General features: G+C 42.7%; 1 protein-coding gene across 4 annotated transcripts; it reads right to left on the bottom strand.

Annotated features, from left to right (window-relative positions):
• Positions 1–990: 990 nt before the first annotated feature.
• Positions 991–78,317, bottom strand: rgs19 (regulator of G protein signaling 19). 4 transcript variants are annotated; one of them, XM_075475400.1, is made up of 6 exons: positions 78,033–78,317; positions 57,891–58,001; positions 14,697–14,869; positions 9,818–9,913; positions 7,425–7,659; positions 991–2,418 (listed from the first exon to the last, which is right to left on the bottom strand). In XM_075475400.1, exons 2-6 carry the CDS (start codon positions 57,903–57,905, stop codon positions 2,230–2,232), a joined length of 708 nt encoding a protein of 235 aa, XP_075331515.1. In that variant the 5' UTR covers positions 57,906–58,001; positions 78,033–78,317; the 3' UTR covers positions 991–2,229. The 4 variants fall into 4 exon arrangements, with proteins under 4 accessions (XP_075331515.1, XP_075331516.1, XP_075331513.1 ...); XM_075475401.1 differs by lacking the exon at positions 78,033–78,317 and adding an exon at positions 73,675–73,798; XM_075475398.1 differs by lacking the exon at positions 57,891–58,001.
• Between the last annotated feature and the right edge of the window lie 43,579 nt (positions 78,318–121,896).

Genomic DNA, 121,896 nt, shown 5'->3' with positions numbered 1-121,896 from the left:
GACTTTATTCTCGACATTTCGACTTTATTCTCGACATGTCGACTTTATTCTCCACATGTCGACTTTATTCTCCACGTCGACTTTATTCTCCACATGTCGACTTTATTCTCCACATGTCGACTTTATTCTCCACATGTCGACTTTATTCTCGACATGTCGACTTTATTCTCCACATGTCGACTTTATTCTCGACATGTCGACTTTATTCTCCACATGTCGACTTTATTCTCGACATGTCGACTTTATTCTCCACATGTCGACTTTATTCTCGACATGTCGACTTTATTCTCCACATGTCGACTTTATTCTCGACATGTCGACTTTATTCTCGACATGTCGACTTTATTCTCGACATGTCGACTTTATTCTCGACATTTCGACTTTATTCTCGACATGTCGACTTTATTCTCCACATGTCGACTTTATTCTCCACGTCGACTTTATTCTCCACATGTCGACTTTATTCTCGACATTTCGACTTTATTCTCGACATGTCGACTTTATTCTCGACATTTCGACTTTATTCTCCACATGTCGACTTTATTCTCGACATGTCGACTTTATTCTCCACATGTCGACTTTATTCTCGACATGTCGACTTTATTCTCCACATTTCGACTTTATTCTCCACATGTCGACTTTATTCTCGACAGGCAAAATATAAATATTTTTTCTTATGCCTGGCCCTAATACTCTTAGAAATTACATAGTGTTCCTTTAAGTGATCGATTTTTTTCTCAGTTTGGGATCATGGTTTGTTGAGATCCGTGTTTGACGTTTGTGACTGGTCATCTATGAATGCCTTCATGGCTTGAGTTAAAAAGAACCTTCGCTGACTCATCAAAACAGGCCCAACATCACTTGTTGTAAGTGATGTCTAACAGAGGCACGTTGAACTTGCTCCAGTGTCTTTTTTTTTATCATATAATGCTGAGGTTTAAATTTTGAACAAAGAGGACATTTATTGATAAATTACTGTACAATCCCTGGTAGTATAGTAACACAAATACTGGAAGTGTGTACTCCAGTGTTTTATTGCAGTGTCTGTGGTGTTAAGTGGAGCTCAGTACAGTCTCAGAGGAATTCTCCTCTTCTCACAAAAAAAAAACTCAGGGAGGGAAAAAGAGCAAGGGAAAAAAAACGTACTTAAAATGTTCCATATAAAGTTTTCTGTTAAAAAATAGAAGGTGTGTCTTTTTTGTAAATCAATCGGAAGGAAGGAAGCGACAACCTTCCTTTGTCCATTGGTTTATAACAGGAGTGAAATGGTTGATCCAGCAAACGGAGATGGAGGGAGCAGCCAGTGTTTTCCAGTTGAAAGGGTGGGAAATGGACTAAGAGACAGAGCAATGATCCATCTTTTCCTTTTGCCTGTTCAACCTTTCTGAAGAAGAGGCATAAAAAGGGGATGATGTGTGCAAAAGTCCATCTTCAACTGGCTCTCAAAGGTGAATGGGCGGTAACTTAAGGAGGGGCAAAACTGGTAAAAAAAAAAAAAATCCAATAAGAGTTCATGGCACAGTTGTATGTTGCTCCTACTGAAATGCATCAGATTCTCCCAAAGTAGTCGTGTACATCTCCACCTTACAGCATCTCCCAAAGATACTTCCCAGGTTGTGTTCTCCATTAAGTTACTGCTGAGGTGAAATATAGGAAAACACAGCAGAGATGAAAAGAAGGTACACAATACAAAAATATATCAAACAAGGAGTAATGGGTGGATGATGTGGCAGGAAAGAAAGCAAAGAAGGCGGTGAATGATGGAAGTTAAAGAACCCTGAAGAAAAGAGTATTTTCAACCACCACTGATCTGAGTTACAAGTTAAATGGCATTATCGTTACTAATAGTTTTCTTTGAAATATTTTCCTTTCTCTAAAGTTACCAATACATTTTTATGTAATGCTGTTTTGTTTTGAAGGCTGTTGAGAACAATTTTATGAGGACAAAAAGTGAAGGGATCCAGAGACATAAAGAAAAAAGAAATGTTAAAGAGAACAAAGGGACGATAGCGAGAATACATAAAGAGGGACTCAGATATGAACTCAAAAGATAGGATGTCTTGGCAACACTGCAATAAGTTCAGGGTGTAAAAAAAAAAGAGAAAAAAAAGGAAGATCTTGGCAGTAACTGAAGAAATATGGCAGTTGGAGTGTTCGATAGAAGAGATGAAAATGGTCTGGTCCTGTAAATGCTAGATGGGAGGAGGAGGAAGTGAAGGTGATGTGGGACTAGGATTCCAATGAGGTACGGGAGCTGCTATGAACAAGCAGCTTGTAGATGCTGGAGGAGAGGAATCGTGGGTAGGAGTCCCTGTGCATCAGCGTGTAGATCTGCAGCTGGGCATCTTCAAACGTATGAGGGGTCGGGTCCTGCATCTTCTTGTTGATCACCTCTCGAACCCGGGCATCCAGACTCACCTGTTGGGAAAATTGAGTTTAGTGTAGTTGAGATTTTGTAAAAACAGAAATGTGTGTATATATATATGTGTGTGTGCATATGTGTGTTTATATATAGAGACAAAGATGCTATGGCAAGGGGAAGCAAGGACGACAGGTCAGGGTGGATACATGGAGAAAGATCTTTGGTAACCTGTATACCATCAGACCTCTGGAGCTGGTTCAGAAAGCTGCTGCTCGTCTGGTGTTCAACCTCCCAAAGTTCTCCCACACCACTCCCCTTCTCCGCTCTCTACACTGGCTCCCTGTAGCTGCAGCATCCAGTTTCAGACTCTGGTGCTGGCCTACAGGGCAGTGGAAGGAACAGCTCCTTCATACCTCCAGGCTATGGTCAAGCCCTACACCCCCGCCCGACCACTTCGCTCTGCGGCCTACAGGTGGCTGGCTGCCCCCTCACTCAGGGGTCCCTGCGCACCATCCACACGGTCACGGCTTTTCTCTGTTCTGGCACCCCGATGGTGGAAGGATCTCCGACTGATATCAGGACAGCTGAGTCGCTGCCCATCTTTGGCCGCAGGCTGAAAACCATCTCTGCAGGAAACACTACCCTGATCCGCCCTCTTAGGACATCACCTGCTTCGTCCTAGATCCTTACGCACTTATTTGTTTCCTAAATTGTCTTTGTTTTCTAAATCGTCTTTCCATCTGTCTCGGTACCTGACTTATCGCACTTACTGTAGCACTAGTTTTGCTCTTAGCTGTTTGGTTTTGGAAGGAAATGCACTTATGATTTCTTGTGACCTGAAGTTCTTTTGCCTACCGATGTGGAACACACTTATTGTAAGTCGCTTTGGATAAAAGCGTCTGCAAAATGACCGTAATGGAATGTAATGTAATGTAAGGGGGCAGCACGAAGGTTGGAGGCCAAGATAAAGGCAATACCGAGGGAGGGCAGCCAGTTTTAGAGCTTCAAAAAGGTGCAATGAAGAGGGACCTCCCGAAGAAATACAACAAACTTTCTAAACCTGAGGCAATGGAGACTGCGAAACAATGACTGAATACCAGCCCCAGAGGGTACGCAAGAGAAGCTGAAGCCGGGAGAATAAGTGAGATGCTCTCAAATGAACCATCCAAAGTGGCTCAGTGGCAGGGTGATAAGATGAGAACACAACCGTCAAGGGCTGAAACTGAACAAAACTGGAAAAAGCATATGGGAAAGAGAAGCATCACCATGGCTAATGGATCTGAGATCTGACCACAGCAGCCTCGCAGAACAGGAACCAATGACCTTCACGGTGACACACACCCAAGAAAGAGTCTCAAGAGTAGGAAGAATTGTACCAGGATTTGGGGAGGGGGGGGGTGCTTATGTATGAGTGCTTATACACTCATATTTAAGCATGGTTATTATGTGGGACCATCTATGTGTATTGCATGTTCATGCACACACACACACACACACACACACACACACACACACACACACACACACACACACATTCATTAGCCCAGTAGCATGCTCACTAAGCAGTTGTTGTGTTGTCCTGTGGTTTAAGGTCATCTGTATCCACAGTTGTATTATATGTGATTGCTGCTGCTTGTGCTTTTTTTTTGTTTGTGTGTTTGTTCTCTGCTTGTCTGCTTCAAGGTGCTCCTGGTGCTTCTAAGGCTGGCTTCCCCACAGAGGCCGTGCATTGTCTTCAGTTTTGTTTTTACAGGTGTAGCAGCTGGTTGTCTGATTTTTCATAGTTTTCTATGATTGTTTCTTCCTATTTCTGTTCCTTTTTTTTTTCTTTGCTCTCCCTCTTTCCCTGTCCCCCGGTCCGGTTCGGCACGATCACATGTTAAGTATTGTAACAAAAATAAATAAATAAATAAGCAGTCGAGGCCCTGAATTTTTCTTCATAAGTTGGCTAATTTCCCTCACTGACTGCCTCCATTTCCATGTGAAAAACACTGAAACACAGAGCAGGTTTCATACAGAGAAACAAGCACATCATGATTTCATTCTTAACCCCTTAACGCCTGAATTTATATAGCTGTATATAAAAAAAAAATTTGTGTGTGTTTTAGCCTTTAAGTAGATGGCAAATAATGCTGATATTATTAATTTCACTTTTGCACAAAAAATAAATAGAAATTTTGGTATGTTGCTTATTTGCAACACCAGGCATAATGATCAATAATAAGATAACAACAACACAGTAATATAACAGTGAAAAAACAATGTTTTTTTTTTTTTTAACATATTTATTTATATAAATCTGCAACAGGAAATAAGTCTGTCACTTTGCGCTCGTAGTGAATATGGACTAACCGGCATTGGGGGAATAAAGATGCTATCTCAGCTGGTTGATTGAGTCAAACGGTTTGTAGCATATATGCGACAAAAGGCGTTAAGGGGTTAAAACTGCAACTGTACAGTAAACCTGTCCTTGTACTACAGTAAACCCATGAACTTCTACTGTTGTTTTGTCATTATTCAGCCTGCAAAGAGGCATGACCGTACACAGTTTCCAGCAGTAGGGTACTAACACACATGCACTCAAAGTGGCCCTGCGGCCTCCACACAAGCAGATATTTATAGAAAGACAAGCTTTTTCTTATGTCTCCCCTCTGCCTTTATTCACTCAAAGAGAGATAGGCAATGTACCAAGGTCAGACAGCCAGGCATGCATCCTCTCTGCCAAACACGCATGTGTGGATGTCTGTGTTTTTTAGTGTGTGTGTGTCTATAAAAAGCCTTAACTGCCAGAAGGTGATGAGAACAGCAATTTATAGCTTCCTGTAAACACACTGCATACACACTTATACATGCAGGCAACTGTACATAAAAGCGTGGCAGTATCTGAACATGCCGACACTGAGGGACACGGTGTCGATAAAGCCTCCGGCATTCTTACACAGACCACTGCTAAACACACTTCTACACAGACATGGAGTTTAAACCGGTCCGAGTAAGTCTACCCCCCACCACCCACAGGAGAAAAATAAACTGAAACACATTCCCTGTGTGGAAGTCCAAGACAGTTCATCTAACTTTATGGCAACCAATAATCCCTGGGTCGGTCACTACGACTTGTACTTCTTACAGTGCGCGTCTGAAAGGCATCTGAATATGAAGCATGGAATTAAAATGAAGATTCAGATTCAGAAGAAGCAGCAGAGTACCTGAAGGGGTGCTTAGAACATTTATGCCCCTTTTCCACCGAACATTTTTGTACCAATACAGCTCTACATGGTCCCACTCTACCCTGATTAGGAGCTTTTCCACCGCGGGTTGAAGGTGGGACCCGTTACAATTTTTAGCACCGGCTAGTACCTGCTTCAGAGGTGGGTCTAGTCGGTACTTGTCGGTGCTAAAACGTCACATGATCAGTGCTGTCCACTGATTGGTCAGGTGAAATTACGTCATACACGCAACGAAGCTCTGGGAGCTTTAAATAATCACCCGCCGTATGAAAACACACCTGCGAGAGCAAAAGAGAATAAACAGAATTGCGAAGATGGAAGACCGGAGAAGGAAAGCCAACCCATGGATGATGTGCGAGGTGCAGACCTTTCTGTGTGTGGTGGCCGAGGACCGCATACATCAGGAACTGGACGGAGCGACAAGAAATGAGAAGGTGTTCCAGGATATAGCCAAGCTGATGGCTAGCCACGGTTATCACCGTAATTCTCAGCAGTGCCGAGACAAACTGAAGAAGTTGAAGAGTGATTACCGGCAGGTAAAGGACCACAACAGCCGGAGTGGGTCAAACCGAAAGACATGGAAGTGGTTCGACCAAATGGACGGCATTTACGGTCACCGCCCGGCAAACCGGGGCAAGGAGAGTGGCGTGGATACGGCGACGTCTTTGTTGGAGGCGATGGAAAATGGTAAGTGTTGTTCTTATCCCCTTGGTGCAACGCTTACATCTCAACACATACATGTTCAGTCTTTAACTTGTGTAAAAAGTTACACAGGTGTCTCATGTAAGTTGTTCTGAGTGAGCTAGCAAACAACGCTGTTTTGGAAGGCTAGCACAGTGTCTCACCTATGCGGTTACGTGTATGCGTTTTGTATGTTCACACTTTTTTTTTTCCCCTCAAGACTCGGTTTGTGCAACCGATGAGTGTTCGGTTGCTGAGGTCAGCGAAGATCCTCCAGTCCCGCAGGCTTCAGAACCGACACTGGCATCGCAATCTGCAGCTGAGGCAACAGCTGCTATCTGCATTCCACCGGCACCAACACTGGCGTCGACGCCTGTATCTGAGACTACTCCTGCTACTACTACATTACTTATATTCCACCAGCCATCACAATCCTGGAGTTGGAACTGAAAGCCCTTATGAAATGTGTTCTTTAATATGTTCAGCCAAAAAGCATTGTCTGTAAAATGCTGCTAATAATCATGATCATAATAATTCTGATCTTTGGGAACCTTCAGATGACTGAGTATGTAAATAGATGGTCCTTAATCATTGTAAGTCTTTTCTGAAAATAGGAACATTTCTAAAACTTTACACGGTGGGCCTAAAATTTCTATAGCTCTCACAACGGTGGTCCTCATCTTTGGAGTATGCTCAATGAATTTCATGACAATACATCAGTTTCTTTTGTACAAAAATGTATTTCATGATGGGAATGATGATGATGATATGATAGGAATTGAAGAATCATTAACATAACACACACAGAAAGCAGTCCCTGGTATGAGCTTCATTTGGAAAGGGGAAGTGAGATTAGACTGATGTGGTGCACGGGGGCCACGGGGGGCACGGGGTGCAGATTTAAAGTTACAGGCTACTTTAAACGCTGCATGTTGTAAAACCAAAGCCAATGTGAGAGAATCAATGCTGTGTAAAAATCTTACAATGATCTCAAAACTCACAATTTTATAAATATTTGACGAAGTAATGGCAGTATTCATAAGAAACTAAGACATTTAAAGCAAACTCTGTGATCAGACTAAAACTTGCACAACCATCTGAGTCGTGCTTCAGTGCCAGAAGTGCTGCCTCAGGCCTTTAGGAGCCAACCTTACCTCTTTTGGTGACAGTACAGAAATGTAGTTCTCGTAAATGGAATGTGCTTTTTCCTCAATGACACTCTTGTTGACTTCCTGTTTGAGGTCTTCACAGGCCAGCCAGAACAACATGTTCTCCTCACTGTACTCAGTTCGAAGGAACTCTCGGAAAACGTTCCGACCTGCAGGGTTTCTCATCAGCTTGTCAAAGGATTGAGACCAAAGCCGGATCTCCTCCACTGAGGGTTTGGTGCTGAGGGAAGAGGAGGGGCAGATTTAGTTGCTTTTGACGAACATCTTGGCACCTCTGAGAGACTTTCTAAAACAGGTGTATAAAAGGATATGACACAAATATTTTCTCTGTATTGCAACTGTAAAAGATTGATAGAAATTCTAAACTGAGCAGCACTGAGCAGCACATGAGTCCACTAAAGAGTTGAACATGTTTACATTAAAATGCATGTGGTCACACAACAACCTTTATCATAGAGTCTATGTCTCAGAGTAATAAATTCAAGCAGGATCTTGTTGGATTGTTATGCAGCTTTCACCTTCCCACAGAACAAAACCTGATGACTACGGCGCTTTTCTGTCACCAACTGGACAAAACGTCCAACAAGAAACATTTCAGTTGAGGACAATTGGGCTTGGAGTGTGTATATATTCAGGAAAAACTACTAAAATAATGGGGTCCATGGAACAAACCAACAACATGAAACAGATTCTGAGAATAAACTAGATGGAATAACCGGAAGGTTGGCGGTTCGGTTCCCACTCTCACCACTCAAAAAAGATTGGTGGAACTGATAGCTGGAGGGATGTCAGTCCACCTCCTTGTCACGGCTGAGGTGCCCTTGAGCAAGGCACCGTACCCCCATGCTCCCCGGGCGCTGAATGGCTGCCCACCGCTCCAGGTTGGCATCTGTCTCTGAGTGTGTGACCCTGTGCATGTGCATGTGTGTGTCAACAGGTGCCAACCTGGATGGGTTAAAAGCAGAGGACAAATTTTGTGTGTATGCATGTATGCATGACCAATAAATTGGATCTTAAAGGGACACTATGTAATATATTAAGTAATTTATTAGCTCAAATCAACATATTCATTCATAAATTAGTCCTCATTGGTGTAAAATTATCTCTGTCAAAAATCTCAATTATCCTCCTGAGTGAAGAATAACTTGTCTGTATCTACATAGAGCGGGCAAGCTCTATGGAGGCTGCCATGTCCTTCCGGTCTATGAAAAACTACGAAGTGCTGAGAGGGACATAAAGCACTTCGAATCGCGTTTTCCCCAATGCCAGGCCTGCAAGCGGAAATGATGTCATTTTGACGTCACGTCCGCCAAATGGCTTATTACTGGCGCTAATGGTAAATAGATTTTATCTCGTAAATTATCCCACTAATAATGCATTGATTGTTACCAAACTTCTGCCGTAGTACACATAGGCTCTTAACTCACAAAACGAGGCATTAGTAAGTTTACCGGGAGTTTATTTAAAAGAACACTTTCCAGATAGCGATTACACACTGCTGCTAATGCTAACGCTGCGTCGACGTCACTTCCGGTAACTCCCGGAATGTGACTAATTGCATTGTTTGCACACCAAAGGCTATGTCAACTTCTGTTATCTGACATGTTATCTGTCATCTGTATTTATAGTGTTATTGTATGTGTGTTATGTAATCCTTTGTACTGTGTGTCTTGATGTCTTTTTGTTTGTATGGACCTTGAGTCTGAAGCTATAGCTTCTTGAATCTTGACACATACCGCCTGCCGTAGTTCAAGAAGTTGCAACGCACATTTGAAAACGCGAGGCGCTAGAGAGCAAATTCATTCGACTTTGCAAAATAAAATTGCACCTCTAGATGGGGGAAGAAATTACAAAGTGTCCCTTTAAGGTATGGGTAGTCAGACATACTGACGTAATCACATAGCTCCAAGGTGGCTCACTGGCCAGCGCAAAAGCAAATGGGCTCTGAAGCTGCCCCCATCCCGATTGTATCCCGATGGCGTCCCGATGGCGTCCCGATGGCGTCTCGATGGCGTCCCGATGGCATGCTGAGGAGCAAAGACGGCTGCACACGTGGTGAAAAATATTGAGGACCGCCAGGTTGAGGTAAACTCTGGTGTACGGAAAGACAAAGTTCTCAACGCCTATGAGTGCGATTGTATAATCTGTATTATAGTATAATTTAAAATAATTGAGAATTTAATATATTCGGCACAGCTGAAAACAACTTGGACTGTTAAGAAACCCTCTAAATACTGCGATGTTTTAAGTATGCTCTCTCTCCTTTTTTGGAATCCCATGAAAACAGATGTTCTTGACTGTTTTTTGACAAGATTTTTGAAAAACCTGACTTACAAATAAGCCTCCGTGGCACAGAACTAAAATGACTCCCAACTCACCAAGCTTCACAGTTTGGTATGGTTTCCATCTTGGTATCCTGCGATACTTTCTTCCTCCTCCGTTTCTGCCTCTCCTCTTCATTCCTGATGGTGAGACTGACATGATAAAAGGGCTTTCAGACCAGAAACATACACATCCCTCACACACCTACACAAACACACTCCACCACAGCTTACCCAGAAGTAATTGCTCAACAAACTGTAAACAAAAGTACAGTTGAGCACGATGACGAACCGCAGCTCTGTTAACAGCAACAGATGTCTCCACTTCCAGTGGGTGTGTAATACAAAGAGTGAGCTATAAATACCTGGCCTACCTGTGGGAACTACTGAGACGTAATCACTTCATGGCTACTGTCTGATGACTGTTCCTTTGGGTTTTAAAGCTAATTTTTTAAAAATCACCTTATAACCTAAATACTTTTTGCCCGACTGTTGGATGGAATAACAGACTCAGACCTACAGTCGGCACTCGTGAGTGTTTGGAAGATGAACACGTCGGGTGAAGCGTCGCGTTAAGAAAGTTAAGACTTACACACTTTGATTAAAAAGTAATGCCATTTTCAGTCAAGATAAAGTCCCACATGGAAAGTAAACCAAAACGTACAACTATAGAGCCCACACATAAAGCAGCCTTGGGAACAGCTGACTGGTACATTGAACATTTTTGGTCAACTTGAGCTGCTCATGTTTCCTACAGCACGTTTCTGATACTAGCTGAGCTTATTGCAAATGAAGAGCAGATTAAGTCACTTAATGGAAGGCACAGGAAGCTGAGCATTTTGAGTAAAATTAGGTGAAGCCTTTTCTGATCCTTACTGTTTTAACCCATTTAGGCCTAAAACGCCTGGAAAAGAATGCCTGTAAAACCTATGGGCGATTTCAGAAAGACCCCCTAAAACCTGATTTAGCCTCTGTAGCAGATAAAAACAAAATTCAAAAAGTATTTGAGAGCTTACACCTGTGGCTTTCTTTGGAAATTGAGTTTATTTACATACACCTTCATGAAAATAGAAAATGTAAAAAGTAAAGTGCAGGAACAGCACTATTTTCAATTAGAAAACAGTAATAAAATAAAATAATCGGGTAAATCAACTTTCACCCCTGGTGTGCGGTTGAAATCTCTCCGTCGATTACGGTGGTAATTGTCAGTCTTCCACTCACATTTAAACCCTTCAAAATCATCCTCGTTATCGTCATCTTCAAACATATGTGCTAGCCATAAATCTCGATCAATTGGGTCAGCACGTTCATCAGCATCATCAAAGCCAAGAAACTCCTCACAATCGCTACCGTCTGAAATGTCTTGTTCGATGTAACTTACTTAACTTCAAAACAATGGCACGAGGAACATGACGACACTCTCACATGTCTATTATAATGCATTTCATTGGCGCAGAGGTCAATAATTGGTGCCAAACAACCCTTATACAGGAAAGAAGACATGTACGCTTTCCCGGCCTTAAAGGTAGAATAACGCAACAGCGCCCCCGGCTTTAAAGGTAGAAATGCGGCAATGCTTTCCCGGCCTAAATGGGTTAATCACAACCCTTTTTCGGAGTGAATAAAAGACTGAGCTGGGGTGCTCATTGTGGCCTACCAGAAATGCAGTGGGCCATTGTTTTCTCTTTAACACCTTTAAAAGCTTAGCAAAAAGATCATTTATAATGGATGCACAATGCACAGAGCTATAAACCTACCATTAACAAAAAAACACTCTATTTAAGAAAATTTACTTCAAATACTTATATGTTCACTTAAAGGTCTCTTTTTTCATTTGTCGGTCCAATAAAATCTTGGATGTTTGATATAAAAATGATTGTATAGTGTATTTTGGTGGCACGTTTTCTCTGAAGTTCAAGCATCTATTTGAATGTCATTTGAATTTGAACAATAAAGTGTGCACGTAGATTAGCCCATAGCCTCATCAGACCATTCGAGGTTTGCCTTGTGTTCCCGCAGACGACACTTTGAGCATATCGACTCAAGCATGCATGCAAGGAAACTAATGAGCAGAGCTATCTTAAGAGGACAATCACTACATCAGATACATGTAGAAGTATTTAATATTTTACACCAAACAAAGATAACACAATAATTCAACTGTGTACGAAGCAGTTGTCTGACTTTACAAGAACAAATCTACAGAGTCACCAAGCAAGGCAATGCACAGATAAATGTGGTCTGACTGCCTGCTATTCCGCACAGTCAGCTGGAGCATGTCTCTTGACCGAGGCTGGTAAAATGCCATCATTAAGGGAATAGCGACATTTATATGCAAAGACATACAGTCCATTCGTGTTATTTTAGGGTTGGGGTTTCAGAAACATATACTGGGACTGGAACCACAATACAAAGTTCCAAGTTGTACAGCAATCTTATCACATATGGCATTTTTCATTAGATAGTAAGGTGCAACACAGTTTGACTCAAGATCGTTCCCCAGTGCTTCATTTTCCATTGTAGACGGTAACCTCTTGACATGGGAGGCATCTGCTGGTGACTGCTCGGTGACACTCAGTGGGTCTACATGATGAGATTAATCGGATTACAGCTATAGTTGGGTTCTGCTCCTTACTTGAGGAAGGGTAATTCTCCTTGGATATGTGGCGGTGAATGAATGGGATCAGAGGCACAAAGCGTGTCATGATAGGTGGCGCTGTACCCATTCCAACTGTTGCTAATAGAGCCACTTCCTGTTGACCTCTTCACCACCAACAACAACAACAAACTCAGGCATTGGAGAAAGATGGAGAACGCAGAGCCAGATGAAGCTACGTCCCTCTACATTTGGTCTGTGATGAGCTGCTTGTTGCACAAACTCGATGCCCAACGGAGCATTCTCCATCGCGTTGTTTGTTTCTTTCTGACGGCGACAACAACAGGAATATCGTCTCCTTTGACTTCCGGGTCACGACCCCGGGAAAACATCTGGAGCATGCGCAGAACGCAAAGTCTGATTCACCACGTGCTTCAGCGTCTACAAGCAGGTTTAGAGTGACTTTCAACCCAGTTATCTCGGGGCCTTAATCCGATCGCGAGTAACCCGATCCGATCCAATTTCTTGTCAGATTAAGGTGTCTACATGCACTTAATAACTCAGTGGGGTTACATGGCACTGTAAAAATCGGATTAAGGGCTAAATTACAATAAGACCGACAGAGATGAAACTCCCAACTTCCTGGTCTGTGTTTATTACATTACACTTAGCTTAGCCGACACTTTCATCCTAAAAGAATTACAAGTGAGGAGTGTATAGTGGTTATTGGTTCTGAAAATAAAAAGCTTGGATGCAGTTGCCATGGAAACCCATTCCATGAAGCTCTCTGCGCGCTGTTCTTGAGCTAATCTGAAGGCCACATGAAGGTTGGAGGTCTGTAGCGACTGACTCTGCAGAAAGTTGGTGACCTCTGAGCACTATGAGCCTCAGCATCCTCTGACCCCGCTCTGTTGTTTTACCTGGCCCACCACTTCCTGGCTGAGCTGCTGTCGGTCCCAATGGCTTCCACTGTGTTATAACACCACTGACAGCTGACTGTGGGATATTTAGCGGAGAGGAAGTTTCCCGACTGGACTTGTTGCCCAGGTGGCATCCTATCATGGTACCATGCTGGAATTCACTGAGCTCCTGAGAGCGAGCCATTCTTTCACAGATGTTTGTAGAAGCAGTCTGCATGCCGAGGTGCTGGAATTTATACACCTGTGGCCACGGAAGTGACTGGAACACCTGAATTTAGGTATTTGGATGGGTGAGTGAATACTTTTGGCAATATAGTGTACATAATGATCACTCAAAGAGGAAGTTAGGAAATGACAGCATGACTCAAACCTCTGTCTGGGCGTTCAGCTGCCATGTGACAGCTGCTGCTCCACTTTCACCTCTCCGTTAGGCTGGTGAAGACAGCGAGGATGCCTGCTCCTTCTCATCAGGAAACGACTGATACACAGGGGACAGGAAGATCCTGCCCTTGAAGGACAGCATTGGCAACTCTCTTCTCTATGAAATATTGACGGATTCTTCAAAGAGTTGTAAGATTTGTTGCTTGTTGTTTTTGAAAAAAAAAAAGAGTCAGAAGGTGTCTGAAAAGTACCTACATCTGGCAACAAATTTGCCAATCGGCAACACTGGTAACAGCCCTGCGGCACATTGCCGCTGGACATCTCGTCCCCCTCTACTTGAAGTTCCTTGTTTTAGCTCCTGTCTTTTTATTGGCCAAAACTGGCAACTTCAAGGCAGCTACTCTCTGTTTGAGCTCGCCAAATTTATCAAACAAACCAAAATATTATGTCAATGATTTCCTATGTGATGTGGACAAGTAAAGAAGGAGAATGACTCATCTTGGAGTAGACTTTGGGCTTTGTACTTTGCAGACCTTTTTATACATAAAATTGCTATGAAAAAACAAAACAAGTACAACATGACAGTTATAACTTTTAAAAATAAGACAGATTCCCTCAGCAGATGATCTTCATCCCCGAAGTTAATGACACACAGCTCAATGATTAGCCAGCTATATTCAAATAAATTCAATGACGGGAGATTGGACCGAAAAAAGAAAAAGTTTCAGTGCAATCTGTTGGTTTCCTTAGCTAGGAAATTGTTTTTGAATTGGCTCTATATGAACGAATTGGATTATTTTATGAATAATTATGATTACAATTAATTGAATTCCAATTGGCTTGAATTGGACTTTATTATCTAAGTGCCTTGAGATGACATTTGTTGTATTTGGTGCTATATAAATAAAAATGAATTGAATTGAATTGAATTCAACTTGTATTAACAAGTTGACTACTTCACCGGTCTCCCTCTGCTGGCGTGTGTTTGTCTACATTCTAAAAGCACACGTTAGTTTGTGTGTGTGTGCGTGTGTCTCACCATGAACAGCTGCAACAGCAGCACCAGCAAAAGCAGCAGGCGTTGGGTCTCTGAGAATTCGGAGCAGTGGGCATGCCCTGCCCCCCCCCTGTTCCACTCAGAGCTGAGGTCTCGCTGCGACCTCCTCCCATGGCCAGCTCAACCCCCCGCTCGGCCGGGATCGGACCTGTGTACTGTGGAGAGAAAGGCATCTGCTATGATTCTCCATCCCAATACCACAGTGTACACCAAAAGCAGGGCTTCAGAACACAGACAGGCACATTATACATTCTATGAGAAGGTAGCATGTTATTGTTCTAGCTGGTTGCAGTGTAGCTACCTAGGTGTGAATAAAACGGTTTTCACACATTGAGAGTAGATATTTTCTTGAGGATTCACAGACAATCACTCGTTCACACATAAAGTTCACAGCTTGAGATTCTTTACAAAAAGTATGTCGTGATAAATACAGTTTGACCAGAATTTATCATTTGACTCGCATATAAAACAGGTTTCTAGAACTGCTTTCTTTCACCTTCGTAATATTGTTAAAATCAGGAACATCTTGTCTCAGAGTGATGCAGAAAAACTGCTCCATGCATTTGTTACTTCAGGATTGGACTACTGTAATTCTTTATTATTGGGCTGTCCCACATATTCTCTGAAAAGCCTCCAGCTGATCCAAAATGCTGCAGCCAGAGTTCTGATGAGAAGTAACAGCAGAGATCATATTTCTCCAGTTTTAGCTTCTCTTCATTACTCCCTGTTAAATTCAGAATAGAATTTCAGATTCTTCTCCTTACATATAAAGCTCTTAATGACCGAGCTCCATCATATCTTAAAGATCTCATTACAATTTCATGCTCCCAGCTTTGTGGAAACAGTTTGGGGATGGCCCCTTCCTGTTCCAACATGACGGCCGATATTTAGCATTTTGGGGATATCGGCATCGGCCATACTTTCCATAAATTTCCACCGATAAGTTTATATAATTTTCACAACCAATTTTGCAGCCGTTTCGTTCTGAACGCGTCTTCTGCTCTCGCTACTTTGAGTTCATGAGCATTGCCCCGCCCGTCACAGCATCTGATTTGTTTGGCACACGGAATACAACCAATCAACACGCAAGGCTGCGAACGGTTCCAAGGCGGCCGTGGTGGCTACTGAACGCTGTGAGCGGTTTCAAGGCGGCTGCGGTGCAAGTGGGGCCACGATGGTGGCAGTACTGAATTGGATTATTTTATGAATTATGATTATTATTAATTAATTGAATTCCAATTGGCTTGAATTGGACTTACTATCTAAGTGCCTTGAGATGACATTTGTTGTATTTGGCGCTATATAAATAAAAATGAATTGAATTGAACTACCTGAAGCAGAGAGAACAAACTCCCTTCAAGGTAAGCACATACGAAGCCTTATCCCCTGCAATAAATCACAAACACACCAACGTTGCAAAAGCACGGCACCACAACGTCTTTATTAGTGTATACAACTAGTGAAAATGGTCCATTTGATCTGTGTAATGACGCAAACCTTTAGCTCACGTAAGGATAACCAGAATGACAGCGAATACTCCTCACTGAAACGGTTGTCCATAAAGCAGTCTCAGCATAGTGTACAGTAATTTTTAAACCCCCACATGGAAACGTGAACGTGTCTGTAGTTCTACACGAAAGGTGGACTAAAAGCCATGGTCAATGAAGACCAAATAAAACGTGTTTGTGTTTGTTCCTGAGACTAACCATTTGTTAGTGCAAGCCTGCCTAGCTACTCGGTAGCCTGCCGGTGTGAGAGCCTATCTTGTTCCGTAACAACTGGTTACCCAGCACGTTAGAACCAACGGTGATTGGTTGTAATGTCCCTCTTAATTAACTTTAATAGAATTAAGTTTTGGCCAGTCGCTGCGTTTCAAACATCTGGAGTAACATCTTGTTACGGGTAGCCAGACAGGCTGTCACACCACCACCAAGTAGCTAGCAGGCTTGCTAACAGCCATGGTGTTAGGTGAACAACTTCATGAAGCCGTACGCGACGCGACTCAGGTCCTAAAGGCACATTGCACGTTTAGCCTATTAGTTACTTTATTATGCGTTGCTAAGCCCTTTGACCATTTAAACACGCCCGGTGTGTATTGTAAAGTTGTACAGGGATGTTTATGTTTATTTTACTGTTTAAAAATGCTATAAGCAGCTCCCTACCCTTGATTTTTAGTCAGTCTCAGTCAGTTCATTTTCTATTACTTCTTAATATAAAAATAGCATATATTCAAGTATTCTCATAGCAGGGAGTGATTTATTTTTTTATTGATAATTATGTATTTATATTATTATTTTATTTCCCATTTTATTCTAAGTTATGTTTGGCTTTATTTTACAAATGCTGCTGGCAGCTCCCTGCACTTTTCATTTTTACAATCAAAAAGACTTAATGGATATGAAAGTTTGTGTCAGTGTGCGCTATTTTTAATTTATCGTGAATAATGTTTCTACTTGTCGGTTGCATATATCGGTTATCGGCCTCCCATAATTATCGGTATCGGTATCGGCCCTGAAAAAACCATATCGGTCGGACCCTAGTCCAATACATGCTAATTATGAAAAACTCTCGTGAAAAATAGAACTACTGAAAAGTGGACTCAGATGGCAGGGAGAGGAGAAGCAGAGACTAAAGAAGAAAGAGAGATCTGTCTGAGACAGGAAGTACCACCAGCACATTTCATGGACTTGAGGGCAATTCTTAGCAGTGTAACCTGAGGATCGAAACAACATAAAACTGCTCATATAAACTTTAGATTTAAATCAAAAAGACCTAAGATGTTAATAGAACAATATGATTCTGTTTTACCACATTTCTTTTTAACTTTGTTCCTACAGTGAGAGGGATAGAGAAAGTGGAAGACTAGCCTCGTGTTAGGCAACTTAAAATAACAAGACAAAGTGGAATAACTAAATGGTAATGGGGTAGTTGGGAGGCACCAAAATATACAGAGATAAATAGAGACATAAGTCGTTAGAACAAGGCTGTAGCCAAAGAGAGGTATGGGGAAACAAGACATGTCCAGAGAATTGAAAAGAACAAGACACACCATGTGGAACAGAGGAAGTAAAAGAGAGTGGCAATGTGATGCATCATGTGAGCTGTGATCACACACACACACACACACAACACACACGCACACACACACACACACACACGCACACACACACACACACACACACACACACACACACACACACACACACACACACACACGCATGAACCAAAATCAGTTGTAGGACATTTCAAATAGCCCTGAGTTAATATTATTTCATATAAATTGAATGAATAAAGAAAAATACTTTTTTATTTTTAGGGTCCATGTTCAGTAGCTCACATACTGGTTGATCAGTCATTCCTCTGACATTAAAAAAATAAATAAAAATACAATTGTTTCAGTTTCACCAAAAAAATTGAAATGAATTCAAATGAAGAATTAAACTAATATTTTGATGAAAAATAGTTTTGGTCAGTTTTATTTAATTATTGTTCCATGCTGATATAGTTAAATAAATAAAACAATATGTTTTTTTTGGGTGGTGGGGGGGGTCTTGGAGGTGATGTCATCTCTGATGTTCTCTATCTCCAAAGCTTGAGCTGTACTGCAGCTGAGCACCTTCATTGTTGTGCACGTGCCTTTTTCATGCGTGAGGAAAGCAGTTTTCAGCTGAACAGACTGGTCATCACACTGATCTCATATCACCAATCAGACACAGTCCCCTTCATTAGAGATGCAGCTTACGTGTTATGCTGATGATGATGCTGCTTCGGTTAGTTAGGGCAGTTATGTTATTGCTCTCAAGCCACAGCTGGGTAACTTTTTGAGTCAAATCAACAACTGACTCCACAACACGGTGTACTTCCTTGTGCATTCTTGTGTTTAGAAATGACTCTGCAGGCAGTTGCTGCATCGAAACAGAGAGGTCAGTGGTGTGGACACACACACATGGGCACACACACATGTGGCCGCGGCACACACACATGTGGACACATGTGGCCACGGCACACACACATCACACGTGTGGCTGCGGCACACACACTTATGGCTGCGGCACACACACATCACACTTGTGGCCGTGTACCATGTATCAGCACATGCCACCTTTCGGGTGTAAAGCTGGAGTAAGAACAAGTTGTTGGACCAATCTTATGAAATTGATTGAAGTTTTTCGGACTTCTGCACACTTTAATAGTTGATGTACTCACTCACTTGTGTATCAAACTATTTTGCAAACAGTTTTTAAGCCAACTTGTCAAAATGACATTGCTGAGGAAAGGAGAGAGGAAGTGGGAGTGTGGCCGAGCCCATGGCAGACAAACCTTTTCGTCTGAACCATATACTAAACGGTTACAACAAAATAACATTTGTCTTCTTGTCACAGAGTGGTGGTCAGCACCGTCTCCTCACAGCAGAGGGTTGCAGGAACATGTTCTCACGTGTATGCGTGGGATCTGTCCGGCTTCCTCCCACCGCCCAAAAACATGCATGTTAGGTTAATAGGTGTCTCTAAAATGGTCCCTAGGAGTGAGTGTGTGTGTGGTTGTTCATCTCGTCTGTCTCTGTGTGGCCCTGTGATGGACTGGCGGCCTGTCCAGGGTGTACCCCGCCTCTCGCCCGATGACCGCTCGGATAGGCTCCAGCCCCCCCGCGACCCGACCGACGGATTAAGCGGGTATAGAAAATGGATGGATGTATCACAGAGAAAATATTGCTGTTTGTTTGGCCATTCACGGCACTAGATAGTACAGTTTGGGCAAGATGGGTTACACACAAGAGGTAACTGGTGACATACAGACATCAACTAAAGGAAAAATACAAACGAGGTCAAGCACACGCTTTGTTGGGTAATTCCATGTTAGTAGCTTCAGTACTGAACTGGAGGCCTTTGGAATCTTTAAATCTCTTTAAATTGGTGAAAGTGCTGCTCGGTTCACATGCACCTCCAGCTGTCGACTCAGCATGTCTGCCTGCAAAGCGATGGGCTGCTAACCTGTGAGTGTCCAATGCAGACTGGTTGGTGATGCTGGTAATAATCAAAGTATGTGAATGAAAGCAGGAAGCTACAACGTCTTCACATGACAAAAGACTCCAATTTATTGGTTAGGTTTTGTAAGAGCAAAGCTTGAATCAATGGATAGGTGACATGCAACAAACATCTAAATTCAGTTTCAAAGTAGGAAAAACTCATTTCATATCACATACAAAAAATGAAAACCTCTAAAATAAAAAGTGTGTCACGATGATCACCTTTTAAAGGGGAACTCCGGGGCATTTGAAGCGCATTTCCATTGCTAGAGGTTGTCAAATCCTGACAGTAGGACACAGAGAGGTGCAAATCTGCGCTCCCTGTGTGGAGATCGCGCTGTTCGCACGCCCTGTCATGCGAGGCTAATACGTGGTGGCTAAGGGGCAAATTCTAAACCTTCCATGTAAAACAACAACTTGCACACTGCAGAAACGTCACACCACTTTATAAACCATCCGACAATAAAGTCACAAGCCTTATCATCAAAACCATATGCATGGTTCTCACATTACTGGCATGGGGACGTTACAAAACAACTTTATAAACAGCATGTAACTCACCGGTTGGTTGTAGGCTCGCGCATGTGAAAGCCCAAAAGAGTCGATGGACGATAATCCCATATACAAAACAATTATCTTCTCTAGAAAAACTGTGTTCAAGTATTTAAAACATTAAAACAATATTACTGGGCATGTCTGGAGTTGTGGCTCTAGGAAGCTGCATATTTGCAGCAGCACAGTCCTTGGGAATCTTAATCGCGATGTCAGCCATTCGTCTGTCTCCACACGCTCTCTTCCAAGAGCCTGACGCACTAAGGCATCCAAAAGTAGCAAGACAGCCGCTGCGCTTCCCGTTACAGATTCAAATAAACCTTCAATAGTGCACAATTTAAGTCAAACAAAATAATGTCAGCATAATTATGGGGTATAATGTATATTTATTTATGTTTTCTTGAAAGTAATTAAATATACAATCCATTTATCCATTCATAAATTAGTCCTCATTGGTGTAAAATGATCTCTGTCAACAATCTCACTGATCCTCCTGAGTGAAGAATAACTTGTCTGTATCTACATAGAGCGGGCAAGCTCTATGGAGGCTGCCATGTCCTTCCGGTCTATGAAAAACCACGAAGTGCCGAGAGGGACATAAAGCACTTCGAATCGCGTTTTCCCCAACGCCAGGCCTGCAAGCGGAAATGACGTCATTTTGACGTCACGTCCGCCGAATGGCTTATTACTGGCGCTAATGGTAAATAGATTTTATCTCGTAAATTATCCCACTAATAATGCATTGATTGTTACCAAACTTCTGCCGTAGTACACATAGGCTCTTAACTCACAAAACGAGGCATTAGAAAGTTTGTAAGTTTACCGGGAGTTTATTTAAAAGAACACTTTCCAGATAGCAACTACACACTACTGCTAACGCTACCGCTGCGTCCACGTCACTTCCGGTAACTCCCGGAATATGACTAATTGCATTGTTTGCACACCAAAGGCTATGCCAACTTATGTTATCTGACATGTTATCTGTCATCTGTATTTATAGTGTTATTGTATGTGTGTTATGTAATCCTTTGTACTGTGTGTCTTGATGTCTTTTTGTTTGTATGGACCTTGAGTCTGAAGCTATAGCTTCTTGAATCTTGACACATACCGCCTGCCGTAGTTCAAGAAGTTGCAGCGCACATTTGAAAACGCGAGGCGCTAGAGAGCAAATTCATTCAACTTTGCAAAATAAAATTGCACCACTAGATGGTGGAAGAAATTACAAAGTGTCCCTTTAAAGATCTTTCTCCGATGGCAACATTTTAAACTGTGTAAACATGTAGAAATTGTGTTTTTTATGCTGCACTCAAAAGATAACTGGGGCACACGTTAGACTGACTGAAAAGAAATACATGAATGTCAATAAATGTCTGGTAACAAACCCTCACCTCAATACATCCATGTTGAGCAAACATAAATGATTTGAGCAAGTAGAAAAAGGTTCAATTCATCCATCCATTTTCAAGACCCGACTAATCCAATTTAGGGTCGCAGGGGGGGCTGGAGCCTATCCCAGCTGGGGGGGGGGGGGGGGGGGACACACACCCTGGACAGGCCGCCAGTCCATCACAGGGCCACACAGAGACAAACACCCCTGCACGGGCGCACTCACTCCTAGGGACAATTTAGAGTCACCAGTTAACCTAACATGCATGTTTTTGGATGGTGGGAGGAAGCCGGAGTACCCAGAGAGAACCCACGCATACACGGAGAGAACATGCAGACTCCACACAGAATGGCCCCAGCTGGGATTCAAACCTGCAACCCTCTCGCTGTGCAGGCATGACGCTAACCACCACACCACCGTGCAGCCTCAATTAAATTCAATTCAGTTTTATTCACATAGTGCCAAATCACAACAAATATCATCTCAAGGCACTTCCAGTCAAAGGTGAGCATGATGTCAAAGGCACATTTCAAAGATGTGACCAAATGAAACACTTCGGCTGCAGTTCACGACATAAGTCCATCCAGTGAGATGGTGCACAATTCAAAAACGACACAGCCTATTGTCTGGATCGCAGACAAAATACATCAACCAGTTGACTAAATGCTGTCAGTTTCAGCTTTTTTTCTTTTTGGAGACATCAGTTTCTGGCAGGTCATGATGAATACGGTATACTGCATAAATGGCAGTGACTTGTTCACAGCACATGGAGGATGGGGGAGGAGACCATCGCAGCTTTTGCATTATGCATAGTTATGCATTTAAGGTAAACACAAGAAATTTGTGCTAAAGAAAAAAAAAAAAATGGACCAGACTCAGTGAATAATTCCCAATACTCCCTATATAGATCAGTGAGCAGTGCTGACCAACATGTCATTGGGGTCATCAGGTGGGAACCTCCTTTCATCAGTGTTTCGTCTAGTTGGGCCCACGACACCTCCAGGAGGCTAGAGAGTGATCACTGGCGTCCCAGAGTCACTCCCCTAATGCCAGCCAACACTGCTCCTCACACAACAACAACCATCTTTTTTTTTTCCACAGCCACAAGCTAACCCAGTCTCTCTCCAACTGCACACCAGTCACAGCGGGGTGGGGATACAAACCCTGGTTCGGGTAGGGAGTAATGAAAATATAGAGGGTGCCAGAGATGGAGGCAGGACAAGACACACTGGCAGATTCAGCAGACGAACTCACCAAAACAGTCCTACAGTGAAATGTATCAACATATCAATACAAACAAACAGGGGCCTCAATCAGACAATACTGCCACTTCTAAGCCCAACCAGGAAGTGACTAAATTGTTTTATCAAAGTATGGTTGTGTCATCGATTGGAAATATGTTGGTCTCGATCTCACATCCCATCAAGGCCTGTGAGAGAGAGTTCAGCGATCATCCATCTCCTTCTACCGCCTTCCCTTCCTGTGTGGCTCCTTCAACAAAAGACGTCCGCTCTGATGTGGAAATGCTCATATGGAGGGGGAGGGGTGTCATTGTGAGTCGTATTGAAGGGTATGAACCGATGACTTCTACAGCTGATTCAGTTGGAGGATTTGTTGGATCGGACTGATTCAGACACTGATTGTGTTCTCCTGTGTTCAATGTGCCATGGTAACGACAGGGCTGCCGTGCACAGGGTCGCACAGTAACCACCACACTGCCTGAAGGAAAAGAAAAGTGTCTCTTACTTTCAAAAAATAAGTGAACTTGTGCTCCGTTAATGTCTGTTGAATAAGACTACCGACTGCTGACAGAGCTCCAGTCTGTGCGAGTGGAGTCGCTGCTGAGACACACAGCAAACAGCCAGCTAATCAGTCATAGTCACACACAGTTCACCTCAACTGTCAGGGGAAAGACAGAAAAGCCCTCCCTTCCTCTCGTTATCACCAGCCCCATCTTTTATAACACAGGGATATCACATTTCTATCCGTGGAGTTGTGTGTGTTGATGTGTGAAAGACAAAGAGGGCCAGTCTCAGCGAAAAGTAGGTGAATCCAAGTCTTCCAGAGAGTGATTGAATGTGGGAATGTTGATTAAAAGGGTTTGAAAAAAGAAAGAAAAATGTAAGACATAAAGAAACAGGTTAATGTGAGCAGATACATCACTTCCTCTTCTATTCCATATGTTTTTACAGTGTGTGTGGAGATGTCATTCTAAGTCATTTTAATGTCATCAAGCTTAATCAGAGTAACACTGTGGCCCAAATCCCATTAAACACACACACACACACACACACACACACAATACCTTAGTGTTGATGCTGTTGATGTGAATGCATTCAGTTGTCTCTTTTAGTCTACTTATTTGTAATCCATTTGAGCTGGTGTGAAAATTAGAGCAAAGGCAATATACTTCTTGTTATAATGAATGTTGTCGTTGAAAAAAAACAATTTAACTTTACACTAATAATAATAGTGGGGTAACAAGATGGAAATAAATAGGTAATTGTGAGTTAATACCATGTCATTACCAAGATAATAACCAGTTACTAGCCTGGTAAACACAGTATCTCCTGATGTTGGTTTAATGTGATATTACCATGAAATGAAACCGAAACAAGTACTTTATTATTTTGCAGCCCTGATTCATAGTTATTACATGGAAACTACTTCCAGTGTTTCCAGGTAACAATATACACTGAATTTCTTTAATGTTACCTTGAAATAAAAAACATGTCATGAGGGATTCATTTGAGCACTATAATAAGGTAATTACCAGTTTTGAGGTTTTTTATGCCATCTTGAACGTAGGTTGATTCCAACCTAAAGACTATGGAAACATAATCAGATACTACTGCATTATTATTAGCTTATTACCACAATTTTGTCACCATATTACCATTTTTTCTTCTAAAACTATTGCACTCAAAGGTTACCATATTTCTAAACTGTTATTATACTATTACCAGATAGTTTGCTTTGTTGTAATACAGTATGAATTTGGTTCCCCATTACTGCTCCTTATTTACCAGGCTGTTAACTGACTATTACTTTGGCAATGATACAGTATTATCTTCACCCTCTTAGTGCTGTATTTTTTTGTCTTCTTGAATCACAGATGGACCCCACATACCATGCCAATAAAGCAATATGAAATCTAAATTCAACAACACTCTGCTTTTGTGTTCTGACTGTCCGTACAGTAGCACACACACAGACACACATCACCCACAGCTGCAGCTGCCAGCAGGGTTTAAGTAATTAAGTGCTCATTTGAAGTATTAATCTGAGAGATTACAGTTCTATAATCTCACCACCTGATCACCAACAGCCCTCACATATATATATATATGTGTGTGTGTGTGTGTGTGTGTGTCTTTGTGTGAGAAGCAGAGGTCACACTAACAAATCAAAAGACACAGATGAAATGAAAACAAGGTAGAAAATGGATTTATTTAGTATTTACTTTAAATAATTTCCTATTATCTAAAACACGTTTTACTTTAGGAGAAGGAAGGAAGTGAAGGAAGAGACCAACAAGACCAAGAGAAACACAAGGGCATGAAAGCTGCTCACTATTAGGAATGTGCTGCAATAACTTGTTTCAGTGTAGTTATCAATACCAAGATTCTAAAAGCTCTACAGCCAACAAGTCCCGTTCCAAGCATCCATGCAAACAGGGACTAACCCAGCCATCCAATCTGGCTTAAAGGGGAACTGCGGTATTTTCAACATTAAGCCTCTTTTATGAGTCGTCTGCAATGTTTTAGAACCCCCCTCACCACTTTTTTTAATTTTACTGCTGTCTCCGGTATTTGCCTAATTTTGATTCTTCTCAAACTGCTTCAGAATGGCAAGTCATGCGCATGTCCTAAAAGGTCCGTAAAAGCACAATAAACGTCCGTTTTCAAAATCATCAACTCACCGGAGTGGTTACTGGTGTGCACTGGTAATCCATATCAAATTTCGTTGCGAAAAGTTGCTTCTGTCGTGTTTTATTTGACATTTTGTACTGGATGTTTGTTGATATTACTCCGCCACCGCTAAGAAAATAGTTTGAGCATGAACGAGCTGCTTCTGAAGCAGGTTGAGATGAATCAAAATTAGGCAATAACTGCTTAAAATCTGTTAAAAGACTGAAAATGATGCTTTAAGGAAGGCATATAGTTCCAGAGCTCAATGATGCAGTGCAGCCCAAATAAAGTCAGTATTTAACCCCTAACACTGGTATGTTATAAATGCATTAGTCTTGAACTAGCCAAACATAGCATCGACATGTGTATTGGTTCATTCACGAGCTAAGTATTCTTGTGTCTTCATCACAGCAATGTGTGTTCCCTGGGTGCCATCAACTTGGGCTGCTTACTTATGGCGCTTTTTCACTACCTCTACACGGCTCTACACGGCTCTACACGGCTCGGTTTGGTTGTGTTTCCATTACACTTCGTGCCTCCTGGACGTGGGCGGGGTCGTCGTAACACGGCTGCGCGTGTTGCTGCTCACCCTGTGGCTTTTTGTCGCACAGAAGGCAAGAGAAGAGAGCCAGAGAAGACTCCTGGCCGCCAGACAAAACAGTATTGAAAAGTACCGGAGAGTTTTGTTACGAGCTTCAAAAAGACGACGTTTGGAGGTAAGCTAACGGTTGCTAACGCTAGCTTTTATTAGCCGCGTTATGACGCTTCCAGTGACGACACTCATCGGCCAATCAGTGGCTGTCGGCTGACGTCACGTTTTAGTAACGCTTCGGCCCGCTTGGAACCAGGGCTGAGGTGATACGAAAAATTGTCCCGGTTGCAGGTACAGCGCAGTGTTGTTTTCGTCAACGATGACGAAATCATTTCGTTGACGCCACTTTTTTTCATGACGATAACGAGACGGTGACGAGATAAACATAGCTCTCTGATGACGAAAACATGACGAGACGTGTGTGAGTTTTCGTTGATGAGACGAGAATGGACGAAAATGTTAGTGGGTGATCTGTCAGACGTTTAAAATGCATGACATTTCTGCTTATTGTGTGTGTCAATTAAAACCTAAAAAGTATCTGCTGCGGCACCTTAAGGCTCGCCACAGGGATATTTTTTCGAAGGTAAGTTACAAATGCTGTTAACATAATCGATAAATTTCATAGTAAGCTAATACATTAGTACGTTTTCCACATACTCCTGGCGCAAATGGGCTGCTAACTTCAGGCTAAAGTTAGCTTTTGTTACGCTAACGTCAATTCATTATGTGTGTGTTACTTTAGCAGCATGTTTAGCCATGTTTACATTCAGTGACGGTGTGGTTATCTCTTTGTGTGTACGTTCTGTCAGCACGTAACTTGATATGTTAAACAGGTCGAGTTACTGTTATACGTAGAGTCTGCTAGCTTTAGCCTAAAAGCCACAAGAGACGTTGTGCAGCCCTAACCAGGACCTGTGCGTTTAGTGCGCTTACAGTAAGTTGGGACACACGCACAGTACAGAATGAAAAATCAGAAAGCTTTAGTACAGGGTCAGTTAATAAGCTATGTATTTTTGTTCTGCTTGTTTGATAGTTAAGACCATACTATTTTCTTAACACGGTAGACTACACTTATTTTTTCTTTTTTTTTTACTAAAACTAGACTAAAACCTTTTTGACTTTTCGTCGACTAAAACTAGACTAAAACCCTTTTGAGTTTTCGTCAACTAAAACTGGACTAAAACTATCACATATAGAAGTGACTAAAATGTGACTAAAACTAATAATCATTTTAGTCCAAAAGACTAAGACTAAGACTAAATCTAAGATGGTTGTCAAAAACAACACTGGTACGGCGTGCTAGTGGAAACACGCAATAGCACGCCGAGCCAAGCCGAAGCGAGCTAGTGGAAAAGCGCGTTTTAACTGCAAAAGAATACTGACATGAAGAAGAAACTGAAAAAAAGCAAACTGCATTACCACCATCAAAGACAATCAGATTAATGCTCTGTGGATTTAAGGGCCAATTCAGTCTTGTACGGCAATTGTTATGGAATGAATGTTCACTTCCTGGAGTAAGTGGTACCACATATGATTCTCCCTTCCACCTTCAGGCATTATCACTGCACCAGAGAGAACTGTGTCCCTTTCCAACCAACTGTCGAAGGAATTCTGCCTTACTGTGTTAATGATTTTACAAAATGAGTTTATTTCTACATACTTATTTATGGAAATAACATTTATTTATATAGCATCAATTCAATCAAAGTGATGACAGAGAAGTTACAAAACCCCCCAAAAAAATCCCTCAGGAGAAACGACAGCTGTGTATCTCTACTATACTGTGTGTACAACGGTAACAACGGTTAAAGTGTGGAATAAAAGACATCCTATGGGCCCTGCGATGGATCGGCCAGCTGTTTAAGGTGCATACCACTCAGCACCCAATCACCACTGGGGTAGACTACAGCGCAGGAATGTCACAGGTCGAACACATAAGACAGCAGACGTTTAACCTAAGACGGCAGCATCTACGCAACAGTGTCTGTGACAACGCTTAGCACAAACTGATGGACTCCCATGAAAAAACCATCACGTGTCAATTAATCCAGACCTGCTTGTTCATGCCAGTCCAGTAATTGGAAAATTCAGATATCAAACTGACCTGGTCAGATGCTGTCAGATTAATGGAACAGAGAGGACACTAAAAGGAATTCAGAGACAAATCCCCCAGTTCTATGCTGGTCATATTCCTGGTTGCTTTGCAGACCCCGTGCTGCTTTGCCCTCTGATCTGTAGTATGGGTTTTCCTGGTTACTCTACACAGAGCACAGGTGTGTTTTTCACTAGCCCCTTTCACACTGAGGAAAATCCCTCGTTTAATTCGCGAATTTAGTGTGTCCGCTGTTCCTTTCACACTGATGATCCGGGCTGGCGTGTCAACTCGACTCAACATTCGATCCGCGTCGGACCCTAGTCTTTTTGCCGAGCCGAATTTGATGTGAAAGCAGTTGACGCGGGATGGACGTGGGCGTGGCGTGACGTGTGGAGTTTAAAAGACAGAATGGACAGCTGATTCAGAACAACAGCGACAGGTGAGGACAAGTTTCACTTCAAGTGCTTTCTCCACTCGTCGTCGCCAAAACACCAACCCTTGTGGTCTTGCCATCTTCCACACTCTTCTTGCAGACACGTGTGTTCAGAGCCATGACAGCTAAACGTCTTCGTCGATTGCGTTCTTCTGCTTCAAATTGTCGATGGATTTCCTCAACTTGGAGATTATAATGCTCTTGTATTCTCCGCATATGTTCTTCGGCGGGATCCCACGTTGTGACCATCCACACCCCGTAAAATAACATCTCCACAAACTGCATATACACTTGCAAAAACAAGTCCTCAAGGTGTCCCGCCATCGTTGGTTTGAAAAATTTGTTGCAGACAGGTGTACTTAACCCTACCTCTGACGCATGGCTTGTGCCTACGTCATTGTACACGCCCAGCATTTTATGTGCTTCGTGTGACGCTCTGCCACTAGGCAACGCCCCCTGAACTCGGCTTCAGGCGACACGGATCACCTAATATGCCAAGCTTTCACATTGCTCAACGCGGGACGAAGTGGTGATTTGGACCCGCTAAGGTAGCGGATCTCAGTGTGAAAACAGCTAATGAGTCAGAGCCCAGATCCGGTGCTGGAAAGGGAAGAAATAGTTTAAGGAGTTTCTCTAATCGTCTGCCCTGACATGTTGGACACTGTTAGAGCTTCCTTAATGCAACTTTAAACACACACACACACACTTTATGCTGCTCTCCCCTCGTTCGTGATCTGTCCATCTTCACTTACTTACTCAGAAAATGTCACACATGCTCCTTGCTCCGACACTCCTAGCTTACAACAGTCTCACACAGTAAGTGGGTCTATGAATCCAGCCGAACATTCTGAGGTGACAGACTCAAGGCTTTCTCCAGAAGGCCGTGCCAACAAACCATATCAGGCTCCGCATTCATCACGGCTCCTTATAAGGAGAGGCCTGTCTGAATATGCACACTGGCTTAATACTCACAATTAGGTTACATCTTAATGGCGTTCCCTGCGTTCCATGTGTTTGGGTAGCAAAAGGTAAAAACTTTTTCCCATGTGAGTGCAGTGGCTCACAGTCTGTAAGTACCAGGGCTGAGGGGGCATCTGAGTTCATCAGCTATGGTCTACAAACAAACAGCTTCAGATATCCCTGTGAAAGGCAGCTCACCTTTGCCTCTGTGGCTTTGTCTCACACCTTTCTCATGCTCCTAGCAAATGTATCTCCATCAGTGTCCTACCTGGACATGTCCCCTGAGTAGTAAAACAGTTGAGACTTTAAAGCAGGGCTATTCAATTACAAATTCAGTTGGGCCAGATTTTAAAACCGAGACCTTAAAGGGGAACTCCGGGGCATTTGAAGCGTGTTTCCATTGCTAGAGGTTGTCAAATACTGCTAGTAGGACACAGAGAGGTCCAGATCTGTGCTCCCTGTGTGAAGATCGCTCTGTCCGCACAGCATGTCATGCGAGGCTAATACGTGGTGGCTAAGGGGCAAGCGCTAACCCTTCCACGTAAAACAACAACTTGCACACTGCAGAAACGTCACACCACTTTATTAACCATCCGACAATAAAGTCACAAGCCTTATCATCAAAACCATATGCATGGTTCTCACATTACTGGCATGGGGACGTTACAAAACAACTTTATAAACAGCATGTAACTCACCGGCTGGTTGTAGGCTCGCGCATGTGAAAGCCCAAAAGAGTCGATGGAGGATAATCCCATATACAAAACAATTATCTTCTCTAGAAAAACTACGTTCAAGTATTTAAAACATTACAACAATATTACTGGGCATGTATTGTTGTAATGTTTTAAATACTTGAACGCAGTTTTTCTAGAGAATATAATTGTTTTGTATATGGGATTATCCTCCATCGACTCTTTTGGGCTTTCACATGCGCGAGCCTACAACCAGCCGGTGAGTGAATTGCTGTTTATAAAGTTGTTTTGTAACGTCCCCATGCCAGTAATGTGAGAACCATGCATATGGTTTTGATGGTAAGGCTTGTGACTTTATTGTCGGATGGGTTATAAAGTGGTGTGACGTTTCTGCAGTGTGCAAGTTGTTGTTTTACGTGGAAGGGTTAGCGCTTGCCCCTTAGCCACCACGTATTAGCCTCGCATGACAGGGTGTGCGGACAGAGCGATCTTCACACAGGGAGCGCAGATACGCATCTCTCTGTGTCCTACTGGCAGTATTTGACAACCTCTAGCAATGGAAACACGCTTCAAATGCCCCGGAGTTCCGCTTTAAGCTGGGCCGGACATTTTCAGCCGTCAGTAAGGAGGAGGTAATGACAAATTTCAAACCAACGAATGAAATAACATGTTATTTTTATTCATTATTTCCCCTCTTCGTATTTTTGTAAAACATAGCCACTTCAAAAAGTGCATAAAAACACAATTCAAAACTTTGGTAGTCATGAAGGTAGTCACAATACTCTGACTCCTGATATAACCCGGGCATTAAAACAAGAAGTGCACATCAATGGTGATGAAATAGTTTTCCTTTAAAATAATAAATAAAATAAATAAAATAAACATATCTGACATAAGAACATCAAAAAGTGCATTAAAAAATTCTCTAAATAAATAGAACCTGAGGTAACAGCAATGCTATTTTTCACTTTAAAATACTAAAAAGAATATTTTGGTCAGAAAATGTCGTCTCCCCTTTTGAAATGAAATCAAAGTAAAATTCTGGTAGTATTTCTGTCCGTAGCACATCACAAGGTGCGTTTAACCGAATAAAACAGTAAAATAAAACAGTATCTATCCGCCCAGGCAGGGTTAAAACGACGGTTTTCATCGTAAATTTTTCCTTTGAGGGTTGAGAGAGACAAACTTTTTCAGTTGGAGTTGAGCTGCTAACATGCTTCTATCAGTAACTTTCTGATCTACTGTAGGAATTTTGAGCTCATTTTCGCGAACTGTGTTTTTCATGGTTTTTTCTCTGCTTTTTTGCCTGAACCACAACTTGGGCCACTCGGGTACTGCTTCTGGGCCGCATGTGGCCCGCGGGCCGCCATTTGAATAGCCCTACTTTAAAGCATAAAGAGAGATGATTAAACAGCCATGGATAAAACAATAAAGTAAAGATGGTGCCCAAAAGTTAAGAAATGAATAAAAAGGCTTCCGGTTAGCGAGCAGATGGAGTAGACGTGTTGTGCGAGTGCTCCCGTGAACTTTTAACTTTTAAAACCATCCAGCCCTCCAATTCTCACGCCAGAACGAATCCCTTTTTTCTTTTTATATTTCTTTCTTTTTGCTTCGCCTAAACAAGTCCTGCTATCTCTATAATGGCTGTGAAAGGCGGCAAGTCGGGCAAAAAAGAAGATGCTAGTGCTTGCGCTAGCTTAACCCTGGCAGCTATCACCACGCTACTCGAAGAACATCGCGCGGCGTTAGCCACCGAGTTCAAAACATCATTCAGCCAGCTCGACTCGAAACTTGACCAAACGCGGCTTGCAGTGGAGGAACATGGCCAACGTGTCTCGTCCCTTGAACTCGCTGCAGATGATCTCAGTCAACGAGTTATAGACCTCGAGGACATTTGCTCAACTCTACGCGATGATAATGTTCGGCTAAAGGCTAAAGTAACAGACTTGGAGAGCCGAAGCAGGAGGCAGAACTTACGTATCCTGGGTCTACCGGAGTCCATTGAAAGCGGATCTCCTACTGAGTTCTTCTCGAAGCTGCTGTGCGAGATATATGGCAACAACACACTGCCCTCACCACCAGAAATCGATAGAGCCCATCGCTCGCTAGCATCCAAGCCGCCCCCCGGACAGCGACCACGGCCAGTCATCCTCCGCCTGCACCGGTACCAGACGAAGGATCTTCTCATCAGAGAGGCACGGCGGAGAGGGAAACTTGAATATCACAGCCAGCCGGTTCGGATTGTGAAGGACTACAGCCCTGACCTTCTCAGTCAACGTGCAGAATACAGGGAAGTGATGGCAGAACTTTATAAACTGGGTCTGAAGCCTGCTCTCCTCTACCCCGCCCGGCTCCGTCTCACACTGTCCGGCGGAGCCAGAAAGTGGATCAGCTCCGCGAACGAGGCACAGAAGTACATCGACAGCGTCCGCAAGTCTCCGAAACCACCATAATGGGACTGTTTAACAACTCACTACCGTTGGAGCCATGTTAGCTGGCGTGGTTTGTTTACATAGGTGAGCATGTTCAGTCATCCGGTTCATGCGTGAGTATCTTCTCTCTGCTCCCCTTGTCTGACAATTATTACTGATAATTATTCATACTTGCAAACAAATCTCATGCTGTTTGGACTGCTTGCATTGATAATGTGCTTGAAGCTGAATTTGTTTTGATTCTGCCATCACTTGCACCTTTTGAGAGCATCATTAATATCTAATTTAATCTGATTTGGCGAGTTCTAAAAACGCCAGTGTAATAATTTTTTTCATTTTACTTGTATGCTCTGTAATAATTTTGGTTGACAATTCTAACACTACATTATTTAAGCCAGAAATTTGTATCTGCTTTATGTTATTCATCATATTTCAGAGCTCATAAGTCCTATTTTGAAAAGGGGATCTTTTTCTTTCTCAAATATTCATGTTGTTTTTGAGGTGCTAAGCCCATAGATGTTCATGATACGGGAGCACTGGTTAGTTTAGTGTGATACAGGAAGAGGTGTCATTGTATAATGTTTGTTCTGAAGAGCTTGCTGCTCTTTTTTCTAGCAGCCGTCTTGGTTGGGGAGGGTGGGTTGGGGGGATATGTCACTGCCAGAAATGTTTTAATATCTCCTTTGAAACTAACACTTTGCACTAGTCACACCCAATCTCTTTTCAGTTTTTCGCCTAGGTCACTGTGCTTACCTCCTAATCTTCCTTGTCAAATGTTATGAGTAGACATTTGAGGCTGGCGAGCTGGAATGTTAAGGGTCTTAGGCTGCGGCTACACGAAAACGTTTTTCACTGTAAACGATACTTTTTCTTATCGTTTCGCTGTCGCGGCCACACGGAGCCGGCGTTCCCACTACCCCAAAACGATAGTTTTTGAAAACGGGTTCCAGAGTGGGAAAGTTTGAAAACGGTGTCGTTTCGTTTCCATTGTTACAGCTAAAACGTTGACGCTGTGAGCCAATTTTAACACTTCTCTATTGTCTCACAGCGTGGCGTGACACAGCGGCGTGTGTACTGCATCGTTTCATCGTTTTCATCCGTTTTCGTCTGGACAGCAGCGCGTTTCCGTGTGGTCGCAAGAATTTTCGTACCCGTTTTAAAAAAAAACCTCGTTTCGTTTTCGTGTAGCCGTAGCCTTAATCACCCTGTTAAAAGAAGAAGGGTCTTTTCACATCTAAAGCCTGGTTTATAGTCGGTAACGCAAGACGCAATGCAAGACGCAAGCCGCAACGCAAGCCCTTGCGCGGTTGCAAGCCCCCCCTTGCGTGCTTGCGTGTGTCACCTCAATTTTCTAAACTTCACGCAAGACGCAAGCGCAAGCCACTGGCTGTGGTCGAAACCGCCTACTACTTGATCGATCTGACAGTATGCAGAGCGTTTACACACAGTGCACTTCACTCCTGCCCGAGCTGAAATCAGACGGCCTGAAAAGCTGATTTCCCTTAAGCTATAGGCTAAACTCTGTAAATATATAACTTTAGCAACATTTGAAACATTTTCAGGCGAGAAGGTAGTCGTTTAGACCCCCAAGGTGTTGAAAATCTGACAAAATACCGGCTATTTACAAGAAGAAGAAGAAGCATGACTCTATGGAAGAGAGACTTGCCAAAGAGCTCCTGGCGGTGAATTTCCTTTCATCGTAGTAGGCTTGTCATTGAAAAAACCCGCTGCTCCACCTACTGTCCTGGCGGTGAATCGCCACGCAGCACACGCAACCGCCGACAAAGCAAAATGAAGCATAAACGTCTCGAGCCATTAACATACGCGCAAGACGCAAGCGCAAGGACAGTTAAAAGAAGTATAACTCAGCCTTAAAACAACTTAAAACGGAAGTAGCCTTCCTACAAGAAACCCATTTTCGCAGTTCAGACAATAGCCGCCTGCTTTCAGGATGGTTGGGGCCAGGGCCGTGGGAAGTAGTTTTTAATAGGGGGTGCGGTTTAAAAAAAAAAAAAAAAAGGGGGGGGGGGTTCTCAAACTGTAGGTCGCGGCCTCAAACTTGTAGAATATTATGTAAATACAATAAATAGCTGTATATATCTCCTTCAATGAAATATTTTAATGAGCAAAAACGGAGCCTTTCCTGCAATCTGACCGTGGAACTCTACCCGTGCTCGTGTGTAAAGGGCTCATATTTTGCAACATTGTTGCGAGCTTTAATTATATTAGAACGTTGTTTAAGTTCCTGTTGTTACATTGTGTTTAATCGTGTCCTGAACACACAGTTTAGGTCAGTGGCGGCTTTTTCGCCCTCGTTATGGTCAACGCAAACACCCATACCATTCCAAAAAAAAGTATGCAGCCTCATCAACTGGTAAAATATTGCATTTTATTAAAGCACTAAAAATTCTTGGCAACAAGTGTAGCCTATACATTAGGCCTACTGAACTCATGTGTGTGATGTGTCCCACGTCAGCTCACACAGCATCAGTCGAAAGTAATCACTAACAGAACTAATTAAGAATTAACTACATGCTGCGCGGTGGTAGCTGCAATAACAGCATCGTCGAAAATAACTCAAAACTCAAAAAAATAACTATGCGTACATTACTGCTCGGCGGCAGCTGGCTTAACAGCATTTAAAAAAAATTAGGCTATATAGAGAACAGAATGTTGCTGGGCTGAACTTGTTGGCCACACCTCCATCGAGGGTCTCTGTGGATGACGAGCACAGACAGACAGTGGACATTAAACCAGAGGTGCCATAATACCATAAACCACGTCTCATTCTCAGCCTCCTCATGGAATGAGCCTACACGCAGGAGCAGGACTCGCGTGCGTGTGGGACGTGGGTCCAATGTCACCAATATAGAAAAGAATATGTTTATCGATGCATTTGTAATGGATGCAAACTAGCAGAGAACAGTCGAGTCTAAGCATAGGCTACATAAGTAAACCGCGCTGTCTCGCATTACGGAGTAGCTACAGATTTCAATAGCAACTTTGTAACAGTAGACCGGAGCAGTGGCTCAGTTGGTAAGAGACGTGTTTCCGTTGCTTGAGTCGGAACGTCTGTGTTTCGAGACGCGTGTTCGAATCCCGATCGGAGGAGACTGTACAATAGGTTTTCATGAAATTTATTTTTGTTAGCTCCCCACCATCTCGCAATGCACATTCAGCAGGGGGTGCAGCCGCACCCCCTGCACCCCTAGTTCCCACGGCTATGGTTGGGGCAGGGATTCCACTCCTCATTCCAAGCCAAAGCCCGAGGAGTTTCAATCCTTATCAGACAGGATGTTTCATTTGAATCGCATAATGTGATCTCTGACAAATTTGGTCGATATGTGATTATCTCTGGCAAATTATACAACACACCAGTCGTACTCGTAAATATTTACGCCCCAAATGTAGATGACGTAGCCTTTTTTGAACGAGTGTTCTCCCTGCTCCCAGATCTTAATAAATATTCTCTCATACTTGGTGGCGACTTCAACTGTTGGCTTGACCCGGTTTTGGACCGATCCTCTACGAACCCCGGCATAGCTAGTAGGTCAGCCCGTTATATTCAGGCTTTTCTTTCGGACTATGGTGTCTGCGATGTGTGGCGCTCGCTACATCCATGCGACAGAGGATATTCATTTTTTTCACACGTTCATCATACATATTCGAGGATCGATTATTTTTTTATTGATAATCAACTGATTCCCTTGGTTCACTCCTGTGCTTACCAGAGTATTGTCATCTCTGACCATGCTCCTATTGTCCTAACCATGTCCCTTCCTGGCCTGCCACAAGGAGACAGACAGTGGCGATTTAATTCAACTTTGCTGTCCGACAATAATTTTGTTAAATTCATTGAAAAGGAAATAGCCTTTTTTCTTACTACTAATATGTCTTCAGACATATCTAGTCTAATTGTTTGGGATTCCCTCAAGACTTATCTCCGGGGACAGATTATATCCTACACTGCGCAAATGAAGCGGAAATCCTATAAAGAGCGATCAGACCTTGCCCACCAAATTAAAGAGATCGATAAACAATATGCTCAGACAAAGTCTCCAGATCTTTACAAAAAGCGATTGGAACTTAAGACCAAATTTGACCTGCTCACCACTCATCCAATTGAACAATCACTCTTAAAAAGTAAAACAATGTTTTATGTATATGGAGACAAATCAGACAAATTACTAGCCAACCAATTGAAAGGCTCCAAGGCTAAACAAAATATTTCCAAGATCCGGTTACCAAACGGCCATATAACTACAGATCACTTACAAATCAATGAAGCATTCAGGGACTTCTATACCCAGCTATACACCTCGGAATCTCAGACTGATTGGGATGAGATCTCTGATTTTCTAAATGGTCTCAGTATTCCCAGTCTCTCACCAGATCTAAGGAAGAAACTAGAGGAGCCTATATCCCAGGCAGAAATAGCACTAGCCATCTCCTCAATGCAGTCGGGTAAGTGTCCGGGTCCTGACAGCTTCCCGGCAGAATTTTTAAAGAAATTTTCCTTGCTGCTTTCCCCATCGCTATGTTCAGTTCTCTCAGAATCCTGTAGGCAGGGTTCCCTCCCTCCTTCATTTTTTGAGGCCTGTATTACTCTTATAGCTAAAAAGGGTAAAGACCCGACAGAATGCGCCTCCTACAGGCCTATCTCCCTCCTAAATACAGATGCTAAAATTCTAGCCAAGGTCCTAGCCCATAGGTTGGAGAATGCCCTCCCCACAATCATATCCCAAGACCAAACCGGCTTTGTTAAAGGCAGGCAGTCCTACTTCAACATAAGACGACTGTTCAACATTATCTACTCTGCCCCTGAAGATGTCCCCGAATGCGTTGTTTCTCTCGACGCAGAGAAAGCATTCGATCGTGTTGAATGGGTCTACTTATTTGCTGTGCAAAACAAATTTGGTTTTGGTCCAAACTTTACTGCATGGATTAAACTACTTTATTTACACCCCACAGCCTTAATTCGTACCAACTCCCAACGGTCTAGACCGTTCAATTTGCATCGTGGGACCCTACAGGGGTGCCCCCTCAGCCCCATGCTTTTCGACATGGCTATTGAACCGCTTGCCACAACACTTCGCTCTTGCAGGGATATATCTGGTATCTGGAGAGGTGACATGGAGCATAGAGTTTCACTTTATGCCGATGACCTACTACTCTTCATCTCTTATCCAACAGCCTCACTGCCCCCTGTTCTGTCGCTGCTCAGTCAGTTCGGTAAACTCTCGGGCTACAAATTAAATCTTAACAAAAGTGAGCTTTTCCCCGTTAACAATGAAGCACGTGCCTTAGACCTTAGCGGTTTTCCTTTCAAAATTGAGAACAACAAATTTTCCTATTTGGGCATATCCGTGACAAAGAAGCATAAAGATCTTTTCCAGGAGAATCTTATCATATTGTTAAATCAAACTAAACAAACCCTAACACAGTGGTCGCCCCTGTCAATGTCTCTTGTGGGTCGCATCAACTCAGTCAAAATGACCATTCTACCTAAATTTTTGTACCTTTTCCAGGCTTTACCACTCTTTATCCCTGGATCCTTTTTTCAACTTCTCGACTCAGTTATTTCTTCATACTTATGGCAGGGTAAACGACCACGTTTGAACAGGATCCATCTTCAAAAGACCAAGGCGACAGGGGGTCTGGCCCTTCCAAACTTTCGCTTGTATTATTGGGCTGCTAACTTGCGCTGCCTTGCATTCTGGTCCTCCTGTTATGGCCAGCCTGACTGTCCTGACTGGGTGTCGATGGAGCTACAGTCACACGATAACTTGTCAATTCTTGCACTTCTTGGATCCTCACTTCCACTTCCCTCACTCAAACCAATTAGAAACCCAGTGGTTAAACACTCTCTAAAAGTCTGGGCCCAATTTAGGAAGCATTTCGGTTTTCATAGCTTTTCTCTCCTAAGCCCCATTGCATCAAACCACCTTTTCAAACCATCCTGCCAGGATTCTGCCTTTCAAGAATGGCACAGGAAGGGTATTGTACGTTTTAAAGATCTGTTCATAGACAACAGTTTGGCTTCATTTGAGCAGTTGAGTAGAAAATTCAGCCTCCCTAAGTCGAATTTTTTCAGGTATCTTCAGGCGAGACATTTTGTTCTTTCTCAGGCGTCCAGATCCATAACAGCAGCAGACTCGACCATTGTTGACATTGTCCTTTCTATGGATCCACTTAAAAAGAGGCTCATTTCAGCTTTTTATGGCAAGCTGTTGGATCTTCGGAGTGCCCCCACAGATAAGCTCAAAACAGCATGGGAGGAGGACTTAGGTTTTTCCTTATCAGAAGATACTTGGGTTTCCATACTCCAATCCGTTAATTCATCATCCCTCTGTGCACGTCACTGTTTAATTCAGTTCAAAGTGGTACACAGGGCTCATATTTCAAAAGCAAAATTGTCCTCCATATACCCGGACATTAGTCCATACTGTGTCAGATGCAAACATGTGGAAGCTTCTCTCATTCATATGTACTGGTCCTGCTCAGGCCTTAATAATTATTGGAGAGAAGTTTTTCAGACACTTTCTCGGGTGCTAAACATCAAATTAGAACCAAACCCACTGACTGCTCTGTTTGGGGTCATGGGAGGGGAGAAAAAGCTAACTATAGCAAAGCAACGCACTTTATCCTTTGCCTCCCTTCTGGCCCGACGAGCAATTCTGCTCAGGTGGAGGGATACTTTTCCTCCCACTCATGCGCAATGGCTGGAAGACATCATGTCCTGCTTAAAACTGGAGAAGGTTAGATACTCACTTAAGCAATCAAATGAGAAGTTCCAGAAGGTGTGGGGCTCCTTCCTAAATGTATTCCAGACTCTGTAAAGGCTTGGCCCTTGAGTACAGCTCAGCTATGCTGCACATTTTTGGCTCAGTCCTAGCTTTCGGCGTAACAGTGATTTTATGCTATGACTAGTAACCTGGCTGTGACATGGGAGGGATTACTTTGTACACTGTTTGATTTTATTTGGTTTATTTTCATTCTTTTATTTCTGTATTCTTGTACATCTCACTTGTGCATGCTGTGATTGATGTATACCCATAATCATATCTCTGTATTGACTAAGAAAAGCTGCACATTTGTTATATTGAGAAAACTTAAATAAAAAAGATCTTGAATCAGAGAAATGAATAAAAAGCTTAGCTCCTTCTGCCCGGATGGCAGTGACGTGGGTGAGACTGCAGAGAGCAACCGGTGTCAGCCCTGAGTGTGAGCCAACACCCGTCAGAGAGCAGAGCAGGGACAGGGTAGGGCTCGTCTGGACTTATCAGTGGAGCTAGCTAACATATCTAGGGAATTATCAGGCCTGAATAGGATGGCTTTTGTTGTGCTATCACAGATGCATGCCCTGTACAGCTGTTCTGCTTGGGCTTCCATTTGCTCTGTAATTCATGGCTTCTACTCGTGGCTCTGGTGAGGTGATAATTTTTACTCTTTTCTTTACCAAATTTCTGGGCCGTCCTTTTGCCACATTAAATCGCTGGTAATGCTATAATTTGAAATAAGATAGACCTTTATTTGTCCCACAAGGGGAAATTCCAAAACAAGCCTTTCACAGTGTTTTAACAGTTGTAGATATACTGCAAAAAAAAATAGATTCCCTTTCAAACACAATGAACATGTTTGTAAGCGGGTTCATGAAAAACATGATCTAATATTACATTTAAGTGTTGAAAATTACTGTTAGAAGCTACTGGAGGCACTATTACATTTTCCAAATTTGAAGTCATTACAAAACTGTATTGAGTTCCAATACAAATACTTTTTTGTCTGGAAAAATAACAAAATACCAGGCTCTGCACAATGTTGCAAGAGCGGAACATCAGCTCAACACTGAAAAATTTAGAAAGATTTTCCACGATTTTCTTAAATGGAAAGAAATTCAAAATGCTAAAAGTGACCATGGCAAGCTCTTTCAACAACCCATCATCTTTTTATACAAAAAAAGTTGTTGCCAAGGTAACTGCAAGAGATCCAAATCAACAAGTATCCATAAACTTCATCCAGTGCCCGTATTAAAAGTGGAACATTCATCTGAAGCCTGCTGGAACATATATGTTTGTCATTTATTACCAAGTTGCCCACTTTATAAGGAACTAATGAAACAGCCTTTTGTAAAGCTTGATGTACCTTACAATTTCAAGGTTATGTTGGAGGGTGTTTAAAGACTCAGAGAGACGGATGAGAATTTCCCCAGTTACCAGGGCTTATCAACTCATATGAATTTAGCAAAGAAACAACATTTAGTAGACATTACTGTCTACTTTAGTTTTTATGTAAATCAAAGTATCAAAGCAGGACTTTTGTCAATCTGTTGAGCTGTAAAGTTCCATCTTTTTAGAGTGTATAAAAATGACCAAAGCCTGTTCAGTAACTGTCACATTAAGATGAAGACACAGAAAGCATTCAGCAGCAAAGCTCACCAGAGACAAGGCGATTCAGCCATGGACCAGCGACGGATGACTGAATGCAACAACAAGCAGGTCCTTCTTTTATTTTCTTCACTATTTCTCCAACAGTTAAAAGTCATTCCATAAATCTTCAACCGTCTCTCCAATGAAGAGGGAAGAGACGAGAGACGGTCCAAAGCAACAAGATAAGGACAAGATGGAGCGAAGACGCGAGGCAGGAAACAGTCAGAGGTGTTGTGACAAAAAGGGCTTCTTGGTTTCTGTACGAAACCTGATGAATCAGACTGGATGTCCACACACACACACACACACACACACACACACACACACACACACACACACACACACATGCACACACACACAGTCACGATTGCATGGGCCTCTTTAAGCCACAATGGCATGAACTGGAGAAATATGCTAAAAACCAGCGTTGCATTTACGGTACATTCCGTCTTCCTCTGACCTTGGGCATGGGAGTTGAGTCCAGTTTAGACTTGTCAGTGTCTCTCTTTCACAACAAAACCAAACTCAACAATCTCTCTGTCCCTCGAGCAACAGAAACTCTGCCAGCGTTCGTGCATCAGAGAAAACATCTCTCCACACGTATGGCCATGTGATTGCTGGGCTGACGTTTAAGTCAAGCATCAGCTCTGATTGACCCAACTGCGTGCATTAAATGCTCAAAATGATCTCGATATCCCACCCCACATACTTTGTTGCATTTGTCATGATTCCAAATCCTTAGTTCTAAGCAATGGAAACAATGCTGCATCCAATCATACTTCAGAAATGGAAGTGCCTTTAACTTTTATGAAATATGGTGTCATTTGTTAAAAAGACAAATCTTCTATCATAGTAGATCGGGATTACTTGTTTGAATTGAACCTTTATAAGAAATTATCTTTGATAATCATTAAAGTGTTTTTTGTGTAAAAATGGTCCAGTTAGAGGTTTGAACACCAAAAGAAATGTTCTGGGTCTGTCAACTGAGGACCAGCAGACTGATAAACACAGCCTCACGTTCACTTCTAATAATTACCATCATTACTAGGGATGGGAATTGATAAGATTTTTACGATTCCAATTCCATTTTCGATTCTGCTTAACGATTCGGTTCTTTATCGGTTCCCTTATCGATTCTCATTTAGAGAAAAAGGACAACAAACCGGTCGATTAGCATCAACTTTGTTTAGTTTAGAATTAACACAAGTCATGACCTTACAAACCCAACAGCGGTGAGGTCCACATTGGTCTATCCTGGCCTGGGTAATTTAACTCTTCCTGCTCTGGTGAAAGGAGAAGCTGGAGGTAGAGGTGAACTGGGGGTAGTACCACCAGCCTCTGGCTCTGAGCCAGTCAGGCTCTGTCTCTCATGATTTCATCTAAATGTAATGCCTGAGAAGGCATTCATTTAACCTTAACCGTTACTAACAGCAGGTTTTACAATGAGGCAAATGGTGCTAACATGATAGGCAGTGTTTGTTAGTTAGTTAGTTAGTTAGTTAGTTACCTGCAGTGTTAGCCGAGGACATGCTAACATTGCTAATGTTGCTAACGTTGCTAATGTTGCTGGGTTCAGATTCACCGACGTTAGTCCGGAGCAGATCGAAAACGCGACATTCATTCATAGTTATTGCATGTTGGTAGTATTTCCTCCCTTTGGTGAAATATTCACTTTGCAAGTTGCCCTGTTGTCGTCTTTTTTAGGGATGTGTAACCAAACTTTCGAGCGTTTGTACCGTTTGGGCGCCATGTTTACTGTTGGCTGCTGGCTGCACTGGACGTCATTCGCGCCCACTGGAATCGATAAGGGAATCGTTTGCAAAATCGCCAAACGATTCCAAGGAATTGAAACACTGGGAACCGGTTCTCAACAAGAACCAGTTTTCGATTCCCATCCCTAATCATTACTGATATTATTATCACAGCAGAGCGAGGACAATGTTAAAGTGAGCTGTAATCTCTCCCATTTCAATGCATGAATTATGTCAGCAAAACTTTAATTAGCTGAAGGAAGTTTTAAGTGATGTTACTGATGACCAGTGATGACATGTTTAGCCGCATGTCGTCCTACAATCGCTGGTTGTCTAGATGGTGTCCAGCAAACAACGTGGGCTACATAAATAATTGGCAATCTTTCTGGAGAAAACCTGGTCTGATGAGGAGAGACGGCATCCATCCCACTTTGGAAGGAGCAGCTCTCATTTCTAGAAATATGGATGAATTTATTTGCCACCCTAAAACATGACAACCCAGGGTTCAGACCAGGATGCAGAGTTGTAGTCTTACACACTTCTCTGCAGCTTCCCACCTGCTGCTACCCACCCAATCAATTAACACAAAAGGAGCAAATCCTCTTGTGCAAAAAGAAATTATTAAAACAAAAACTTTAACTGAACAAAAACATCAAACTATTAAATGTGGTTTGCTGAATATCAGATCTCTCCTTTCCAAGTCTCTGTTAGTGAATGAGTTGATTTGTGATCATCATATTGATATATTTTGTCTTACAGAAACCTGGCTGCAGCAGGAGGATCATGTTAGCATTAATGAAGCAACTCCCTCTGACTGTTTAAATGTTCACGTTCCTCGAACCACAGGCAGAGGAGGAGGAGTGGCAGCTATTTTCAGATCAGGGTTACTCATCAGTCCCAGACCCAAGATTAGTTTGAGCTCTTTTGAATATCTGATTCTCAGTTTTTCCCACGCAAAGTGGAAATCCCAGAAACCTCTTGTGTTTGTTGTTGTGTATCGTCCACCTGGCCCTTATTCTGAGTTTCTGTCTGAATTCTCAGAGTTTTTATCCCAGTTAGTGCTGAGTACAGATAAAGTCATTGTAGTGGGTGACTTTAATATTCATGTAGATGTTGAAAATGACAGCCTGAATATGAACTTTAATTCTATATTGGACTCTATTGGATTTTCTCAGAGTGTACACAGACCGACTCACTGCCTTAATCACACCCTTGATCTTGTGCTGACTTATGGCATTGAGAGTGAACAGTTAACAGTGTTCCCTCATAACCCTGTCTTATCTGACCATTTTCTGATAACCTTTGAGTTTACATGACTTGACTATACAGTTTCTGAGAAGAAATTTACGTATAGAAGGTGTTTATCAGAGGATGCTGTAACCAGATTTAAAGAATTAATTCCATCATCCTTTTCTTCACTGCCATGTGCAGATATGACAGAGGACGACTACCTAAACTTTACTCCAGCAGCACTTGACTCTCTTGTTGACAGCACTATAGTTTCAATGCGTACAGCACTGGACAATGTTGCCCCTCTGAAAAGGAAGGTAATCAGTCAGAAGAGGTTGGCTCCTTGGTATAATTCACAGCTGCGTGCTTTAAAGCAGACTGCAAGAAAGCTGGAGAGACAGTGGCGTTCCTCTAATTTAGAAGAGTCTCAGTTAGTCTGGAAAGATAGTTTAACAATGTATAAGAAAGCCCTTCGTAAAGCTAGAACTGCTTATTATTCATCATTGATAGAAGAGAATAAGAATAATCCCAGGTTTCTTTTCAGCACTGTAGCCAGTCTGACTAAGAGTCCGAGCTCTGCTGAGCCAGGTATTCCTTTAACTCTCAGCAGTGATGATTTCATGAGCTTCTTTATTAATAAAATTGTTTCTATCAGAGAGAAGATTGATGGAGTCCTTCCCACTATTATTAGTGATGTATCATCAAGTACAGCAGCTTTAGAAGTATCTTTAGAACCTGATTTGTATTTAGACGGCTTCTGCCCAGTTGATCTCTCTGAACTAACAACAGCAATAGTCTCTTCTAAACCATCAACTTGTGTTTTAGACCCAATCCCAACCAGACTGTTCAAGGAGGTTTTCCCATTAATTGACACTTCCATTTTGGATTTGATCAATCTGTCTTTGTTGACAGGATATGTACCTCAGCCTTTTAAGGTTGCTGTAATTAAACCTTTACTTAAAAAACCTACTCTTGATTCAGAAGTGTTGGCTCATTATAGACCTATATCCAATCTCCCTTTTATGTCTAAAGTTCTTGAAAAAATAGTTGCAGCTCAGCTTTGTGATCATTTACACAGAAATAATCTGTTTGAAGAGTTTCAGTCAGGATTCAGAGTGCATCATAGCACAGAAACTGCACTGCTGAAAGTTACCAATGATCTCCTCTTAGCCTCTGATAGCGGACTTGTGTCTGTGCTTGTCCTGTTGGATCTCAGTGCTGCATTTGATACGGTCGATCACAGTATCTTATTACACAGACTTGAACATGTTATTGGGATTAAAGGAACTGCATTAGGCTGGTTTAAATCATATTTATCTGATAGATTTCAGTTTGTTCTTGTAAATGAAGAATCTTCCTCACACACCAGAGTAAGTCATGGAGTTCCCCAGGGTTCTGTGCTTGGACCGATTCTTTTTACTTTATACATGCTTCCATTAGGTAACATTATTAGACAGCATGGCATAAATTTCCATTGCTATGCTGATGATACTCAGCTGTACTTATCTATAAAACCAGATGAACCCAATAGGTTGGTCAGACTACAAGCATGTCTTAAAGACATAAAGACCTGGATGACTCAGAACTCTGCTGCTAAATTCAGACAAAACTGAAGTCGTTATCTTTGGACCTGAGCGTTTCAGGGAGAAATTGTCTAGCTATATAGTTACTCTAGATGGTATTTCCTTGGCTTCTAGTTCTACAGTGAGGAACCTTGGAGTTATTTTTGACCAGAACTTATCATTTGACTCGCATATAAAACAGGTTTCTAGGACTGCCTTCTTTCACCTTCGTAATATTGTTAAAATCAGGAACATCTTGTCTCAGAGTGATGCAGAAAAACTAATTTATGCATTTGTTACTTCAAGATTGGACTACTGTAATTCTTTATTATTGGGCTGTCCCACATATTCTCTGAAAAGCCTTCAGTTGATCCAAAATGCTGCAGCCAGAGTTTTGACGAGAACTAACAGGAGAGATCATATTTCTCCAGTTTTAGCTTCTCTTCATTGGCTCCCTGTTAAATTCAGAATAGAATTTAAGATTCTTCTCCTTACATATAAAGCTCTTAATGACCGAGCTCCATCATATCTTAAAGATCTCATTGTAAGATATTTTCCTAACAGAGCACTTCGTTCCCAAACTGCAGGTTTACTTGAGGTTCCCAGAGTTTCTAAAAGTAGAATGGGAGGCAGAGCCTTCAGTTATCAGGCCCCTCTATTGTGGAATAAGCTGCCAGTAAATGTCCGGGAAGCAGACACCCTTTCCACTTTTAAGACCAGGCTTAAAACTTTCCTTTTTGTTAAAGCTTATAGTTAGGGATGGCTCAGGTGATCCTGAAACATCCCATAGTTAAGCTGCTATAGGCCTAGACTGCTGGGGGGCCTCATCTGTCACACCTTTCCTCACTTTACTCTCTTTATGTATATGTGATATTATTATGGTCATTAACTCGTGTTTCCCTGTTCCAACAGATATCCTTTGAATGGTGTTACAGTGCCCCCCTCCCCCTCCCCCCTCCTTTCTGTCTTCTCAAACCCCAGCTGGTGGAGGCAGATGGCCACCCTTCCTGGTTCTGGTTCTGCCAGAGGTTTCTTCCTGTTAAAAGGGAGTCGTTTCTCTCCACAGTCGCCTCAGGCACGCTCAGGCCGGGAGATTGGACCGAAAAAGAAAAAGTTTTCAGTGCAATCTGTTGGTTTTCTTAGCTAGGAAATTGTTTTTGAATTGGCTCTATATGAACGAATTGGATTATTTTATGAATTAAGATTATTATTAATTAATTGAATTCCAATTGGCTTGAATTGGACTTACTATCTAAGTGCCTTGAGATGACATTTGTTGTATTTGGCGCTATATAAATAAAAATGAATTGAATTGAATTGAATTGATACGAAAGCAGAGTTAAAATGCAGAGATGTCATTAAGCAGCTGATATCCATGTGAATCGCTGCAGCAGTGCTGGTTTGATCCGACAGACTCTACAGAACTGGGACTTTAAAATGGGGAACACCTCTCTTACCTTTTCTACTAACCAGCTTAATTTGAGAATCTGTGGGTTTTATGTTCAAGTGTTCACATGCTTTGGAATGCAAAACGTGCCCAATGGTCTGTGACTACCGTATTTACTTCTGACCCAAGCAGCTTTTGAATGCTTCATCAAGTCCTCATTTTGAGTTGTCATTGAGAGAAAGACTTTATGTCCAGAGTGGACATCAGCTCAAATATCATTCACCACAGACATGGAATCACCTGTGGTGGAAGCTCCATCACATAAGGAAAAATAACAGGAATGGAAAAAGAAGACAGATGAGAGCAGAGTGGATATAAAGGGAAGGAGACAGAGAGAAGGTTTAAGGAATAAAAAAAACATTGGCAACAGAAGGAAAAAACAAAAAGAGGAAAAGTGTGACAGATAATGTGTGGACAAAGAAGTGGAGATGATCGATAAAAACAGTGAGGTGGAGAGAAAGACCAAAAGAAAAAGTCAAATGTAGAAGACAGAGAATAAAAACTAGAAACTGATGCCGTTACACATCAGGCCCGGACCGCAACTTACAACTGGTAGGGCTTCCCTTCTGATGCTGATACGCTCAGTGAAAGTACACTGCATACTGATTTTGTGCTTTGACTGGCTCACTGATAATGAGCACAGGGGGCTTGATGAGTGGGTTTTGTTATACCTTGAACATGGTTCTTACACGTTTCGCTGCCACATGGGGACATTATCAGAAATATGTGCAACAATCTGAGGTGTGGGCTGTAGTTGGTCCTTTAGCTTTGCTCTGCTGTGGAAAAGACAGAAGCCAAAGTGGACAAAGATCTGCTTCGTGGTGGAGTGAAACTAAGTGCTAAATAATAAAGATTGTCCAGTGCAGCTGGTTTCTGATTCTTTTCACCATTCTTTATTGGTTTTGGTGCTTTGTCCTCTATACAAGTAAATGGACTGTACTTGTATAGTGCTTTTTAGTCGAGTTGACCACTCTGAGGGATTTTATACTACATGCCACATTCACTCACTCATTCACACACCCATAGTTGTATAGACTACACCGTGCTTTCTTCTAGACAAGAAAGGTTCAAGGTTCAAGTCCCGGCCTAGGCCTGGAAGTTGACACTGCTGAGGAGGCTCATCACTCCCTACTGGCTGGGTCTTGGTCTGTAACTGCAAAACGAAGGTTTTCTGCACCTGCTTTCCAAAAGGCATGCATAAAATACATTTTACCATCTACACTGGTCTGTGAAGGTGCACGGTGTCCTGCTTTTGGCTCAATGTGTGCAGCCAACATTTTTGAAAACCATTGAGGACAGGACAACGGCTCCCTTTTCAGTCTTTACACCTCTGTTCATAGCAGCTGTGTCAGAGAGGAGTCAATTTGATTTGCTCCCTCCACCCCTCTCTGCAGGATGGGCCTTTTTTTTTTTTTTTTTACATCAGAAACGCAGCTTTTTGTGGTCATGCAAACTTATTTTTTATAATGTTTTTGGTAGAACAGTTAAGAGAGACAGAGGCTGTGTTCGAAACCGCATACTTCTCCTACTACTCCTACTACTCATACTAACTTTAACTTTTTTAAGTTCCCGGATGTATACTAGATGCAGACTAGATTCGCCGAAATGTTGGGTATGCATCATGAGGTTACTACTCATACTCAAACTACCCAAGATGCCACGTAACGTAACGTGACGATCGTCATTTCCTGTCAAAACGGCAGTTTCAAGCTAGCTACAACGAGGGTAGGTTCACTTCCTGTTTTCAAAACAAAAGCACCAATTGTATCCTAATGGCTTTCCCTGTGATAAAAGGCAACGGGTATTTTATTTTGTGAAAATAACAGGAAACGCGTTACTCACTGCGGCTAGCTTTAGTAGCGCCGAATTCGTGGGAAGAAAATTGTAAATAGCCGGTATTTTGTCAGGTTTTCAACACGTTGGGGATCTAAACGACTACTTTCTCACCTGAAAATGTTTCAAATGTTGCTAAAGTTATATATTTACAGAGTTTATAGCCCGAGCCGAAATCAGCCGGCCTGAAGCTGATTTCGGCTCGGGCAGGAGCGAAGTGCACTGTGTGTAAACGCTCTGCATACTGTCTGATGAGTATGCCATTTGCAAGTATGTAGTATGTAGTAGGCGGTTTTGAACACAGACAGAGAGAGGGGGAACAACATGCAGCACGTCTGATGCGAGACCCAACTTGGGGCCACCTGCAGCGAGGACTTGTACATGGGACGCCTGCTCAACCCACTACGTCACAGACCACCCCAGTGGCCATGCAAACTTAAAGTTGGACACCCCCTGCTTAACGATCACTGAAGCACATTATTACCCTATATAAAGTGCCGAGGCTGAGAGCTCACAGTAGCACACACCAAATTGATAAGAAAAGATTTGACATAGTTTTCCCTTGTCAGCCCCAGCCAGCTAGTACTCATCCCTCTTTTAGAAAAAATTTAATCTCGAGTCACGTGTTAAAACAACTTTTTTAAACATCACACTGCAGATAGAACAGCTGAAGGAACGAAACAGCAAGCTGGTAGGTAATAGACAGTGTCTCCGTGACATATGCTCAATAAACCCTGAACTTCACTGTTGGTCCATTCCTCTGTGTTTTCAGTTTCAAGTTTTTCAGTTTTTTAAGAGGTAAACATCTTGAGCTTTTAATGCCTATGCTTTACAGATGTTTACAAGTTTTTTTTTAATGGCAGAACCGCTGCTGCAGTACGGATGCTTCGTCAAAGGAAACACTAAAAAGAGGTCAAATTTCCTCGTCGGAATACACACAATAGTCCCAAAAGTATTGGCTCATCTGCCTTTACACGCATATGAATTTAAGTAACATCCCATTCTTAATGCAGACGGTTTAATATGACGTCGGCCCACCCTTTGCAGCTATAACAGCTTCAACTCTTCTGGGCAAGCTTTCCACAAGTTTTAGGAGTGTTTATGGGAACTTTTGACCATTCTTCCAGAAGCACATCTGTGAGGTCAGACACTGATGTTGGCTCACAGTCTCTGCTTTAATTGGGGGTCCTAGCAGCGAAGCTGCAGGAACCCATTGTGTTAGTAGCTTTTCTTATTATTATTATTCTTCTACTTTCCGCTGCAATTGAAGTCTATGGCAGCCCCATGAACGCTATGGTAAAAAGTTGTGAAATTTGGCACACGTAATCAGCCAAGTGCCAAAGCCAAAGTCAAGAATTTTCATGCCCCAAGAGCTTACTCTCTAGCGCCACCAACACGTCAAAGTTCAAAGTACATTAAGCCTAATAACTTTGGACTCCATGGTCCAAATTTCACAAATGAGGCATCGTTGGAATCCTTGGATCATGACGAGTCCAACGCACCCTATGACGTCAATTTGCGTATACCTAGATTTTCCGCCATTTTGAAATTTATCAAAAAGCTTAAAAAAGCATTTCAGGTCACAGAGATTGTCCAATTATCACGAAATTTGGCACATAGACTCTTCAGACCAAGCCGCACAAAAGTTATCCAAGGGAATTTTTAATTAGTCTTCCATTTATCCATAAAAGCCAATCAAACTCGAGGTTGACGCCCCCAAACCGGAAGGGAGGTCATATCTTGGCAACCATTTGATATCATGACGTCAAACTTATAACACAGACTCAAGACTGCTAAGGTAAGTGGCCCAAGAAGTTTGGTGACGTTCGGCCTATAGGTGGCGCTATATGTAGCAAAAATGCATTTTTGCTCATATCATTGGACCCCTTGGTCCACATTTCACAAATGAGGTACCAGTAGAATCCCTGGATAAGGACGAGGTCAACCCACTCAATGACGTAATTTGCGCCATCTTGGATTGTCCGCCATTTTGAATTTAATCAAAAACCTTCAAAACGCATTTCAGAACACTAAGATTGTCCAATCTCCACGAGACTTGGCACATAAAATCTTCAGACCAAGCCGCACATAAGTTATTATGTGGATTTTTTTATTTCACTTCCGTGTAACCGCGGCAGCCAATCAAACTCCATGCCGACGCGCAAATGGGACATTTGGCCGTATCTCTGCGATGCATTGATGTATCGATGCCAAACTTGGTGCATGGACTCACGACGCCTTCCTGAGCAGCCCAAGCCTTCCCTATTGTGCCATTCTGCTAGGACCCCCACATTGCTGCTTGCAGCTATATTTAATTCTTTATTCACTGTGACATTATTGTGGTCATTAACTGATGTTTCCCTGTTCCAACAGGTATCCTTTGAATGGTGTTACAGTGCCGCCCCCCCTCCCCCCCTTTCTGTCTTCTCAAACCCCAGCTGGTCGAGGCGGATGGCCACCCTTCCTGGTTCTGGTTCTGCCAGAGGTTTCTTCCTGTTAAATGGGAGTCGTTTCTCTCCACAGTCGCCTCAGGCACGCTCAGGACGGGAGATTGGACCGAAAAAAAAAAAAAAGTTTCAGTGCAATCTGTTTGTTTCCTTGGAAATTGTTTTTGAATTGGCTCTATATGAACAAATTGGATCATTTTATGAATAATTATGATTACAATTAATTGAATTCCAATTGGCTTGAATTGGACTTTATTATCTAAGTGCCTTGAGATGACATTTGTTGTATTTGGCGCTATATAAATAAAAATTAATTGAATTGAATTGACATAAATAACGCCAATAATACTTTTATCCCTTTTACACCTGCTTAGCATAATTCATGCTGTTGGACTGGGCCCAGTGCTAATATCATTGTTGTACTTGCCAGACTCCTTGTCATGATCCATGTTGTTTTCTGGTGTTTTTCTGGTTAGTCTGTTTAGTTTTTCCCATAGTTCCTTCCTTTAGTTCCTTCCCATTTCCTAGGCTGTGTTCGAAACCGCCTACTACATACTTGCAAATGGGATACTCGTCGATCAGACAGTATGCAGAGCGTTTACCCACAATGCATTTCGCTCCTGCCTGAGGCGAAATCAGCCGGCCTGAAGCTGATTTCGGCTCGGGCTATAAACTCTGTAAATATATAACTTTAGCAACATTTGAAACATTTTCAGGCGAGAAAGTAGTCGTTTAGATCCCCAACATGTTGAAAACCTGACAAAATACCGGCTGTTTACAATTTTGTTCCAACGAATTCGGCGCTACTAAAGCTAGCCGCAGTGAGTAACGCACTTCCTGTTATTTTCACAAAATAAAATACCCGTTGCCTTTTATCATGGGGAAAGCCATTACGATACAATTGGTGCTTTTGTTTTGAAAACAGGAAGTGAACCTACCCTCGTTGTAGCTAGCTTGAAACTGCCGTTTTGACAGGAAATGACGATCGGCGACGTCACGTTACGTGGCATCTTGGGTAGTTTGAGTATGAGTAGTAACCTCATGATGCATACCCAACATTTAGGAGAATCTAGTATGCATCCAGGAACTTAAAAAAAGTTAAAGTTAGTAGGAGTAGTGGGAGTAGTAGGAGAAGTAGGCGGTTTCGAACACAGCCCTAGCCTTTCCTCAGTTCCCTCCTGCCGGTCGTCAGCTCCACTCTCTTCACCCTCATTCTCAGGTGTTTAGTTTCTACAAGTTTAGTTTCATGGTATTCCAGCGTGGCTGCGATTTTCTTTCATATTTGCAGAGATGGGGACTCAAGTCACTGTGACTTGGACTCGAGTCGACTCGAGTCAACTTGAGTCGCTGTTTTGATGACTTGTGACTTGACTTGACAAAAACTAAAAGACTCGAGACTCGACTCGGACTTGGAAGTTAAAGACTCGGCACTTGACTTGAGTGTTATTCAGTTCATGTTTTCAGTTTGAATATAAAATTGATAAATTAATATTAAAATTTAAAAAATAATATCGATTACCCGGTAGGAGCGCAGGCTGAGAATGGCGTCATGATTGGATCCCTACGCTGTCAATCAGTCAAGCCCTCTCTACAAACCTTAAGTGTTTATTGGAGAGAATAAACTCATATCAGATATGCATCAACATGTCAATGGGAGAGTCGTTGTCTTCGGCTTTCGTAATTACCAAAATACGAACAGCACAGTGCAAGACATGCGGCATCTCGGACAGCCAGACGACAACTTCGAACTTTGTTCGTCATTTGAAGATCCATTCTGACCAGTAAGTGTTTGTCAAATTAGCTAATATTATCCTGTTAGCCTAGTCTGTAGTTAGCTAACGTTAGCATGATATGATACGGGGTGGACAGGTTGGACACATTGGCCAATGATGTTTACTGACAGTTACTTATATCTTGTCTTTTCACTTTATTAAGATCAGATTCTGCAGGTAAAATTGCAATAATAAGGTGACTTGACTTTGACTTGACTTGACCTACAACAGGACTTGACTTGACTTGACGTGCCCAAGAAAAAATTACTTACTTGAGACTTGAAAGCTAAGACTTGAGACTTACTTGAGACTTGCACATGTGTGACGTGGTCCCATCTCTACATATTTATAATAAACCCTTTAAGTTCACTTCTGGCTCTTGTCCCGTGTCTGCACCTGGGTCCTTCTCCTTTGCCAAACCCTGACACTTCTGACCGTTACATGTAAATGTGAACAAATTTCACTTACCTCGTCATCATTACATTGGCCTTGTGTCCAGTACAGGATCAATTACAAAGCCCTGCTGATTAGATACAAGTACTTGTATGTAAGCATCTTAGCACCAGGTCTGTCAAACTTGTTGGGGTCTTATGTTCCAGGTTGCACTCTTCAGTTACTGATAAGCAGCTTTTAGTTATTCAAATTGGTTGCCTCCCTTTGGAGGTTTTCCGGCCAGGAGGGATTATATATCCCTTCTAGTCTAGGAACTACCCAGAGGAGTTGGAGAGATGGATGTCTGGGTTTCCCTCCTGGACCTGTTGCCTGCGCAACACACCCTTGGGTAAGACAATGGATGGATGTTTTCCATCAGTTCCAGCTCTTTTTGGAACAGTCTCTCTTGTTAAAGATCAGGTTGTCCTCTTTGTGTTCAAATTTCAACTCTAAACTTTTCTCACTAGCTTTGTCAAATTAGATCTTTATCTCATTGTTTGGGTCCATGTTTGCATTCCTTCAGGAAACCCATGTTTTTTGACTGTTTGATTTAGTGGCTCCTGATTATACAGCTAATATGTCTTAAATATTGCTTATTTTTCGGTTTAAATTTTGGTAATTCTTTAATACAGATTTTTTTTATTGTAAGTTTCATACCGTTTTTTCTCCCCCTTGAGCTGTCACCTTACCGTGGTGGGGGGGTTTGCGTGCCCCAATGAGTCTGGGAGCTATGTTGTCTGGGGCTTTAAGCTCCTGGTAGGGTCACCCATGGCAAACAGATCGTAGATGAGGGACCAGACAAAGAACAGCTCACAAAACCCCTATGATGAGAAAGAAAATTGGACACCGTGTTCCTTCGCCCGGACGCGGGTCACCGGGGCCTCCCCCTGGAGCCAGGCCCAGGGGTGGGGCCCGCCGGCGAGCGCCTGGTGGCCGGGTCTGTGCCCGTGGGGCTCGGTCGGGCACAGCCCGAAGAAACGACACGGGTCCCCCTTCCGACAGGCTCACCACCCGTGGGAGGGGCCATGGGGGTCGGGTGCAGTGTGAGCTGGGCGGCAGCCGAAGGCAGGGTCCTTGGCGGTCTGATCCTCGGCTACTGAAGCTGGCTCTTGGGACGTGGAACGTCACCTCTCTGCTGGGGAAGGAGCCTGAGCTGGTGCGCGAGGCTGGACGGTTCCGGCTAGATATAGTCGGACTCACCTCGACGCACGGCTTGGGCTCCGGAACCAGCCTCCTCGAGAGGGGTTGGACTCTCTTCCACTCTGGAGTTGCCCGCGGTGAGAGGCGTAAAGCAGGTGTAGGCATACTTATTGCCCCCCCGGCTGTGCGCCTGTACATTGGGGTTCACCCCGGTAGACGAGAGGGTAGCCTCCCTCCACCTTAGGGTGGGGGGACGGGTCCTGACTGTTGTTTGTGCTTATGCACCGAACGGCAGTTCAGAGTACCCACCCTTTTTGGAGTCCCTGGAGGAGGCACTGGAGAGTGCTCCTCCGGGAGACTCCCTCGTCCTGCTGGGGGACTTCAATGCTCACGTGGGCAATGACAGTGAGACCTGGAGGGGCGTGATTGGGAGGAACGGCCACCCCGATCTGAATCAGAGTGGTGCTTTGTTGTTGGACTTCTGTGCTCGTCACGGACTGTCCATAACGAACACCATGTTCAGGCATAAGGGTGTCCATACGTGCACTTGGCACCAGGACACCCTAGGCCGCAGCTCGATGATCGACTTTGTAGTTGTATCGTCGGACTTGCGGCTGTATGTCCTGGACACTCGGGTGAAGAGAGGGGCGGAGCTGTCAACTGATCACCACCTGGTGATGAGTTGGCTCCGCTGGTGGGGGAGGAAGCCGGTCAGACCTGGCAGGCCCAAACGTATTGTGATGGTCTGTTGGGAACGGCTGGCGGAATCCCCTGTAAGGAGGAGTTTCAACTCCCACCTCCGGCAGAGCTTCAACCATGTCCCGGGGGAGGTGGGGGACATTGAGCCCGAATGGGCCATGTTCCGTGCCTCCATTGTTGAGGCGGCCGACCGGAGCTGTGGCCGTAAGGTGGTCGGTGCCTGTCGTGGCGGCAATCCCCGAACCCGCTGGTGGACCCCAGTGGTGAGGGAAGTCGTCAAGCTGAAGAAGGAGTCCTATCGGGCCTTTTTGGCCAGTGGGACTCTGGAAGCAGCTGATGGGTACCGACAGGCCAAGCGGAACGCAGCCTCGGCGGTTGCTGAGGCAAAAACTCGGGCTTGGGAGGATTTTGGGGAGGCCATGGAGAACGACTTCCGGACGGCCTCGAGGAGTTTCTGGTCCACCATCCGGCGGCTCGGGGGGGGGGAGCGGTGCACCGTCAACACCGTGTATGGTGAGGGCGGGGCTCTGCTGACTTCAACTAGGGACGTCGTGAGTCAGTGGGGGGAATACTTCGAGGGCCTCCTCAATCCTACCGACACGCCTTCCGATGAGGAAGCAGAGTTGGGGGGCTCGGACTTGGGGCCTCCCATTTCTGGGGCTGAGGTTGCAGAGGTGGTCAAAAAACTCCTCGGTGGCAAGGCCCCAGGGGCGGATGAGGTCCGTCCTGAGTTCCTCAAGGCTCTGGATGTTGTGGGGCTGTCTTGGTTGACACGCCTCTGCAGCATCGCGTGGACATCGGGGGCAGTGCCTCTGGACTGGCAGATCGGGGTGGTGGTCCCCCTCTTTAAAAAGGGGGACCGGAGGGTGTGTTCCAACTATAGGGGGATCACACTCCTCAGCCTCCCTGGTAAGGTCTATTCGGGGGTACTGGAGAGGAGGATCCGCCGGATAGTCGAATCTCGGATTCAGGAGGTGCAGTGTGGTTTTCATCCTGGCCGTGGAACAGTGGACCAGCTCTATACCCTCCGCAGGATCCTGGAGGGAGCATGGGAGTTCGCCCAACCGGTCTACATGTGTTTTGTGGACTTGGAGAAGGCATTCGACCGTGTCCCTCGGGGACTCTTGTGGGGGGTGCTCCGGGAGTATGGAGTGCCGGACTCCTTGATATGGGCTGTTCGGTCTCTGTATGACCGGTGTCAGAGTTTGGTCCGCATTGCCGGCAGTAAGTCGGACATGTTTCCTGTGAGGGTTGGACTCCGTCAGGGCTGCCCTTTGTCACCGATTCTGTTCATAATTTTTATGGACAGAATTTCTAGGCGCAGCCAGGGCGTTGAGGGGGTCCGGTTTGGCGACCTCAGAATCGGGTCTCTGCTTTTTGCGGACGATTTGGTTCTGTTGGCGTCGTCAGGCCGTGACCTTCAGCTCTCACTGGAGCGGTTCGCAGCCGAGTGTGAAGCGGCTGGGATGACCATCAGCACCTCCAAATCTGAGACCATGGTCTTCGGCCGGAAAAGGGTGGAATGCTCTCTCCGGGTCGGGAACGAGATCCTTCCCCAAGTGGAGGAGTTCAAGTATCTCGGGGTCTTGTTCACGAGTGAGGGACGAATGGAACAGGAGATTGACAGGCGGATCGGTGCGGCGTCTGCAGTGATGCGGGCTCTGCACTGGCCCGTCGTGGTGAAGAAGGAGCTGAGCCAGAAGGCGAAGCTCTCGATTTACCGGTCAATCTATGTTCCTACCCTCACCTATGGTCACGAGCTGTGGGTAGTGACCGAAAGAACGAGATCGCGAATACAAGCGGCCGAAATGAGTTTCCTCCGCAGGGTGTCTGGGCTCTCCCTTAGAGATAGGGTGAGAAGCTCGGTCATCCGGGAGGGGCTCGGAGTAGAACCGCTGCTCCTCCGCATCCAGAGGAGTCAGATGAGGTGGCTCGGGCATCTGGTGAGAATGCCTCCTGGACGCCTCCCCGGTGAGGTGTTCCGGGCCCGTCCCACTGGGAGGAGGCCCCGGGGAAGACCCAGGACACGTTGGAGAGACTATGTCTCTCGGCTGGCCTGGGAACGCCTCGGGGTCCCCCCAGAAGAGCTGGAGGAAGTGGCCGGGGACAGGGACGTCTGGGTCTCTTTGCTCAAGCTGCTGCCCCCGCGACCCGATCCCCGGACCAGCGGAAGATAATGGATGGATGGATGGATACCGTTTTTTCATTTCTATCTCAATCTGTTTTTGTGAATTTAATTACATGTCACATGACGTGAAGGACTAAATCAAGGAGCGATACAGTCATTACCACAGAGGAAACGGAAAGAAAAAGAAAGAAAGGAAAGAGAGCAAGAGGTACAGTTGGTTTACCAGTACATCCGCCATGTCATGAGGGTGGGCAGTCTTTTAGCGTGCGAGTCGTCAGCGATGTTAGCAGGCCGGACACATGCATGTCATCCCCCCTTCTGCCTCGGACCACTCCTTTATAATAACACACACCCATTCATCCACACAGGTGTGCAGACACACACACACAGGAATACACAAATGTGTGTACAAACATGTATTCACGTCAATTTGCCAAACAGAAGGACACACAATGCATTTCATGAGCAAAACATACACAGTTGTGGGTGAATGTGTTGGAAAATCCCACAACATGCAGTCATGGACCGTTTGCACACATAGGAAGAAAACACAGCAGCGAAGAGCACCCACAGAATGCACCACAATCCCAATGGAGAGGACAACAACATGGGTGTACACAGGCAACGGCACACACACACACACACACACACACACACACACAAGGAGAGAAAAAAAGACCACAATGAGTGTGTACCAATAACCGCTTTGTCACCTTAGGAATCCTTCAGAAATGTCAGATTCTCTATCAGTTACACATTATTCTGGGAAAGAAGTACATTTTCAAAATGTCAGTAAAATCTCTGGCTGTGTTCGAAACCGCATACTTCTCCTACTACTCCTACTACTCATACTAACTTTAACTTTTTTAAGTTCCCGGATGTATACTAGATGCATACTAGATTCGCCAAAATGTTGAGTATTCATCATGAGGTTACTTGTCATACTCAAACTACCCAAGATGCAACGTAACGTGACGTCGCAGATCGTCATTTCCTGTCAAAACGGCAGTTTCAAGCTAGCTACAATGAGGGTAGGTTCACTTCCTGTTTTCAAAACAAAAGCACCAATTGTATCGTAATGGCTTTCCCTATGATAAAAGGCAACGGGTATTTTATTTTGTGAAAATAACCGGAAATGTGTTACTCACTGCGGCTAGCTTTAGTAGCGCCGAATTCGTGGGAACAAAATTGTAAATAGCCGGTATTTTGTCAGATTTTCAACGCGTTGGGGATCTAAACGACTACTTTCTCGCCTGAAAATGTTTCAAATGTTGCTAAAGTTATATATTTACAGAGTTTATAGCACGAGCCGAAATCAGCTTCAGGCCGGCTGATTTTGGCTCGGCCAGGAGCGAAGTGCACTGTGTGTAAACGCTCTGCATACTGTCTGATCGAATGAGTATGCCGTTTGCAAATATGTAGTATGTAGTAGGCGGTTTCGAACACAGCCTATGATTTTTCATTGAGATTATGTAAAATTTTATACTGGTCTCATAACAAATTCTCCCATCAAAATGACCAAAGCGGTAGTTTGCTTATGCATCCTGACATACAAACCATGAGCGTGCCCTCACAGGCAGCAAGAGCATCTTCATATCAGAAAAGCCGTCATTCCCAAGTGCTTCCTTTAACAAGCCACAAGGTCCTGCTAAAGAAGAAGGACGTGACTGTCCGTAACACTTTACACCAAGGGACACGAGCTCGACACCCAGATACGACACTTTTACCAGCCTGTGCACGGCAATATCAAAATATTTGTCACTTCCTGGTTGGGTTTAGTCACTATTAGAAATCAAAACTTAGTTGTAAGGGGCAGAAAATGATCATGGTCAGGGCTAAAAATCCATTATTTTCACATCGCTAATGTCATCTTAATGGATGCCATATCACTGGTTGCCTTGGTGACACATCAACACAGTAATGCATTACAACAAACCTTTGTTGCTTCTTGGTTGGGTTGAGGCAAAATTATCAATCATTTATATATATATAAACATTGTGTATTTCCCCCATGTCTCATGTCTCATCTGCAGATTCTGAGGAAGTCTTTTTTTATCATTATTCAGTCAATAGCTACAGAGAGTTTTATCTTGGCACATCATGGTTTTGTCATCATTTCGCACAAACCAAAATGATGAGGATCAGTTACCAATTCAAACTTAATCAAGCACCCAATTTAGCGAAATGCTGTGTCTGATGCAAATCTTATGTGAACAGTTTGGATGAGCAATGATGCTAACTTTACTAAGTTCGTCAGGTAGTTACGAAAAAGCAAGATCAACTCAAACTAGAAAGCGCTGTTCCTGCGAAACAGCTGTGAGAATGCAAGAGCTGAACAACCATGCTAAAAAATCTTAAGAAGCTAGAAAAAGCTAAAACAGTTGAAGAAGCTAAAGCTAAAGGAGCTGAAGAAGCTAAAACTAAAGGAGCTGAAGAAGCTAAAGTTGAAGGAGCTGAAGGAGCTGAAGAAGCTAAAATAAGCTAAAACAGCTGAAGAAGCTAACAGCTGAAGGAGCTAAAGCTAAAACAGCTGAAGAAGCTAAAGCTAAAGGAGCTGAAGAAGCTAACAGCTGAAGGAGCTAAAGAGTTAGAGTTAGAAGTTAGCATAAGAAGCTAAAAAAGGCTGAGAAAAAACAGGAGTTTGAAGTTGAAATGACATTTAAAAGACGAAAGTGTAATGATTTCAAGCTAGAAACAGTTGAAATGGCTGAAAGTATGCTTAAATAGTTGAAAAAAAAAAAATTAAAAAAAAAATTGATCTGACATGCTTGGGATCAAACCGGGGCCGCCCACATGAAAGGACATTAGTGTTACCATTAGCCCATTTCGTTCTTTTAAACTGGAAGTGCATATAACCTATGTAAAGACTACACAGACAGACACAGAGCGAAGCTGCAGCAGCCGCGGGACAAATCTGATGCGCAGACTGCCTTCTAAGGCCCAATCCCAATTCACCCCTTGGCCCTACCCCTCACCCCTTCCCCTCCGTTTTGCGCGTTCACGTGAAGGGGTAGTGTTGTCCCAATACTCTTCCAAAGCCGTTCCCCTTAGCCCTACCCCTCCGTTGTAGCCCTTCAAACGGAGGGCTTCGGCCAGGCAGACTCCATTTGAAGAGGTATGATATATTTCCCAGAATACAACGCGACTACCGGGAGATCGCGAGTCTTTTTAAAAATGGCAGAAGCAAAGAGAGCACCACACAAATGTAAGTTCTTCTATTTTTTTTGCCATAATTTAACTGTTTTAACCGTTTTAGGTTGTGATAACTGGTGTATTGTGTGAGTTTAAAGTGGTGGCAATGTGTAGTTGTTTTCTGCTATAAACGCACATGGGAAAAGTCGCTATTTTACATGAGTAATCGGTCAATGCATGTGAAGGTGCTGCGAAAGAGTTGTCGTTTTTTAAATTGTAACACGAGTATTTACAAGCAATGTAGTTGGTTAACCATAGATAAGTTCCTTTTGAGTGACATGAGCGTCATTTCGCTACCTATTATCACAAGTATTCATATACGTGACTGATTCACAGGGACTCAAGCACAAACAAAGAGCCTGATCAGGTTTAGCGCCGAAAACGAAGATCTGTTTCTAAAGTCATCCCCATCCCCAAAAAGAAGTAGGAAGTCCAATCCCATAATGGATTACCTGATACAGGAGAGCCTGAAGGAGCAGAAGCGCCACGAGCAGAAAACGGAGCGCTTCTTAGCTCGGTTTGAGCGCATGATAGACAAACTTTACGGTGAGTTGATGCGCCATGCACCTATTGTACACACAGCCACCACTACCGCATTCTGAAACACCTTTTTTAAATTTTTTACAATGGATGAAAGTGCATGCTATAATGTCATATCGTGTCTTGTTCCCCCAGAACATCACTGAGCCCATGCAGCACCTCCGATGCGCCCTCCGCTGTTCCTGCTCCGGTCATCTCGTTCTTGATGATTGCACTGTTGCCCGTTTATATTCATACTGTTTATTGTCCATATTTGCACCACACACTTTACAGCAGACACTTTAAGCTGTTATTTCTGAAAATAAGCTGCCTTACCAGTCTGTAATGTGAGCCTAATAAAATAAATTAAGGACAAAAGGTTTGTGAGCATGATTATCACATCAACATCATATGAACGACTGGAACGGATATTGGTATAAAGAGATTTATTATACAAGGGATAACAAAAAAAATTGGGGTACATGTTGTGGTCCAATGGGCAATAATTTGTAGGATGACCCGTCTGCTGGAAAGAAAAACATGGAAAGATCAGACTTTCATCCTCCCATACCAACACATTGATAGCACACACAAGGCAGTGCATTTATTTATGTCATCAAATCTGAACCTGGTACAAAGAAAACCGCTTCAAAAACGCATTGTTTGTGTCCCAAACGGAACGAGGCGAGTAACAAAGGCTAAACGTTAATGCTTTCAGCTAGGTTAGCCAGGTTAGGATACTACTCCAATCAATAAATCAGCAAATCCAACGAGACAAGCAAATTGTTTCTATATTACACGATATCACAAATGTACAGTTAGAAGCACTTTCAAACACACACACACACACAATCATTTTCACACGCCTGCTCTGGAAGCTACCAGCTGCTCACTCACAAGCGTTATTTGCATTAATTTCTTATTCTACATACCGTAACAAGATCCAGCAATGCTCCCAGATGTCGAAGACGCCTTCGCCTGATGGCACTCCGTCGATTCGACGCAGATATTTCTAAAAATATCCGAATAGCCCAGGAGAGCGCGAACACCACAGCACCGGTCATGTTTGTTTACTTCTGGCTAAAGCTGTCGCTTTTGGTTACGTAACAACTGACGGCGCGGACTTATTACGTTCGTGAGTGTGAAGTGCTGTCCCAATTCGAAGGGGTGACATTCCTAGCCCTTCGCCTACCCCTACGTTTGAAGGGGCGAGGGGTAGGGGCGAGGGGTAGGCGAAGGGGTAGAAAATAGAATTGGGATTGGGCCTAACACTTCCTGTGAGAAAAGTTGAGCAGCTAGAAAAATAATTTTAACACCGTTAGAAGCAGAAGGCTTAGAGGAACTTAGCAAAGTAGTTTTACATCTGTGGAGTGAGATACATTTAAATCGAAGCAGTTTGAACACACACAACATATAGAGAGATGACACACACACAGAGGTCCTGCGCCGGGCGAAAGCTGAAGTGCAAGTCTCCATACTATGACATCCTGTGACAAAAGTTGACCATTTAGAAAAATAATTTTAACACCGTTAGAAGCAGAAGGCTTAGAGGAAGCTAGCAAAGTAGTTTTATATCTGTGGAGTGAACTATATTTAAATCGAAGCAGTTTGAAAACACTTGAAGCTGATTTTTGAGGACTCAAAAATGGCAGATTTTGTCAGAATTTGAGATTTTGTTCAAGCTTAAAGGCTCATAGTTCAAAATCTGTCCATGTGAGCTCTTTAGGAGTTACATTGGCTGAAAGAGGACAAGTTGTCCTACATTTTAAGGTATAATTTGTTTCTCTCAGTTAAACTTTATGAAAGTTATAGTAATTTGTTTGAAAAGTTGAAACTTATCAGCACTGCTGAATGTCTCACTCTAAAATCGAAGAAGGAACTTAATTTTCATATTTTTTAAACTGTCATATTTCAAAATTGGCCAAATATTTTTAAAAGATGAAACATTTGGTAATAGCTGAATGTCTTATGAACATTTTAAAATTTGAATGGTGTCTCTAGCTGAAAGTATGCTGAAGTAGTTACGATTTGAAAGGATTTGAAAGGATTTGAAGATAAGGATTTGAAGAACTTCATTTTCATATTTTTTAAACTGTCATATTTCAAAATTGGCCGAATATTTTTAAAAGATGAAACATTTGGTAATAGCTGAATGTCTTATGAACATTTTAAAATTTGAATGGTGTCTCTAGCTGAAAGTATGCTGAAGTAGTAAGGATTTGAAGGATTTGAAAGGATTTGAAGAACTTAATTTTCATATTTTTTAAACTGTCATATTTCAAAATTGGCCGAATATTTTTAAAAGCTGAAACATTTAGTAATAGCTGAATGTCTTATGAACATTTTAAAATCTGAATGGTGTCTCTAGCTGAAAGTATGCTGAAGTAGTTAAGATTTGAAAGGATTTGAAGGATTTGAAGATACTCTTAATTTTCATATTTTTTTAAACTGTCATATTTCAAAATTGGCCGAATATTTTTAAAAGCTGAAACATTTTGTAATAGCTGAATGTCTTATGAACATTTAAAAATTTGAATGGTGTCTCTAGCTGAAAGTATGCTGAAGTAGTTAGGATTTGAAAGGATTTGAAGATTTACCATTACTTTTAAAGGGAAATAAAGTTGAACAAAAAGCTTAATATCTTAAAAAGTTTAAAGGTTAGAAACATCAGAAACAATAGCAGAAAAGAGCTGAAAGAGCTGAACATTTTGATACCAAAATTGTTGAAATAACTGAAAGTATGCTGAAGTAGTTGAATGCCGAAAATTGGCGGAAGAATACGGAATAATATGGAATAACTAGAAAGAGCTGTTCCTGCGAAACAGCTGTGAGAATGCATGAGCTGAATTACCTTGCTAAAACATCTTAAGAAGCTAAAAGATTTGAACATTTAAAAATTTGAATGGTGTCTCTAGCTGAAAGTATGCTGAAGTAGTTAAGATTTGAAAGGATTTGAAAGGATTTGAAGGATTTGAAAGGATTTGAAGATAAAACTAGAAAGAGCTGTTCCTGCGAAACAGCTGTGAGAATGCATGAGCTGAATTACCATGCTAAAATATCTTAAGAAGCTAAAAAAAAGCTAAAACAGCTGAAGAAGCTAAAGCTGAAGTAGCTGAAGAAGCTAAAGCTAAAGGAGCTGAAGAAGCTAAAGCTAAAGGAGCTGAAGAAGCTAAAGCTGAAGGAGCTGAAGAAGCTAAGAGCTAAAGGAGCTAAAGAAGCTAAAAGAAGCTAAAAGCTGAAGAAGCTAAAATAAGCTAAAACAGCTGAAGAAGCTAACAGCTGAAGGAGCTAAAGCTAAAACAGCTGAAGAAGCTAACAGCTGAAGGAGCTAAAGCTAAAACAGCTGAAGAAGCTAAAGCTAAAGGAGCTGAAGAAGCAAGCAGCTGAAGGAGCAAAAGAGTTAGAGTTAGAAGTTAGCTAAAGAAGCTAAAAAAGGCTAAAACAGCTAAAGAAGCTAAAAGCTGAAAGAGCTATGGAAGCTAAAAAAAGCTGAGAAGAAACAGGAGTTTGAAGTTGAAATGACATTTAAAAGATGAAAGTGTAATGATTTCGAGCTAGAAAGATTTGAAATGGCTGAAAGTATGCTTAAATAGTTACAAAAAAACTTTTTTTTTTAATTTTGAGCTGACATCCTGGGGATTGAACCCGGGCCACCTGCACTAAAGGCTGGTAGGGTTACCATTAAGCCATTTCGTTGTGTTACACCGGAAGTGCATTTGACCTACTTAAAGACTACACAGACAGACACAGAGCTAGCTGCTGCAGCCGCGGGCAAATCTGACTGTCTTCAAACACGTTTTGTGAGAAAAGTTGAATAGCTAGAAAGATAATTTTAACACCGTTAGAAGCAGAAGGCTTAGAGGAACTTAGCAAAGTAGTTTTACATCTGTGGAGTCAACTATATTTAAATCGGAGCAGGTTGAACACACACAACATATATGGAGAGATGAGACGGCCGCCCGCCGATCGCGGGAGAGAAATGACATCGAACACTGACTTCAAATACATCTTGTGAGAAAAGTTGAGCAGCTAGAAAAATAATTTTAACACCATTAGAAGCAGAAGGCTTAGAGGAACTTAGCAAAGTAGTTTTACATCTGTGGAGTCAACTATATTTAAATCCAAGCAGTTTGAAACACTTGAAGCTGATTCAAAAATGGCAGATTTCCTCAAAATTTGACAAGTTCTTCAAGCTTAAAGGCTCATAGTTCAAAATCTGTCCGTGTGAGCTCTTTAAGAGTTACATTGGCTGAAAGAGGACAAGTTTTCCTACATTTTAAGGTATAATTTGTTTCTCTCAGTTAAACTGTATGAAAGTTATAGTAATTTGTTTGAAAAGTTGAAACTTATCAGCACTGCTGAATGTCTCACTCTAAAATCCAAGAAGGAGCTTCATTTTCCTATTTTTTAAACTGTCATATTTCAAAATTGGCTGAATATTTTTAAAAGATGAAACAATTGGTAACAGCTGAATGTCTTATGAACATTTTAAAATTTGAATGGTGTCTCTAGGTTAAAGTATGCTGAAGCAGTTACGATTTGAATAGATTTGAAGATTTTGAAGGATTTGAAAGCATTTGAAGATAAGGATTTGGAGAACTTAATTTTCATATTTTTGAAACTGTCATATTTCAAAATTGGCTGAATATTTTTAAAAGATGAAACAATTGGTAATAGCTGAATGTCTTATGAACATTTTAAAATTTGAATGGTGTCTCTAGCTGAAAGTATGCTGAACTAGTTAAGATTTGAAGGATTTGAAAGGATTTGAAAGGATTTGAAAGGATTTGAAGATTTACCATTACTTTTAATGGGGAAAAAAGTTGAACAAAAAGCTTAATATCTTAAAAAGTTGAAAAGTTAGAAACACCAAAAGTAATAGCAGAAAAGAGCTGAAAGAGCTGAACATTTTGATACCAAATTTGTTGAAATAGCTCAAAGTATGCTGAAGTAGTTGAATGCCGAAAAACGGCGGAATAATAATAATAATACGGAATAATAATAAAGAGAAACAGGAACTTAATAGTGAGAATGCTTAATGCATTCTCACAACTAGAAAGAGCTGTTCCTGCGAAACAGCTGTGAGAATGCATGAGCTGAATTACCTTGCTAAAAAAATCTTAAGAAGCTAAAAGATTTGAACATTTTAAAATTTGAATGGTGTCTCTAGCTGAAAGTATGCTGAAGAAGTTAATATTTGAAAGGATTTGAAGGATTTGAAAGGATTTGAAGATAAACTTAAGCTAGAAACAGTTGAAATGGCTGAAAGTATGCTTAAATAGTTTTAAAAAAAACTTTTTTTTAAATTTGATCTAACATGCTGGGGATTGATCCTGGGCCGCCCGCACGGTAGGGCGTTAGTTTTACCATTAGGCCATTTCGTGCTGTTAGACTTCAAGTGCATATAACCTATTTAAAGAATACACAGACAGACACAGAGCGAAACTGCTGCAGCCGCGGGACAAATCTGAGGCGCAGACTGTCTTCGAACACGTCCTGTGACAAAAGTTGACCAGCTAGAAAAATTATTTTAACACCGTTAGAAGCAGAAGGCTTAGAGGAACTTAGCAAAGTAGTTTTACATCTGTGGAGTGAACTATATTTAAATCAAAGCAGTTTGAACACACACAACATATATGGAGAGATGAGACGGCCGCCCGCCGATCGCGGGAGAGAAATGACGCCGAACACTGACTTCAAATACATCTTGTGAGAAACGTTGAGCAGCTAGAAAAATCATTTTAACACCATTAGAAGCAGAAGGCTTAGAGGAAGTTAGCAAAGTAGTTTTACATCTGTGGAGTGAACTATATTTAAATCGAAGCAGTTTGGACACACACAACATATATGGAGAGATGAGACGGCCGATCGCGGGAGAGAAATGATGCCGAACACTGACTTCAAATACATCTTGTGAGAAAAGTTGAGCAGCTAGAAAAATAATTTTAACACCATTAGAAGCAGAAGGCTTAGAGGAAGTTAGCAAAGTAGTTTTACATCTGTGGAGTGAACTATATTTAAATCGAAGCAGTTTGAAAACACTTGAAGCTGGTTTTGAGGACTCAAAAATGGCAGATTTCGTCAGAATTTGAGATTTGGTTCAAGCTTAAAGGCTCATAGTTCAAAATCTGTCCATGTGAGCTCTTTAGGAGTTACATTTGCTAAAAGAGGACAAGTTTTCCTACATTTTAAGGTATAATTTGTTTCTCTCAGTTAAACTGTATGAAAGTTATAGTAATTTGTTTGAAAAGTTGAAACTTATCAGCACTGCTGAATGTCTCACTCTAAAATCCAAGAAGGAACTTAATTTTCATATTTTTTAAACTGTCATATTTCAAAATTGGCCAAATATTTTTAAAAGATTAAACATTTTGTAATAGCTGAATGTCTTATGAACATTTTAAAATTTGAATGGTGTCTCTAGCTGAAAGTATGCTGAAGCAGTTAAGATTTGAAAGGATTTGAAAGGATTTGAAGATTTACCATTACTTTTAATGGGGAAAAAAGTTGAACAAAAAGCTTAATATCTTAAAAAGTTGAAAAGTTAGAAACACCAAAAATAATAGCAGGAAAGAGCTGAAAGAGCTGAACATTTTGATACCAAATTTGTTGAAATATCTAAAAGTATGCTGGAGTAGTTGAATGCCGAAAAACGGCGGAATAATAATAACTAGAAAGAGCTGTTCCTGCGAAACAGCTGTGAGAATGCATGAGCTGAATTACCTTGCTAAAAAAATCTTAAGAAGCTAAAAGATTTGAACATTTTAAAATTTGAATGGTGTCTCTAGCTGAAAGTATGCTGAACTGGTTAAGATTTGAAAGGATTTGAAAGGATTTGAAGGATTTGAAAGATTTGAAGGATTTGAAAGGATTTGAAAGGATTTGAAGGATTTGAAAATATTTGAAGGATTTGAAGATAAACTTAAGCTAGAAAAAGATGAAATGGCTGAAAGTATGCTTAAATAGTTATAAAAAATTGGCCAAATATTTTTAAAAGATGAAACATTTTGTAATAGCTGAATGTCTTATGAACATTTTAAAATTTGAATGGTGTCTCTAGCTGAAAGTATGCTGAACTAGTTAAGATTTGAAGGATTTGAAAGGATTTGAAAGGATTTGAAGATTTACCATTACTTCTAAAGGGAAAAAAAGTTGAACAAAAAGCTTAACATCTTAAAAGGTTGAAAAGTTTGAAATACCAGAAACAATAGTAGTATTGTGCTGAAAGAGCTGAACATTTTAATACCAAAATTGTTGAAATAGCTGAAAGTATGCTGAAGTAGTTGAAGGACAAAAATCGGCGGAAGAATAATAATACGGTATAATAATAAAGAGAAACAGGAACTTAATAGTGAGAATGCTTAATGCATTCTCACAATAAAGGGAAACAGGAACTTAATAGTGAGAATGCTTAATGCATTCTCACAACTAGAAATTGCTGTTCCTATGAAACAGCAGTGAGAATGCATATAAGCTGAATTACCTTGCTAAAGAATCTCAAGAAGCTAAAAGAAGCTAAAAAAGCTAAAACAGCTAAAGAAGCTAAAGCTGAAGCTAAAGCTAAAGGAGCTGAAGAAGCTAACAGCTGAAGGAGCTAAAGCTAAATTAGCTAAAGAAGCTAAAGAAGCTAAAAGCTGAAGGAACTATGGAAGTTAAAAAAGGCTGAGAAGAAACAGGAGTTTGAAGTTGAAATGACATTTAAAAGACGAAAGTGTAATGATTTCAAGCTATAAACAGTTGAAATGGCTGAAATTGTTAAAAAAAAAAAAAAAAAGAAGAAAAAAAAAAAGAAAGGTTTTGACAGCTGGGGATCGAACCCCTACAGCCCGCACAAAAGGGCGTTAGTCTTACCATTAGGCCACCCAATCCTGTTAAACAGGAAGTGCATACGACCAATATAAAGAGTACTGACAGACACAGGCGCCGGCGATCGCGAGACAAAATCGAGGCGGAACATTGTCTTCTAAGACGTCTTGTGAAAAAAGTTGAGCAGCTACAAAAATAATTTTGACACCATTAGAAGCAGAAGGCTTAGAGGAACTTAGCAAAGTAGTTTTACATCTGTGGAGTGAACTATATTTAAATCGAAGCAGTTTGGACACACACAACATATATGGAGAGATGAGACGGCCGATCGCGGGAGAGAAATGATGCCGAACACTGACTTCCAATACATCTTGTGAGAAAAGTTGAGCAGCTAGAAAAATAATTTTAACACCTTTAGAAGCAGAAGGCTTAGAGGAAGTTAGCAAAGTAGTTTTACATCTGTGGAGTGAACTATATTTAAATCGAAGCAGTTTGAAACACTTGAAGCTGATTCAAAAATGGAAGATTTCGTCAGAATGGGAGATTTTGTTCAAGCTTAAAGGCTCATAGTTCAAATGTCTCACTAATCCAAGAAGGAGCAAAATTTTCATATTTTTTAAACTGTCATATTTCAAAATTGGCCGAATATTTGTAAAAGCTGAAACATTTGGTTATAGCTGAATGTCTTATGAACATTTTAAAATTTGAATGGTGTCTCTAGCTGAAAGTATGCTGAAGTAGTTAAGATTTGAAAGGATTTGAAAGGATTTGAAGGATTTGAAAGGATTTGAAGATAAACTTAATTTTCATATTTTTTAAACTGTCATATTTCAAAATTGGCCGAATATTTTTAAAAGCTGACACATTTGGTAATAGCTGATTGTCTTATGAACATTTTAAAATTTGAATGGTGACTCTAGCTGAAAGTATGCTGAAGTAGTTACGATTTGAAATTTGAAAGGATTTGAAGGATTTACCATTACTTTTAAAGGGAAAAAAAGTTGAACAAAAAGCTTAATATCTTAAAAAGTTTAAAAGCTAGAAATACCAAAAGTAATAGCAGAAAAGAGCTGAAAGAGCTGAACATTTTGATACCAAATTTGTTGAAATAGCTGAAAGTATGCTGAAGTAGTTGAATGCCGAAAATCGGCGGAAGACAAAAGAATAATAAAGGGAAACAGGAACTTAATAGTGAGAATGCTTAATGCATTCTCACAATAAAGAGAAACAGGAACTTAATAGTGAGAATGCTTAATGCATTCTCACAACTAGTCGCAGACTCCTTCTCTGTGTCATTTCAAAAATAAAAGTTTTCAGCAGAAATTCAATTATTCACTGAACTTGAGAGCTTCCATTCAAGTGGATGAAATACCAGTGATTAGTGTCCCACACAGGACAACAGCAGTGAGTAACATCCAGTACATGATCACTATTACAGAGTAAATAAGTGGAAAGCACCACCAAAAACTAGGCCAGAAATCGGAATAATGTATGATACTTGATCAATGAAATACTTTACACATTGAACCACAAAGCCCAAGTTAGAAACCATACAGCTCTGACAAACGAATAACCAAAATAAGAAAAAAAACATCTGCCGAAACTGGTAAAACCATTGGTGACTTACTATATAATCTATATCAACTATATTTAATCTATTGATAGAAAAGGTGGAGGGCATCAAACAGTAGAATGCAAAGACATATCTTTGGTCTCTAAAACATAATCCATTTAAAAGGAAGTATGATGTAGTTTATTTATTCATTTTTTAAATGGAGTTGGGAGGTTTCTTAAAGCAGCTGCCCTTTGAAAATCTACCTCCGCTGATCAGCTTCCTTTGAAAAACCCCTCAAGTGAGTAACTTGAATTCCACATTGAAACCATGAGACAGAGATTAGTGGCGAGGTTGTTGCTCATCATGTCAATTAGTTTTAATAAGGAAAACTAATGATGCTGTAGTTCATAATGTCACCGAAATAAAAAAGAAATGGTTTGATATGAAAATGGCTTAAAAAAAAAAAAAAAAAAAAACGTCTCGCCATGAGCAGGCGCTCGATGACTGCAACTAAAGCCGTGCAATCAGTTGTTGCCTCATCATGATGGTCCTTCGATGGGGCGGTCCATGAGGGGGGGTCTTCTGGCATGTTGTATGCCTTGGCTGGTTCAGGTAGTGGGAGACCCTCATTCATGGCAATATTGTGCAAAACGCAGCTTGCCAGAATAATCTGGATTCTTTCTGTACTTCCCTCTAAAGCTGCACTTTATCTCTACACTGTCACCTCTGACAGAGTCTGACTATTGCTTTCCTTCTACGTAGCTTATTGTTAGCTGTAATGTTAAATGTACTGGTAAAAAGCGTATGCTAAATGCATAAACATAAACACTAGTGCGCTCCACAACAGCACGGGTGCTTTGATGCGTATATGTGTGCAGTCTATTGCTCCGATTATGTTTGGCAGTCCAGCCACGGGATGAAAGTCCCTCTTAATGTGTACTTGTTGGACAGCGGTGTATGGGAATGTGATGTACCATGGGTGATAAACTGATGAGAGCTTTGATGACCAAGGGAAGCGCACGACTCACAGAGGACTGGGACACCCCCGATCTGTCTCCAATCTCCCTCTGAAAGGTTCCCGTGGCCAAAAGTCCAAGGGTGGTGAGGACCTGGACGTGTGGTGGGATTGGGTTTGATCGGCGTGTTTCTCTCTGGAGTTGTGGCTCTAGCAAGCTACATATTTGCAGCAGCACAGTCCTTGGCAATCTAAATCCCGATGTAAGCCGTTCGTCTGTCTCCGCAAGGATATCTACACGTATCGGAACACACGCTTTCTTCCAAGAGCCTGACGCGCTAAAGCATCCAAAAGTAGCAAGTCAGCCGCTGGTTACACTTTCCATTGACCTTGTTATATACAGAGTCAAATTAACCTTCAATTAGTGCATCATTTAAGTCAAACAGAATAATGTCTGCATTATTATGGGGTATAATGTATATATTTATTTATGTTTGCTTCAAAGTAATTAAATATACAATCCATTAGTCAAGCACACTTGATTCGAATAACAGCGGACTATTTTACGTGACTCCTACGACAGCTCTGCATCACTCGTAAATTCTGTTCATACCTGAAAGAAAACGTAAAATACGAACAAATTGGTGAATGCGCAAATTCTCTTAAATCACTTGAAATCAATCAAAACTTAAGAACAATTCTGTTCGTACGAATGGTTGTTGCATGAGGCCCAATGATTGTTAAACATTTGCAAAGAATATTTTCAGCCAGTAGCCACAAGTAAAGTACATTTAAAGTACAAGATGTTGATTTAATGGAGAAAGAATAATCTGCAGTGTTGCACATTCACTCAACTATTCAACAACATTTTAAACTTATCTTACTTATCAGTTTATTAAACAAGAGAAATCATTCGAAACTGTTTTGAGTTGCTATGAATATATTTTTCAAGAAATACCTCCATCCATTTTCTATATTTAATCCAACTAAGGGTAGGCTGGAGCCTATCCCAGTTGTCATTGGGCAACAGGCAGTGAGGCAAGTTGCCTGTGAAACAAACACTCACACTCACTCCTGGGATCAATTCAAAGTCACCAGTTAACCTAACATGCATGTTTTTGGGCGGTGGGAGGAAGCCGGAGTACCCGGAGAGAACCCGTGCATACACGGGGAGGGGCGGCAACCGCCATTCCGACATGCAAACATCCCACCATTCCAACAAAGCTATCAATATAAGGAAATGTGCGTTACTCAACAGGTAACAGTCCCCCTGAATGATAATTTAAGGGTCGAATCTACAGTCAGAGGGGAGGATCAGGTGGATGTGGGCTTATTTCAGATTTTAAAAATAAGAATAAAAGATGATGGCCCTCAGGATCCATCCATAAGGGCTGTGTTGTTACTATTTCACTATAAATCTGGTGTGTGCGTGTAACAGCTGTCATGTAGGTGTGTCTGATACCGTCAGATCCTGACAATGTCATGAGTCCGTTGTGATTTTCAAAACTCCCTCCAAAAGCAAATGAATGATATTCAAATAGTTTATTACACAAAAAGGAGCGACAAACACTGTTCACTTATGGATTTAAAACTAATAAACTAGTAAGAAGAATAAATAATAACAATACGTTTTGGGTAGCCTAATATATGAAATTGGTTTTATTTGTAGCACCGGGACGTCCTACACAGGTGAGCTGTCATTGGTGTCTGTAACTGCAATTATTAATGTTGCATATGATGCCAGCGTGCAAAAGGCGCTCTGTGGAGAGCTCTGCTCCAGCTGGCTGCTGTGACAGGTCACTGAAACTGTGTTTCTGCTTCATCTAACATGTTTCAGACTTGCCCCATTTACATTCAAACCTGTATTTTGACATTTGAAATTTCAGGGGATTTTGATAATAGATTAAAGTGAGACTGAGTAAGACTTTTTCATTCCTGGACAAACATTTGACATTAAAAAGATGTAAGAGTTTCACCAACCTTCAGTGCCCTGATGCTACTTTTGTGTCAGCAACACATGGGTACTTCCAATGGTAAGCAAAAGCAAAGGTGGACTGACAGGCATAGAAAACTAATCAAGGACAAAAAGAGAATCTAAGGAGAAGGCAGAAATGGTGAGAAAGAGATACAGGAAGGGAAGGAGATGACTAACTTGAAAAAGAGGAAGCAGGCAACAGACACAATGAAGAAAGACGCAGGAAGAGGAAGTGTGTACCAACTGGCAACAAGAAGAAGGAAAAAAATACAATCCTGATCGTCTAAGAAGTGTGCATTAAACTAAAGGTGGAAGCATGAGAAAGCAAGGGTTTACACCAACAAGCACCACCTAAAAGCATATCAGACAGCAGTCCGACTTGCTCATACACACTACACTGAAACAGAAGATGTGCAAGAACTGAACTTCTAACACTGCAAAGTCTCTTCTCATGCAGTACCGTCACCCAAAGGTGCCCGTTATGTTTCCCCAAGAATCTGTTATCCGACTTAGATTAAGCATATTTCAATCCAACAACACATTCACGTTTGCTTTTCTGAGTGTCTTCCTCTGGAACTGGCCTCACCACAGACGACTCTTTGGTCTCTACGAGTCTTACAAGAACCCAATGAGTCTCAATGGAAACCCTAAAGTCCATACAAAGGTTGTATTATACTGCTCTGAGAGTATAGCATCTGTTAAAAACATATCATCAGGTAAGACAAGGCCGCTACAACCTTACACATCAAAAACACACAAAGCAACTATATATGTTAGGGATGTACATTTACAGTCCAAGGAGGGCCTGTAACAATAATTAATTTTCACTTTCCAATTCAAAAACTTCTGAAATTACTGAAAGAGTCACTGCAATCAGTAAACTGAGAAAGACTTCAGCTTTCTGAATGAGATAGACACAGTTGAAGCCATGTTAGTCGAAATAAAATAAAGGTCAAAGTTCAAGTCTAATACCAAAAGCTGATGATAAGGAGTCATGTGTCAATTATGCACAAAGTAGGTCGTGTCTTCTCATATGCAGCCCTTCAAAATATCTAAATATATCTCGTAAATTCCAGGGCTGCAGGATGTGTGAAAACAGCTCTATTGTTAAAGATTAGGGTTCGGGTCATTGAGGTGTACAATTAAATAACAGGAACAGAAAGAACAGATTAATACCAGAAATCTGAGCTGGCATATCACAACTGGTCGTGGTGAAGCTGCATTCTTTCTGTAGGTGGAAAACAGTCAGTGTATCATCACTACCCCCAGATGTGGTCTGAGGGATGGAATCCCGACAGGCACTTTCAGACCAGAACTTCTTCAGAGTTCATACCGCCTCTCTTTTGTGTGTACACTACTGTAACTGAGGACCAGTGTGTGGAAGACCACAAATAGAGTTCTTAGAACTCGTCTGCTCCTACAGTTCCAACACTTCTTAGAAGTCTGACTGCATAGTTTCCTTATGAACACAAGAGACCCATCAGTGGCACAGTTGTACAACGACTGGTCCCGGGAGGTGTAAGTGGATGTTGTTTGATGAGCAGAATATAAGTGAATGCTAATGGCTTGAACACATGACCACAGCACAAGCAAAAAAAAAAAACTATGACCAAATTGTGAACACATGATGTTGCAGACAGAAAGTCCAGCTTTCATAGAACCTATTGGCAGTGCAAATGTTTGAACAGTTAACCTCTGGGATACAAAGCTATCATGACCCACAGATTCCTGTTCCACTTCGTCCCTGCTTGGACCAGAGCCCTTTGCACTAGTTTACAACGCGCATGAAACTCTTTTAGGGTCACTTTCCAACACATAGCAACCTGCTCCGAGCAGCACATTGCCAGATATCCTCATGCAGCTGTAAGCGACACACTGGCTGCGCCATGAGTCATGTTTGAAATTAACCTTAAAACTGTTGGTTCTCCACTTCCTTTTTTCTGTCCTTATTTGGACTTCCTCCTCTCTGCTTCAGCCCTGCTTTGCAACAAATACATTTTTACTTGGTTTAGGATCAAGTAAATGCTTCCTCTCAGCATCTAATATCGAGCATGTTAGGTTCGTTGAGGATTGTAAGTTGACCCTGGAGTGAGCATGCATGATTGTTTGTCTCTGTGAGGTGTACCCTGCCTCTCGCCCAACGACAGCCTGTCCCAGCTGGGTAACAGTTGTTACCACGTGTTGCCAGATCTGGAAGCCCTGCATGTCCAAAAGTGACGAACTCAACCTATTTTAAAGTTTAATCTTTCCATCTATCAGATGTATTTCTTGATTATTACATTGGACATGTGCATGTAAGTGTTTTTTGTACTCTACACTATCAAGAGTGACCACGCAATCTCGCGCTCCAGGCCCAAGCTACGCTATACTGCCCAAAGTATTCACTCATCTGCCTTTACATGCATATGAACTTCAGTAACATCCCATTCTTAATGCAGACGGTTTAATATGACGTCGGCCCACCCTTTGCAGCTTTAACAGCTTCAACTCTTGTGGGCAAGCTTTCCACAAGGTTTAGGAGTGTTTATGGGAGTTTTTGACCATTCTTCCAGAAGCTCATCTGTGAGGTCAGACACTGATGTTGGACAGAAGGCCTGGCTCACAGTCTCCGCTCTGATTCATCCCAAAGGTGTTCTATCGGGTTGATGTCAGGACTCTGTGCAGGCCAGTCAGGTTCTTCCACACCAAACTGGCTCATCCATGTCTTTATGGACCTTGCTTTGTGCACTGGTGCACAGTCATGTTGGAACAGGAAGGGGCCGTCCCCAAACTGTTTCCACAAAGTTGGGAGCATGAAACTGTCCAAAATCTCTTGGTATGCTGAAGCATTCATAGTTCCTTTCACTGGAACTAAGGGGCCAAGCCCAGCTCCTGAAGAACAACCCCACACCATAATCCCCCCTCCACCAAACTTTACACTCGGCACAATGCAGTCAGACAAGTACCGTTCCCCTGTCAACCGCCAAACCCTGACTCCTCTGTCAGGTTGCCAGATGGAGAAGCCTGATTGGTCCCTCCAGAGAAGGCGTCTCCACTGCTCTAGAGTCCAGTGGCGGCGTGCTTTACACCGCTGCATCCGACGCTTTGCATTGCACTTGGTGATGTATGGCTTGGATGCAGTTGCCATGGAAACCCATTCCATGAAGCTCTCTACGCACTGTTCTTGAGCTAATCTGAAGGCCACATGAAGGTTGGAGGTCTGCAGCGACTGACTCAGCAGAAAGTTGGTGACCTCTGAGCACTATGAGCCTCAGCATCCTCTGACCCCGCTCTGTTGTTTTACCTGGCCCACCACTTCCTGGCTGAGCTGCTGTCATTCCCAATCGCTTCCACTTTGTTATAACACCACTGACAGCTGACTGTGGGATATTTAGCAGAGAGGAAGTTTCACCACTGGACTTGTTGCCCAGGTGGCATCCTATCATGGTACCATGCTGGAATTCACTGAGCTCCTGAGAGCGAGCCATTCTTTCACAGATGTTTGTAGAAGCAGTCTGCATGCTGAGGTGCTGGAATTACATATTACATATTACATTATTACATTATTATGCACCTGTGGCCATGGAAGTGATTGGAACACCTGACTTTAATTATTTGGATGGATGAGCTAATATTTTTGGCAGTATCGTGTACATTCAGGGAGTCTGTAGAAGGGTTTGGTCCAAAAAAGGCCAAATGCACCCAGGGTGATCAGATCACCTGCAGCAGCACTGAGCAGAAACTCACACAAAGTTCCATTTTTCACTTTTCAAGTTGAATTTTTAAAAAAGATGGTAGACTTGATGGAAAAGCATTCAGTTGTTCAGACGTTTGAAGCTTCATCACTGAATGTTTCACCACTGCAGGTGAGATCTTTGGCTAGTTTGTCCTGGACATTTACTGCTGAAGCTAAGCAACCAGTTAAAGGGAACTTTTCAAGCATAGCCTTACTTAGAACAGCACAGGCTCTCGGTCTAAATGACAAAAAAAATACATTAAGGGAATCATCCCTGCCATTTCCTTCTTTTTTTCTTCTTCTTCCTGTTTCATGTTCCAGAAAAAAAAAAACAAAGAAAAAGAGCAAAGACTGAAAGGAAAGCCTTTAACTAAGAGCGTTCCTTCTGCTCCTCTTTATCCCCAAAGACTGGCTGCTGGGAGAAGGAAACATGAGTTGAGAAAGGAAAGGACGGAACGGGTGAGGAAGGAGGGTGGCAGAGGGAAGGAAAGTGAGGGGAGGGGAGGGCTAAGGAGACGGACCTTTTCCTCAACAACGCGAAGCGAGCAAAAGCCCCGGCGCTGCCGGAGAAAGGCAGATTAAACTGACAGCAGCACCCCTCCACCCCCCCGGGCTCAGCTCCCTTTCTGCAGCCGAACACATACTCACAATCTTGGCATTAATGAGGTCTGGAGGGTGGTGTCCGCTGCGCTTTCGGAGGCACATCCGTGTTGCTGTTTCTTCCTCTGCCGCTCCGCGCCGGGAGGTGTGGGGCTCCTTTTAATTTGATTTGTCTAAATAGCCTGCCTGCACCGCTGTGTCGGAAGAAGAAGAGGAAGAAGAAGAAGGAGTCCTCCACCTCCCCCCTTCTGCTGATCTCCTCCTGCTTGGGTTTTTCCCATAGAGAGAGCGCGATAGAGAGACAGCTGGAACGAGCGAGGGAGAGAGATCACCGCCCCGGCGGACAGGAGCGTCAGAGCGCATGCGCGGAGTCGCGCGCGTTGCCACACGTCCTACCCAGGCTGGAGACTTGTGGTGGTTCCAGAGCAACTTTGCAGGCTGTTTGGACATCATAGTTGCTGTAACACGAGATGTTGAACGTTCTTCTCCATCATGAGAGGCTCTTCCTCCATTCTGAAAGATCCTTTGACAACAATGCTGCATGTCTACTTTATGAGACACCTTTGAACTTTACAATACGATTTTACATCTCATTTTGCATCTCATTCATGCCTAGGGTCGCCAACTCCCTGAAAAATAAATAAGGGACACCTCATTAGAAGGGCCGGCCGACCCGATTCCCTTCACCTTTCCTGGCGAATGTTTTAGCCCCTTTTTTTGTGAGTGAAACGATTTTTTAACTATTTGACTCGAACCTGAATTGAATTAGATGCATATTTTTTGAGTGACATGAACACATGTGAAACAAATTATTATTCAGGAATTCACTTTAATACAAAAAAACAAAATTAACTGAATAAAATAAGTATCTTTCTTAAAGGAGAAGTTCATTTTTTTAAACCTGGTCCTTATTTCTGACATAAAATACCTTCATCTGCTCACCGATGACAGTTTGGTGAAAGTCGGCGTCCTTGGAAGATATTTAGATCACTGGAGATCTGCTTATATAACGGGAGAGAACAGGGCAGAGATGATACAGCCTCTAAATAAGGCATTATCTGTCTTTATTTCACCGATACTTTAAGACCAATGAATGAATGAACGCGTACTATTGCACTGTTAGCTCAGAGCTGCCCTGTTGTTGTTATTTTGTAGCAGAGTGGTGCAAAAAGTCTACATTAAGTGGTTTCAGAGTTACATGGTTCTGTAAAAACATTCAGAAAACAATACAGCAATGTACTGATATTAGAAAACGTACTTTGTACTTTTGAATACTTAGGTATTTTTAAAAGTAAGTTCTTCAGTATTTTGACTTGAGTAAAATTTTGAACTTGTAGTTTGACCATGAGTATCAATACTTTAACTCAAGTACTGGAGTTGAGTACTTTGTCCACCACTGCTTAAAGCAGTGTCTGCTTACTGTCACCCATGCGTGATGCCTTGTTGTCTGCTGCTATTTTCTCCGCAAGCAACAGTACCTCCTCGACCAATGAGCTGACAGCGTATTCTCGGGAGTGAATATGCTGTCAGCTCAGTGGTCACAGAGCAGGACAGGGCCTGGGAACAAGTTTACCGTACATATTCATATAAAGCCCCGTTATTCATTTCCATTGGCATGATACTGACTGTTTTTAGACTCTCACAGTAATACGGGACAAAGTGCGTCCCTTTTCAGCTCAATACGGGACGGGTGCTGTTGTTTCTAAATGCGGGATTCCGTTTTTCAAGGGACGGTTGGCAACCCTATTCATGCCCTATGGAGAAGCACCGCAGCCCATCGCACATTAAGCATATGTAGAAAATGAATGGATTTATTTATCACTTAGTCTAAATAATAAATTATTCAACACTAGACCAAAACATTTTAAAGCAGAAATTGAAATATATTAGAAATATACAGAAATGATTATATTAGAAACTGTATAATTATTGACACTGTATGACTTTAAGTTATCTCCGGGTACTCCGGGTTCCTCCCACCCTCCGAAACATGCATGTCAGGTTAACTGGTGTCCCTAAAACTGTCCCCAGGAGTGAGTGTGAGTGTGTGTCTGGTTTGTCTCTGTGTGGCCCTGCGATGGACTGGCGAACTGTCCAGGGTGTACCCCGCCTCTCACCCAATGACCGCTGGGATAGGCTCCAGCCCCCCGCGGCCCGACAGTTGGATTAAGCGGGTATAGAAAAGGGATGGATGGCCCCGGTTCGAGTCCCGCACCAAGCGGCCCTTTGCTGCGTGTCTTTCCCCTCTCTCTGCCCCCTGCTTCCTGTCTCTCTCCAACTGTCCTCTCATTAAAGGCATAAAAAGCCCCAAAAAATACTTTAAAAAAAAAAACAATGCTCAACATCCCACACGTCTGACAACCAACAGGAGACCCTATGAAGGACAGAGACCAAATATGACTTCTTCTTTCCATAAATGTCAAGGTTCACACATCCTAAAAAATATGTTGACAGAGAGTGTAAAGGCGGAATTATAGTCGATGCGTCGCTCACGGCGGAGGCGGACCGTGACGTCAAAATGACGTTTCAGGCCTGGCGCTTCTCTTGAAAAGACGGCGCAGCGCATTGTCGTGCACAACTCGATTTTTGTAACTTGGCTGCGCCGAGAATGACGAACCGGATGAACCACTGTGAGACCAGGCTCAGTCAGGAGGTGCGTTTGTACAGCAGCTGTACGAAACTGCAGTGAAACAGCACAGGGAGCACGTAAACTCCCAAAACTGGTGGACAGAGATTGGCAGAACTTTGGGGAAAGAGGGAGAGTTCTGTAAGAATGTGTGGAGAAGCTACGGGACAGATACGTGAAGGCAAAGAAGAGGGCAGAGACTCCAAGTGGTGATGCCGGGGGCTTCAGACCTTCACCTCTTTTAACTGAATTAAAAAATTAAAATGATCCGAATACTGCAGCAGTATCATTAATGACAGTATTCCTGCTCTTGACAGCAGCATTGTTTTCTTCTCCACTTTCCTGGTTGTAGAGTAGCGGTAACTTTCACATAGCAGCGACACCTCTGTGACGGAGAAAATTGCAACTACTGGCGCATCGACTTGCGCCACTATGGCTGTGTTCGAAACCGCCTACTACATACTACATACTCATGGATCAGACAGTATGCAGAGCGTTTACACACAGTGCACTTCGCTCCTGCCCGAGCCGAAATCAGCCGGCCTGAAGCTGATTTCGCTTAAGCTCTAAACTCTGTAAACTTTAGCAACATTTGAAACATTTTCAGGCGAGAAAGTAGTCGTTTAGATCCCCAATGTGTTGAAAATCTGACAAAATACCGGCTATTTACAATTTTGTTCCCACGAATTCGGCGCTACTAAAGCTAGCCGCAGTGAGCAACGCACTTCCTGTTATTTTCACAAAATGAACCTACCCTCGTTGTAGCTAGCTTGAAACGAACACAGCCTATATACAGCTGGCACGAAATCGTGACGTCATCAACACCGCTCGCGCTAGCAGACGCGGCAACCATGCTAGAGCCTTAAGTGACCACAGCAGCCACAATGGCTATCATTCTCATACAGTTTACTGTAAGAAGAGAATGTGGCACACAACTATGCAATTAAAGAAACAGCATGAGTTTGAAACATTGTTTGCACTCAGAAAGTGCAACAGAAGAATTAGATGTTGTACTTTGTATGCAGGAGTTAAAGGTGGGGTAGGGGATCTTTTTCTGGAACATTTTTTTACATATTGCTTGAAATACTCTTCACACCCCCATTGCAACCAATTAATTAAAAGTTTTGACACATATGAAAAGTTTTAGTGGCCTCTAGAACGTACAATCTAGGAAAAACAGTATCCAATCATTGTGAACGGACCGTTCACAATGATTGGATTCTGATGCCGTCTATCAAACTGCAATCTGCTCCTCCCTCCCCCTCCTCCCCCCCCTGTGCGCGTACCCTGCTCCGTGAACGAATTACGCGTCCAGAAGCTTGGCAGGAAGCTAAACTAGAGCCAGCTTGGCTAGCACCTAGCATTATTAAACGTATAGTTAGCATAAACTAAATACTAAATACGGCAACGATCGATGCTTGCTGTCAGAACAGCGCTCGTCCACCTTCGTGCTCGTGCGCGTTCATGTACTCTAGAGGCGTGCCTTCGGGGGAAAAGTGAAGAAAAGGGTTGGGACTTTTTACCTGTGTATTTTCAAAATCCAGGATCTCCTACCCTACCTTTAATCTGTTTCATGTTGTATTTGGATTGAAGTTGTAATCCTGCAACTTTTGAACAGTTCGTATAAACTTTTCAGTGTGCTGCCAACAGAATGAAAGCAATGAAGTATGGAAATACTAAGATGTACAGTACAAGGACTAATACCCTGGAAAACAGTGGCCAATTTTGCTTTAAAAATTGAATTATTGTTTCAATAAACACGTTTTAGAGTTGCTTTGAGGGTGAAAAGCACCACTGCTGCCTCACAGCAAGAGGGTTCCTGGTTTGAATCCCAGCTTTTCTGTGAGTCTGCGTGTTCTCCCCGTGTGTGCGTGGGTTCTCTCTGGCTTCCTCCCAGCACCCAAAAACTTCGATTAACTGGTGACTCTAAAGTGACCCGGGTGGCGTGCATGGTTGTTTGTCTCTGTGAAGGACTGGCAACCCGTCCAGGATTCATCTGCCTCTCATCTGAAGGCAGCTGGGATAGGTTAAGTGGGACTAGAACATGGATGGATCAGTTTAGTTGGAAAACTAAATCTTGATGAGGTCTGTATAATGTGGATGACCAACAAGCCCATGAGGGGGCACCAGACACCATGAGGAGAAGATAAGAGGGATCGCTAAAGCACATTTACAACAGTTTTTCTGTGTATTATTGTTTTATTACTAAACAAAAGTAGGTGATAATTACTTCATTTTGTTCCCTTTAAAGCTCCCTTAAACAAAATCTCATCCTGAATGTTATTCAGTGTGGCTTTTGAAATAGTTTAAAAAAATATATATCATATCATATTCAAACAATGAAAAAGAAAGTCTTCATTTCGGTCAAATGTTCCTTAGGACACATCATAAAAGCGCTGATCCTCTACCTCCGAGCTGAAAACTCTCCATAAGGAGGAATGGTTGTGGTCAGCAGAGCTGGAGTCTGGTGAAACAGCCAGCTTTCGGCTGTAACCGCCGGGGTAGGAACGAGCTTAGCAGCGCAGCGCCTCCAGCTGGACCCCTGGCACGGATCAGACCTGGCTTCAGTCTCCGTCACCAGCTGTTATCAGAGGTTAACCTTTGGTCTGTGATATGAGACTCAGACATATCTTGTGGAAATAATCTCCTCTGAAATAGGTGTGAAATCTTCACGAATGCATTTCAACAGACTAAAAGTATGTCTGTTGCCCGGAATTGGAGTGACCTAAAAACATTTTGGAATTTTTGCTATGAATCTTGATATTGCAACAGCACAGGACTAAAAAACACAGATGATGGGGGCACTAGGAGCCAAATGCAAATATTTTCTCATGGTTCGAATATTCTGAAATAAGGAACCAGGTAGTTCCTTCCCATATGTAAACATATGCACACCCAGGTCTGTCCTTCCTGAAATACATGACATTATACATGAAACCTGCCACTTGTGGAATCCCCTGTGCAGTGCTTTCAGCCACCCATTGAGGGCACTAAAGCTGCATATCAAATCATTGAAAATGCAGCACTTTGAGATTATGTGGATGGTCTTTTTTAAGCAACAAATATTGACCAACACTTTAAATCAAGAAGCTTCTGCCTTCTCTCATTCTCTCATCGGATTTTTCCCCGAACAACATGGCTGAGGGCAGTTTGTTTAGCCTCTTCTTTATCATCTGCTTCCTCCATGTAAGGCAGGGATGTCCAAAGTCGGTCCTCGAGGGCCGCTGTCCTGCAGGTTTTAGAGGTTGCCCTGCTTCAACAAACCGGATTCAGATCATACATCATTCAGAAACATCTCAAACCTGCAGGACAGCCTCGAGGACCGACTTTGGACATCCCTGATGCAAGGTCTCAGCAGACCTGTGGCGGTTTGTCAACACGGCTGTAATTCCCTTTCACACTCCTGGAATCACCACCTGAGTGCTGCCTGGAGAAACGGATTAGTTCCACTGAGGAATCAGGACTTAAAATTGGATGAAGATGGCCAATATTCACTGATCGAGCTATTTTCCCTCCTCACCACAAATGGCACTTTGTCAACAAAAGCACATGCAAGAAGATAATCAGGAGCTAAATGATGCAACAATGGACATTAACAGATTGACAAATTAAAGTCATTTTAAAAAAGCTCTAAGCAGATCAAATAAAAGACCTCTTAGAAAAAGTTTCCTCTGTTGAGACCAAACATAGTGAGACAGAAAGATGGAACTGTGATCAGGAGCTGGAGTGAAACAGCATGCCACATCAGTTTACATGTAAACACAATGAAAAGAAATTACTTGCATAACATCACTCGGCCCTGAGAATGTATTGCTCGACCTGTCCTGTCATGGCATGGACCCAGCTGATTTGTCATTTTACACCTCGTGTTTATATTTCACACATACTGTCATTTAGACGTGTCGAAATGACACAAAATCCAAGTGAAACCTTAAAGCTAATCAAAGGAAAAGAAGAGGCTTCTCATTCTCTGATCCCTCACCCAAAGAACAGCAGATTCCATCATGCCGAAGCTGGGCCGAGGCTGGGCCGAGGCTGGGCCGAAGCTGGGCCGAAGCTGGGCCGAGGCTGGGCCGAAGCTGGGCCGAGGCTGGGCCGAGGCTGGGCCGAGGCTGGGCCGAAGCTGGGCCGAAGCTGGGCCGAGGCTGGGCCGAGGCTGGGCCGAGGCTGGGCCGAGGCTGGGCCGAAGCTGGGCTGAAATTAATATCTTTCTGTTGTTCCTATTGTATTTCCTGAGGCACAATATTATCAACTTTCACACACAGACTGATGTAAAGCGAATAGTTCCACTCATGTACACACTGGTGCTTCAGACCAATCAGATGGTAATAAGACACCCCCAAAGGGACAAGGCTTCAGTCTCTAACTTATAGTTTCATGTAAGCTTTAGCATGCAATTGGAGCCACTTCATCTAATTTCAAAATATCCTTTAGACAGAAAAGAAAATGATGTTGGCTTTGTAGTAGATGTCAGTGCAGCGTGGAAAGAGTTGCTTACTCCCAGTGACAAGCCCGCAGGCAATTATTACCAACTCTGCAGCCCCTGTGACTGTGATTTAGCCGTGTGTGGCAAACTCTTTGGTTTTATGACACATTTTCTGTCCAGTTCAGTCTCAGCATACTCATTAAGCATGCAGCCAAGGACAGCAGCAGGCAGCCAGTGTCATTCACGCCTCCTAATAATGAGTGCACATCCCAACACATTGTCAGTTGCGTAGGCTAAAATGAATAGTCTTTAGAAAGTAAAGTCAATACACATTCATCGCACTCAGTCAAGCAACTTTTATGCTCGCACTTATTTAATCGCCATGCATTCTTTGTTTGTCAAACTGTTTAAGCTACAAACCTCAAATAAAGAAAATAAAATAAAGAAAGGCAAAGAAAAAGCCCAGAGACGAACAAGATAAACACACAAACCCACTCCGTTCTTTTTACACACACACCTTTGTTGCTTTCCAGACAACTGAGCAAAAAACATGCAATTATTCATTTTTAAGGCGACACACTACAGGTGAATAGGGTAATATTTTAAAATAATAGATATCACCATGAAACTTCCTCAGTTGATACAAGTATGAAAAAAAATGTATACAAGTTTTAGAATTTTTTATGTTTAATTATGCAAATTATGCATTATCTCATTAAATATGCGCACATTTGCATATATTTCTGGAAGATAGATCTGAACATATGATAAAGCCAGGTGCAAAAGAAAATTACAGAGGGATTTCAGGATATCTGCTTTCATTTCCTAGGAAATCAAAATATACTGTCCATAGCCTAAAAAACATTGATTTTCGCCATATTTTTTTTATTATAATGTCACATAAATCAGGCCAGGAAGGATTTATCAACAAATCCTTCTGTAAATATCTTCGGAATACTGTTAAGCGTATAACTGGAAAGTTTGGTGTTAGTAGGTCCTCCAACAGTTCTATTTAGCTGTGCATATGACACCTGAAAGTATTTTATCTGCACTCTTCACTTTTTAATTAATTACTAATTATTAATTTAATTACTCCCCCTTGAGCTGTCACCTTATCGTGGTGGGGGGGTTTGCGTGCCCCAATGAGTCTGGGAGCTATGTTGTCTGGGGCTTTAAGCCCCTGGTAGGGTCACCCATGGCAAACAGATCCTAGATGAGGGACCAGACAAAGAACAGCTCACAAGACCCCTATGATGAATAATATTTATGGACACCGTGTTCCCTTGCCCGGACGCGGGTCACCGGGGCCTCCCCCTGGAGCCAGGCCCAGGGGTGGGGCCCGCCGGCGAGCGCCTGGTGGCCGGGTCTGTGCCCGTGGGGCTCGGTCGGGCACAGCCCGAAGAAACGACACGGGTCCCCCTTCCTACGGGCTCACCACCCGTGGGAGGGGCCATGGGGGTCGGGTGCAATGTGAGCTGGGCGGCAGCCGAAGGCGGGGACCTTGGCGGTCTGATCCTCGGCTACTGAAGCTGGCTCTTGGGACGTGGAACGTCACCTCTCTGCTGGGGAAGGAGCCTGAGCTGGTGCGCGAGGCTGAGCGGTTCCGGCTAGATATAGTCGGACTCACCTCGACGCATGGCTTGGGCTCCGGAACCAGCCTCCTCGAGAGGGGTTGGACTCTCTTCCACTCTGGAGTTGCCCGCGGTGAGAGGCGTAAAGCAGGTGTGGGCATACTTATCGCCCCCCAGCTGTGCGCCTGTACATTGGGGTTTACCCCGGTAGACGAGAGGGTAGCCTCCCTCCGCCTTAGGGTGGGGGGACGGGTCCTGACTGTTGTTTGTGCTTATGCACCGAACGGCAGTTCAGAGTACCCACCCTTTTTGGAGTCCCTGGAGGAGGCACTAGAGAGTGCTCCTCCGGGAGACTCCCTCGTCCTGCTGGGGGACTTCAATGCTCACGTGGGCAATGACAGTGAGACCTGGAGGGGCGTGATTGGGAGGAACGGCCCCCCCGATCTGAATCAGAGTGGTGTTTTTTTGTTGGACTTCTGTGCTCGTCACGGATTGTCCATAACGAACACCATGTTCAGGCATAAGGGTGTCCATATGTGCACTTGGCACCAGGACACCCTAGGCCGCAGCTCGATGATCGACTTTGTAGTCGTATCATCGGACTTGCGGCCGTATGTCCTGGACACTCGGGTGAAGAGAGGGGCGGAGCTGTCAACTGATCACCACCTGGTGGTGAGTTGGCTCCGCTGGTGGGGGAGGAAGCCGGTCAGACCTGGCAGGCCCAAACGTATTGTGAGGGTCTGCTGGGAACGGCTGGCGGAATCCCCTGTAAGGAGGAGTTTCAACTCCCACCTCCGGCAGAGCTTCAACCATGTCCCGGGGGAGGTGGGGGACATTGAGCCCGAATGGGCCATGTTCCGTGCCTCCATTGTTGAGGCGGCCGACCGGAGCTGTGGCCGTAAGGTGGTCGGTGCCTGTCGTGGCGGCAATCCCCGAACCCGCTGGTGGACCCCAGTGGTGAGGGAGGCCGTCAAGCTGAAGAAGGAGTCCTATCGGGCCTTTTTGGCCAGTGGGACTCTGGAAGCAGCTGATGGGTACCGACAGGCCAAGCGGAACGCAGCCTCGGCGGTTGCTGAGGCAAAAACTCGGGCTTGGGAGGAGTTCGGGGAGGCCATGGAGAACGATTTCCGGACGGCCTCGAGGAGATTCTGGTCCACCATCCGGCGGCTCAGGGGGGGGAAGCGGTGCATCGTCAACACCGTGTATGGTGAGGGCGGGGCTCTGCTGACTTCAACTAGGGACGTCGTGAGTCGGTGGGGGGAGTACTTCGAGGGCCTCCTCAATCCTACCGACACGCCTTCCGATGAGGAAGCAGAGTTGGGGAGCTCGGACGTGGGACCTCCCATTTCTGGGGCTGAGGTTGCCGAGGTGGTCAAAAAACTCCTCGGTGGCAAGGCCCCGGGGGTGGATGAGGTCCGTCCTGAGTTCCTCAAGGCTCTGGATGTTGTGGGGCTGTCTTGGTTGACACGCCTCTGCAGCATCGCGTGGACATCGGGGGCAGTGCCTCTGGACTGGCAGATCGGGGTGGTGGTCCCCCTCTTTAAAAAGGGGGACCGGAGGGTGTGTTCCAACTATAGGGGGATCACACTCCTCAGCCTCCCTGGTAAGGTCTTTTCGGGGGTACTGGAGAGGAGGATCCGCCGGATAGTCGAATCTCGGATTCAGGAGGTGCAGTGTGGTTTTCGTCCTGGCCGTGGAACAGTGGACCAGCTCTATACCCTCCGCAGGATCCTGGAGGGTGCATGGGAGTTCGCCCAACCGGTCTACATGTGTTTTGTGGACTTGGAGAAGGCGTTCGACCGTGTCCCTCGGGGACTCTTGTGGGGGGTGCTCCGGGAGTATGGAGTGCCGGACTCCTTGATATGGGCTGTTCGGTCTCTGTATGACCGGTGTCAGAGTTTGGTCCGCATTGCCGGCAGTAAGTCAGACATGTTTCCTGTGAGGGTTGGACTCCGTCAGGGCTGCCCTTTGTCACCGATTCTGTTCATAATTTTTATGGACAGAATTTCTAGGCGCAGCCAGGGCGTTGAGGGGGTCCGGTTTGGCGACCTCAGAATCGGGTCTCTGCTTTTTGCGGACGATTTGGTTCTGTTGGCGTCGTCAGGCCGTGACCTTCAGCTCTCACTGGAGCGGTTCGCAGCCGAGTGTGAAGCGGCTGGGATGACCATCAGCACCTCCAAATCTGAGACCATGGTCTTCAGCCGGAAAAGGGTGGAATGCTCTCTTCGGGTCGGGAATGAGATCCTTCCCCAAGTGGAGGAGTTCAAGTATCTCGGGGTCTTGTTCACGAGTGAGGGACGAATGGAACAGGAGATTGACAGACGGATTGGTGCGGCGTCTGCAGTGATGCGGGCTCTGCACCAGCCCGTCGTGGTGAAGAAGGAGCTGAGCCAGAAGGCGAAGCTCTCGATTTACCGGTCAATCTATGTTCCTACCCTCACCTATGGTCACGAGTTGTGGGTAGTGACCGAAAGAACGAGATCGCGAATACAAGCGGCCGAAATGAGTTTCCTCCGCAGGGTGTCTGGGCTCTCCCTTAGAGATAGGGTGAGAAGCTCGGTCATCCGGGAGGGGCTCGGAGTAGAACCGCTGCTCCTCCGCATCCAGAGGAGTCAGATGAGGTGGCTCGGGCATCTGGTGAGAATGCCTCCTGGACGCCTCCCCGGTGAGGTGTTCCGGGCCCGTCCCACTGGGAGGAGGCCCCGGGGAAGACCCAGGACACGTTGGAGAGACTATGTCTCTCGGCTGGCCTGGGAACGCCTCGGGGTCCCCCCAGAAGAGCTGGAGGAAGTGGCCGGGGACAGGGACGTCTGGGTCTCTTTGCTCAAGCTGCTGCCCCCGCGACCCGATCCCCGGACCAGCGGAAGATAATGGATGGATGGATGGATTATTTTAATGGGTTTTAAATTTCTTTCTTTTTTAATTTCTTTCTTTTATTTTTTTTATTCCTTTTTAATGGTTTTATTGCCTTCTTGTGATTTTATGTAGCTGTAAAGCACTTTGAATTGCCCTGTGTATGAATTGTGCTCTATAAATAAAATTGCCTTGCCTTGCCTTGCCTCCATAGCTGAGATATTGATACTTGAAAAATACCAAAAAACTGATTTTGAGAAAACGGCATTTAAAGATTTAAATAGGGGAATTCAATACATTTGTATTGGAAACAATTGCTCAAAAACAGAATAAATGGTCAGGCCCTTAGTAATACTAATATTGAATAAAAATTATTTATAGCAGGTTGAAAGAACACATATTGAAGGAGTAGACTGGCCCAAAATCTCAAAATTGACCACTGCATGAAAAATCACTGTTTTTGCCTGCTGTGTCTCGCCTTAATTAATTATTCCAAATGAATGTAAACTGCTCTGATACGATCATAAAACATCCATAATGTACAGGTCAGGACCTGTTTCTATCATCTCAGGCAGCTGGCAAAGATTAAGCAAATTCTTTTAAGACAACATTTTGAAACAGTAATTCATGCCTTCATTACAGCTCGGCTGGATTACTGTAACGCTCTTTACTTTGGAGTCAGCCGGTCTTCCCTCAGGCGTCTCCAGCTGGTCCAGAATGCTGCTGCTCGGCTTCTAACCGGAGTACATCACCCCTATCCTGGCTTCCCTCCACTGGCTGCCTGTGCACTTTAGGGTTCATTTTAACATTCTTTTATCTGTTTTTAAAAGTTTACATGGTCTCTGAGCTGCTTCAGCCATATTCTCCCGCTTGTTGCCTCAGATCAGCTGATCAGCTGCTCCTGGAGGTACCCAGGTCTAAACTAAGGCTCAGAGGAGACGGAGCTTTTAGTGTTGCCGCTCCCAAACTATGGAACGATCTGCCGTTACATATCAGAAGTGCCCCTTTATTGTTCGCTTTTAAAACTCATCTTAAGACACATTTTTATTCTTTGGCTTTTAACACATGTTGAGACTTTTGCTCTTACTTTCTGTTCTCGTGTTAGATTGTTTCTGTTGTCTTTTCCATATTTTGCATGTTTATTGATTTTTGTCTGTACAGCTACTGTTGTTTTAAAGTGCTTCATGAATAAAGAAGTAGTAGTAGTAGTAGTAATAGTATAAATGTGCATGACAATGAAATGTCATGCGTATGATTTAATGTATGTTGTAGGCTACTTTAAGCATAGGCATGACACAATGCACTGGGACGAGGACCTGGGGCAGACCCAGGACTCGCTGGAGGGATAATTTTGTATGTCCCCTCTGGACTGGGAAAATGGATGGATAGAAGTTCCAAAACAAAATGACAAACGTCAGACATCAGCATGGAAATACAAGTCTTTTTCCCCTCGTGACTCAAAATAGATTGATACTTATTTTCCAATTAGAAAAATAAGACATCACTAAAAAACTAAAAATGGTTGGTTGGGTGGGTGGTTAGAAAACAAAAACCAAAATAAATAATGGGACTCTTCAAGTGTTGCATTTACGACTCAGTTATTCTTTCTAAAAGGCCAACTCTCTGTCAGTATGCAGCTTACCCTAACCATAACCCTAACCCAACCCTAACCCTAACCCCAACCCAACCCCAACCCTAACCCAACCCCTAACCCCAACCATAACCCTAACCCAGCCCTAAAGCCCCATACACACACGTCGCTGCTATTTACTCGCTACTCGCTCACTCGCCTACTCGCCACTCGCTTGGGTGCTTTTGCTGACTTGGTGTGTAGAAGTTGGGTGGCCACTGTTTGGAGAACACTGGGGGAACGTCACCTGTCAATAATCTGTATTCTGCATTTTAATTGGCTACTCGCTTTTACTCGCTTACTCGCGTCGCTCGAAGTTGAAATATGTTCATCTCGGAATCCGCCCACATCGCATCGCTTGTACTCGCTTGTACTCTCCTCGCCTACTCGCCTCCTCGCCTCGCATGAACACATAGACATTCTATTGACTTCACTCGCTGAGCGAGTAAATAGCAGCGACGTGTGTGTATGGGGCTTAACCCCAACCCTAACCCCAACCCTAACCCAGCCAGTGCCGCCAGCAGAGGGTCCCTTTTCCACCAAAACACTACCAATTTATAATAGAACATTTCCATTCATAATAGACAGGGGGCGGCTGCCTCTGTTGCAGAGACGGGGGACCAAACCCTCCAACCCTTGCACCGGAGGCAGCTGCTCCTTCCGGTGTACCATATTTTTTTATTGTTTATTTCATTTTCTGTTTTCCTTATAATTCCCACAACCTTCCCTTTAACAATAGAAAAAATTTGTTTGCTGCATTCGAGGGGCGGCTGCCTCTGTTGCAGAGACGGGGGAACAAACCCTCCTACCTCTGCACCGGAGGCAGCTGCTCCATCCGGTGTACCATGTGTTTTTTTCATTTTTTATTTTATTTTTTGTTTTCCTTATCATTCCCATAACCTTCCCCTTAACAATAGAACAATTTCGTTTGCAATAGTCGAGGGGCGGTTGCCTCTGTTGCAGAGACGGGGGACCAAACCCTCCAACCTCTGCATCGGAGGCAGCTGCTCCTCCCGGTGTGCCATTTATTATTTTTTTTATTTCTTGTCCCCTTGTAAGCCCATAACCTTTTCTCTCAGTGTCCATTCTCCACCAAAACATAACCTTGAAAACAGACCAGCATCAAACCCTCCCCCCCCTTTTTTTTCCAGAGAGCGGCTGCCTCGATTGCGGAGACGGGGGATCGTACCCTCCACCTCTGCACCAGAGGCGGCTGCTCTTTCCGTTGTACCATTCCTTTTTTTTAATTTTTATTTCTCTTGTCAAGACCATAACCTTTTCTTTTCGCCGCCCCTTCTCTCTTTCTCCCACAACCCTCCTATAGACTCATCCCCTCCCCCTCCCACCCCCTACCTGGGAGCCAATCAGATAGACCAACTCATCTTTTTCAAAATACACTCCACCCCCTTCAAAATTCAAACGATCAATCATCCTATACTCTTCAACCACCCATCCCATCCACGTACCCATTGGCTGGGAGCGGCCCCAGGGGAGTAATACACCCCCACCCCTCCCCAAAGCTATAAAACCCAACTGTCCTCCCCGGCCTCCTATTCCAACCTCTGATGAAGCAAGAACATTGCGAAACGTCAGTAATTCTCCCAATTATTTAAACCACTCCAGGCCTGATTCCACTCTGCCTTTTTAAACGGTATTGTTTGTTGTATTTCTTTTTGTTGTTATTCTTTTTGTCTTGGCTATTTTAAAGAGGACCGGCTCCTTTTTAACTTTTAATTCTCTGGAAGCCTTTGGCTTCCATGGATTTGTTTTTAACTATTTGTAATAAAATTGGTTTTAACTGCTATCGGAGGTTGCTAACCTATCATGCAATAGCTCTACACTGGAACCTGCATTAACATTTTCTCTGAGGAACTATTTCCAATAGACTGGACTGGCATTGTACCCATAACCTGGAAGCCAAACATCATCATAACAACATCCCAGCACGGCTTGCTACAGCTTACAATCACCAAGGATCTACAATATACAACTGGACTGGACCAAAAACGAACATCTGGATAAGTTCAAGGCCTGCCACAACTTGCAGCCATCAAGCTCCATATTGGAACCATCCATTCATCTCCGGTCAGGTAAGCAACCTTCCACCAAGCAATCAAGTCAAACACAGGAACCACACCCTTCAAAATGGCCAATACGATTAGAACCCATTTACTACTACGTCATATCCCCCCAAACCACTTATGTCTCTCACAACACACGCACCCCCCAGAACAGCCCACTCACGTCCCAACAGGGACCCAACCCACTCCCACCCCATCACCCGTACCCCATACATACCAACCACCATCGAAACACGCAATAGTAGTAAAATTTATTTTAAAATTATCCAAGCCATCCATCACAAACAAATTATAGATAAAGCCATTTCTACCAACACTTTTCCCCCAGGCATGATCAGACAAGTCACCAGACTTACAGAATGCATCAAACCAGCAGCCCCAACCCCGGAAACCCGTCACAAAATCCAAGATAATACAACCATCTGGCTGCAAGAAACCATGTTCATCCTTCAAGAACACTACAATAATACCATCGAATCCCTCACCAGCACTCCCCCTGACCCACTAGCCCTCCAAATAGCCATAGGTTGGGCTAGAAAAAGGTATGGTCATAAATTATCTGTTACTACCCTCAACACAGCTGAACACACCCTAGGCTTCACCAATACTACCCAGGACCCTACTAGTACAGTTTCACTGACACCACCCCCTCTGCTCCCTAGACGCTGGACCACCGCCCCTATTGGTAACTTAACCCCCATCTCGGAGGCTGGGGAGGACACGGAATTCCCACCCCTACCTAAATCAGCAGCCCCAAGAAAATTACTCATGTACTCAGCCCCCCGCAACCCTGTCCCAGAAAATTGTCCTAAAATTCCACTTCCGACCACTATCGTCTCCCCCATTCCTTCCTTGCGGCCGAGGCTGGTGGGCGGCGGGCCCACGCAAACATTGATAATGTCCCAAACTCCCCACCCGAGGAGGGCAAGGACATGATGATAGGGACCCCCCAAAGCCAAGATGGCTTATGCTGGAGCCCCATCTGAGCCCTCCTCGTCCTCGCCCAAGGGCGGGGCCCGACCGCCCACCCGCCTCGGCCCCATCGCCAGAACGTCCACCACCCAACCCATCACCACTTTTCTAGGACCCCCAAACCCGAACTCCAACACACCCAACAGCACCCCTCAAAACATTTTCAAACCTAACTATCACTTAGCAAGACCCAACCGCAAATTACACTGGAATTTCACTTTCCGCAAACATATAATCATTCTCGGAGACTCCAATATCAACAGGATACCCCCCCACCGCAATCCCAACATCCAATTAGACAGCTTTCCAGGTGCCAATTTATATCATTTCCAAAAAATCTTTGAAAAAAACCCCATCAATAAAACTATCAAAATAGCCATCCTCTCTATAGGAATCAATAACAAGGACCAAGACCCCAAACAAACCTCCGTTAAACAACTTAAGGCACTATATAAACTAGCTAGAACCACACTCCCCAATGCAGACATTTACTTTCCCATAATGAACTTTTCCAACCAACTTACCCCGACCCAACAGTACAACCTCAAATTCATTAACAACACCATAGCTACCCACCTCCCTTTCCTCACGGAAATCCCCCACGACACCTTCACCACGGAACCAGACAACATTCACTGGACCCCCACTACTGCCAATAAGATTTTCCACAACTGGTGCGACCAATTACATTTAAACTTCCCGTAAACCCTAACCCGGCCAACCTCAATCCAATACATAGCCCCCCACACAATAACCCCAATAGAACCACCAGTACACTTCCACAAACCAACCCAGAACCCCTTCCCCCCTCTCTCCATGGCCCTCTGTTAGCCACCACTTCAGTACAACGCACCAAGAGCCAACTCGAAGCAGACTCCAACCTGCTTAACCTTTCCTCATTTCTTTCCCCCACTCCGGCACAGATCTCCGTTCTTAATAAAGGTTTATCATTTGTTCCACGTCCCACCAGTTATGACCGGGAGGAACTTCGAAGGGACATCCACCAATATCACAGACGCCTTAAAATCCTCGACCATTTTCACTCCAAACCCAATCACCATCCTACTCCCTTCATCAACCCTTCCAGTTGGGAACCGGCCCATGCCCTAGCCCACCCAAAAATCAAATCCATTATTCAATCAGATCAATTAGCTCTTTGCAATCACCGCCCCCCTCTGATATCCCAGACAACCTTTTGGGGCCCGAACGCCGGGCCCTAAAACAGCTAACCCAGAACCCCAATATCATCATCAAACCAGCAGACAAAGGCTCCAAAATCGGCATCATGGACAGACAGCAATATTTAATGGAAGCTAACAGACAACTTACAAACACCCGTTATTACATACCCACTGACCACCTCATACAATCTAGGACCCAACAACAAATTAACACAATACTACGCACGCCATATCACAAAAAATATATTAACCATAAACAACATAACTATTTACTTGGCCCCAACAACCCCCGCCCTCGTCACTTTTACCTTCTCCCCAAAATCCATAAAGACCCCACCACTTGGACTGTTCCCTTCGAGGTTCCTCCCGGTCGACCCATAGTTTCGGATTGTAATAGCATCACCAACAACATCTCCCGTTACATAGACCACTTCCTCAACCCCCTGTCCACCACACATCCCAGTTATATCAAAGACACATACCATTTCATTAGCATCATTAGGCCCATGGCAGTCCCCCAACAATCCTTTCTTTTCACAATTGACATAGACAGTTTATATACCAATATTAACACAGATCTTGGAATTAAAACCATTCACTCCATTTTACAAAAATATCCAGACCCCAATAGACTGGACCCGGAACTCATTCAACTTCTCAGTCTCAGTCTCAACAATAATGACTTCAACTTTAACAACCAACAATATTTACAAATACACGGGACTGCCATGGGCCAACGATTTGCACCATCATACGCTAATCTCTACATGAGCGAGTGGGAGCAAGGGGCCCTGGCCAAGTGCCCACTACAGGCATCCCTCTTCCTCCGTTTCTTAGATGACATATTTGGTATATGGCCCCACGATCTCCCAGCATTTCAAACATTCATCACCATCCTAAATAACCACCACAAATCCATCAAAATTAAATACACCATAGACCCCAACCAAGTCAATTTTCTCGACACCACTGTTTTTTTTCAAACACTTAACTCCACTTCCAAATCCATACATACAAAAGTTTACTTCAAGGCCACAGACACCCATGCACTCCTACACAAAGCCAGTTATCACCCAAAACATACATTCAAAGGCATCATCAAATCCCAAATAATCAGGTTCCACCGCATTTCTTCTTTAACCTCCGATTTTGAAATATCCACCCGCACCCTATTTTCCGTTCTTCGGAAACGCAATTACTCCAAAAGATTCCTCCGACAGATCAAAAACAGCACCTTGGCCTCCCTTGCTCCCACTCGCTCACAGGACACATCACACCCCTTCATACATAACACCCGCCCTTCCTTGTCCCCTAACCCTAACCCTAACCTTTCCCCCTACCTGAACCAAGGTTTGTATCCCATTCCCAACCCTAACCCTAACCTTAACCCCAACCCTAACCCTAACCTCTCCCCCTACCTGAACCAAGGTCTGTATCCCATTCCTAACCCTAACCCTAACCCCAACCCTAACCCTAACCTTTCCCCCTACCTGAACCAAGGTTTATATCCCATTACCAATCCTAACCCTAACCCCAACCCTGACCCTAACCTCTCTCCTTCCCCCTACCTTAACCCAGACTCAATTTCCTCCCCTATCCCCACTATGGTCAGCACACCATCACAAACCATCACTGAACAACTCCTCCCCCTAGTCTCCACCACATTTTCTCATAAAATCACTAATCTCCACCAAATAATAAAATCTAATTTTACAAGAATACAACCCCATTACTCCCCCATCAATAACCACAGGGTCATATCTGCTTTTAGAAAGAACCCCAACCTCCAAAACATCTTGGTCAAATCAAAATTCACTCCCAACTTCCAACCCGTCGAAACACCAGAGAATCGCTACTTCAAAAACAGAAAATTCATCACCAATCCCCACAGTAAATTGTCATTTCCCCCCCACCGTTCATTTTCTCTCAACCACACCAACATAGTTTACATCATCACCTGTACAACCTGCAATAAACACTACGTCGGTGAAACACAAAACCAACTCATCACCCGCCTCCAACAACACCTCAGAAACACCCGTCTAAATATACTCACCACTCCATTAGTCACTCACTTCCAACTCCACACCCCAGATTCGATCATCATCTCCGGCCTCGAATCAAACATTACCTGGACCTTGGGGCAGAGGAGAAGAGCTGAGAGAATCTGGATCCATAGATTAGGCACCACAGTCCCTACAGGTCTCAACGACATCCCATAACTCCTCCACTTCACACAGTTCCCCAAAATCACAGCAGGAATCGAACCTGGTTCCTCCGCGTGGCAGGCGGTTGCCCTTCCACTCAGCCACAGACTCCCTCCATACTTACCTTCATCATTTCTCCCTCCCCGACACTCATGGACCAGGGACACTCTTCTGGCAGGCCAGTGCAACAAAAATCATAACCGATAACCCTAACCCTAACCCTAACCCCAACCCTAACCCTACCCATCGTGGCTGTAACAGGTAAACCTTTGGCTGGAAATGGTTACTGTTCACACTTCAGTTGTAGCTATGGACCTTGTAGTTCTTTTGTCACTAATGTGTCATGTTGAAGGTATGACGCCATGATGTGCAGCACTTGAACTATGGGATAGATTTTCAAGACCAGGATACAACAAATATTAGCATGACTACACATACAAAAAAAAAAAGCCACTGGTCGCCCCGTGGTTGAGTTTAGAGTTTTAGTTTGGAAATAGAAACCATAACTAATTGGCTAAGGTTAGAAAAGTATTTTGAAGAAAGATACTTTTAACAATGCCACTGCTGCATTTATAGACACCATGTTCTGAGTTGCCATAGTGACATATCTACACCATGTTGCAATGGCTCTTGTCTCTTCCTGGCTATGATTGGACAATAAATCTAAACAGTTGTGGATTAGAAAAACATTACTGTTAGGGCTAAAATGCATTTTTACAACTGCACCTTGGTCACCTTTATGGACACCATTTGGACATTTTCCCATTGTTACTTTCATATTCTTCACACTAATCATAGGTCTTCATTCATGCATGAATAAATGACACGTGAGGTCTTTTTTGAAAGGAGAACAGTTTTTGAAGGATAAACTAATAGAGATAACAGTGCTCATGTGCATCTGCCTATGTAAGCCTCCATTATCACCCAGTGAAACAAGAAGAATCAGAGTCGTTTTTCAGACACAACTAGTGTTTGGCTCTGACGTGTTCTGTATGTTTGGTGAAAATCACAGTCAATCCAGACTGGATCATCTCCCCTGCAAAAATGAAACTACCTGGCCTCCCCTGCAGAGATTAATCCTGTCTGAATGGATCTTATATTCTGTCACAAATGGCAGATCAGACTGCTGACGTTAAGGCAGCCTCTTCAAGAGGATCCATACACGTCTTATTGGTTTAGTGAAAGCAAACAGTAGCAAAATCTGTATCTCTGCTGGCTGAGCAGCGGCATTCAAATGTCAGCAGACATCATATAATTTACCTAAAAGAGTGTAAGGTATTTTATCATCCATATGTACAATGCACAGCAAAGAGAGAGCAGGGTTTTACCCGCGGTCGAGTCTCCACCAGTTCACAAAGCGGGGATCAGCCTCAGGCTGGTGAGTTGGACAGTGGGCGAGTGGTGCGACTTCCGTCCCATTTGCAGGACTTTCTCATGTTTTGAAGTTACTGTGTTCTGGGCAGGGCAATGCAGTGAAGGCTTGCTGGTTTAAAAAAAAAGAAAAGAAAAGAAATCGATGATAAAATGGTTTGAGGTTTTGTGAGAACACTCAAAAAAACAAGTTTTTGTTCATTTTATTTCAGGCTAGGTTTTATGTGTATAGCCTCCAGGTGTTACATAAATATTTGGCAGTATTTGTTATACGTTTGGATCACTCTTTACAGGGTGACAGTATAGTTTACACGTAACCACTGCTTAGAAGATTTACAGTCCAGGTACTTTGATTTATATTTTGATTATCTGTATTGACTATAATATTGTGGTCCTTTTGGGATTATAGGTAATAGGAAGTTGTGGGGGGTATTCTCCCCATGTGGTTTTTTTAGGTTGTGTTTTTGTTTTGTCCCTGGTTCTGTTGTAGGTGAAACGTGGATGTTTCTTGGGGGGTGGCAACGGACTGTTCTGTGTGAAAAGAAGGTGTGTCCCCCTGAGTTGCTGAAGGACGGAAGTTCGCTGTTTTGTTTTTTTTACCGCTGTTGTGGTGTAGGTGTGTCTCTCGGTCTGCAGAAATAAAGTGAAGCAGAATTCCTGCTGGACACGCAGGAAAGAAGCATGCTCCTAAGGTTGCCGAATGATAAATGAGTTGAGGGAATCACTAAACTCAGGTGAAAGTGAGACTGGAGTAAATATGCAGACTGATGAGCTTGATGACAGACAGCTGTGCTGGAAGGACCTACAGACGCCCAAACCCATGATGCCCAAATGCTCAGCAGAGGGAGAAAATACGAACACACACGAGGGAAAGGGGGGAAATGACAAAAAGGGGAAAAACTCACCGGAACCTGGAGACCAGTGACAGAGAGAACATTTAAATATCGTCAAGCTGAATTATTGAATCTCCGTTGGTGCCTGAAATGATCAACACATTGGGCGCGCTGTACTGACATGGAATAAGAGTCGGATTGAGTTATCTTAAAAGCTGGTCAGGATAATGAAACACTGATCAAATGCTGGCATTTTAATTGCCAAATTCAATGATAACATAACAGATTTTCAGTATTTAATTATTTAAATAGTTGATATGCTATACTAAAAAGCAACCTTTTTGACCAGGCCAAAACTTTTTGACTTATGTCACTATAGAACAGTTACAACCCATGATCTAGTTTTGTTTTTGAGCTTTGCTGGATTTCCTTTGTTCCATCCTGGCTGCTGTTACAAGGATTGGTCTTCTGTCTGCCACACTCTCTGTATTTCAGCTTTAGGCTAGTTTCCGGTCCAGCTATGTTTGTCTCTCTGTGTAGAGTAGCTGCTTTAGCTTCTGTAATTTTTGTTCTGGTTTTGGTTGTTTGGTCACGACTTAATAATAAAAAAAATATTATTGTTACTTTTGGAAATCTGTTTCCCTATAGTTTCTATATGTTATATATCTTTTTCCTTAGGAAGCTAGGGTTGTAACAAGAAGCTTTGCGGTTTGCATAAAACAAACTGCAGGCTGCATCACATTACTGAGGCCAGCACGCGTACCCATGGGGAATCAGGACAGGCTTTGAATATTTTCAAATTTGGTCAATCCATTCTATACTGCTAATATTGAATATTGCACACATAATGAAATTAGCCAATATTTTGAGAAGTGTTAGAGTGCGATGCTCTTTTGAACTATTTTAAAACTTTGTTGACCAGGTTTTGCTGCATGCTCTCATAAAAGGGGGCTTTTTACGCTTCTGCTCAGAACACATTGAGCTGGACGAAGCAGGTGACCACCCTTCCTGAGTCTGGTTCTGTCAGAGGTTTCTTCCTGTTTCTCTCCACCGTCGCCTCATCCATGCTTAGATTGGTGAGATTGGATCGAAGAGACCGAAGTTTCGGTGCAATCTGTTGGTTTCCTAACTTTTTAAAAAATTGTATTTGTATGTATGCATTGGAGTAATCTGGAATTTAAAGAATTGGATTTGATTGGATTACAACAACTTTGATTCTGATTGTCTTAAATTGGATTGTATCTTTAAAGTACCTTGAGATGACATCTTTTGTAATTTGGGGCTTTAAATGTAAAATAAATTGAATTGAGTTGATCTCTGGACACATTCTTCAGTTAAAGGAGCAGATAATTTACTTGTACAGGTGTGAAAACATACGATTTTGACTAAATCAAAGTGAAATCAATTATCAGCCCAGTTTTACCAGAAAATGTATAATGGATATGTTTGTCCACAAGTTCAAAATAAGTTGGTTCACAAGCAATGATTAGAAAGTGTGAGATGATAACATATCCTCAGGCTGCTGTTGTAAGTCATAACCATGTCTTTATTCTTACCATTTGCCATAACTTTGGAAAAGTTTGTAAAGGGTAAATATTATTATTATTATTAGTGTTATTTCTATCATAATTATCATTATAACCTAAATGGATCTTGAATTCAATATATTTTTTCACAAAGGAAAATACATACAAACACTGAGGGATCTAAAATGAGAGGGAATTTCGCCATTCTGTTGAGGTTATTGAAATTTGGGCTTTTGCATGCAGGTGCCTCTGAGGCCCATTGTCTCTAGGCCTCAGAGGCAAAGAAAAAGAAACACTGACGACTACGTACTATGAGGCGCTATGTGTGGTGTTTTATCTGAGTGAGGGAGTCAACAACTGACTGCCTGGTTAGTGACAAGCCACAGATCTGGATAATATATTCTGTCAGAACATGTTCATCACACCAGCATCCTTCTGTAATCCTGTCAGTGTGTTTCCATCTCACACCCTGCAGGAGCCTTGGTTCTATTCACACCCTTTCTTGTCACAGGATAATGATATGGCATGACAAATCCTGTGTGTTGGTGTGGCTCTGAAAGAGGCAAAAAAAGTCTACTGTTAATTGTATTGCTGACAGTATGTTGCAGAAGTGTCATCTGATTTAGTTGAGGGAGTAATAAAAGTATTTCCAATGTTCCAATCTTTTCTTCTTATCTTTCAATTTGCTGTGTGTTATTGATCTGTGTGAGATGGAGAAAGAATTAGGGATGATGCTGTAATGGTGACATAACAGGAAAGATGTGTTAAAAAGTTCTAAATGTAGAGAGACGAGGAAATGCATGGCCGGGTGAATTTCACTGCCTGCAATCGCATATCATCATAGCTACTCTCCCTCTTTCCACTCTGCTGGATTTTTCATATCTTTCTTAATCTTCAACAATCTTCTTGCACTTTTCTTATTGTGAATTCATTATACTCACCCCTTGTCCTTATGCAAGATAATCCTGTTAATTTTTACAATTGATGACACATTCTGGAGCAATGAACCACTACACATAAAGAGAAAACATTTTCTCTCAACTGGTTCATTAACTGAAGATGGTTAACAAAAGGTTAGTCATGTTATTTTACAGATCAACAGGTTCTTTACAGCAGTGGCCCATTCATGAATGTAAAGCTAATTAAACTAAACTCTTTTACTAAAAACCTTCAGTACTGAACACAGACATTCATTTCTTGTCATGTATCTTCTCTCTGCATCAATTTTTCAAAAAATGTTGTTGTTGGAGAATTTAGTTGAAATATCTGCATTTTCAGAAATGAGCGCAATGAGTCCGCATTACAGAGACATGATGTGTGTTCAAATTACAAGGGCTGTCACAATATTCACAAATTTGTAACACTACAGTATTGATAGGTCAACCCTAATGACTGCAGCTGTGATAACAGTGATGAAACGGTCAGGAACGTATTGTATTTGGCACCAACTCACCGAAAATAAGAAAAAAATTGCCTAAAGACTGATTGGAGCTAACGCTAGAAAAAGCAATCGATGTAGCTAGCTCCCATGAGCTAACACAAGCGCAGCTAAAGGCTAGCGACAACCATGAAGTAAATACAAGACAATCGCAAGATGGATAAACCACGCCCATCCAGAAAGTAAATACAAAGACAGATCAATCAGAGGTTAAACTATTCTAGGCTGCAAAGCACACAAAGCCCTTGGACTCATTAAAGTCATGTAGCAGTCACAGTAAAACAGGAAGAGTGTGTCACCCAGCCCAGGGGTTCCCAAACTTTTCCATGCCAAGGCCCACCAAACAGTATTAGCTTCTGGCCGGGGACCCCCTTTGCAAACCACAGACAATGCTACAGAATATGTAAAGAAACATCAACTTTTAGAAGGTATTTTCTTTCTTTTATTCACGGACAGTAGCTTGCTGTGTGAATGCAGCCTGACTAAATGCTCTTCTCAACCGTCAACCGTTTTTTCGGACTCCGCCAGATGTTTTTGTATCAAGTCAAGCTGAAGTTTCGAAGGTTTTAAACACTCATTTGAGAGGGTCTCCAGACAGAGGACGCATTTCGGGCAATCGTGGCCATTTTTCTGTATGGCTGTAAAGCCAAACATGTATGCTGCCTCATACTTTCTGATTTTAGTCGGCCAGTTCTTTCAGTCTTTTCCTCGTCAAAAATCTGTCCATTTTGGCTAGCTACCTACACGCTAGCTTGAGGAGCAGAGCAGCTTCAGAACAGGCGCAAACCGCCAGGTCTACGATGTTTTGACTGGCAGCCAATCAGAAAGACAAGCATGGCAAATAACATTTCGAAATGATATGTTATTATAAATTGTATTTTACAATACTGATTAAAAAAATGTGACAATTTTTTATAATGATGTTTAAAAAAATTGAATTCTATTTTTTTTATTTTTGCATTTTTTCTTATCTTCACTCCAATTTTCTGAGGCCCCCTTAGCGCCCCCTGGCGGCCCCCACTTTGAAAACCACTGACCCAGCCTGCAGACTATTGTGAAAGTACTCCCTGGTGAATTCCAGGGAGAGTGCAGCTTCAAGATAAATCCCAATGCAACACCTGAGGCATGTCCGCTTAGGACAATGCCATTTGCCCTCAGAGATTGTCTTAAGATAGAGCTAGACAAAATGGAAAAGGAAGGCACAATACGAAAAGTGACAGAGCCCACCCAGTGGGTCAATGATATGCGATAAGACACAGAAGCTACACGTATGCCTGGATCCAAAGCCATGGAATACAGAAACAGTGAGGCCACACTACCCCTCTCCATGCATAACATGCAAACTGGCTGGAGCAAATTACTTTAGCATACTGGATGCAAGATCAGGTTACTGGGCCATCAAGCTCAGTGAGGAGTCATTACTGCTCACTATATTTAACACCATATCTGGAAGATATCATTTCCTCAGCCTCCCTCTGTGGCATCATGTCTGCACAATATGAATTCCAGAGGAGGATGGATGAGACATGTGAGGGCCAGGAGGGAGTAGCTGGCGTTGCTGATTACATTGTTTTCTTTGTGAAAACAAAAGAGGAGCATGACCACAACCTCAGAGCCATGCTCAGCCGGACCAGACAAAGAGGTTTCAGGCTGAACAGTTCACTAACTGAAGCTATGGAAACCCAAGTACACACTGTTATCAGCACAGCGTCATTGAGTGGAGACAGGTTAAATGACATCAAGACAGCCACAGCTCTGGATGAGCAATTGTCCGTCCTCAAACATACAATCAAGACAGGCTGGCCAGAGACGAGGAGAAGGTACACAGCTCAAAAATATAAAGGGAACACCTAAACAACACAAAGTAACTCTGTGAACTTCTGTGAAGTCAACCTGTCCAGTTAGGAAGCAGCACTGACTGTGAATCAGTTCCACCTGCTGCTGTGCAAATGGAACAGACAACAGGTGGAAATGAGAGGCAGTTAGCAAGATCACCCCTATAAAGGAGTGGTTCTGCAGGTGGTGACCACAGACCATTTCTCTGTTCTAACCCTTTCTGGCTGATGTTTTGGTCACTTTTGCATTTTGTCAGTGCTCTCACCCCCAGAGGTAGCATGAGGCGGTGTCTGCAACCCACAGAAGGTGCTCAGGTAGAGCAGCTCATCCAGGATGGCACATCAATGTGAGCTGTGATGTGAGCTGTGGGAGGAAGGTTTGCTGTGTCTCTCAGCACAGTGTGCAGAGCATGGAGGAGATACCAGGAGACCGGCCGGTACACCAGGAGATGTGGAGGGGGCCGTAGGAGGACCGCTACCTCCTCCTTTGTGTAAGGAGGAACAGGAGGAGCGCTGCCAGAGCTGCAGAATGACCTCCAGCTGCCACTAATATGCATGTTTCTGCTCAAACTGTCAGAAACAGACTCTACAAGGGCCCGACGACCACAGGTGGGGCTTGTGCTCACAGCCAGGGCTCTAAATTAACTTTTTTCATCACCAGCCAAAATGGCTAGTAGATGTTAATCTTACCAGCCAAACGTATGGAAGTTTTTCTGTGCCATCAGAGTTTGAATGCGAATTTCTAATGTCGAATTTTTACAGCATCAAAATCAGACTTTGAATTTGAAAAACCAACAGTGTAAAAAAAAAATTCAGTGGAAAAAAATTCAACTTCCAAAAATTCAGTGGAAAAAAATTCAACTTCCAAAAATTCAGTGGAAAAAGAACCAGACCCAACATCTGGGTAATAGAGGGAGAAGCAATCGATTCCTGTCTCAATTCATCCAACGGCAGCCAATCAAGTTACGCTACATTGGACAGATCAGCCATGTCCACCAACGCAGGTGAGGGTGCTTCGGTGAGTGAGTTTACTTTATTTGCCATTTGTGTTAGTAAAATTGAGTTATAGATATTACTCGACACCTTGCACATTAACCGGATTTATTGAATAACATATACACTTAACTTTTAATGAGGTGGCGCCGCGTTCGTGAAAACTGCGTTAGTAACTAGCTAACGGTATGTGAGTAGCGTGACAGTGAATGTTAACTGGTGACACCATATCGTGGTTGCTGTAAATCAGTAATGGCAGCTTTTGTAATGTATGAAACAAACAAATTTCTTAAGAAATTTAATGAGTGCCAAGCCACTGCCCGCCCAGAGACAGAGACTGTCATGCTATATTAGGAGCACACATAGCACAGGTTAGCTGTTATAATGGGGCAGCCATGTTGGCTCTGCCCTCATAAGCAGTGTTAGAACAGAGGAGGCCAGGTTTGCTCAGGGCTCATAATTAGTTGCTATGGGAAAAGGTGCGCGTGTGAGAGAGATTCCAACTGCCGGAATGTCCTTCTCTATTGCTCATTTCAAAGTAGGATTTTCTTCAATTCGGTAGTCCGTGAACAAACGGTCGCTGTTCGAATAGTAAAAGTCATATCCGAATAATTCTTGAACCGTGAGCGCCACAAGGGATTGGAGAAGCCAGCGGTTTAATTTTTATTCAGCTACTATATGTGACTTGTTTTTTATGGCAATTTTAAAATGAGTTTTAATATTGATTTTGACGATTTAGGCTGTTTATAATGGGCGGAATGTCATTTGGGGTGCTCCCTCTCTGCGCTCAGAGGCAATTTGCTAAATATTACCCGGAGCTGGTATCACCAGGGCTTCCTGCAGTGGCCCATATTCGAGTTCGTTCTCACTTAACGGGACAAATTTGTTATAGGTTTTTATTTTAATTTTATGTTTGTACCGTTGAGACTTGAGAGTTAAAAAGAGATTACAGGCACAGTCAAGCATGTTGATTAAGCCATATCTAAATTAGTGTTTTTGCCTGTAGAGAGAGATTATTTTGTTGTGTATCTTGTATAAAATATTTGTATAATCCATACAGAGGAGGCATACATTTTTCCTTTTTTGAAAATCAAAATATGGTCCCCCTAATTAAAGTCCAGTAACATTAGCTGTTTAATATTTGTGCTGTTGGTTTGCTGCTGATTTGTAATACCCTTCTTGCTATTTCTGTGTTGTTTGTGATGACAGGGCAGTCACGGTGATAATGTTTTGCAATCAGCCCGTCGCTTATTACAATTACTCAGTTCGTCTGGCCAACAAGGTGCAGCCAGTGGTGGCGTCACAAATCAACATCAGAGGTTTAGTATTAAACTTTAATTCATGTACATATGGCTTATTTTACTTATACATTGTAGATGTATTGATGATTGATAAATGTTCTTGGATACAATCCTGCAGAGAACAGAGACAGACAGAATCACTTCAAATGGAAATGACCAGCTGAAAAGAACTTTGTTTATTTTAAATGAATCCCCATGTATACACATTTTACACGCTGTTGATATGTACAGGCAAAATCAAAGTAATGATAGTATTGTGTTGAATGCTCTGTTACCTACCAATAGTGTAGACTTTTAAGTCTAAGTTAGTAAACTCTGGAAGAAAGCATCTTATGTTTTGTGTCTTATCTATATTATATATATCTCTATATTAAGGTCTGAAACAGACTCAATGCTAATGTTACATTTGTTTACTAAATGAAAAAATAAATATTGATAATAATAAAGATGCTCTTCTAACTTAATTACAAAAAACAGATGAGGTTGTAGTTCATGTTTTATTTTTATTTTCTATAGGTCCTTTCCAGGTATTTTCACCAGGGGCAGAGGGAAGAGACGCTTTCCCACAGCAAGTCCTGTTCCTGCCAAGAGGCCTAAACCATTGGATGTGGCTTTCTATTTGTTGCCAAAGCAATGTGAAAACTCCAAAACAGCAGGAGCAATTAGTCCATATGCGTGCAGGACTGGGCCGTAGGACTGCTCATCTAGATGAAAGCACAACACATGAAGAGGTGATAACATGCAATTAGTTATTTGGGCTAGTTGTATTGTATTCAGGCTATGAAGTTACAATGATTTGCTAGTTTGTAACGTAGTGTCATTTATGCTATTTCTGATTTGAGTGATGAGTTTAGTTTTGACACTCTTTTTGGAGAAGATTACACTTGTATCCATTTTTTCCTTACAGTTGTGTGATGCCCTCAAAGTTTTATTCCCAAAATTGGGAACAGTTACTGGTGGATGGTTGCTATACAAATCTTCAGGTGGGCCAACATAAGTTTGTGTGTTAGTGTTGCTCTGTCAAAAAAAGTACATATGCAGCAGCTAGCTTCACATTATGCAGTGCACAACACTGTTACTTTATGGTACCTAAATAAAACTTTCCTCAAAGTCATCTCTGTACATTTATTATTAAGCCTATCTATATTACATTTTTGTTTTATTTTATGATGGCATGCCTACCTGTAAATCAGCCACTGCAAAGTAATTATATTTGTAAAAGTCACCTAAAAAAAATTTGACTTGTTTTGCTTTAGGTGACTTCTTTAGCTTGGTCTGTTGTCAGACAAGAAGTCTAGTTGCTTTGACTTAACTTCTAGATATAATCTATATCTTTTTAACTGTTGAAAGTTTACAATCTTATTTTCCTCTCCTCTTTCCTATAGGTGGATGGGGTAGCCGGCAGCTGTCTCTTATGGCTCCCGGTGATACTGGCTATACAGGCATAATGTTGAAGTCTGTAACTAAAGGGGCTAAACATTTATTCATAGCCCCAATTCAAGAAGAACTGAGTACAGATCCTCTATCACTAACTGATGAAGCATTCAGTAACATGCCAAAAGCCGCATGCCAGAAGTGTGAAATTGCATTTCCCCTTCCGCTCCTGACAGAACACATCAAGTCTTGTAATGTCATAGATGTTAACAGTGACGATAGCCTGGCTAATGTGGATATCAGTGAGCCTGAAGAGAGAAAATGTAAGAAGCATAATAAAATATAATATAATATTCTGCTTTTTAGAGTATATTGTATAGTATTTAATAACTAAATAGTATAAAATAACACTGTCCTTACCTGTAACCCCTCAACCGCAGATATGCAGGAATGTCCTGTCTGCACAAATATGTTTCCTACTGACTTCATCGAGGTACATGCTTCCTCATGTGTTGAAAGGTATCCATTAACTTTTTATTAATTTTTTTCTCGAATCAGCAATAGTCTTTGTTTTACATACTGCAGTTTTAACACAAATAATTTTATGAGGGTAGGGCAGGAAAAGAGGTGATGCATGAAAGCATTGTAATTGAGGAAGAGCAAGCAGCAATGCCTGGACCATCCAGAAATTCTGCAGCTGTTCAAGATGGTAGGTGCTGTTCAAGTTTAGCAGTGGCATAGGGAAGGATACACTGTTTAAATGTTGAATTATTTTTTGCTATTGTTACAGTCAAACAGATAATGAAATAACCGCATTTCTATTTTTTTTTATTCATATTAGGCTGGTTAACTGTCAGTGACCCCACCAAGGCCATATCTCAGTGTGCTGGCAGTTCTCTACATATTCATGAAACAAAGGGTCCCTTACTTCTCAGCATGGACATCAGAGAAAGCCCTGCTGAGCAGGACATGGCACTTATCTCTTTCTATAAGCGACCTAATGTGGAATGGGGACGACCCCTGAATTGCAGACTTGAAGGTAGCTCCAGGTACAAGTTACAGTTGTCCATAAGTAACTTAAGTATTTACTTTATTCTGTCAAACTTTACATTGTGTTACAGGAGATACTGCTATTGGACTTGGTGTAACTAGGTTCTTTTTCTCCACATGCATGGAGAAGCTGAGGTCAGGCTTTTGCATCAATTTTGGTATGTATCTAATAGAATAATTTGAATTGCAAACTGTATTACTATATTTTTTATATTCTGTCCATTAAGGTTTATGGTATTTTGATAGGTTTGCTTTATCCTGAAAGTTCAAAGAGTTCTTCTACAGGGTTCCCGCAGGGTCTTAAAAAGTCTTAAAAGCATTGAATTTATGAATTTGGAAATAATACCTTAAAAAGACTTGAAAAAGTCTTGAATTTTGATATCTGGGTATTAAAATTTGTGCAGTAACTTCTCCGTATCGCATTCTCCTCGAACGTTTCATTTGTCAACTAGGCTACTATTATTTTGAAAAGCCTAACTAACGTAGCCTAAATGAAGAGTGGCGGAACCAATCATTAGGTGCGTTTATATGGACACGTTTAATCTGATTAAATGCACGTTTAAACCGATTACACGTGTAAAGAGATTAAATATGCGTCATGTAAACAGTCAAATAATCTCCTTAAATATAAACGGTTTAAATATTTAAGCCGATTACAATAGGTGGTTTGGACCGTTCATATAATCCGATTGAAGGAGGAAATTCCCCATATATACAGGCGCACCTGGATAAACCGTTTATTAGAACACGTTTCATGTTACTGCGCAAGTGTAAGGGCGCGCGAGATAACGTTAATAAAGACTGTGTAGTTCTAGTTAAACGGCAGATAATGGAAGATATCGAAGTTAAAATGACGGCGACGGTGAAAAAGAACAAAAATTAGTCAGAGCAAAATATAATGTCAAAACTGGACGGGAGGAAGATGAGGAACTCGGAAATCTTTAATGATGTCCACACAGCCTTGAAAGAGGCAGGGTTTGACCGGTCCGTTGACCAAATTAAGTCAAGATGGAAAGCCCTGAAGGCCGCCTACTGCAATGCCAAAAGGCAAAATGGTAAAAGTGGATCAAGCCCGGCCAATTTCGCGTATCAGACGGAAATGGACGACATACTGGGAGGCAGACCCCTTTCGGACGTCAGCCATGGTGTCGATGTCGGATTTGAGGAGGAGATAAATGTTACTAGTAAGTAGCCAAATATCTTTTTTCTATGTGTGTAGCACAGAGGCGGCGCTACAGGGTTGCTTGCAGTTGCTATAGCAACCCCAAGAAATTACTCAGCAACCCTAAAGCAACCCCAGACTTTTTGTCAAAACAACCTATTTAAAACAATAATCCACGCTTTGCTTGACATTTTAGTAAAACGGCATTGAACACGTCCAAATAAACCTCTGGCCGATTGGCATAAGAGACGGCATTTTCACAGCAATGAATGAGATGGACAGGTATGCCTGTCAGTGGTGCTTGCGTGCGCGGACTGGGGCTGTCCTGCCCCTTGGCCTTCTACGCAGTTTTTTTTTTTAAAGAAAAAAAAAAACAGAGCACCTCATTTTTTCATGTAACACAAAGCAAAGAAACAGCTCAGACATACTGCAACATTTGTTAAAACATCGTCCTATCGGATTAAATTGCTGTAACATGTAAACTCGGAAGAAATTTAATCTCTTTATTTGTGGCTCATGTATACAGTTCGGTCGAATTCTAATAAACCGATTACATGTAATCTCTTTAAACGAAACGTGTCCATATAAACGCACCTATTGAGAACGCAACCCTGCCGCTACCGCTCTGCCCCGGGTCCGATCACATTGCTGCCTACAGCACTGACACAGACCACAGCAACAAGCCAAGCAGAAGCGTGAAAAATCAAGGCAAATCTCAGCAGAAAACAAGAAAGTTTAACTTACGCCGTTATGTTGTTTTTCAACATTTGTTTGCGTTTCCTTGCTTCCCATTTCTTGCTGGGATTATGGGGAAATGTCGTAGAGTCTCACGCCAAGTCCTTCAAGCACATGAAAAATATCAAAGCGAAGGATCAAACTCCTTCCATCGCCGGGGTGTTTCAACCGGCCAACGCTAGCCAGTTAGCTATTAATGTATCTGAGCTAGCAGACACGTTAACTGTGAGTAGATCTGCAAACAGCTTTTGGGTCCACACCAACCATGAAAGCAGAGGTGTTGTGGACTCCTAACACAATCGCCAAACACCATTCATATAATGGAAACAAAGGTATTTCAGAGTTGTTTAAATGCATGTTTCCCGATTCCGACATCGCTGCCACAATTACTTGTGGTCCCGACAAAACGGCGTACATAGCCAAGTTTGGTTTAGCTGTGTATATTAAAGAGGAACTGGTGTCCAAGGTAAACAAATCACCATTCGTTCTTATGTTGGATGAGAGCCTCAACGAAACGACAAATTTTTTAGTTGATTTTCATTATTTATAGTTCTCTCTACTCCCCATATTCCCAGCATGGAATAAGTAGCTAGCTAAAAAACAACTTAACTGTGTCAGTTAAACTTTTTTTGTGGTCTGCTGAAATTTTCTTTGATTTTTCACACCTCTGTTTGGCTTGTTGTCTGTGCTGTGGTGTTGTAGCGTTTACTACTACTATGCTGCAATGTTTCATCAATGCTTTACACAGTCCACACTTTCATTTGTTTGAGAAATAAATGAACAAATTTAAAAAAAAAAAAAAAAAGTTTTTCTTTGCCGGTAGGTCTGTGAAATAGGCCGTGAAATAGGTATTATTTTTTTATAAATGGTCTTAAAAAGGTCTTAAAAAGACTTAAATTTGACTTGAAGAAACCTGTAGGAACCCTGTTCTAAATGTATAATGCCTGTATTAATGATATCTGTCTCCAGTCCATCATAAAACTAAAATGCATTTTCTGACAACCATTCACTCTCACATTGATCTTTGTACCCTGGAAAGAGGCCTATTACTTTTCTTTGTTGTTCTTAATTCACATTTTTGATATGTTGACAGCAAATTCAAGTCTTACACGGCTTTTTGAAGGAGAGCCTGGCCATTTAGTTCCCTCAGCCTCTCACTTTCTCGTGGAAAGTGACATGTTCATGGTGGCGGGTAGAATGATAGGCCACTCCTTTCTTCATGGAGGACCATGTCTGCAGGGACTCAGCCCTGCTGTTATTCATGTCTTGCTTGGTGGAAGTCCCGAAACTGCAACAGTGACACTGGAAGACTGTCCAGATCTGGACATTAGAGAAACCATCAGGCTTGTATGTTTGATATAAAAAAATTTCTTTCAGGAATATGTTATGTATAATGTGGTGCCTTTTTATTGTGTATTCCTTGTCCTTTATGAATGACATTTATGTGTCTTATTGTCTTGAAGCTTGAGGAGGATAAACAAAGTGTCCAGGACTTGGCCTATGCGTGGGACCTCCCTTCCCTAACTGACAACAACAGGAGGTGGCTTTTTGAAAAGCTATTGATACACGCAGTGAGTAAAAGATTGAGAAATGTCTGTCTTAAAACACAAGTCACAATTCATGTATTTTTTTTATTTCTTTTTTATCCTGTGGGTTATGTTTTGGTTATAAATACACATTGATATGGTTAAAAAAAAAATTGTCTGACAAAGTTAAAATGCTGCACTTTTTCCTGATTAATTTGATTCACAAGTTTAGTGGGTGGTCTGTAAGTATCTAGGACAGGAGTAGGATTATTTCCTCATTCACCAGTGGAATGCAGTATAATAAGTGTATTAAAATAGAATTCTTCTTCTTATATTTTACTCTTCAAGCTTGCTTTTAGATGAAGGAATTTTATGGGTTGTATTCTCTCTGTCTTATTACTACTAACAGGTAATAGGACGTGTCACGAGACAAATTAAGCAGCTGAGACGAGGTATTAAAGAAACCCCAATGTGGACACTGGTGACCCAAAGACCTGACACAGTGGCCTTGCTTTTTCCTAAAGACACGGCGTGTAATGTCAGCGCTGAGGTTAATTTGAATTACTCTGGTCTTGTAGCATTGCATTCATAGTAAATAGTATGGTTTATACCTGGTCGGCATCTATTACTGTCTGCAATAGAATAAAAAAATTATCAGTCTTTCTCATGCTATTTTATAAATGCAGGTACTTCTTCAGCGCATCAAATGGCCTCGTGAGGATAACAGCGATGATGAGGATTGTTCGGTGGAAACCAAATGCCGCATGTCAGGTTATCTCCGACAATTCATACCTGATGGTAGGTTTACTTGTCTCAAGGGTTTTACTGATCTTCTATTCAATGTAAACTATTAGTGCCATAGTTGGCTATTTATCCTGATGACTAATCATCATCCATTTGAATCTACTCCATAGCAACACCAACTGAATTGACCAACCTGGTCAAATTCTGGACCGGATGGGAGGTCCTACCACTTAGTCTCTCTGTAGAAGTCGTACTTCACAGCTTCCACCTGCTTTGAGACCTTGCGAATCCCAGGGCATTACAATGACTACATCTCTTTTAAACAGGACGTCCTGGCATTTATTGGCACCTGCCATACAGGATTTGGCCTTGTCTGAGTGACATCTGGGCCTGTATTTACACTCGTCAGAGAAGATTGTTCAAGTTAAATGTTTTTATGCTTGTTAGCTGTCAATTGTTCAGATTCATCTGAGAGTATGGAGTTGTAGAACTGTAACCCACAGATTTCAGAACATGTACTGGGAGATTAAAAATATTCAAGTTGCTATAGGGTGGATTTACACTGATTTTATTTTCAGTGTTAAAAGGTTGAAATTTCTACAAAACATCTCAAGCTCAGTTTTCATAGAAAAATGTTGTAAGTTGAGTTAGATGCAGGTTATGATTGGCAGCTTAATGTATTCCTTGTAACAATCTGCAGGAGTTCAAAGTGCACTTAACTGAACTTTTCACTGATGGAACTGAAACATCAACACATAACTCAAAACTTAAAGGCATAGTTCGCCTCTTTTGACATTAGCTGTATGACATCCCATATTAGCAATATCATTTCTGAACATCTTCTTACCCCCCGCTGCGTCCTGTGAGCAGAGTTCCAGCCTCGTTTTGGCGTTGATGAAGGTAGTCCGGCTAGTTGGCTGGGGTTTAAAAAATAAAGCGTTCATCAACGCCAAAACAAGGCCGGAACTCGGCTCACAGGATGCAGCGGGGGGTAAGAAGATGTTCAGAAATGATATTGCTAATATGGGATGTCACAGCTTATATCATTATATATATCAAAAGAAGCGAACTATCCCTTTAAGTATATCTGATCAGTTCTTTTCAGAGATCAAGAAATTGCTCGCAAAACTGAACAGCAGCAATGTAAATCTCGCTGCCATAGGACTGGGATGCAGCTCTTGGCTGAACTGCAGCTCTTAAAGCTGTCAGTTGTCCATCGGTCACTGGGCATGCTGTGTGTGGAACGACGACGCTGAAGTGATCATCACAAAGAAGTCCACTGTTTTCCCACTCAATGTCAGGAATATCCATGCCCTACAAATAGAGAGCATTTTAAACTGCATGCAGTAACAGGTACACTTTAAAATACTATGTGTTCTTAGCTTCAAATTTAACAGCTTAAACATGAAAATCAAGAAATGATTAATTCAAATCACATATTTGTATGTACCTCTGCGTTATCTGGTACTTGAACTGGGTAATGTCTGCGACCCAGCTCCCACAGCTGGTTGGGGGTCATGTTGCTCTCCGTTCTCAGCGGATGGTTGTCCCAACCATTCCGAAATGTATCCAAGTCATCCTGCAGGCGTGGGAGAAAAACAAAGTGGCAGCAGAAGAGGTGTGTTTGATTACCGATGCTGAGGAAGCCCTCTTCTTCAAGGTAGTGCAGGACATCATAATAGATGCAATTAACAGCTGTCCACAGGTCTCTCCACAGCCGCTCAATCCTTAATTATAATTTAAAAAAAAACTATTTAAAAATGTATTTAGTTTTCAAATCCACAATGAGTGCACAACAATTAAAATGTAAAATATCCAACCTACTTAATAGCTAAAACTATTCCTTTGAATTTCTTCTTTATTTTGTATTTATGTATAACCCACTATATTTGGAATTAGATCTTCTTTCATACATACTGCATGTTATTACACCTTATGCAAATGTGACAAATAATAGTACATCATGGTCCTCCTACTAACAGCTATATGCTAACATAGTACCACTACATGGTTTCAGTGAGGGGGCAACTTCCAATTAGCAGTACCTATTCTATTGAACAAACCGTTGGTTGTGAACACTTTTGCCAGATATAAAGCTGCTCCTTCCAGTGCCACGGACTGTAAACATGAAGCGTGCAACATCCACGTTTTCCACTCCCTGATCTCCACGTACCCTAAAGGAGACACAAAACACTTTCAAAGATCATATTTATGAAAAGTTGGTTACAGTTAATTGCTTGATTAATACAACAGTGCAATGAGAGTGGTTGAAGCATCTGAGAGTAAAATTCAGAAAATAAAATTTAAAAAATTGTTAATCATTAATGTTCCCCATTCACAATCAGTCTAACTAAAAGGTAGGAAACAGGGATAATACATATACCGGTAGGCTTTATATAGCCACAAGTGTTATGAACTATGCTCAGGGTTCCCGCGGGGTCTTAAAAAGTCTTAAAAGCATTGAATTTATGAATTTGGAAATAATACCTTAAAAAGACTTGAAAAAGTCTTGAATTTTGATATCTGGGTATTAAAATTTGTGCAGTAACTTCTCCGTATCGCATTCTCCTCGAACATTTAATTTGTCAACTAGGCTACTATTATTTTGAAAAGCCTAACTAACGTAGCCTAAATGAAGAGTGGCGGAACCAATCATTGAGAACGCAACGCTGCCGCTACCGCACCGCCCCGGGTCCGATCACATTGCTACAGCACTGACACAGACCACAGCAACAAGCCAAGCAGAAGCATGAAAAATCAAGGCAAATCTCAGCAGAAAACAAGAAAGTTTAACTTACGCCGTTATGTTGTTTTTCAACATTTGTTTGCGTTTCCTTGCTTCCCATTTCTTGCTGGGATTATGGGGAAATGTCGTAGAGTCTCACGCCAAGTCCTTCAAGCACATGAAAAATATCAAAGCGAAGGATCAAACTCCTTCCATTGCCGGGGTGTTTCAACCGGTCAACGCTAGCCAGTTAGCTATTAATGTATCTGAGCTAGCAGACACGTTAACTGTGAGTAGATCTGCAAACAGCTTTTGGGTCCACACCAACCATGAAAGCAGAGGTGTTGTGGTCTCCTAACACAATCGCCAAACACCATTCATATAATGGAAACAAAGGTATTTCAGAGTTGTTTAAATGCATGTTTCCCGATTCCGACATCGCTGCCACAATTACTTGTGGTCCCGACAAAACGGCGTACATAGCCAAGTTTGGTTTAGCTGTGTATATTAAAGAGGAACTGGTGTCCATGGTAAACAAATCACCATTCGTTCTTATGTTCGATGAGAGCCTCAACGAAACGACAAATTTTTTAGTTGATTTTCATTATTTATAGTTCTCTCTACTCCCCATATTCCCAGCATGGAATAAGTAGCTAGCTAAAAAACAACTTAACTGTGTCAGTTAAACTTTTTTTGTGGTCTGCTGAAATTTTCTTTGATTTTTCACACCTCTGTTTGGCTTGTTGTCTGTGCTGTGGTGTTGTAGCGTTTACTACTACTATGCTGCAATGTTTCATCAATGCTTTACACAGTCCACACTTTCATTTGTTTGAGAAATAAATGAACAAATTTAAAAAAAAAAAAAAAAAGTTTTTCTTTGCCGGTAGGTCTGTGAAATAGGCCGTGAAATTGGTATTATTTTTTTATAAATGGTCTTAAAAAGGTCTTAAAAAGACTTAAATTTGACTTGAAGAAACCTGTAGGAACCCTGTATGCTTATCTTTGACCTGGAATTTTCCCCACCATACAACTCATCTCCCAAACATAGTTATACTGTTGGTACTGTTATAGTGTAAAATCTCCTAGTTTATGATATTCATTCCCCTGAGAGGAACACCAAACTTGTCGACAGAGTCTTGGAAGAATGCCAGGGTGGTTGAGGCCAGGTTGTTTGAGGCTGCACCAAGATACATTACCTACAGCACAAATACAATTACATGTCTATGAGGCACTCAAATATTTAATAATTAAAGAAATACGTACACTTTGTCCAAACAATTGTGCTAACCTTGCGAGAAAAACCATCAATGCCTCCAAAGACAACAATGTTGTAGCTGAAAGAGTGAAAAATGAATTTGTCAACTGAACATACTGCAAGTAAAACAAAAAAAAAAGTTCAACACAGTCGCTTTATGTAATAATAGGTGTGTGCCATTTTACAGTAAGAGGTTAGCTGTTGTTAACTGATAACAACTACATACTTTAAAAATACACTTTAAACTAATACATTTTGTCAAAAAGATTGCTTAATATGTATTTACCGAATCAATTTATGGTTCGTATCAATGTGCATCAAAGACAGGGGTCCTGGTACTGAGTAGGTTCGTCTAGCTAGACACCCTACATGGACCATTCGGTTTATGACACCAATGGTGTCAACACGGTGCATGGAGGCTCTGACACGGTCATACTGCACCCTCAGTCCTCTGGCTTGCAGGAGGGCCTTCATCATGCGATATCCAGAGTTAGGTTGCCTAGATTTAATATCTCTCACACACTGATCTAACTCTTCATCTGTCATAGGGCTGTAGAGTGCCTTTACTGAGAGATCACACTCAGCCATGCGTCGGTATATTGTACGTCTGGACACCCCCAAGACTTTAGCAATAAACGGAACAGACAAATTATGTTCCAGAAGTTTGCTAAGGTAGTCTGGGGATATGGTCATCCGCTGTCGCCCAGCTGGTCCTTGCTCAAACTGCACAACTGCAATGTGTTGCTCCCTTTTGTCTTTTTCCAAATTGATGAGACTGTGTAGTTGTGTCAGTGCATCTAAAATAGCTAGACAAACAGTTACTTGACTGGATACAGCATTTAAAAACACAAGTTCTTGTGTGCAAGTGAACTCTAAGAAGTCCAGGTCCAGAGGCATGCGTTCCAGAATATGTTCCAATCGAGAGGTAAGTCTTGCTAAAAGATGATTAAGCAGTTGTTCCTAGGAGAGACAAACAAAATAGAAAATTAACAATAGAAAAGCAAATCCATGAATGTAACACCTGATGTTTGGAAATTGCAATTTTGTAATAACAACTGCTTCATCAGATACTTGATAAGTTCAAAAACCGATGTCTGCATGACAATGATTGCACAATAAAAGAGACGATCAGTTATGAAAGGAGAGACCCTGCTGCCAACATCCGATCCTCCTTCGCTCACGTCCTAAGGACAGAGTAAAGTCTCCTGGACATAAGTGTATTCTGTTCTTTGAGCTCTTCCTTTCTTCATTTATCTATGTTTCTATGTATCAGTGTATCTATGTTTACATGTTTCCTTGTTCAGCATATATTGTATGTTTCTTGTGTGTTCCCTCTGTGGTACCTAAGTCGTGTCTAAGTCTTGTTCGTTCATTGTAAATCACACCTTCTCATGGCCACGCAAAATTTCTCTCCTGTAGAGACAATAAAGGCGAATCTTATTTTATCTTATCTTATCTTATCTTATCTTATCTTATCTTATAACCTGCTCGTTTCCGTTCTGGCCGGTAGCTGCGTGACATCTGGTGTCTTTTCTGTATCGCGCGTCCGCCCCGATACGCATATAAAACAATAACTTATGACTAAAAATAGACGAGCGAAAGCCAACGCCACGGTGGTCTATAACAGCTGTTTAAGGAGCGCAGTCTGATGAATAAATACTCAGAAATGAACTATTTTTCATTTTAGTAAGGAGTTGTAGTGTTCTTATAAGAAAAGTAACCTATCGCGAGATTAGGTAGTGACACTCGCGAGATCATAACTACTGACTAGAGTGATAGAGAGGCAACCCTGTTGAACATGTATGTGTGCCGAGTTGAAAGTGTTTAATAAAAGACCCTCAAACGGATACTACTCGTGTGTGTGATCCCTAACACACCACAACTGGCGACGAGGATGATCCCGACAGCATAGAAGAACGGAATTACAAGCCCTCTCAGCTGTTGACGGACCCGGGGAAAAAAAAAAAGTCTGCAAGTCACGACCTCGCATGGACATTGCAACAAACGTCGGAGCTACAATTCCGGATCCTCACTGGAAATTCGACGACACTCTTTCAGGGAAGTGAAATAAGTTTTCTGTGTGATGCCAAAACGTTTAATAACCGGAATTGAGCGTGCATATGACAGAATTACTGCTCACGAAGCCTCTTAGAATCCATGTTTGAAAACGAAAGTAAAGATGGCTCATGTTGCGCTGGGTGGACTCACGCCACCGAAACCGTTAGACACTGTGGGAGAGCCTGAAACTTTACATCAACGATGGGAAATGTGGAAGAGTGAGCTAGAAATATACATCATTGCGTCAGGAGTTGTAAATGCTGCACAAAAGCGAGCTGTCTTATTGCTAACAGGGGGAGAGGGACTGCGTGAGATATGGAAAAATTTCACTGACGAGCAGATAGCCCACCAACCCGCTGTTGATCAGCAACCTGCACGAGATGTGTTTCAAGTAGCCATCCGACTCTTCAACAACACTTTTGCATTAAGGGAGAATATACCAAAAGCCCGTACAAAATTCTGGGAAACAGAGCCCAATGCTGGTGAAACAATAAATAATTTCATCACTCGCCTTAAAGCACTAGTGAAAACATGCAACTTCAATGCTGAAGCTGATAACCATGTAAGAGATAAAGTACTACTGCACATTAAAAATTCAGAGTTAAAAGCCAAACTATTCAGAGAAGATAATCTCACACTGGATCGCCTTATCCAAGTGATTGGCTCATACCACCACAAGGAGGCGTTAATTCTCAGTTCTCCATCCAATACAAACCAAGTATCTGGCAGAGCAAGGCCCAAACCAAAGCTCAAATCAGCATCACAGTCAGGGTGCTACAAGTGTGGTGCACAAGGACACATGGCTCGCGAATGCATCCGATCCAAGAATCACAAGTGCAGCCACTGTGGAAAAAAGGGTCACTTCGATGATCTCTGCTTCCACAAAGACAAATACAAGCCAAACCAAGATGACACGTCGAGCTCACAGGGTCGCAGCAGAGCCTCAGGTCGCAGCAGGGATAATCCAAAGCAAAGCAAGGGTCGAAACAAAAAAGGTCAACATAGGGTAGAAGAAGGAGAAAGCAATGACTCACGGAGTGATTCTGAAGATCTCTACCTATTCAGAATATCTAAAACAGAGGACACCTTAGACCTGCGCCTGAACGGTTTCACCTTACCCATGGTGATAGACTCTGGTGCTCACCATAACACGCTGTCCGTGCATGATTTTAAAGGGTTACAGAAGGCCAGGCCTGAAGTCAGTCTGCAGCCTGCCTCTACAAAACTGTATCCTTATGCCAGCAAGCAAGCCCTCACGCTCCTAGGCAAATGCACACTTGAAGTTGAAGTCCCAAACACAACACGGCGTGCCACTGTTTCGTTCTTCGTGGTGCCACAAGCACAAGCATCACTCCTAAGCAGCAAAACCAGCAAAGAGCTAGGACTGTTGAGAGTTGGCATCGACGCAAACATCCTGAGCTGTTCTGGAACCGACGTGTGGTCAAGTCTGCGCATCAAGTACCCACAAGTCTTCACTGGGCTGGGGAAACTCAAGAACTACCAGCTCAGACTGAAAATTGACCCAGACGTCACCCCAGTCATTCAGCCGGTGCGGAGAATTCCATTCAATAGACGGCAGCGCGTCATCAAGAAATTACAAGAACTAGTGGACCTAGACGTCATTGAGGGAGTGTCAGAACCAGCTCATTGGGTGAATCCACTAGTCTCTGTGGAGAAAATGCCGGAAAATGATTGCAAACATGGAGACGTGCGGATCTGCATTGACATGCGAAGAGCCAATGCGGCCATTGTCCGTGAGCGTCATCCGGTGCCTACCATCGACGAGACCATCCAGGAAATGGCCGGAGGGAAATACTTTTCCAAAATTGACCTCAACATGGCGTATCACCAAATAGAGCTCCACCCTGATTCCAGAGAAATCACAACATTCGCTGCACCAGGAGGACTCTACAGATACAAAAGGCTCTTGTTCGGAGTGAACATGGCCTCAGAAAAATTCCAACAGATAATCAGCCAAGTTATCAAAGACTGCCCAGGTGCATACAACATGTCTGACGACATAGTCGTAGTTGGCAGTACAGAAGCTGAACATGACACAAGGCTGGCTACCGTGGTGCAACGGTTAGCTGAAAGAGGACTGACAATCAATGAGAAGAAATGCCAGATCAAACTGATCTCAATCAAGTACATGGGTCATGTCTTATCACAAGATGGCCTGAAAGTGTCAGACGAAAAGGTCAAAGCCATTGCGCATGCTCCCCCACCAATTGACGCGTCACAAATGCGTAGCTTCCTCGGATTGGCCCAGTTCTGTGCAAAGTTCGTCCCACAGTTCGCCACAATAACTGTGCCTCTCTGGGAACTCACTAAGCAAGATGCTGAGTGGAAATGGGAGAAGGAGGAACAGTGTGCGTTCGACCAGCTCAAAGACGCTTTGATCGAAGCCCCTGTCATGGCATACTACTCAGTTGGAAGACC

Source organism: Odontesthes bonariensis, chromosome 10 (genome assembly GCF_027942865.1).
Source record: "Odontesthes bonariensis isolate fOdoBon6 chromosome 10, fOdoBon6.hap1, whole genome shotgun sequence".
Classification (NCBI taxonomy): domain Eukaryota; kingdom Metazoa; phylum Chordata; class Actinopteri; order Atheriniformes; family Atherinopsidae; genus Odontesthes; species Odontesthes bonariensis.
This window is presented reverse-complemented; position numbering and strand designations above follow the sequence as displayed.

What these genes read in the sequence shown, in the direction of transcription:
- rgs19 (XM_075475398.1), bottom strand. Translation starts at nt 78,089, where the DNA reads ATGTGCCTCCGAAAGCGCAGCGGACACCACCCTCCAGACCTCATTAAT. An exon ending in TGCTGTTGCAGCTGTTCATG is followed by an intron (nt 9,914 to 14,696) that starts GTGAGACACACG and finishes TTATCATGTCAG; the next exon opens with TCTCACCATCAGGAATGAAG. An exon ending in CTGTACTGTCACCAAAAGAG is followed by an intron (nt 2,419 to 7,424) that starts GTAAGGTTGGCT and finishes TTTTCCCAACAG; the next exon opens with GTGAGTCTGGATGCCCGGGT.